This window comes from Equus przewalskii, chromosome 13 (genome assembly GCF_037783145.1).
Source record: "Equus przewalskii isolate Varuska chromosome 13, EquPr2, whole genome shotgun sequence".
NCBI classification, from domain to species: Eukaryota; Metazoa; Chordata; class Mammalia; order Perissodactyla; family Equidae; genus Equus; species Equus przewalskii.
The window spans coordinates 52,898,802-53,023,813 of NC_091843.1; the positions used below are offsets into that span (position 1 = coordinate 52,898,802).

Here is a 125,012-nt window from a genome sequence, read left to right on the forward strand (position 1 = left end):
TAACAAAAGTCAGTCACGTGGACATTCCATGCTTATGTAACTGACCCTTAATAAAAACCCTGGACACCAAGGCTCAGGTGAGCTTCCCTAGTTGACAACATTTGTACATGTCACATATCATTGCTGAGACAACTAAGTCTTATCTGTAAAACTCTCCTGGAAAAGGACAGCTGGAAGCTGAACCTGCTTTCTCTTGGACTCTGCCCACGTGCCTTTTTCCTTTGCTGATTTTAATGTATATCCTTTCACTGTAATAAACCTTAACTGTGAGTGCAATAGCTTTTCTGGGTTCACTGAGTAGTTCTAGAGAATCATTAAACCTGAGGTGATCTTGAGGACCCTACACACAGCCTGTAATTTGCTTTAACCAGTAGAATGAGGCAGAAATGACACTATGCCTGTCCTGGGCATATGACTTAAGAAGATCTGGAAACTTCTGCTCCTGAACTTTTGGATGCTCTGAGTAAATAGTAAGTAGAGACCCGGGAAGAGAGGCCTAGTCATCCCAGTGGCAGAGTCAAATCTCTGGAAGACTCTAGTCCTATCCACCATTTGACTGCAACCATATAAGACCCCAGTAAAGACAACTGCCCAGTTAAAGCCAGTCCACCCACAGAATCATGAGAAATGACAAAATGGTGATTGTTTTAAACCACTAAATTTTGGGGTGGCCTATTTACGCAGCAATAGATAACTAAAACCAGCAGGAAGGATAAAATAATTGAAGAGACTCAGAATTTCTTTGGCTAGGATATCATACACAAGTAACTGCCAGAAACCGTTACTTTCAACAACTCAACCCAAAACAATTTTCCTAAATTAAAAGCAAAATACAATTTTTTTTCCCTGCTTTTTCTCCCCAAGTCCCCCCAGTACATGGTTGTATATTTCAGTTGTGGGTCCTTCTAGTCGTGGCATGTGGGACACCGCCTCAGCGTGGCCTGAGGAACGGTGCCATGTCCGTGCCCAGGATCTGAACCAGCAAAACCCTGGGCCACTGAAGCAGAGCGCGCAAACTTAATGGCTCGGCCACAGAGCCGGCCCCTAAAATACAACTTTTTAAGGAGACTGGAATTTAATAAAATTCTCTGGGGCTGCAGAAGCCTGTTTTTCAATTTATTTTAGGCTCCAGGCTTATTTTCATCGCGTAGGTAAACCACACCTCACACAGGAACAGTCCTCAGGGGCTTTCAAAGCCCTCCATGTCTTAATTTTATCCTTAAAATGAGACTATGAGGTAGTTGATTTTATCCAAATTTTAGAGACAAGGCAAGAGCTCCCTGGCAGACATGGAGCTGGAAACACCGGTTTTGACTACTCCAGCACACGCCCTCTGTAGCCGCTGGGTTCTACCTCACCACCCCCCAGTGAGTCCCCGGGAGGAAGAGATGCCAGACTCCTGACACATGGTGTTTGAAAACACTATGGAATGTTTCTACTCGTGAATTTCACTGCACATTCTCCAGCGACTATTTCAGTAAGCTAAAAACGTGACTCCTCAGTCATGAGAACACAAAGTCCATATGATTAGGGAACAGCAATAATGTTGGCACTTTTATGTAATTATCAGCAAGTCCTCCTCCAGGACATTGAATGTCTTTTACATTTTTATAATTTACCTGGCAAGTATTTATCCTTTGGTGAAAAGAAGCGGTCTTAGAAGAGGGCAGCAAAAGATGCTGACAAGTCACTTAGGATGGGTGGCTCCTGCTGGGCTGATGAAAGTCCATTTTCAAGAAAATGGAACCTTGCCTTCTTATAAAACATCAATCATCCCAGATAATGGTGATAATCTAGGCATGTATATTCAGAGTTTTCACTTCCATGCCTTGTGTTTATACTTCACATCAGGCGTTTTAAATAACTTAATCCATCTGTACACTTTTAAATGGAAAAACCAAAGTACAGAGAAGCATATTGTCTTGGATCATTCTGCGAATCAAAACACATACTTTTTAAAATCAAATATTCTTTCTTTGTGTTAAGAACAAACCCCAAATGCCTGATCAGCCATGTTATTTCCATGAGGCAGAAATACAGTTAAGCAGCTGTGAGTGGGGAAGGCAGAGAATTTCCTCAGCCGCCCATGAAGGAAGAAGAGGGGGCCTTATCCATTGGCTGGCAAAATTCTAAAGATCTCATGGAAATTTGGTGGGCCCAGAGCACAATTCTTTACACTTGAAGAATATTTTCCAAAGCACAGATGCTTTTCTCTTAACTATGAACACTGGCTGACTTATCTGCATCTTTTTTCAGGGCTCAGCGGGATGTTTTTGGAGTGGCTTGTCCCCTCTAACTTGGGGCTGATGTTCACTGCTAGATGGAAAACACATCTTTGCCTAGACAGACATGAATCAATATTACATAAAAATGTTTCCATTTTGGGAAATACTCTGAGATAAAAATGTCTTTCTGGCTCTGGGCATACATAAGTAACCATGAGGATACCTCAGTAAAAGAGAAAACGGATTTTTAATAGTTTGTCGTGATATGTCATTATAAGGTCCGAAAGATGTTCCTGTTGTTCCATTGTGGAAACAAAAAGTTGACTCATTTTTCTGGCTAGTGTCTCATCATTTTCATTAGGGGGTTTCTATAAAACTTTATCTGAATCACAGCAAAGAAAATTATTTCAGAGCTAGATAAAACTTTATCATCATAAACAGCATTGCAAATGCTAAAATCTACCTTGAGCTTAACAAATTACATAGAAGCTTAATGCCCAGCAATGCAATACGTCAAGTACAACAGTGATTTTTCAAACACTGCAAAGTTCAACTAATCTAGCTAATGCAAGTTGGGAAATGCAAGATTGGCTAAAAATGTAAAAATATTATCAATCCTATTAACATGCTAATTAAGTTTGTATTATTAGAATATTTTAATTTCCTAGCAATTAAATACCACAACTTTTTACTACAAATATTTCATCATATGGAAAGACCACCTGGCCGGGAGGGGCACACTGTACCTCATGGGTCAATGTTCAAAATCATTATCTGTGAGAACCTCGAATTGAAGTTCCACAGGGGACAGGAACTTGAGCCAGGAGATGCCCCCAAATTAGGAGTCATGTTGTAAAGTTCATAAAATGTCTTTGTACAAAATCATACCCAGATCTTTAGAGAACAGGTCAGACCTGTATGATTTAAACACAATCTAAGATGTCACTATGTGAAAAATCATTTCAGAAGTGCACTGACCACTCTTCCCTGAACCAATGATGTTTCTAGAATTGCCTTTATCCATACCATCTTTAAATGAAAATAAGGTTTTATTGATATCCTGGTTTTAACACTTAATAGCTATGTGACCTCAGACGAATTCCTTCATTTCTCTTGCCTTAGTTTCCTCATCTGTAAAATGGTGAAGGTTGTGGCCAGGATTAAATGAGTTAATGTGCCTGGCACGTAACAACCACTCTATTAAGTGTCAGCTTTGATGCTAGTATTATCACTCACCTATTATATTAACTCATGTTTGCAGAGAAGCCATCGGCACAAAATTTAAAAAATCAATTATAACACAATTCATGATTTTTCCCAAAATGTAAAAAGACTCAATTTTTTAAAAAATGTTTATAAGACCCCAAAATGACTATTAACTTGCCTTAGAATTATCTATTCTAAGCACATCTGGACTCTTTCCAGCTTTCCCCCACAACTAAATTCATGCACAAAGGGAGCCCTGTTGCATCAGAAAGGAATTTGCTGGTCAAGACTTTGTAACTGCTCTTTCTAAGGCATGCCTTCCAGGAACAGGATTGGTAAGCGGATGGGTTCCCTCCAGATGTTGCTGAGAGAGGGCAACAAACAGGATTCCCTCCTTCAGGATACTCTGTACTGCCATCCTTCTGTGTGACGTGAAGGGTGGCTCTCCTCCTCCCCCATGCACATTTGATTGCTAGCCTGCAAGCATAACTCTATGATCCCAATGTGCCACACTGATCTAAATTTATCCTTAGGTCCTCTCTCTCTGGTTGGTCCTGTCCATAGCTGGAGATGAGCAAGAAGCACCCACCAGTTGCCCGGGCACTCCCTTTTCCACACCTCTGCTCAGGAAGATCTGGTAGAGAACAGAATGCACCAAACCAGTAGCTCCCACAGATCACACTCATAGCCTTCCCTTGTGAGGAAAGCAGAACTGGTCAAGGAAGGCTGCTGAACTAAATTTATAAGCTATTTAGCAGGCTGTGACATTAGAAGGATCATTTCTGCAGATACTACGCTATTGCTATAACATATAGTGATCCCCGACCGGCTCTGAATGCCAGAATGGTAATTTCAGTTCAAATCATGGTGTCAGGATTTCATATCAAACAGGGAGATAGTCTTTGCCTCTGTTGCTTGCCTTAGACAAGGACGTAAGGGTCCCAGGGAAAGTGACCACCTCCTCTAGGCTGTAGTGGGTTCCAGCAGATCTCAACCTCTGGAATTTTCAGTAGTAGGATCTTACTTCGTGAGCTACTATTTTAATGTCAATATTCTGGAAGGCAGGCAAATTCAAGGCAAAGGCGTACAGTAAATCATAGACCCAGTGACAATGCAAATATTTAGTGCTGGTGGTTCAGTCTGTTATTTCCTAAGTGGAAACAGTTGGCTAGCAGGTTTCCATTTCTTTTTTTGCAAAATAAGCAAATGCTTATTTTACCATTCACACACATGAAATTATATAGAAACAACACACGAACTGCATGGAATGTAAATATTCTTTGGTTTACTCATCAAAACAGCAAATAACAAAACAGCAAAAACCTTATCAGTTAAATAAAAAAGTAACATTCTTTATTTACCTATCAAACTTTATTAAACATTGAAATGCATTAACTTTCATTCTCATATTCTGTCGCAATATCCTTTCTTCCCTTTTGCCCCTCATCCCTCTAAATTATTTTGATGGGCTCATCTCTAAAATAAAGATTGTTTTATCTTTCTTAATACTACTTACTTTTTATTGTCCCAATTGCAAGAACAATCTAGGTTTTTCTTTTTGTCTCTTATATTTGAAATGCATTTTAAAAATGGAGATTCCATCAGCCCATTTTCAAGATAACATGAAAGTTAAGCCCTCAGCAAGCATTTCAAGGCAATGTCATGCCATTACATTTTGGGGAATTATCATGTTTTGGGAAGTATCACTGTTGGTACTAAAAAACAAGACCTGATTCCAGAAGCATATCCTTATATTAGACATTATTCATAATGTCAAATACAGTTGGTTTCTACAGTATTGATTTCAGAGACGGAGTTTTTTGAGGGTTCACTTTGCCTTACTTCTTGAATGTCTTAATTCTTAATTAAGACTTAATTCTTGAAGGTCAATAACAAAATCTCTAACAAAAGAATCTTTAACCAAAGATAGACTTGAAAATGGAATTGTTTCAAAAGGAGCAATGATAGCAAGAGAAAGTTCTTCGCTTTTTTAAAAAGGTACATATACATAGTAAGGAATAAAAGTGAATCAAAATACATAACTTCGTACACGTTAGAAATATCTAATGTGCCGCCAACACAACAACTGCCCTAAAAAAGATGTCTTGAGGTTTGAAGCCATACGTATGTTTCTTTGTATAACTATATTTGCATTACACAGCCAGACATCTTGCCCACGATCTGTTAACCGTTAGGAAGCTTTTTACCAGAATTTTTGGCAATATGCTTTTCTTCAAATAAAACAAGCCTCATAAAACATGATCGTTAATGTCTGACAATTGAATTGGGCAAAATCTTTCTGAAATATGTATAATCCTTAAAAAATTCTTCTTTTTTCCTTCATAAATCAGCAGTGCTCCATCTTCAAATAAATCATGAGCAGTCACGATCTTAATTCCCATGCTCATATGTTCTCTTCATCCAACATTTTGTTGATACCATCACAAAGTTTTTGTAAGTGGGGTTTAAAACTTCCAAATGGATTATACAAGGCCGCCAAAAAATCACAATCTGAAAAATGATCAAAGACATTATTAACCCGTCCATGTGACTTTGCGGTGAGGTGACGCTGGATGATCTGGTGGAGCATCTCTCTGCATTCATTCAACAGCCTGGATAACACATTTCGGTCAAAGGTGTAATCCACCTGATGGAAACTGACCACGGTCATAGCAAGTTGATGAACTTTCTTCTTAAATTTCTCCATCAGTGCTAGCTCATCTTGATTAAACTGATTATTCCTGTAAAGAATGGCCAGCTTGATGACTGTTTTGATGAGGTTTTTGATGATCTTCTCTGCCTCCTTCTTGTTTTGGGTATACTCCTTGGTCACTCTGTAGAGCTCATCAAGCACCTCGCTGCTCGTGTCATCGATTAAGGTGGTAGCGATGGATTTGGACACCATTTTGCCCAAGATCTTCTTTTGTGCCTGAACGGCCAGGTTTTTGGAATTAAAGACATCTGTGGCCACTAAAAACAAAGTGGGGGAGGACAAAAGATTAGTAAATATCAGCAAGAGAAGCACAATAAAAACCATATATTAAGGAGTATTTTACTTCTCATTTTCCCCCTATATAGTTTGCCTCCCATCTACTGACATTCATTTCTGTTCAGAAAAGAACAAAATTTTCCTACATTTCTGGGCATGAGGTTCTCATTTGTGAAATTAATGGGTTGTTATGCATAATCTTTAAGGTCTTTGGCACTTCAAGTATTTTATACCTTCTGCTATGTGGTCAATAGTTTGTTTAGAAGTTAAAGAGTTCAACCATTTTAAAAATAACTTTTTCTGATTATAAAAATAGTATGTCTCATGAGGCAGTGCAATTTTACCCTAGTTTAATTTTAAAAGAAATATATCAAAAATATATAATCAATACCACAATTCTCCTCTGGGCAACAGTAATCAAGAATACTTTAAAGAAACCCATTTAAATGTAAGAGGAATAAATGACAGAGCATACATATTGAGTAAAATGACAAATTCATGGATGCAAATCAAAAGTAGAGCTCTGCTTTATAATCCAGTTGCAAAAAGTCAAATTTCCCAAGACCTTGGCCAGCACCTACCAGTTTGGCCATCCTAACCACCCTGAATTTCAGCTCCCAGAAGTTGAGTGTTGGACAGAAATATTCCTCGGCGAGCTTATTGTCACTTGCTATTTCTGATGAACGGCCATTGTACTCTTTACATTTTTATACATTTTGAGGAAGTAACCATACTGTATGAGCTAATGAAACTGCTACTTGAACAACATGCTTTGAAAAAGCTGATGCTTAGAGTTTACTTTTGGAATTATCAAAACTCAATTTGACAGAGGTTTAAGATCCATAGAATAAGAGTTGTATGTACTGAATATTAATGAGACACTATGTGATGCCACTAGCTGACAGTCAGTCAGTGAAAATGCTCAATAAATGTTCATTCTCCAGACCAGGTTTAGTTTTTCTCCAAAATTTTCCCCTACCCTGTGCATGCTGCTCCACTAAAACTGTGCTTTCTCCCTCTTCTCCTTGGTCCTCAGAGCTAGAGATCTAGGGGTGTCAATTCCACCTTTGGGTCCAGGAGCAGCTGTTCTTTCTGTATATGCCATTGTATAAGCCTAGGCCTGGGTGTTGGAAAGCAGCCATTGAGTAATGAAAGATAAAAGGCTTAAAAATACAGATATGTAGGAATGAGTCAGGGCATCAATGATATAAATTATTTCTAGTTTGGACAAAGTAGCAACATTAGAAAATAAAAAGGCAGCTGCTCCCAAATCCAGGCTAGGAGGATATATAAGAGTGATTCCATGAATGTGGAACTGCCATGTCACTTTTGAAATTTGGGCCAAAGTAGCTCATGGTATATAGTAAAGGTAGCTGTAAAGCGATACCTAATGACCAGAATATCATTCATAAATATACAGGGATATTCACCCCGAAAGAACATCTTGATTGAACTAGAAATGGTGCCTTCACAAATGTCGATATTTAAACTTCTGAAACATGAACTGAAACTGCAGAAGAAGAACTGAAATATATTTTGAGAAAGAAAAGGAAAGTGAAAAACATGAGAAATAGCCAACTTTATGAGGAAGGTTTCCAAGCTTTTCTACATTTTCATCATTTAAACAGTAGTCCATTTCTATTCTTATTCTTCAATTGTTTGCAAAAGAGTGTACTGGTTAATTCACACTAAAGAATTTATATCAAAACAAATGGCACACTAGTCAATATTACCATATTAAGACCAGGGACCATCTTCTATCACCAAACTTACGATATGGACCTCAACAAATAAATAAACCTGATTTATATAAGAAGAAATACCCCCAGATTTTCAGATACACAGTAAATAACTAGGATTTCAGGAATTTATTTTATATAAAGTTGAAAGGTTATTTTATTTTTAATCTATTAAGACAAGGCACGGTCTACAAACATCTCATCCAGATTTACTGCAATGTCTATTAGATGGAAATACTGTACCTTGTGAAATAACTGAAAGCAGAGAGAGAGGGGTTCAAAAGATTCCTCTGTGCTCCTTTTTCCAAGGCTGGACTTGCAAGTTTGCACCTCTTCTAAGTTACTTTTCATAGTAAATCTAAATGTCCCATTTAATTTCAAACATAAAAACAAAACGAAAACTCTATGGTATAGCACTTTAACTTCCTGCAGAGAAAGCATACATGGCTAGGCTGCTGCCAACTAAGCAAGATCATTACCAGTAACCAAGTCAGAACCAGGACAGAGAAGTTGATCTCTGAGGGTTTCATATTTGTTCCAGAGGAACTTCGAACCCTGCTCTAGAAGCACAAAAGGAGCTTTAGACTTTAATTGTATTCTTTGGATTATATCTGCTGCAATCATCTTTTAAAATGAAGATGAAGCTCTTTCTCCCCTCCACAGTAGATTTCTCTTCTAGCGTTACTGGAGGCTTTTCAGAGCCAAGTGGGGGTTGTGGTTGAGAGTTGCTGGCCAGAACTGTGTGGTCTGTGATCATGAAATATGACGTTTTTTTCTTGCAAATTAACTGCCCTTAGCCATTCCTGCTCAAGCTCATTTGTCAGTTTCACATCCTTTACCAGATCCCTGAAAGGCCTGGTGTCTCTCAGAGCTGGTCCAGGTCCAAGTTTTTCTCCTTCATTCTACCCTCATCACTGTGTGATCTCATCCACTCCCATGGTTTCAGATACTATCCATGTGCCAATGACTCCCAATGTTATAACTCAGCCCTGACCTCTTTTCCGGACTCATTTTACAAATACATTCAAGGTTTTTCTTTTCCTTGGCTATTTTGCAGGCATCTCAAATGTACCCTGTCCAAAACTGAATCTTTGATTCCCTCCTGCCCCCAAAGTACTCCTCCTCCGTTCTTTATCTTAATTAAAAGGATCCCTTCCATCCATTTGCTCAAGTCAGAGACCTGGGAGGCATCCACCATACTATCCTCTCCCTTACCCAGTCCATTACCAAATTCTTTCCATTCTACCTTCCCCAAATTCTCTAAATTCTATCCACTTCCTTCCTCCTCCATGGACACCAGCCTCGTCCAAGCCCCTTTCCAATCTTTTCCCACGTAGCAGCCATGGTTTTTTAAAATGTAAATTAAAAAATGATGCTCTTCTTAAATTCTTTGCTAAGCTTCACACTTCCTTGTTCCTGAAATCCTCATCATTTGCCTAAATTTTTATTGTCTGCCTTTCACTACTAGAACCTAAGGTCTTTGAGAGCAGAGACTACATATCTTGTTCACTGTGTCATCCCCTGGGCCTACAAGGGGGCCTGGTAATGGTGCTTCTGACAGAAGCAGAAGTCAGCTTCCCCCTCTCTTCGCTATACTTAAATACTTCTCTATGAAAGCATGCTGGCCTGCAAAATGAGTTTTAAATACATCTGTGGGTGTTTTTGTTTGTTTATCTTAAAAGATAGAGAAACAGATATTTGTTTTACGCAGATAAATATGTGGTTTTCTTCCCTTTAAGTGTACTCCAAAGTGTGGTTTCTCTTGCTGTCATCAATTAAAAGAGGAAATCATCAATTTAAAAAGGAAGGATTTATTAGACACAAGGAGAAAACATCAGAGGACAATAATACAAATATTTGGCATAAAAGCAGGGTGCAAGGTTCTGACCTGAGCTACAGTGGAAGATTAAACATAGGCCCACCTCTACCTCTGGCTCACTCTATGATTAAACATGTAACAGAAGGATGGACCAAAGGTATGTCCTGGGAAGCAACTAAGATGTGAATAGGAGATGTTCTGAAAAGAGAAAGTGCTGAAAGTATTGATTAAATATTTTACCTATTAAGATGAATTCACTTGTGTTTGGAAATATACATATATGTTGTTGACTAAAGAAAAATGATGCTACATACCAAACATATACAAAGGATTAACACTATGCTAAAACTATTTAAGATTGTTTTATAGAAATAGGTGTAAATGTTATTTTACATCTATTTATCTTACTGCTACCCCCATGTCTCTATGTCTCCTTTCTTGGCTTAATCAAATAGTCCATTGCAGCAATGTTTGCTGTAAAGCAAACTATATTCAGGGAATCCTGGTTTTAGCATCAACAATTATAAATTTGGAGATTTATAATTCATGGTAAAAATATACTGACCCCTGTATACAAGAAGAAAAGTGCTCAGAAGCAAAAACAAAATAAAACAAAACTTTTCATAGCATTAATTAATAAAAAGCTATAGTTTTCAGAAATTAACAACATTTCCCCATAACATTACTCCTACTGAGAAATTGCTAAAACAGTGAAGCATTCAAGTCACTTTCTTTACAACCTCACCAGCAAATACATAATTTCTTCAGCCATCAAATTTGTTACGCTTGGAACTTCTAAACGATGACTACAAATGCACATTTATGTCACTGCTAATTCTTGCCTAGTTAAAATTTGATCCAGTGGGCCCAGTATTAGAAGGATGGAAAAGAAAACAATTTGGAGAGCATGTCTGGATGTTGTGGTCTGTCAATAAAAATTCTTTAAACAAATATATAAAATCTTAGCTCTCTTGCATCTGAATAATTCCAAACCTAAATGGAGCTTAGTACAAATACAGCTTTGGGGATAAGAAAGTGGCTATAACCAACCATAAACATTGTCACAAAAGAAGTCAACAGGTTAAGGGTTGACTCCCTACTTTAGGATTTAGTAGTGCTCCAAGAGAAAGGCAAAGAAGAGTTGGAATGGCTGGAGATATATCTGTGACACCAGCCTCCACACTCAAAAATCCCAGAGAGGGAAATTCAACAAGATAGAGAAGAAACAACAAACACAAAGAAAGGAAGAAAAAGAGAGTGAGAGGAGGGGAGAGGCCCATAGCCAGAAGCAGCAGAGATCCGAACTGTGGAACTGTGAGAAGGGCTGACGCTGAAAGCGTCAGCAGCAATGACCATGACAGCAAGCTGGAGGCAATCTTATCCAGAGAGAAAAAACAAGTGCCAGGAACCTTAACCCAACAGTCGGCCTTGGGTCACACAGATGAAGGCCCTACCACAAAAGAACATAGCCTTGAGAGAACCAATACACATGGTACTGAATCCAAATTTTGATAGGTATGCATTTTCCTGAAAAACCAATGGTAAGCATCATCATAGTGACAAGCTAAATCATTCAATCTCTGTCTCCCACCACCTCCAGAAAAGTACATGCTTATTTTAAAAGGCAATGTGATAAAGAAGACAAATGTCAGAAAAATTATGACATTGAAATGGGCCAAAAAAGGGGGAAAAAAAAATCACTGGGTGGCTTTTCAGTGGAGCATTAGGAATTGTAAAGCAGCCCCTTCCAGATTCCTTTTATTGTTCTTCACTTAGCTGTTTTACAACTCTAAGTAAATCTTATAGCACAGAAAATGGCTCTGGTCCACAGAGATACAAATAAATTCGGTCTAGTGGAGGTGCAATTGATTCCTCATTTTCCTGTTTGTCTGTGTTGCACTTGGGATTCTCCTTGAAACCGATTATAAGAGCTTACTGATTCCTCACTAATTAATGAGGTAAGTAAAATCTTTGGCAAGTCTGTTTTGAATTTTTATGAGCATCATTCGTTTGCCTCTTTAAAAATATACCCTTTAACACATATTAGAATCTTTTCATCAAAACCATTTAAAGTAAAAAAGTTGCAGTATAAACCTTTAGTGAGAACTAGTATACACTTCCTGTGGCAACTTATTCCTCCAGGGTTCTGGAAAAGAAGATTATACTTACAAAAGTCCAAATATTCTGTATATAATGGTCCCATGAACTGCAATACTGCTCAGGGATATTACTGAGAATCAGTCTCCCCATCTCTGAGAATAATGATCCCCACCTCTTGGAGTTGTTCCAAAGATAAATGGACATGGGCCACAGAGAAAAGTCTCACAGGATGCCTGGCACAGAACAGCTCTCTCCACAGGCTTGTTTAAAGAACTCAACAAATTAAACTTCGAATACATTCTGATGCTCTTTAGTACTGCATCACATTTGGTCAAAATTAATCAACTCCTTCCAGAAGCAACATGGAACTGAGAAATGCAAAATGCCATATGGTTGTGTTCATGAAAACACAGACCTCAAATAGGTCAGTTAATAAGGAGTTATATTTCCTTTTCCATGATGACATTTAAAAAAAATCTAACGTATATTAAAACTTTACTGGGGAATTTCTCTTTTTTTTTTAAGAGGTTGAATTTTAAGGTGTTTTGAAATTTAAGGTGTTGAATCTCTTGTTAGCAACAGATTGAGTACTACAAGGGCTCTGATAGGTAGCGTAAGGGTATTCTGTCCAGTGAAAACTGGCCCCTGGAGAACAGAATCGAAGGCTACCACAGAAAGACAAGAGGAGAAACAGTGTCAGCTTCTACACGAAGCTGTGCCACAGGGTTGATGTAATGGAAATGGGCCAAACATAACGCCAAAGTGAAAACCCACAGTGGCCACCAAGATTACTCCAAAAAGTCACAGCAACTCACCCAGATTTTCCAAAGCGTCCCAGAGAATCAGAGACCTGAAGGCAGGGCAGGAAGCCAAGGAGGAACAGCGTGGATGGAAAGAAAAGCCTCAAGGTCGAGTCTCAGGTTGTAAACATGGGTGCAATTTAATTTCTTCAAACCTCAGTTTTCTCATTTGCTAAGGTGGGGCATCATTTCCAGTTGGCATAGTTTAAATGAGATTTAATGAGTTACAAGTCTGAAAACACCCAGCGGTGTGCTAGACTTGTGACAGACCACAAAGGCACACTGAGTTTTGCCCCTTATTTAATACAGCTGAAAGATTCAAATTCAGTATTTTAACAGACCGTTGACAAATAAAAATGGCAAGCAGTAAGAAATATTGGAGTATATGAGGAAGTCATTTGGTATAAACCTAATTCGGCCTGATTTTGTTTTTTCCAAAAGGGCCTGACTGTGGCTATTGAGCACGCATTGCATATCTGCTTTAAAACATTTACTATGGCAAGAACAAATGGCCTTAAGATAAACGTGCAACTTCCCCCCACATTGGCATTTCCTTAAGGATAAGCATCTTTCCTTTAGGCTAGGAAGTGATTGCTGCACTCACCTTTGACCACCCAGCTCACCTGTGACCACCCAGCTCCAGACAGCAGACCTGCCACCCTGCTGTGTTCCCCGAGACAGCAGACCTACCTGCTGTTTCCATCAATCACCGTGCTGACAGAGCAGTCTTGCGACTATTGTAAAAGGGACATTTCAATCATATGTGAAACATCCTGTTTGGGGGTATATAACCACTCTGTGCACCCCACTTCTTCGGTGCCCTTTCTTCCTTCAGGAAGAAAGGCCCCGCCCAGGCCATGGTCCTCAGATTTCAGCTCAGAATAAACTCTCCCAAATTTTCATTTATAGATTGGTTATGGATTATTTTCGTCGACACCATGTTCTTTCTACTCATTTCTCCTTATATCTCCTATTTCCCAAATTTGTGGACAGGGGAAATTATGTCCTAAAGAAAACACTATAAAGACGTTCCCTGTGTGATCTCGGGCTGTTTTTGTTGCTTTAATTCTGGAATCTTTTCATCATGATTTTGGGTTCAACTGTGTGTTCTGTATTCCCGTGGCTTACTTTTGTGATGATTTTGAAATTAAAATGTCATTTCCTGAGTTTTAATTCCTTTAACTTCATATAAGACTACATCTCTGCTCTTTTTCAGACAGTTTGCTCCAGGAATCACGTGACGCCTTGACGGCTTGCTGCACGGCAGAAACTCAGACCAGATATCCCTGCCGCCCTAGTTCACTAATTCCAGGATTCGGAAGAAGTTTGATGATATTTACAAGAAGTGGTAAGGTTGCACCCCCAGGAATGTCAGTCTCGTAAATATTAGGACAGAGGATACAGGAATAGAAATGAATTTTGTGGCTACCCACAGTCAGAGGGAGAGGTTTACAGTCATGAGAACCCACCGGTTAGCCATTATATTTTAAACTCTTATTACATTATCCCAAGAACTGCCCAGAATCTGCATGATCTTATTGAAGCTTCACAACAACCCCAAGGAGGCTATTATTATCCCCATGTTACAGATAAAGTAACTGAGGCCAGGGAGATTAAGTTACTTTCTCAAGTAAGTAGAAGAGAGGAATTTGAACCCAGATATCTCCTTAAGCTATTCTCTTAAGAATTACATTACTCTACGTGAGCTTTTAAAAAAAGAGGTTCCTCTTGAAGGTAGGGGACGACCTAATAATACTCAGCTAAGTGAAGTGAAAGAAAAGACAAGAAAGAGACCACGTCTCCTTGGGGTGAGGAAATGGATTCCATAAGGTAGATCAACCTAGCCGGGCTTAAAATAGCCTGTATTTCCAGGGAAAACCCTGAGCAGTTTTACAACATTTTAAAATATAATTTTAAAAAACAAATAATATATTTACATTGTTCAAAAGCCAGAATGTAAATATATAAAGTGAAAAGTCTCTCTCTCAGCTTTGCCACCAACTGCATAGTCCCGACCCCAACCGCCACTTCCGAAAGGCAAGGACTGTTAGGTTTTTGATGTCCTTTCAGTTGTCATCTTTTCTGCATAGATAAGCACACATATGACTGGACACCAGGCAGCGTGAAGAAGTCTTAAAGGCTTGCAGCTGTTAAGAAATGCATCTTTTGAGTGATGAGGGCCTACAAACTTAGTAAGTGTCCATAATTCCATGCATGACTCTGACATCACATGGTGAGATGCCAGAGGCTCATGGCTTTTCCTTTGTCTATTCCCATCCATGCAACCACAGTAAGAATTCTTCAATAAGTGGTGGGAAGGTAGCAAGTGTGAAACATACATCTTTATATAATGGGAAGCAAATAAGTGTCATGATTAGGGCAGTCATAGAGTTTCTCGTCCAAATAGGATACCTTTGAAAAGGGCACCAGTAGTAATTACACCATGACAACAGACCTGTGACTATCCCAGGTAAATGTAAGTAATCACTAAAGACTACTTAAGTACGTAAGTGCTAAAAACACTCAAGACTAAATAAGAAAGGGTTAAAAGTAAGGATTAAATATTTAGGACCTGAGAAATTTCTTGGGAACCCCACAAAAGCACTAGCCAGCTTTTTTCCAAACTACACTAAAAACGAAAAACTAGTTCTTCCAGAAGTTGAGTGTAATGGGGAAAAAACTTCTCGAGTTAAATAAGTTTGAGAATCAATATATACTAAGATCCCCTTTGAGATGCACAAAATGATTGATCATATGGGAAAGGTCTCGAGGATTAGTGCAGCAAAGGAACATCTTAACTTTACTTACCCAAGTTCTCCAAACTAATTTCGCAGAGGATCCATTAACAAATTAATGGATAGGATAGGTAGGATAATGGTAGGATAAAGTCAGTGGAAATTATTGGCTAACAAATTGACTTGGGTTCTTCCACCCTTCTGGAATGGATTCCCGATTGTCACATGCAAACAGGGGAGGACAAGACAAGCAGTCGGGCACAGCCAGGCAATGTGGCATCTGTGAACCTGAGCTCTAGAGTCACACTGTCTGCATCAGAAGCCTGGCTCTGACACTGAGCACCTGGGTCCCCGGGACAAAGGACCTAACCTCTCCATGCCTCAGTTTCCTCAAGTGCAAATGGAGATACCTCAGGTTTTTATGAGGATTAAATGAGAATAATCTACGTAAAGTGCCTAGAATAGTGCCAGATATAAAATAATCAGATCAAGTAACATAAACTATTCTTATCCTTACTATTAAGGTAAATATTGTTGAAGTTCTCCTGGTATGAGATGATACATTCTTGTAATCATACAGTCTTCTGAAATAGGAGTGACGGAAGAAGAGAGAACATGAACGCGTAGACAAAACATTCAACAGAACTTCTGAGTGTTTATGATGTATCAGATACTGTGCTTTCAAAGATAAATGACACTATCTCTTCTCTCAGGCACGTAGTCTAACGTGGGGTGGGAGTGGGGGCAGATGAGCACATAGCTGGGCAGAATGCAAAGTGCAATGGCGGCAAAGAGAGGGAACAATCATTTTGCTGGGGAGAGGGAGGGAAGCTGGGTTTGAGGAAGGTTTCATAAAAGGACATTGACCCAAGAGATTGCCTTTGAAGAAAAAGATTCTGCCTTACAGAAATAAATGTGACTGTCTTCCAGAGCTGACCTATAGAATTACTGGCAGGTTAGGGATTAAAAATTTGCCCAGCAGTGTACCTATATGTTAGAAACCCAAGGATGCAGGTGGGTCCTATGGATTTTAGAAAAACCTTAAATGCAAACTATGCATAACATCTTGTCAAAGCCCAGGGAAACTCACTACAAAGATACTCAGTTTTTGAGAAGATACTGGCAGGGAGAGGACAGATACAGCAGGTATCTGGGGCAGCATCCTCAGTGGCATGGGCCATCTGCAGTAGAAGGGCCTGGAGGCTTCCTACAAATGCAGATTGCCCGACCGACTGCATCAGAATCCCCAGGACTGCAGTCTAAGAAGCTGCATTTGTAAGAAGCACCCTACGGTGGTTCTGATATAAAGTTGGAGGACCCTTCTCTGAGGTGTACTCCTAGAAAACTGTAGTTTACAATTTTCTAATAGACATACTTTGGCCATGAAGGCATGTTGAAAGTAGCCTATGAACAGATTTAATTCCCTCTCAGATTTTTTTCACCAAAAAATAGATGTGCGCCTGTACACAGAATCTGGGGAAAATGTTTTCAGAACAGAGCTTATTATATTAAAGCCTCAAAGAATTTTGACAATGTATCCAAGAGAATAGAAAAGTTAGTCTCCTTAAGATGAAACTTCAGCCAAAATTTTAAAATTGAGACCTAGCAACAGGTCTCATATGTGTTTACAATTAAATAAAAAATATCCTACAAGCACTTATACCAAACTGACTTCAGTGAAATAGTCCTTTTCTTTTTAAATTAAATGAACCCTTCCTTCTTTATTATGTTGGATTAAGATGTTATGTTTTCCTTAAAGACTTTTCGATTAAGCTCTGTTTATTTACATATTTTCTTGAGACATGAAGCCTTTCCACTGTTGATATAATCCAACCTTCCGCCAGAATGCAGAGGAAAATCCTCTAAACAAGCTCCATGATGCTCTACACTTTCCACCTCCTGTTCTCCCATCCTGCCAGAGGCCCTGGCTCCTGATGAATATTTATATTCACGCAGTGCTTAGAAAACCAGGAAGAGATTTAAAATCCAGCACACTGGGTGCAGTTTAGTTACTGACCCAACCCCTAAAACTGGCATCAGTGGTCAAACACCCTTTCTGGTCTCATCAAGATGCTCCTGGACATGTAACAAAGACAACCAGACACTAAATTCTAACTGTCATTTGTGTAGTACTCTAGAGTTTGCAAAACATTTTCAGTATAACACTTTCATATGTTTACGATATATGGTTTGGTCCTCTTATTACTGAATCCTGAGGGAGCCAGATGAGAGAACTGAGTCTCAGAAGTCAAGTGACTTGTCCAAGGACATATAATTAGTAGCAGAACTGAAGTACACTGCTGCCTGCTATAGTATACAGCTGCTCTGTAAGAAAAGTGAAATTAAGATAGTGTTTGCTGTTTACGAATTTTGTGTTAAATACCATGATGTTTTTCAGCCAGCTGCAGAACTGTACTTCCTAGAGCTTGTCTGCTCCCCAAGATAAAGCAACTGCTTGAACCAAAAAAGGAGCACAGGTATTACACATTAGAGAACAGAAACTAAAGAAAAGCTGTGTATCTACTCTCATCCTCTCCCTCCCTGCCTGAAAAAGTCCTGCTCATCCGTTAAGGCTCATTTAAATGCCATCTCTTCCAAAAAGCTTGTTCAAATCTAATAGTGAAATAATCTCTCCAAGTCCAACGGACAGAATAAATCTCTCCTTTTTCTAACATACTTTTCTGCCTTGTGGAAGTAAATTCCATCTTACCTCATTTAATTATCATCCTTGACAACTAAGGTACCATGTCTATTCATCTCTGCATTCTTCAGTGTCTAACATGTACCCTCTGGCTAGCATGAAATGAACTAAACTCCAGTGCTCCAATCTGCCTCCATGGACCCCATCAATATCTTTTACAGCAATTCATGAAGATGTGTCAGGAAATCGATTCAATTTCATGTATCTAGAGCTTAACAAATGAATTTATTTGTACTCCATGGACAAAAACATAGCCCTACCTGTGGGATGTAAATACTTTTTTTTTTAAGGAGAGGAAACTATATAAAAGACATGCATTTTTTTGTTGTTTTTGGTTTACTGCTTTTCTCCCCCGTCCTTTGCCAAAACATACAGCACAACCAGCTACTTTTGTTTGGAAAAGTGACCATATTTAGTTAACTCAATCTCCACAGCAAATGTTCTGGAATCTTCCATGCAAATATCCCATACTCATCTGTTTGAATATTTTAGGAGAAGTAACCTCTTGGCCTCAGCTTGGGCATCTGTCAAATATGCATCTTGGCATAACCTCCCAGTACTCTTGTCAAAACCTTTCCCCAATAACTGTATTAAAATGTTAAGCTAGTCAAGCATTTTACAGCCATGTCAATGTCCTGGAAGCTTGATCCTGTTAAAGAGAAGCAAATGCTCAGATAGGATTTGCTGAGCCTTAAAGTGAACTATCTCATCCAAATATCAAGATACAATGAAAGTCTGAAATTCTAGGATAAAACTCTAAAAACCCAGAGGTTTACAGAAGCAGCATTGCTTACCCCCGGGGACTTCCAGCATGGCACTCAGGTTCTCTGTGAAGTTGTTTCTACCGCTCCGTCTAAGCTTTTCTCCTCTGCTCCTCATGCTCAGGTATCACCCGCTGTTTTACTTAGATCAGGATGTCTTGCAGAGGTTGTAACCTGGACACCGCATTATCTGGCCTTCACCGTGTTGTACTGTTCTTAGAATTAGTGGTCCATGTTAGAAAATCAGGAAATTTAACCTTGAAATCTGTGTTTCTGATTTTCTTTCAATTATCATAAGATCTGACCAAAATGGGCCCCCATTCCCACATAGCAACAGCAGTCTTGAGCTAGACCGTGGCTGCCCTCTTTAGAAGGAGACCACCACCCTTTCCTGTTCACCACAGGCCCTGCCTGGCCATCTTCACACATTTACATTCATCTCCCAGGCTCTGTAGACCTTTGTGTGGACAACTCCTTCCTGACAGAAATAAATGTGACTATACTGCAGAGCCAACCCACAGAACTCCTATTGGCTCATTAGGAACTAGAAATTCTGCCCAGCAATGTACTTGTACGTCAGAAAGCAGAGCACGTGTGTGAGTCCTACAGACTTTAGAAATAATTTAAACATAAATTATGTGCAGCCAGTGAGATTCTAAGGAGGGGCTGCTGAGGGAAGTAGAGGGAAGGTTAAGGGCAATAATGATTTGTTTTCATAACACTTGTTATTTAGTCACAGACTTCACGAAGCTACATTTGGGCACCAAAATCTGCCCCTCGTTTCTACAGAACATATTAACTAGGTCACAGAGAGGTGGTAAATTTGCCAAGTTTATAAAGATCCTGGAGAAAGCTGAACTTGGCTTTTCCCTACGAGTTTGGAGCTCCACACAGTAAATGGACTTGTACCAGAAAAGCCTTCCCCCCAGCATTCATTCACTCACTCATTCTTTCACTCAACACATTTTTACTGAGAGCCTACTGTGTGCCAGGCAAAGCACCTGCTCTCAAGAAGCAGAGATTCTCGTAGAGGGAGACCTAAGACATAAACAAACATGTATAAAAATGTCAACTAGTAACAGAGGTTAGAAGAAAAATAAGGTATGTGTGTGTGTTGGGGAAGAGTAAGAGGGGATGTTAGTGGGGAGAAGAAGCTTTGCTATTTTATCTAGGGGAGTTGGGGAAGACTTTCCTGAAAAGGTGACATTTGAGAAACGTGAAGGAAGCAAGGGTGCCTTGGGTGAAATCCTACCCATTCCCCCCTGGTTCTTCCCAAATACCACCTCTTCTGTGAAGCCTTCATTGACTAACTCAGGCAGAAATGCTCTATCCTGGTTCTAATTTTTACTGCAAACTGACTTAAGTCATATTTATTTGCTCCCATTTTCCCTGAAAGTAAAATCTTTGGGATTGGTTCAATTTATTATTTATTCCTTGCCATAATAAATGCTCAATTAATCCTCTAAATACACCTGCTGGATTAAAAATATTCCCAGGTCATCTTAGAGGGGCAGGAAAATAAGGGGAGAGGAGTAGGGAATGACTGTTTTTTATAAGACACAAGCAAACTAAGAGACTATAAATAAATTATACTATTAATTAGGTATCATATCTCAAATATTCTTACCTAAGAAATGAATAGTCCAATGTAATTCTTTGGAAAAAGTTTATTCTAAATGAGTCAATTCATAACTAAAGATAGGCATCCAAAAGAACCATCTCTTGATAACATTTGGAACTGATAAGAATTACTGAATAACCCACACTCTGCAGAGATAATAATTCTGTTCCCAGGATAGACATTGCTTTTTTAAGACAAAAAAGGCATATTTTTTGGGCAGTGGATATGAACAGACATTTTTCCAAAGAAGATATATAGATAGCCAACAGGCGTGTGAAAAGATGTTCAACATCACTAATTATTAGGGAAGTATAAATCAAAACTACAATGAGATATCACCTTACATCTGTCAGAATGGCTATAATTAACAAGACAAAAAATAACAAATGTTGGAGAGGATATGGAGAAAAGAGAACACTCATACACTGCTGGTGGGAATGCAAACTGGTGCAGCCACTATGGAAAACAGTATGGAGATTTCTCAAAAAATTAAAAACAGAAATACCATATGATCCAGCTATTCCACTACTGGGTATTTATCCAAAGAACATGAAATCAATAATTCAAAAAGATACATGCACCCCTATGTTCATCGCAACATCATTCACTATAGCCAAGATGTGGAAGCAACCCAAGTGCCCATCAACTGATAAATGGATAAAGAAAATGTGGTGTGTACATACATACATAACACACACACACACACACACACACACACACACACACACACACAATGGAATACTACTCAGCCATAAAAAAGACAAAATTATTCATTTGCAATAACTTGAATGGACCTTAGGTATTATGTTAAGCGAAATAAGCCAGACAGAGAAAGACAAACATCATATGATTTCACTCATATGTGGAAGATAAACACATGGATAAAGAGAACAGATTAGTGGTTACCAGAGCAGAAGCAGGGGGTAGACAAAACGGGTAAAGGGGCATATACATATGTGATGGATAAAAACTAGACTATTGGTGGTGAGCATAATGTAGTCTGCACAGGAACTGATATACAATAACGTAACCTGAAATTACACAATATTATAAACCAATCTGACCTCAATAAAATATTTTTTTAAAAAAGAAACCTAAAAAACAATGAAGGCGTATTTTTTAGGACTAATTCTAAAAAAATGGAAATTTTAAAAGGCATAAACTCTACCTTTCTTTGCTAGTTTGTTAAGAAAGAAACAGTTAAAGATTAAGCTGGGATATAATGTAAAATCTTAGATTTTATATTTTGCCCTTATTGAAATTGGCTAACTTAAAATTATATTTAGAATTAAAAATAATAAAGCCCCCAAAACCATGAAGACAAATAGTTTTGCTAAAATAATTATAATCCTTTGATGCTGATGACACATACTTGGTATATTAAACTCATTTTTCAGTTAGAGAAAATAACTAAAAAGACCATTATAGTTGTTCTCTTGTAAGAACTAAAAAATGTTTGCCTAAATATATTAACTGGCTGTCTTGGAGATGGATTACTTCCCTAATGGTAGACATTTGGGTAAAATAAACTTTGGCAAATAACATAACCGATCATTTTACAACTAGTTGCCAAATAACAAAATAAATCATTTCTCTAAAATACTTTGGCAGCCCCTACCTTTTTGTAGCTGTGTCTTCTCAGTCACTCACTCAGAGCTCTAGAATTAAGGCCACCATTCCACCTCCCACCATTTCTATCACCAGTCCTATTTTTAGAGATAGAAGAAGCCATGGAGACCACAGGCAGGAAAACAGAGGCTGAGGTTAATGCAGGGGCACAGTGCGACCCCTAGTAACTCCTGGTCACTGGCACCCCTGTGGAAAGGTGCTTTATGTTGGGGTTATCAAAAGTAGCAAATAGCAATTCCCCCATTCAAAACAGAGCTTATAAACTTTTGGCTGGTAACACGTTTTGGTTGGGCCCCCATAATATATTTTTCTTTTCAAAATTCTTTAAAAGTTTTTCTTAAAGAAAATTCATAAAACATAAAATTCACCATTGTAACCATTTTAAAAGTGTACAATTCAGTGATTTTCATTATATGTATAATGTTGTGCAACCATCATCATCATCTTATTCTAGAACATCTTCATCATCTCAAAAATGGGCCTTCATAACGTTTTAATTTTTTTGTAATTACTAAAAAAACAAGTAAAAGTTGGGAGCAGTGACATAAAAATTCTTATTTCCAGCTTCTCAAGAAAAATATGAACTTCTGGCAACTCCTGGGGGTGGAGGAGGGGGGAGAAACTCACCCTCTCCAATTTAACACCTGGCCACCTGCCTACGGGCCAGGAAATTACCCAAGGCATATGAGTTAGCCACCTCTGCCTTAAACGATCAGGGGCTCAAACCACTCTGAATCACTTTTCAGAGAGCCTGGGTGGGGCTCCAGCAGGGATTCCATGGGGCTAACAGCCCTCCACTCCCCTAGCTGGCAATCAAGCTGGGCGAGACGGCTTCCCAGCTCTGACCAGCCAACAGATCTCTAGGTTTCCATCAACTTCTTTATTCACTTTTCTCACAAAATGCTTTACATTTTCCACCCTAAGATCCTTGCTGAAATCCTTTTCTTCACCCAAAAAGCCATCCTGTATCTACCTGAGTAACATCCTAAACCCCTGTCCTCTGAGAACCACCGTCACAACTTGCCTTTGTTTTTTACTTACTACCTGTGTTTTACTTCCCTATGGTTACTTAGTATATTTTTATTAAAAAATTAATTTATTTTAAAAGGAAACCATATATACTGTGTGAATGGAAACTGGTACTATTCCCCTAAGTATCATAACCATAACAATTATTAAAAAAATGTTAAACCATAAAGATTAATTCAATGAAACAAATTTCCAATATTGTTTGTTTCTAGCCAGAAATTGTTGCCTGCCAAAGGCCATGAGCCCCATGTCCACCTGCATGGTATAAAAGAAGGTGAGTCAATGTGAGTAAGGAGGCAAAGGTCACACAGCCTCAGACACAGACATTCTCCATGAATGATGCAAAATACTCCAAGGGAACTGCAAAGGGACTAATCTTCTCATAAAGTGACTGAAGATGATTTAACACTATGCCTGGGCCCTCCTAAAATCATTCCTGTACCACCACCAGTGGTACACATACCATACTTTGGGAAACAACCACACGCCCCTCCCTTCCAAAGCTTCCTGCCAATGCCATCCACCTCAACAGTTTTGCCTCAAGTATCTCAGCCACAGATAGCCCTTCTTGAACCCAACCCAGAGGTGGCATTCCCCTCACATGTACTTCCTTAAGTGCATGTCTGATAGCTCCTCTAGACTGAAAACTGCTCAGGACAGAGACAGGTCTTCCACGTAGCTTATCTTTCTCTGGTGAAGACTTCTGGCATTAACTTACATCTCGTCAGATTCCTGGCATATGCCTGTTTGATATTCCTGGTGAGGAGAGTTTTGAAGTGACTTTTAAAAATTCCAAACCAGTTTCTAAATGAACTTAAACATATCCTAGTACATAAAGTGCTCACAATGGTGAAAGGCACAGGGATAAAACTCTGCATTTCTTTGCTCTTTCTTACATTTTGGAGTATTATAAAGCAATAAATACAATTACTACTGGGAAGTCATTCTTGGTGTGCTAAGTAAGAGCTCCTCTATTTAGGACAGTTTTTTTTTTAAAGGGAAATAAGTGTGCCTAGCAGTCTGGGAAGGGAGGGGTGTGGTCTAGGCTTTGTCTCTGGAGTGGACAAAGGGGTTGAGCACTTTCTATGATGACTCCAGGAATCATTCAGGCCCAGGAAGAACTGATTCACACTACCAGGGTCAACTTGGTAAACAGACATAGGACAAAGATCTCCATAAGCAAATAAAAGCAGTGTTAACTAACACAACATTTAAAAAATATATTAGGAGACAATTTATGATGGTCAATTTGTACTGTTATGGAATCTAGATTATTTTCTAAAAGACTGGAGGGCTTATAAGATCTGCACAAATCACCTGTTGATGATCGTCTTATAAGGCTAGGAATATAATTTTATGGAGTCAAATGATTAGCAAGGATTATGGTCAAATTTTTCTTCTTGGGAAATATTACTGATCATATCTAGCAGTTATTTTACATTAAGTTCTTGATAAATAACAGAAGCTCCAATTAAAATATTTGTTCTATGGAGAAAGATAACCTACGTTATTGAAATGTTCTTCTTCATGTGATTTCTAGTATTGTCATTGCTTCAAAGGCAGAAGATATCTTAGACAAATAATACTAAATTTATCGCCAAGATGTGAGACAACGTCTATTATAAAGAGTACTTGCCTAGGAAAAAGATGAGTCAAGTCTTTAGAATGTGTGATTTGAGTCATTTCTAAATCTGAAAATTGAATCTACCTTAACCAAACAGTTTCCTCCTGTTAATTTTCCATTTATGCTATTCGGTCTACTCCTGCCTGGAAAAGGATTGTGAGGGGAATTAATGGATTTGCCAAAAAGAAGGGCTTTTTCTCTTAATGTTTTCAGCATCTATCTTTAATGCCATTTGTTAATCTTGGAATGAAGGAAACAGATGCTACTGTTGGATGTGAAATGTTGTCTCATACAGTATTTTTAAGCAGTCAGCTGTACAGTTAGTCTTTATATAGGCAACGAACAAGTGCTTCTCTGTACCTTTATTTCCCGGAAACATACAAATACACAAATGCCGGAACTCCACCCACATTCCAATGCAGGGCACATTCTATAGCAAATACCCAAAATGAATTCTGCCATATTTTCCCTGTTGAGGAATAAAATAAAATCTTTTTTTACTACATCCTATAGAACAAAATAAAACCATATACCGTACTGCCCCCACCAAAACTTAAGAACCATGTTTAAATGAATGTTTAGACTCTAGCTAACATCAAAAGGAGTTTAATTCTTGAATAGCAAGTGTCCAGCATCTATGAATATTTTTCTTCTGTTAAATTTGAATTATCACAAAACAGAACAATCTTAGATACAGCCAAAAAAAATGTAGAATTCTTGGATTAAGATTCCAGGTCCAAGTGTAGCCTTAATAATCTCCCACTTCTCCAAGGTTTTAATGGCATCTAATAAAGTATCGAGGGGTCAGGGGTTGGGTCACCTTTTCTTGAGCTGACTTATGGCTCACTGCATTCTGACGGAGGGTAAAGAATCTGAAACATTTTAATATACGTATTTTTAAATCCTTAGGGGTAGCTGAGAAGATGCCTGCAACTCTGGCTGGAGGGTGGTGTTGGGTCAGTTGAGGTCTCAGTGACAGCTATTCTTCTGTCTCTGGGCTCAATGCAAAATAGTGGCCAAGCCTAAAAAGGCCAGCACTTTGGACCCTTTTGGTCTTAGAGGCAAGATTTTCTTTTCAGGCACAATTCATATCATTGTGAGCAGCAGCTTGCCTTTATCACCCATCATTTGATAGAACTTCAGGGCACATATGTTCATGGTTAAGCAGGGTTGAGGCCTTTAATTTGCTGTCAAAGTCTGATAAAGTCCATCTCTCATCTTCTACAAATAAACTAACAAATGAAAGCTGGGATTTTAGTTATTAAAAACATTAAATCAAATTTAAAGCCCTCTTTTACTCAGCCCAAAGAGTTTTACATTCAGATTCACCCACTGTTTCTCTGTCTCCTAATCAAGTAACAGCTTTCTCTTCTCTAATCTGTCTTGTAAAAATTGTGGGTTTTTTCCTTTTGCTTTTTTTTTTTGGTGAGGAAAACCGGCCCTGAGTGAACATCTGTTGTCAATGTTCTTCTTCTATTTTTTTTCCCCCAAAGTCCCAGTACATGGTTGTATATCCTAGTTGTAAGTCATTCTAATTCTTCTATGTGGAATGCTGCCACAGCATGGCTTGATGAGTGGTGTGTAGGTCTGCGCCCAGGATCCAAACCAGCGAACCTCAGGCCGCCAAAGCAGAGTGTGAAAATTTAACCACTCAGGCACGGGGCTGGCCCTGAATTTGCATGTCATCCTTGCGGAGGGGCCATGCCAATCTTCTCTGTATCATTCCAATTTCAGTATATGTGCTGCTGAAGTGAGCACTGCTTTTTATTTTAAACTAGACTTACTAGTAATAAGTGTCTCTGAGGTGATGCACGTCCCAGTGGCTGAAACCCAGGAAGAATGCCACAGATGTACAACTCCAAGGAACGGAAACGGAGAGATGCTCTTGTGGCAAAAGAAACAAAAAAGCTAAAGAAAAAAAAAATAAAGCAGGCATTTCAAACACACAGCTTGCCTAAAAAGCTTCCTTTTCCATTGCCCACAAGATGTGCCAGAAGAGTTTTTGACGATAAAGCCCATCTGACCCAAATTTGAAAGACAACTCTCCAGCTTCCATCACCTTTCAACAGAGTAATAAGTTACCCTGTTACTACTCCAGCAGCCTGGACAGACCTGGTCTGGCTAAAGCTCTCCCATGGCTCTGCACTCAGCTTAGGCCTGACCCCTGTGATTCAAAACACCAGCTAGGACACTAAATATCAACCACATGGCTTCAAAGGGCACCAGCAAGAAGGTCCTACCAGGCCTTCTTAAATGCCCCCATATGCACAGCATTCTGAAGAGCCATCTTGGTTTTAGCTGACTGCTGGTACTATGGATGGTACAACTACCTACCGAGTTACAACGCCCTCCTGTACCTAAAAACCAGACATCAACGCCAGGTGTTGGATCATCATCAATGTTGGATGATCCATGAATCTCATGAAAACAGCAAACATTTAAATTCTGCAAAATTTTTTACCCTCTGGACCATGTCTACCCTCACATTTCATTGGTTATCAAGCACTTTCTGTCTGCCTACAATGTGCCCATTATCATAAAAACTAGAAGAGTCTCACCACTGCAAGAGTCTTCATCACTACAAAGGTCAAGGAAATTAACATTTTAGATCAGGGAATCATTTCATTCAACGAAAGTTTGGCTTGTATAAACAGTCTCCTTTCTCCCCTGAAAGCATCCTACTAGAATAGGTATAGGGTTTGACCCACGTATGGTAACCATGACCCCATTCTTTATAAATTTATGATTTATTTCTAAATTTGGCAAATGAAGCTTAGTTGTCCCAAAGAATCATTACTGACTTTACCCTAACCCAAACTAAAAATATTTGCATGCATTTTGTATTTTGAAATCATCATTCTCCAGCACAGTTTCTTATTTGAAAAACAAATAGAAGCTCAGAGACTAACACTTGCACAGAGTTACGGATTCAGAAAAAGAAACACCTTTTTCGTTGTTAGAGCCACTCTCATCTAATAAATGCTGTGTCTAAGTCGGCATTCCCTCAAAATGTAGTGTTAAGACTTCTTAAATCCCTAAGACCAAAAAAAAAAAAAAAACGCTCCTTAGAATAAAAAGGAGAGACAAAAATATTTTTATTAAGGGTTGAGAAATTACATTGTTGGGGCTGGCCCCGTGGCCGAGTGGTTAAGTCCGTGCGCTCCGCTGCAGGCGGCCCAGTGTTTCGTTGGTTCGAATCCTGGGCACGGACATGGCACTGCTCATCAAACCACGCTGAGGCAGCATCCCACATGCTACAACTAGAAGGACCCACAACGAAGAATATACAACTATGTACTGGGGGGCTTTGGGGAGAAAAAGGAAAAAATAAAATCTTTAAAAAAAAAAAAAAGAAGAAAAAGAAATTACATTGTTTAGGGAGACAGCAAGAAAAACTAAAACATCAAGTTATCTTTAAAGCACTAAAACAATAGCCATAGGCAACAAGATGCCAGAAAAACCTTCTGGGATCTGTCAAAATAATACAATTCTTCCCAGGTTTCTAAGGGGCTACCTGACAAAAGAAATGCAAGAAACACCAGATTGATTGGAATGGACTTTGGGGGGAAAAATTGCTACTTCCAGCAGGCTTAGATTCAAGAAGACAAGTCACACAGCACATACAGCTGTCCAGGCACATGCTCCCGACCTTTGGTTTAAGCTGCTACATAGGCAGGTGAAGATTAGTTCCCCATTACCTACCCCAGGAGGGTGATTTTTTTTAAAGGAGCTAACAATAAAAGAGGCAACACAAAGAGAATACTGACTCTAGCTGATTCTCACGACTATTCAAATATCCTCTTATTTAATTAAAAAAAACCACACAAAACACCAACACCATAAAATAAGTTTCAATCTGTGTAATAGAAAATGTCAGGTGAAGTGATGGCTTGGAAAAAATGAGAAAGCAAAGTAGCTGGCTTTGAGCTTCATACTTATCAGGCATGCTGGAATGAGTGACAAAGACCTATTCTGTCCAGAAATCCCCCTCTTTATTTTTAAGCCTGGAAACTGGTTAGTCATATCTATACTGAACACTTCCTGTCCAGGGGCACGATGATGGCAACAAACTGCCAAGTTTAGTAGCTGCCTACATGTAGTCAATTGAGTCATTCATGGAATAAAAAAGAGCATCAAACATTAAAAAGAAAAAATCTGACTACTGAACCTTTAAAAGATATACAATGAAAACAGGTTTGACTATTTCACAGAAAAGGGATAGGTGGTGCCATGGAAAAAAAAAGAAAACAACAGACAAAATTACTCTAAGAGACTATGTGCTGGTACTTTCTGTGACATTCTAGCCTCACAACCAAATATAACAGTTCCCTCACTCCCACCCTCGAGATTAAATAGTCCAAGTGACATTTCACATCTTCATTTACAAAAATGCCTGAAGACTGTAGAACGTCTCAAGGAACTAAGCAACAACAACAAAATCAATTTGTTCCTTTTTTCTTTTAATTTGGCCTAATTATATTTTAAAGGAAGGGCCGCCTGAGAATTTTAATGAAACAAGACTGAAGAGGACTAAAATATAGATCAGGAATGTAAACTTCATTAACTGGTCTAATACCATGATGTTAGATTAAAAACTCATCTTTGAGCAAGAGAGGAAAATAATTAAGGATTGTTAAGAATGACCCTTTCCCCAGCAACCCTGAGGGCTGTGTCAGACTTCACCGAGGCTGCCTCTCCCAACGGCAATTATAATTTACCTGATTAACCCTTACACATGTTGAAACAAGCCAGCTAAACGTCCACTGCTGAGAAACATAACGAACACACCTCCCCTCCCCCAGGGCCCTAACCACATGCACAAAGGGGGCAACCCCAAAGCATATGGGGATAGAGGGCAATGATAGGAATGTCAAGTAATGGCTCCTGAACTTCTAGGGTTATCAGCTTGATCACCAAGTCAAAGCTATAGTGGAGTGAGTCAAATAATTTAAACCATTTCTGCCTATAAAAACTCTCAGCCTGAAATTCTTCAGGGAGCCTGCTTACCATCAGACTTGTTAATGAGTGAACCCCCCAGAAATTAGGTCCAGCTTCATTGGGAGGGGGTGATGGCTCTCTGCTCCTCCAATAACCATTCACCAAAAGTTCCACTGGCCTCCCATCAAACGGATGGCACAATACAGCCGACAGCTTTGAAATGACTCCCACAGGCGGACATTACTGCTTTCCTAATTCATCATCTGCCATTTGCAAGTTTTTTGAGGAAATCATTTTTATAACCCAGTAAGAAAAGTCTCTAGAAATTCAAGCCAACAAACACAGCCCTTGCTTTTCACTGGCCCCAATTTAGCAGTTGGAAAAGCAGCAGCATTCCTCAGTGTCACGTCCTTGTTTACGGGCCCCTGCATGAATCCAGCCTGAGAAGAACTGGAGTGGTTCTGTGTCCTGCAAGCGCCACTATTTCATTGGCTCCAAGTCTGTCTGGTACTTTGGAGACCAGCATCCCACCATGCTTCCTGTTAACTGCAAAATCAGACAAAATAAACCAACTACCAAGATTTCTTATTTCAGTCACAAAGGCCTCTTACCGGGTAGACTGCTGCTCACCTCTCTAGTTTTGCACAAGTTACCTTTTTTTTTCATTTTAGAGTTATTTCCTTACTCCTCCCTTCCGCTCTCTCTACACGCCTACCCCTTCCCTGGCAGGCTCTGCATCAGGCCTGGATCCCCCCCTGTGTCTCCCACCTCCTCCCACTCCCCATCGCTCCCACCCTCTATTTCTTGCTTATTGTTCCCCTGAAATTTCAAAACCTGCCAAATGGCCACTCCCTCGACTTCCTTCACTATTCTGGTTTTCCAGAAGTTTTCTTCTTTCCCTTTCAGTAGGTGCTACTGGCCCCTGAATTCTACCTCCTTGAAAGCTCTTCTGAGAGACTCCTTCTTTAATTATTTCCTTTCTCTGAAGAATTTGAATCCTGCATTTAGACTTATGATATTGGGGAGGGGTGCATTTTCCTTCCAGGAATTTCATAACTGACTCAGTTCTAATTTTAACCCTCAAAAGGTGAAAATGGTTTTATAAGTGCTTTACAATAAGGAGAACAGTCAGTGCACTAATATTTTACTTTTATCAAACAACTTTACAGAAAGGAAGAGTTCCTTGGGGCAAGCCCATCCTTCTCTGCTTTTTAAAGAATGTGAAATGAGTACTTCTTGATCGGGTAAATATCACAGGCAGGCCATGGGTGGGTTCTGTCTCTGAGTGTGATTAGACGTCTTATTTATACAGCACCTCCTGAGTGAGGCTGTCTGATCATTGACACAAGCATTATCTCATTAGTTCTCACAAGGGACGAGCCGTCTAGCATATTTCCACTGGTGTGACAATTGCCATCTCGGGAAAAATTAAAAATTTCTCAGAATGGATCAACTTAATAGTGTGGCGCAATCAAATTTAATATGTATAACACTAAAACCCTCAGAGTTCCAGATTATATGTCAAATCTAGAGTATCCCTGGCAGAAGCATCAGTGTTTTTCCAGTCACTTCCCGTGACAAGCTCCTGTCACAGGAAGAAAAAACATGGAGGGAGAGGAAATGAAGGCAAAAGGGAGGAGAGAAACATTTTCTAACTTTCAGACTGGCCAAAGCTTTTTCCTAGTATGAAGAGCTGGATTAAATTTCCGACCTAAATTTACTTGTTACCCTCATGCACCAGTGCTGATTTTGTGCGATTACCACAAGGAGAGGTTGGAGGTGACGGGGTCGAGATCAGGAAAGAATCTGCGGGCAGCTAGGACTTGGAAGGTGTACATCAATGGAATGATAAAAGCCTTCCTCCCTCAGGAGACTGGGCACTTGCACACAGCTTGGGCAGTCATCCCTGGGGCCCCACACGCCTTCCCTCATCCCTCAGTTGCCCACTAAATATTGACTGAATATTCATGATGTGTTCTCATCCTTTAGCAGCTGAGCTCTTCAAACCCAGGCTCCCAGCTTTTGCTGAAGTCCAAAGAGAAGGCAGCAAAGCAATCTTCTACAGAAGCTCTCTGTAGCCATGGCTGACCTTGCCTCCATGGGGCTCTCATCCTCCTGGCTTCTAAAGCCCTGCTCTCTCCTTGCTTTCCTCTTACCTCTTGAACTACTCCACTTCTGTTTCCTTTACTGGTTGCATCTACCTCTTTCCCTTGTAAAAGTGGGTATTCTCCGAGGCCAAATCCAGCCCTCTTCTCTCTCTCCAATCTTTCCCTCAGAGATCACATAAGGGGAATCAACTCTCCCCTTATGACTAGATAGTCACACACTTTTCTGCCCGGGCTCCTTTTACTCAGGCTCAGTCTTGTCCTCCAGACCAATGCATGGCTCTTGTCAGCGTGGTACTCCTAAAACACTACTGTGCATCTGCCCTCTTCCAGCTCAAGCCCCCACAGGTCCTAACAACAATTGTGTTCCCATCCTAGAAGGTTTCTTGAGCATGCTTTAGTCTAATACCAATGCCTGCATTTTTCTAACAAGGAAACTTTAGTTCAGAGAGACTAATCAGTGATTGAAAGTTCCACAGACAACCAAGGGCAAAGTCAAAAGTACAATTGGTCTCCTGATTCTCAGTGCCTTGTCTGTTACCCATAGTGTCCCTCTGGGCAGCCTGGCCTCTAGTCTGGCCCCATATACCACTGCAATATGGCCCACCAATGCCCTCCATGGACCCTCCACTTCACACTGCTGTAAACTTCCTTCCTTCACTCTCCTCTCCTCTTCCTAAAGGGCTTAGCTGAAGTCCCAACTAACCCTTCTGTGAAGTCACTGCTGCCCATGCTGACTTTTGGTGAACACTCCCTCGTCTAGACTCTCATAGGGTCTGCTGCCTCATCCTCTGAGCTATACTCACCCTAAGCTCCTCATCATGTATTTTGTCCCATGAATGCACCTGTGTGGTGTGTGATGCCCTGAACTAGAAGCTCCTTGAGGGCAGGGCCCTCCATACACACATCGCTGGTTCCCCGGGCCCCGCAGAGGAGGTACTGACTCAGTCAACATTTGTTGTGACAAGTATCTGAGGCCCAGGGAAGGCAGCAGTGATTGAAGAAGAGAGGCTGCATCCTGGAAGCAGGAGTCTACGTGACTGTCCATGGCGGGCAGAACAGCCTGTGCTCCTGGGGACACCTCTAGTCTCCAGCTCCTCACACCAGCTGAGAGGGCCCATGAAAACACATACCCAGGCCAGAGGAGCTGGCACCAAGCATGGATGGCATGTCAAACTGGCAGGCAAGTTCATGAACTCCTTGTTCTCTGCTTGAAAGTCAACCCTGACTTGGACAAATGAGGTCTTAAGGCTTCAGAAGCCCAAAGCTATTGTGGTCATTCACGGCATTCTGCTTAGTGGCCTCTTTGTTTCCTCATTTCCTTGGAAAAACTTTGCTCCTAGTTATTTATAAAATTAAATGTTGTTTCTCACTGCAAAGCTGGAGAGTATATTCCCACATAAGTTCACAAACGATATTACCGTCATGCACCACGTAACGACATTTCAGTCAACACTGGACCGCCGGTATGACAGTGGTCCCATAAGATTAGTACCATACACTTAGGTGGGTAGTAGGCTGTATCATCTAGGTTTGTGTAAGTACACTCTACAATGTTCACACAATAATGAAATCGCCGAAGGACGCATTTCTCAGAACGTATCCCCATCCTCAAGCGTCGCATGACTGTATACACACAAATACAAACTCCCATGCGTCTTTAACACCATAAATACCATGAGGTGCCAGCCTAATAACACTGGCATTGCACAATCAGATTCCCAGAGTAGCACTCCCTCAGCCATTTACTGCCCACTCAGCAGTTAGTCATTCAGGACACACCACAGCTCTATGTCTAACTCTTCTTCAAGGTTCTTAAGCCCTTAGAACATGATTTAAGCAACTGCTCCTTTCAGGTATCTTAGTCACTGATTGGGGGAGCATTGGGCTGCAGCCCCACAGCCACTTCCTGAAATAGAATGTGTGGTGAACCCCAGATTGCACTGGGGAAAACAAGGCAATGAGACACCCATCCGCTCCAACAGTGTCATATCTGTGTCTGAATGCTGACTACCATCTTACCCACAGACACGCACACCTTCTCCCCAAAAAGGAGCGCCCTTTCCCAACAAGAACCCCAACAGCTAATTTTCCTGAGTGATGTTCTCAAAGGAATGAAAACAAGTGAGCTTGCTGTTAGAGTGCCTCTCCCTCGGTCTACCACTTTCAAAACCAGGGGTCTAATAGAATCTATTCCCAGTGCTAAATTTTATTTCATAAGGCGTCCTCATCTTCCACTCTCCCAAGTCACACGTAGGAGAAGGTGAAATAGGAAATCTCCATATGTTCAATCATTCCATTTAGGTTTTATAAATTCCCCCAAGTAGTGAATGACACCTATACAAACAGATTAGGCCTGTCCTGCTCTAAGGAGATCTCACGCAAAAATCCAGGATGCTGCAACTCACGTCTTCAAAACTTCTTGTTTAGCAAACAGTCACAAGGTGGGTAGAAAGGGCCTGGACATCTCCGGGCTTTGCTTCCTCACCTCTAGAATGAACAGGTTAGAGGCAAGGACCTGCAAAGCTGCTGTTAACTCTAAATCATGGTGATTCTACTTGTATTTATAGGGGAACCATTTTAATTACCAAAGGCTTCTCAGTGCAGATCTTCCTCAAATATTGCAGATACACATAATATTGGATGTTTTTAAAATTCAGCTTACATTATCATTTTAGGCACAATCCACTAAATGAAGACAGGTATACAACCATGCTCATCTCATTGTTTTCCACATTGTAGTGTCTTTCTCATACAGATGGAAATGTTGAGAAATAAATGGTTTGTGGCAAATCCAGCACCTCTGCATTATTTTGAAATGAAATCACTGGGTCCTGAGATTTTCCGGCCCTACTGCATTCTCCTTCACCCGCTGACTTTTTTGGCTACTTCCTGGATTACCAACAGCCAGGAGCAGAGAATTTAATCATCCATGTTATCCTGATTTTTCAACGGCATCAGAATGCAGACACAAGAAAGGTGTGACGCACATTCAGTCTGATGAACATTTCAAAAGTGAGGAAGAAAAAGGCCTGAATATACTTAAGCTGCAGAGCTGGGGGTGTCAGTCAATGCCAGGTTACCCGTGATGTCCACTGTAGAGGAGACAGTATGGCACAGATCTCTAAACGGATCTTCCGCTTTTAGTCCTTGTCAGCACACCACACTCCAAGGCTAATGACTACATAAAAGGAAACATAATCACATCAAAGTCTGGTATTTTAGAGCATATGCTGCACCTTTCACATTATATATGACATCAAGGTCAGCCGCACCAAGTGCCATGCATTTCATTAGAGACCAACCATTGCTTCACCTCTTTTCTATTCATTCCCTCTGCAGAGCAAGGGCTGAGCAAGAAGGCAAGAGGGGAGAAAACTGGTACAGTGATGCTTAGCAATGAATGCTATTATATAGCTGCCACACCGCGAGAGCTTAAAACAGGGAGGACACTACATGGCGTGGCAGCTTACATACTACCATTGGGCCTTTTGATTACAGAAGAGGATATTAGTGAATCAGCACCATGGGACAACTGAGCTTTTCTCTTCTATGACAAATACTCTTCCAGGTATTAGTCCCATTCTTTCTAGTGAAGTATCTTTTTGTCTCCCTGAAGAGTAGTAATCCCTAGGAGGTGGGGCAATGCTGACTATGAGGTCTCGGGAAGGCTCTGCCAGGCTGCCTGCTGGCATGATGTGCTTGGGGGGCAGCCTTCAGGCATACCTCTGTCTGGCATTTGACTGACCTCAGTCACTTGACTGGCAAGCTGACTGATCAAAATGGGCTTCTTGAAAACCCACTAGGGAACTGCGGACCGCAGCTATGGCAGACTATGATGTGATGGGCTCAGCTTCTCAGTCCAGAGAAACTACTGCAGAAGCACTGAGCAACAGGTTAGGTGCCTGTTACATGATATTTAAACTGAGGAGGGCTACAATTGAGAGTCAAATGCCTGTGCATATTCCCAACAAATTAATATATTATCCCGAGATACAACAAATTAACTGAGTGGAACACAACTGTGCTGAGAATCACTCACTTGTGTATACACACACACCTTGCAGATTTTAAAGAAACTTGAAACTCAGTGGATGTACAAAGTCACCAAGTTGTGATAACATAACACACATGTAACTGAACCCTGTTTCACATCAGTGACCAGGGGAGTCCACACTCTCCATTCTTAAGCTAGCCGCTGCCCCAGCAAGTGAGGTGCCTCTTGTCCCAAAGGTACTCAGGTCCCTCTCACTGCAGTGGGCTCCAGATGCCTCCTACCCAGCCCTGCTGGGCTCCTAGACCTCCCGCATCAGGGGCAGAAAGATGCACTCGAGTAACCCCACCTGTGCCCCTGAATGGCAAAGAGCGAGCCAGGGCCTGGGCTCTTCTCTTTCTCCTCCAAGACACCTGGTCTCTCCACTCCTGGCTTCTCAAACTGGGGCACAAGTGGACACAGGACCACAGAGAGCATCCTCCTGAGCCCCAAGCTTCCTTGAGGATGGGGGAGGGCAGCTTTTGCACCTTCCTGGAGGTGCGCATCAGGGTTGAAAGCACAGGCTCTACAGTTAGTCAGCTTCCATTCAAAGCCTGATTCCACCTTTCCTAGCTTTGTGGTTTTAGGCACATTTTTTAACCTCTCTGAACCTCAGTTGTCTAAATCGTTATGTGGTATTAACACAAAGGGTTATCACACAAATATTAAATGAGACAATATAGATAACCAGATGCTTAGCACTGTCTGGCACAGTTTCAAAATTGTTTTTTCAGTCTTCAGGGCAATTTGAGATGCTGGCAAGCCACTGTGGGCCCTGGACCCAGTGATCAAAGACACATGCTTGTTTTGCTTGCCATTACAAGTACTCATTGGAGAATTTAAGAAACCTTAAATAGGTTTGTCCTCTAGATTTGGAAAGCACTATTCCTATAAAGTGAGACTAGACAACTTTTAAGCAGTGCTCTAAAAGTTTTCATCATGTCATGCAATCTCATTTTAAATTTATTAATTAGCTTGATAATACTTTATTAGGCCATCCTATATGGGAGGCCCTTGGTCAGGCACTGAGGATTCAGAAAAAAAATACACACAAATCTTGCTGTCAAAAAGCTATAATGAAGTGGAGGCAAAGGAAAAGAAAAATCAAACCATGATACATGAAAGCATGGTACAACTGAGAGAAGTATGGGGTGTTATGGGAACAGCCTGAAAGAGCATCTACTCCAACCTGGTTCAGATCAGAGATACTTGAGGAGTGGCAAGAGAGTGATGCCAACAAAGGAAACAGCACTTGCTGAGGGAAAAAGGGAGTAAATAAGAAGGCAACACTAGGGTTGGACAGACCAGCCTGATGGTGTAGTAGATATTTGTTGTTTTGTTGGTGATCCAAGTGAGAACTCCCTTTCTATTTCTGGAGAAGTCCTCATTTTACAAGTGGTGGAAGGAGTCAGACCTCTGTCTCCCACTACCAAAGTTGGAAATAGAAGTTCCCTCGCCCATAGGCAGCAAGCGGTAGGTACCCAATCCAGCACTGAAGAATCACAGGGTTTCTTTCCGGGACTTTGAATGTCGAGGATGACCAAATACTCAGCCACATTAGGAGTCCCAGCAGTGACAAAACTGAAAAGTACAGAGGAGGTGAAGGCTGTGGCAAGGTCCCAACCTGGCAATTCTTGGGTATGACCTTGGCTGCATTTCCTGATATATTTTCCAGGCTTTCTGTGGATGTGAGACCTACACAATACACTTCATAAATTCTTCTCCTTATGATAGGAAGAATCAATTTCCATTTCTTACAACCAAGAACTCCAATGGCAGAAGTAGTTATTGAAATCATCAGGATATAAATGCTGAGGGCTTGAACCAACGCAGGGACAGGGAAGGTGAAGAGAAGAAGATGCATTAAACAGATAATGAGGAGGATGAAGTGCCAAGTGGAAGCTGAAGATAAAGGAAAGGGCAGGGTCCAGGACAACTTGTAGATTTGTAGTTTGGAAGCCAAAAAGAGACCAATGAGAGCCAGCCCCGATGGCCTAGCAGTTAGTTTGGTGCACTCTGCTCCGGCAGCCCAGGTTCGGTTCCCGGGCACAGAACCACACCACTCATCTGTCAGTAGCCATGCTGTGGTAGTGGCTCACAGTGAAGGAACTAGAAGGACTTACAACTAGAACATACAACTATGCACTGGGACTTTGGGGATGGGGGAAAAAAGGAATATTGTCAACAGATGGTGGCTCAGAGCAAATCTTTCTCAGCAAACAAAAACAAATGTAAAAAAAAGAGAGAGCAATGATATTCAGTGAAAATACAAATGGAGGATCAGATCTATGAAGAGTAGGAAATGATGGGCTCAGTTTAGTTCTGTTGAATTTGAGGTACCTATATGACATTCAAAGCATGGCATTTACCAGGCAGCTGGCTGGACAGGTAGCTCTCAGAAGAGCCCAGGCTGGAGGTCTAGGATATGAGAAAGAAACAGCTAGAAAAAGGAAGGGAAATTAGGAGAGTAGAGTGTCACAGGAACCAAGGAAGGAGTTTTAAGATTTTAGGGACACTGGCCTCTTGGCATCAAATGCTGCAAAAACGTCAGGTAAGATCAGGATGAAAATATGAATGCTGAGTCACTGGTGATTTTAGCACCTGGGAAGTCACTGATGATTTTGGTGACTTCAATGGAGTGGTGGAGAAAAAGACGGACTTCAGTGGTATGAGGGATGGCAAAGAGTGCGAAAGAAGAAACACAGAAAAGTTTTTTTTTTTTAAGATTTTACTTTTTTCCTTTTTCTCCCCAAAGCCACCCAGTACATAGTCGTATATTCTTCATTGTGGGTCCTTCTAGTTGTGGCATGTGGGATGCTGCCTCAGCGTGGCTTGATGAGCAGTGCCATGTCCGTGCCCAGGATGTGAACCAACGAAACACTGGGCCGCCTGCAGCGGAGCGTGCGAACCCAACCACTTGGCCATGGGGCCAGCCCCAAAAGTTTTTTTTTTTAAAAAAAGGTTCATTTTAAAGAAGAGAGAAATACCTAAAACTGGACAAAGTTGTTGAGAATCACCTTTAAAGAATGGAGATCATTCATTTCACAAATACTTAATGATCACCTTTTACTGTGTAGGTCTGAGAGATACAGCGGAGAATAAAAGACATAGTCTTTCCCTCAAGAGCTTGTGGTCAAGAGAAAAGATGCTAAACAATGTGGTGAGTGCCAGCGAGGAAAAGAATAGGTGCTCTGACAGAGGGCAACAAGGGATCCTAATTGAGGTTGGAGGTTCAGAAAAAGCCTCTCCAAGGAGCGGACCAGGAAAAGGGAGTCAGGTGGGGAGAAAGATATTTTAGCCAGAAAGTGAAGGTGCCAACACTCTAAAGCAGGAGCTCGAGCACGCCTATCCACTGAAGGGAAGGAGCCAGGAAAGACATGGGGCCGACTGGTGAGGTGAGGAACCCAAGGTGGAAGGAGTGGCCTTCTTCAGCAGGGACAACACCTGTTTCACTGACACTGGGAAGGTGGGTGTGGGCAAAGGTGAGTCTGTCAGTCCCGGAGCAGGAAGTTGAGGGAGTTGTCTGATGGGTACTGTTTTTCTTTGTGAAATAGCAGGCCTGGTGAGGCATAGAGAACTAGGCGAGGTCGTGGTGGGAAATGCTATTATGGGCAATGGAGGAGGAGCTGAGCTCACTCACAGCTCAATCGTTACTCTCTTCCAAGTTCACAAAGCAACCCCTTCCAACAATGGCTTTCTCGCTTTCTGGTACTAAAGCTTCAAAAACCAGGACAAAAGAGCCCTGGATCCCCTGATGCTTAGCACTGCAAAAGGTCCTCAGAGATCTTAACTGCCATTCACTTTTCCTACTTCATAATTAAGTAATTTACTCAACAGGAAGCAACTGAATGCCAAAAATATGGTTACCAACCTATCCCCTCAGGAAGCCCCCATCCACTGGAAACTGTTGATACCCTCCTTTCAATGGCCTTCCCCTTTTTAATAACATGAGTTTCTTCTTTCATTTCTCTTGCTTTCCTATCTGTTTTATGCCTGGATATCTTCAATTCATTCAGCTTCTAATAAAGTAAGGCCTGGATTATTTTTCTTAGTTTGATACTCAAGCACAATCACCTATTCATTTCTAAGTAGGCAAAACTAAATCAATTCTTTAGGAGGTGGCTATAGACCGAGGGTGGAGGGTCAGCACTCCTGGCACGGAGTCAAGTACGTTCCAAACTAAGATGGCTTAACAATATCCCTAGTCATTGGCTTCTATGTTCACTCACATACACAAATATGCTGGCCTCCAAAGACCTCTGAATCCGACTTGATATTTTTTTCAGATCCAACCCCAAACAAAGTATACTAGTCTCTCACTGCGGTTCAGAATAATGACTTAAAAGTATCTCCCATTACAGCAAATCACACATGAAGCATCCGAAGGCAATTTTCTTGCAATACAGACACTGTGGAGAGCTCATGGTGACCTCACACTAAATAGGATACATAAGTCCATCAGGAGAAAAAATAAGCTAAGGAGAGGAAAGGGATTAGTAAGGATAGAGAAGTAAAATAACTAAGTTATTTACACAGCATAGCTCCTCTCATAGACATCTGAGCGGTGGTAGCTAAACAGAAGGTTCTAGATTACAGCCAACAACCAGCCTTGCAAGAACTACCTGGGACACACATACACATGACACACACACATATACACAGACACTCGTCCTTTGTTTCCTGGCAGAAGCTACAATGATTCTGCCTGATAATTAAGTATTTGATCATCTCCCTCAAGAGTTATTCCATATCCTACCCTAATAGCCATCAATTTAAAACTCTAGCACCTCACGTTATTTTAAAAGAAACATTCTGGGCTTTCTATAAAAAGCACAGAGGCCAGATAATTTGCTGCAGGTCTGTAGAACGTAAATGATGTCAAGTGGAGGTAAGGTGAGGAACAAGCGGAAGGGGACCATTAAGGGACCACTTCACACTCCAGTTTTCAGGCTTGCAATCAGAGAGCTGGGCAGGAGGGAAGAATGTGGATGCTGCTAGAGAAAGGTATAATATACTTCAGGATACTGCTTTCCCACCTTCTCCCCACTCCCTTTTTCTCAAAAGAAAGGAAAAACATGCCTGGCAGAAAATAGCAATTTAAGTACTACTCATAATTCATACAAAAGCGCACTGTTGGATTCTCTCAGCCAGTTCCCTATTTGCCTTCAACTACTTTTGACTTACTGTAAACTGCTGTTAAAAAGACAGAAAAGAAAAGCATCCATCAGCACATAGCTCCATCAGGACAGAGGCCACAGTGAGGAAATTAATCCCCCCAGCTCCACATCAAGCTCAAAAACAATGCTCTTGGCTGTCATTTTTCATTCACACCAGCCCCATATTGCTATTAAACAAGCCTCTTTTTTATTGACTGCTTTCCTCACACAGCCTAATTAGGTAAACGTCAGCCCACGGAGATTATATTATGAAACACAGAGCTTTACTTTGGGCAGGGGAATCAGTAAAAGACAGAAGAGGACAAGTTTCAAGGGCTCTCCCTACTGATAAGTACCAAATGGAGAAATGATGGGGTTCCTCTCTGTTCCTCCGGGCTCCCAGAGCTGCTGTGATTGACTTGAAACCTACCAGTTTCCCAAGAGGCAACTTGAAAAGGAATTTCACAATCTTGAACAGTCTCCTTTCTTTACTCTTTAATTTTCCCCAACTAGCCCCACTTCCACCCCCACTTACAAGAGGACTTTTGTATACATAAAGTTTCAGGAAACAAAGCATACAAACACTCACACACAAATAAACTCCCCAAACTAACACCAGCGTATAATTGTGTTTTGGTTGGAGCTTTTCCAGCCCTGTCACCGTTCTCTGTTAGGAGTAAATGAAACCCTTTGCTTTGGCAAAGTTAGAAACAGACAAACTCTCCTCAGTTTCAAGCTGCACAAGGCCCCCTCACCTCTCTCAGCCCCCTTAAGCTCCCAACAAAATGAATTCATGCTGAAAAGCCAGCAAGGGGGGAAAAAAACCCCAACCAACCTATTCTCCCAAAAAAGATCTTTCACTTCTCCCCCTCACTCAGCTTCCCCTTTTAGCCGGAAACACACGGCGTTTCCAATGTCTGAAACCCTTTTCAAGAGACCCTGACTCTCAGGGCTCTTCCAGGGGCTGGGGATTTCGGCTGTCCCGATGCTGGCAGGCAGCGCTTTTCCAAGTACATTTTGCATTCTTGGAGTCAATACTGGGACCCTTTCGTTTCCAGGGAAATCTTAAAAGCAGCCTTTAGTGGGCTGGCGGAGCTAGGTCCGACTCTTCCTCCTCCCCTCCCCTCTGAACGGCAGCCGGGTTAGAAGGGTACAGAGTTCGGCATATTCAGCCCTAACTGAGCTGCGAAGGTGCAGGGAAGGCGGACAAAGTACCCATGGCTCACTTTAAAACTCCATCTGCTCCCCTACTACGCCCTTCCCCCACATTCCTCCGCAGAACTTGGCCAGCCCCCTAAAGAAATCAAAATCATACCTTCCTTGGATTCTTCTGCTTCGGCGTGCATGGTGTCAGGGTAACCGGCGGCAGGGGCGACTACCGCGGACATGTACTTGGACGAGTCGCAAGTCTGCTCCGCAGCCAAAACCCGCACACGACGACGGAAAATAAAAGGAAGGAAAGCCACTAAAATCAAAACCTCCCCAGGGCGGGAGGGCTGGTTCTGGTGCAGGGATTTTCAGGGGGAAAGTTCTGCAAGAGTGACGAATCGCGTCTCAGCTAGGCGGCAGGAGTCCGCCCCTGAGGCCGCGCGTCCCAGCCGGTGGCAGGCGACCTGGCGCGGCCGGCGGCCCGGGCGCACGCAGGTGGGGCGAGGCGGGACCGCAGCCCGACGCTGGCGAGGCAGGGCAGGGGGTGCCGGCGGCGGACGGAACAGAGAGGCTACGCCTGTGAGCCAAATGTGCAAGAAAGAAAGAAAGGCTCCTCTCAGCGCGCGCTGCAGCTTGACATAAATAATACATGCAAACGCAGTGGAAGAAACGCTTCTGAATCTTTGGGTTACACTTTTCGACGCCCATTTAACTTTCCTTGTCTTGGGGTCTTACACGCCCCAAATTAAGGATTTTAAAGCTGCTCAGTTTTGTGCGTTATTTTTGCAGGAAAGTAACACGGATATTGGGCCATGTGGCTGGAAGGACCTGCTTCACAAGGCACAGTTTCACAAGCCCAAGAGGGGGCCTTTTGATGAAGGTTGGGGCGGCTCCACCCCTTCCCTTTGCAGGGAAAAGCAGAGCAGGCGGCTTACTCACGCAGTATAAGCCCGGCGAGCACTCTTACTCAAACCCCAGCCGGCACACTAACTGCTCTGCAGTCACCCAAAGGGCCGTCCCCAGACGGGAGCGCCGATCCCTCCCCGCCTGCCACCAACAAGCAGGGATAAATTCCATCAAAGGGCCAAGGAGGGGAGAGGAGGGAGGTGGTATCCCGACTTTTGAAACGCTGATAGAATAAAGAGGCTGGAGAGCCTTTAGAACCCGTCTCTACTCTAACCCCCGGCCGGGTCCACAGGCTCCTACAACTGGCTGAGAGGAAGGTCTTAGCTTTGTGAAACCTCGTTTTTTCCTTCGGAGAAGTGGGGACAAGAGCTGCCACGGATATCCCCGGTGTTATGGAGGTATTTTGCAGAGCGCTAGTTTTATTATCAGTCTAAGGCAAAAGGTCCTCAAATAACATACCCGAAAGATGGATTAGGAAATTGTGAGAAAAGTTATATTCTTTTCATAAATTTTTTTCAAGTTGCTTTCTTTTTCCTCATTTCCTATTTTCATATGGGCAAAAAACAAGAGTAGAGGCACCATGGTAAATTTAGTGGAAAGAATATACAAAAGATATGGATTTAAAGAGTCTAAACTAAAATTTATCATTTTTATGACCTTGAGCAAATTATTTAAACTCTCTGGGCCTTCCTTTCCTCATCTGTAAAATGAGAATAAAAATAGTATTTACTTCACAGGTTTATGTTTGGTATTAAATAAAGTAATATAAGCAAAAAGTGATTTGAAAAACCGTAAAGTTACTACACAGATCACTACAAACTATTGCACCATTAAAAGTAAATTTTTGTAAAAGATACTCTTGGGTTTTTTATCTCAATATCGGGTTTGAATAGAAAAAAGTGTTTATTCTATTCACAAGCAGTGAAGGCTACTATAAATATTAATATAAGCTATAGCTATTACATGACTTCCTACTGCTGAGTGATTCTAACATGCCTAACACCCTAAGCAGAATTTTATCTCAGTTTCACTGAAAGGGCAGGACGATGAGAGGAAGACATAGACAGTCGAGAGGAGAGAAGATGAGAAACATCTGGAAAACATCAGTGTTGTGGAGCCTTCCGGAAACTGACCTCACCACCAAAAGGGTAGCAGGCTTCACCCTTCCGAAAGTCAGTTAAATGTGGGGTCCCCGCTGCCACACATCCTGGGTCAGGAGCTGCTAAGATGCATAGCTCCACTCAGTAACCTCAAACTTAGGGAGGACACATGAGGATCATTCTGAACCCAAAGAGGTGCTCCCTCAGCAGTCAGAAGTCACCTTTCCTGTCCTATCCAAGGAATCATTCTGGGATCCCCGCCCATCTGTCCTTGCCCTCCCCCATCGAAGCCCAGATGTCCACAGATGTCCACTAGGCGCCCTGCAGGCTCTCACCAGGGTAGGGCACTACACAGATGAGATACCTCTCATTTATCTATAATTGGACTAAGACACAACACCTTTCAAGGTGATCATTACGCAAATTCAGACAACCCCAATTCCATACCCCATCCTCCACAGGCAGGACTCACTTTCACCTTCTTCTTTCAGAAAGTGTCCCAAAAGAATTACTTATTAAATGTTCTTTTGCAAGTTAAATTATGTACAAACCACACAAGGTGTGTTAAAATACGTCCTTAATTTCCTGCTTGCACTGGCTTCACAAAAAGACCTTGGGCGCTGCTCAGGTCAGCCAAGGAGAACAACCACTGAATGAACGGTTCCAGTGCTGCCATGTCAGCCTTGTAATTCAATTTAGAGTTATTTTAGCAGCTCAGTTGATCTTTGAACATTCACCATGATCCTCAGGAAACCTGGAAAGTTCTTTTGTATTTAAACGCAATCCCGAAGTCACCTTGGGGAAGAATGTCCAGATCTAGCTCAAGAGGAAGGAATGTTCAGTTTATTTTAAATAAGGATGCTCCTCAGTCACTGCATCACCTCAAAGCCATCTGCCCTGGGCAAACTCCACTGCCCCACGCCCCCACCCTGCAAAATGGGCAGCTGATTCTCTGGGGATTCCCTGGTCTTCTGCCACTTCCAGATATACACTAGGTCAGTCACTTCATCTTTATTTTGCTCGCTTTTATTCAAAAGGGGATTAGTTACTTTTTAGCCCCAGTGAATAATGCTCCAGTATATCATAATGATATGATGATGTCATCTCTCATAGGTGGAACCTGTTCACTCCTGGATGTTTAAGAAACACTCCAACATCCTTTAGTCTGGCATACGCTTGGAAGTCACACCAACAATCTATTACAGACCACCTGATACATAATAGCAACTAAGTTAGCAACTTCTCATTTACTACCAAACTCTATTTAAATACTATGTTGAACTCCTACCCATGTCTAACAAAGGATCTCCCACCTTCTGTGTCAAGATGGGGGAATTAAAACGCTGGCTAAGATTCTGATGGTCTTTTCATTCATTCAAGCATTATCAAATACTTACATGTGTCACATGTAACTGGGCCCTGCTCATCTGGAACTTACTGGTATAATTTTGATAATATTTTTTTTTGGAGGAAGATTAGCCCTGAGCTAACGTCCACTGCCAATCTTCATCTTTTTGCTGAAGAAGATTGTCCCTGAGCTAATATCCATGCTCATCTTCCTCTACTTTATATGTGGGATGCCTGCCACAGCATGGCTTGATAAGGGGTGCATAGGTCCACACCCAGAATCCAAACCAGCAAACCCCAGGCTACTGAAGTGGACCACGCGAACTTAACCTCTACACCATGGGGACAGACCCTAATTTTGGCAATTTTGACCACAGACCTAAAGAACTCAACCTTCCAAATGACCTTGGTTCTAAGGTAGGTTTATTAACACCATCTCTCCACTGAACTTTATCACAGAGCAGCAGAAAAACCTCCTCTTAAATTATACTTCAATTAAGCTGTTAAAGAAAAAGAACCAAAAACACCTGGCCTTTTGGGCCTTTGCCTACAGCTGCCCAGATGTCTGTTAAGAACAGGAACACCAGAATGTTTCTAGACTCACACAAATGAGAAGACCAGCAGAAGTGGGGAGAGTAGGTGCAGCTTATTCAGGACATATCACATACTCTGCTCACATTCAAGACTGCTGTGAGTTCTCTGGAGTGAAAAGTACTCAGCATCTCTGTCAATTACTTATATACCTACAGCTTCTAGGTCATAAGAACGCCAGGTCACAAAAATGGTAATTTCATCAATATTTTTATTTCTAACTTGCTGACAAGAGGTTGAATTTGTACATACAACATTTTAGGTAAAAAAAAAAAAAAAAGAGTTGTTTACACTTAATATAAAAAGTGGCTTTCTTCTACTTGACTTTGAGGTTTTGCTCAACTTTCCTTGTCTATACCCGATAGTCTTTGAAACTTCCATGATCCACATGTAAAGTTGGTTTTCCATCTCTCTCATCTTATGTGGGAAAGATGTGTGTTCTTGGTCTCACCTGGTTGGGGCTGCAGGCTTTGCATCCTTCTTATCCTCCTCAGACACTCTCTTGCATTTAACCCCAAAAGAGAGGTGGGGTGAAATGGATGTCTCTCCACAGCCACGCCCTGGTCCAGGTGATCTCGCTCTCCTTGCCTTAAGGAAATTTTATTTACCAGACATGGAGAAGGGGCCACTCAAATGACAGAGGAGGTCACTTATGCACCTTCTCAGGAGACCAACCCTGTACCTCAAGCAGCCTTATGCTTACGCCTTGCTGGGTACCGGGATGAGGCTGGGGAGTGTGGGGATAGAGGATGGGGCAGAACTGCTGTGAGGCGAGGAAGAACACTGAGGATGAGTGTGGAGACGGAGGAGGGAGAAGGCTGCCTCCCAGGGCCCTGCTTGGGAGCTTGAAGCTTGTTATGGGTAAGCCCTCTCCTCAGTCTCCCCTGTGAATCTTCAGGAAATCCTACATGCTCATTAAAGCTCTGGATGTGAGTGGGTAATTTTGAGGGGATGGGAAGAAGTGCTGACATCTGAGGGGAGCACACACCCGGAGGCAACGGTACATCGGCGGTACACTTGTTTCCTAGGCTTTTATTTCTGTCCTAAGAAGTCTTCCTTGCTAAAAAGCTTTTAGCAGATGATTAAACACACACACACACACACACACACACACAACACACACTCAAAATCAGGTCTGAAAATATAATCTGAAGAATTTATGACCCATGGTCTTTTATAATAGTTAGCAATGATGCCTTGCATTTATATAGGTTTAATTCAGACTTCCCAATTAGCTCCCTTGGGTCATCATACCCATTTACAGACAGGTAATTAAAGAAAGGGAGGTTATATGATTTGCTCAAGGTCACAAAACTAAGTAATAATATTCTTCAGACTGCAGTAAATGCATTCTAGGCCTCCTGTCTCCTATATCCGGACTTTCTTTCTTTTTTTTTCTTTTTTTCTTTTTTAGGAAGATTAGCCCTGAGCTAACTACTGCTGCCAATCCTCCTCTTTTTGTTGAGGAAGACTGGCCCTGACGTAACATCCATGCCCATCTTCCTCTACTTTATACGTGGGACACCTACCACAATATGGCTTTTTGGCAAGTGGTGCCATGTCCGCACCAGGGATCTGAACCGGCGAACCCTGGGCCGCCGAGAAGTGGAAGGTGCAAACTTAACCTCTGCACCACCGGGCTGGCCCCTTTCTGGACTTTCTCACTCCATTAAATTACTCATGTAAAATTCAAGTCCTTTATTTTTCAGAAGAATAACTCAAAGACTGCTGTACTAAGAGATTCCCAAAGAGCTTGAGCTGGCCATGATTCTAGCATAGACTGTGCGAATCGCTCTGTTCGAATGCTTAGATCACAGCCTCAAATTAAAGTTATTCCATTCCTGATATTCAATGCTTTAAATAAGCTACAAGTTTAATAGTTTCTATTTATTCAGTTACATGAAACTATAATAGCTTCTATTTATTCAGCTACCTGAAACTAGAAATCTTTTTTTTTTTTTAATTACAAGTTTGGTCAGGCCCCTAACTGAACCTCCTCGGATGTGAGGCTGCCAGGAGCAGGGAGAAGAACACGCGCTCAATTTCGGAGATATGGATCTGTTACCATAAGCCTGGCAAACACTGCATTTGCTTTCCATTGATGGGGGTTTTTTTCCTATTCATTCTTCTCTCACTTTTCTTCTAAAAATGGGCAAGCCATTTAACCCCTCTGAGCTTCCATTTGCCCATCTGTAAATGGGGATAATGCCACTTATTTAATAGTAACAATAATTAAATGAGCCAAGAGTATGACAAAGCACTGAAAATTATGAAGTCCCCTTCCATCATTTTTCCAAACACTTTTGTGAATAAGGTCAGACTGTTTTAGGTTGTGGAGCAACTATTTGGAAGCCTAAATGCTGGCCCTACAGATATTCCAGAAAGTGTGGCAACTTAATGTGTGGGCCAGCGACAGCAAGAGAAACTGAAAGGGCTGAACTTCCTTACTGTGCCAGGTTAATCGGGTCAAGGTGAGAGGGGCTACAGAAGGGATTCACCAGGAAGGAGAGAGGCAGGGCTGAGACCGGGCCCAGAAGGCACAGAGTCACATGTGACTTACGAATCCCTGGCTTTCCTTGAGAAAGGTAACAGGAGGAATAAGTGATCAATGATCACAGTCACAAAAACTCAGGCTTGGAAGCAACTTTAGAGGTCATTTACTCTAATCCTCTACCTGGCTGGTGAAGCAATCCCCTAGACAAGCATTCATCCAGAATCTCCTGGATTACCTCTAGGAACACAGACTTACCCCTTTAAGAGCCAGCCCTATTTCCTCTCTAATCATTAGAAAGTTCCTCTTTATAATGAAATTTAAGCTTAAGGGCAGTGATTGTCAAATTATTTCCACTCTAACCACTGCCTTTACTCCTTACAGCAAGGAAATAATTTTGTGACGAGATAAACACAGATTTTTCACTGAATTTTCTTTTTCAATAACCTAGTGGAGACCCCCTTATTGGCTAGCGCACTGCAGTTGAATGCAATGTGAGACAGTTATGCAACTTTCCAGTGCCGGCCACACATCTGTTATTGATTACTGTGAAGAATTCAGAAGCGAGCGGCTCTGGCTGAGGCGGCAGCAGTGACGATCTCTTTTCCCTTCCGTGTGCTCACTCTATGGGGGTAGAAAACGATGCCAAGACAGGTGAGATAATGGGCCCTACCTGTCTGCGTTGTTAAGAGCTTTACTCAGATTTCTGAACAAAATCTGACAGAAGAAAACAAAAGCAGTGCTTCATATGTGCAATTTGCACCACAGATTTCAGGTGTGAGATCCACTTGAAAGTCCAATCCACTCCAAGTTGTCATAATTTGATTTTTACATTGAGTTTCTGACATGGGTAGAATCTCTATGAAGACAATATTTGTGCCAACTAGTCACTGTTTCAGAGACAGGAAAGGCTGGGAGGTGAAGCTACAAGGCTGGACAGGCTTGTCAGGTGACAGCAGCCAAGGCTGAAACTCAACAGACAAACTCAGCAGGTGGTGAAAATGTGAACCGAAGCAGAAATTATCCAAACAGGGTTTCAGGGGGAAAGGGGAGGCTGCTTTACAGGTAGCACCGAAAGGCATGGATCAGAAGTTTTTCCATTTGAAAAGGTCAGGTTCCAAAACTTAAGTTATTCAGCTTCTCCTTAAAGAAGTGCTATAGAAATATGTCATAGTTATGACTGACAAAGTGTAGACATCACCAAAATGAATGCATTTTCTGAGAAACTGCTAATATGGACAGTGTGCCTGCCTACCTAAAAAAGTTCTTCTTAAGTCGACACATTTCCTAGTAGAAACAAAAAGCTAAAACCCATTACTTCCTTAATCTATTTCAACAGAATTTTTATGACTGAATTCAGCAATGTCCTATCATATGCCATTTAGCTTTCTCAATTTTAACTATGTACAATCAGTCCAAAACAGAAAGACAGAGAAACATAACAATCTAAATGGTGCATCAGCCATCCTTCCATTTAATGATTTTATGCTGCCAGAGGAAGCTTGACACAGATGCTGAGAATTTGCTAGTCCCTCCCTGACTCTCGTCTCTGCATTGTACCTCACACTGTGAGCATCTCATGCATTGATGGTGAATGTTGTGTTTAAGGCTATGAGGTTTTTCATATCAAAGTCCCTCTAAAGACAAGCCAACTATTTCATCTGGTCCCAAAGAAACAGCATTCTGTTCCAACACTAGAGGAAACACTAAGTCTTACGTTTAATGGAAGATGGTATGTTATTCTCCAATCTGGTAACTTCCTAAGAGATTTTCAAAAATAATATTGACCCCACACAATTTTTACTTTACACAGGACTCTTCTTTACGTTTAACCAAAGCGGCACCTTAGATTCTCATTTGTTAGAGTTTTATAGGTCAGAGTTGCCGAAAAAGACTCATGATTTCAGCCCTGAGACGCCCCAAAATGTGTGCCGTGGGGCCTGAGGGCACTACAGCAAACTCACAGGAGTGCTGCAGGATATTTTAAATTTTTGAGGGAAACATAGCATTATTCAACATCTCTCAGACACTGCATGAACTACTAGTTCAAGCTAGTTCACAGCGTAACATTAGATTGTGCTATATTTCTTTTGATGACATCATGTCTTTGCAAAGCCAGGCTGTTGGTGGTTGCTGTGAAAAACGGCAAGTGTTACATGAAGACTAACATGGACCAGGAAATTAGGGTAGTGGGATCGAGTCTGATTTTAGGGTTTGAGAAGTTGTGAGGTGGCCAGGGATCAACGTATTGCCTCACAGCTCCAAATTCACCCTTCATTGCCTGCTGTGAGAAAATAAAGATGGGACTTTAAGTGTGTTTTTCTTTTGCCAGCTGGTACAGTTCTAAGATTTGTCAGTAGAGTGCGCTGTAGAGATATTACAGGAAGAAGAAGATTTCCTTCCTGGTTCTGGCGTGCTCTTCCCACGAACTGCTGCCAGCACAGTGGGCACCTCCTTCACCCAGTTCCTGCAGCACAGCACATTCTTCAGCAACTGGCTCCTGCTGGACCTGGTGGTCAGCACCACCCTGTCTTCAGCAGCTTCTGCTGGCATCCCCTTTCTGGCGGTTTTATAGCACAGTCCCTACAGTGAGAAACCTCCCGTGAACAGATTTCCTCAGCATCCTAGAAAGTGGATTTCCAGCAAGTTCTACCAGCACAACATCACAGTGCCTTCTCCACCATGCAAGGGGCCCTGGCCAGCCATCCCCTCTCCAACAAGGTCTGGAGTAGAAGAGAAGGAAGCTCATGCTTGGTGCTCTATCTCAAACCTAGGGGAAGTGGCTGATCCTTATATTTGCTATTCCTCTATTGTCTAGAATTCTCTTTACTTCCTAACAGTCAGTCCTCATCAATTGATATTTCTTTTTTTTTAACAATTTCTTTTCTTTTTTATTATTATTTTTAATTGTGGTAATATACACATCATATAAAATCTACCATATTAATCATTTTTAAGTGTACAGTTCAGTAGTATCAAGTACATTTACATTGTTGTGCAACCCTCTCCACCATCCATTTCCAGAACTCTTTCCATTTTGCCAAAGTGAAACTCTGTACTCATTAAAGAGTAACTCCCCATTCTCCCCTCTCCTTAGTCCCTGACAACCACCATTCTACTTTCTGTCTCTGAATTTGACTAAGTGCAGGTACGTCATGTAAATGAAATTACAGAGTATTTGTCTTTTTGTGACTGGCTTATTTCATTTAGCATAATGTCCTCAAGGTTCCTCCATGTTTACCATGTGTCAGAATTTCCTTCCTTTTTAAGGCTGAGTGATGTTCCTTTGTATGTACATAACACATTTTGTTTGTCCATTCATTCATCAATGGACACTTGGGTTGGTTCCACCTTATGGCTCCTCTGAAAAATAGTGCTATAAACACGGGTGTACAAGTACCTGTTCAAGTCCCTGCTTTCAGTGCTTTTGGATATATACCCAGAAGTAGAATTGCCAGATCATATGGTAATTCTATTTTTAATTTTTTGAGGAGCTGCTATACTGTTTTACTAGTTAATATTTCTTTATACAGTCGTTCCACCTTATCCATGGTTTTGCTTTCCACAGTTTCAGTTACCTGCAGCCAACCGCAGTCTGAAAATATTAAATGGAAAATCCTGGAAATAAACAATTCAAAGTTTTCAATTGCATGCCATTCTGAGTAGTGTGATGAAATCTCGCACCATCCTGCTCCATCCCACCCAGTACGTGGGGACTACTGAATTGTTATAATTGCTCTATTTTATTATTAGTTATTGTTGTTCATCTCTTACTGTGCCTAGTTTATAAATTAAACTTTATCATATGTACGTAGGTATGGGAAAAAACATAGTATGTAGGGTTCAGTACTATCTGTGGTTTCAGGCATCCACTGGGGTCTTGGAACATGTTCCCCAGGTTAAGCAGGGATTACTGCATTAAACTTTCCTGTTCAAATTATCATGTGGTTTTCCTCCTGACTGGATCTTGACTGAAACATGCAAGGCCCAACAGGTGCACACATTCCATTAGTAAGTAACTGTGATGAAGAATGAAATAAAAACATTATAATTTTTTTTTGGTGAGGAGATTAACCCTGAGCTAACATCTGTTGCCAATCTTCCTCTTTTTCCCCCAAAGCCCCAGTACATAGTTGTATGTCCTAGTTGTAGGTCATTCTAGTTCCTCTATGTGGGATGCCACCTCAGCATGGCTTGATGAGCAGTGCATAGGTGTGTGCCCAGGATCTGAACTGGCGAACCCCACATGAACCTTTAACCACACAGCCATGGGGCCAGCCCCCAAAACATTATTTTTTTATCGTTCAATTTATGTGTATTATCTTTTCACATGGCTGCAAAGTTATTAGTACATAACTACTTATTAAGTTATTTAGACCTAAGTACTCAATAAATGAAACTGTTAGGTATTTCTTTTGTCCTAGAAAATGACATTAAAAAATTACAGAGACACTACGGGCACCACGAGTGAAGAGCATTTGAGAACATTTGCTCCGGTCTACATGTTTGCAGCTGCCATTAGGACTTGGCTGCTTGGATTAGGCTCACCCTGTCTAGGAGTATCCTTATCCCTAAAGACACAGACAGACACCCTCCCAAACACATATTCCCTTAAATGAGACCATGGGTTGAAAATTCCAGTGGCCACTGAGGCTAGAAATACAATAATTCTACCTACCACAACTAGTGGCTGCCTCCACTAGTGGCACCCATGAAGGCAACAGAGATAAGTAGACTGTGGGCGAGGCCCCTAGGATGCCAGCTGAACCACCAACCTCTCTCGCCGAAAGACAGCAATGGCAATGCAAGTGAGTGTGAATGACACTACTAGTGGCAATGTCATGAATGTGCGCTCCCACACATGCAGACATGAATGATTGGAAAAGTAAGTAATCATTCAGAAACTTTGACACTTGTTTTTGCTAACTGGAAATTACTTGAAACAAACCTTATGATGAATCAGGAGACCTTGTACAGCCACACTGTGGAAGCAGCTGCTGCTGGTCTACTTTTTCTGCTGTTACACCCTTTTTTTACCCCTCCCAAAGCCTTGCTCAGGTCTCAGCTCCCCTTCATAAAGCCTACTGAAACCTATGCTGAGCTTATACTTCTAAAATACTTAAAGTTGATCATCTTGAGGCTAGTTGTCTTCTGAGGCAGATCTGTAAGCTATTTAAAACACAAGATTATACCTTGTGGGTTTTTTTCTCCTTAGAGAGTAGAACACATGTTGGATACTTTGAAGGCATTGTATAACTAATAAAATAATCAATTAATTATTCAAAATATTGAATTATGACAACATATAAGAATAAACTTAATTTCCCCTTACATTAAAAGTACATTACCAGGAACTGTTTCCATAAATATTTGCTATCTTCAAAGAAAGAAAACAAGAAAAGAAAATAAGCATTGCATCTGGAGAACTAAGGCTGGTAATCTCCCACCATCCATAAATCTATCAGGTTTACCAAAAAATCTATCAGAGAAAGAGCCAAGAAGAAAATAATTCTGACAGCTGCAAACCTTCTGTTTTACAACACGCACAGAATGGACGCACTTCCTTCAACACCCTCGTAAACAGAGAGTGCTGATGAGCAAATGCAAACAGCCCAGAGAAGCCACTGGAGTCCAGGCTGCAACTAATGGACTGTGCTTATCTTTATAGAGGCAACCTTACCAGCCACCTAGCAAACCTACCACAGTTGTCCTAGGAACCATTAATAAGATGGATTGAACAAAATTCCATTTCAGTTGATGGAATTTCCAGGGCCAGCAAGGTACCAGCAGCAGCCGCCCACTTTAAAAGAGCAGCAACCTCACCACGCTCAGAGTGGGAGCTTTGTTTCTTTTAGGTTAAGAACTAACATCCGGCACTGGGCCACCTGAGTATATATACTAATAAATCCCAGATGGGAATTTCAGACACCTCTTTACTCAAGGCAGGAACTTCTCTCAGGCGATAAACATTCTATTAAGCAAGTCTCGTAGGAGTGAGCTTCCCCTCAGAGGCTGTTTGCGTTTACAATACACTGTTTTCAAAAGCCAATTTGGGATCCATCATTGCACAACGTGTAATTAATTTTGTCATCCGTTTTCTTAATGGATGAGATTAATCTGTGAATGTAAAAAGGCAGAACCTCGGTTGTCCCAAATATCCTGTTATCTGGACCAGAGGAAGGAAAAAGTATCCCACCTGGCCATAGCCCCAAATTCTGAACTAGCAACCCAGTTTAGAGCCAAACTATTCACGTGCTTATATTAAGCTACGTCTTGATATCATCAGCAATAATGAGTATAATTTATCAAGCATCTACTACATGCTAGGCATTATGCTAGGCACATTACAGAACATATCTCTACTATTACTACAACTCAGCAAGGTGGTATTTTCTAGCTCTTGAAGTGCTTTTGCATACATTGCCACTGATCCTCATAAGCATCCTGTAAGGAAGGAATCTTGGGTATTATTGGCTCCGTTTGCTTCTGATGAGGATACAGATCCTCAGAGAAATTAAGTAGCTGGCCCAAGATCACCTAGCTAGGACTAAGTGTGAACTGAGACTAGAATGTGGGTCCTCTGGCCTCATTCCATGCAACTTTTCTCTATACTATGGTGTCTCTGATTGAGCAGAGCACAAATAATTACATTTCGAGGCAAACATGCCATATGTTCCAAAAGAAGAGGGATACAGAGCAGTAAGAGAGGGCAGAGGGCAGAAGTGCCTCGGAGGCTCTGGGCCTGGCTGACTTGGAGGAAGAGGGAGCCAGACATTAACAGAAAAGGGGAAGTCCGGAGGAGGAACAGGTGTGGCAAGGAGGAAGATGAGGAGTTCCACTTCACTTATCTGAGTCTAAGGTCTGAGCAAGACGATCAGTCTGGGGATGTGCTCCAGCCTCTTCTATCAAACCAATTTCCCATACAACTAGGGCTCTTCCAGGGAGTACTGCTACTTCTATAAAGCTCATAGTTTTTGATGAAAATACCTTTAGAACAGATTGCATTGAATAGCTCCTCTTCATAAACAAAGGCTACGGAACATACTTTTATTTTATTGGCAAGGTAGACTATTGCCGTTAATTACACTATTCTGTAATATAGACATGAACCTATTGTTCCCCACTAAACCCTGCCTAATAAAGCTGTCCTTTTTCATTGTCTTTACATCTAGTCAATAATTTCTACCCAATTTCAAGAGACAAGAAGATGCATGTGATCAAAATTTCACATACTTCTTAACTGCTCTAGAAAGCCTGTTCCAATACATAGGTCCACAGGACAGATATAACACCTTTCATATAGTAGAGTCATATAGGTTCTACCTGTAGTAGAAGGGAGAGGAGGGACACTGGGTTCTAATATCAGTAAGCTGCAATTGCATAGAGTTAAAATTACCCTGAAAATTCTGTAAGTGGCCCAGAAAATACAGTACTGTCTACATGGTTTTGTATCTACACAACATTTATCAGTTCCTCTAACTGACTCTATGTTTCTCTACACTGGTCAATCAGATATTCAAGTTCTTCCTCCAGGATAATGATAAAATCATTACTACCCACTTGCCTGGTCTCCTGAACGATGTGTTTCCCATTCTGTTGGTAGTCAGAACCCTTATCTTTTCCATTGGTTTCATCAACAGGTAGCCATCAATTGTTCAACATAAGCAAAGCAGAGAGTTACTGCCTGGTCATCAAGTGGGTGAATGTGATTGCTTAGGATTTCCAGACCACCCATTCTACATCTTCTAATTGGAGGTTCAAGGGACCTAGGGGGAACCAAAGATTGATGGAGGAAACCAGGGACTCATCATTTGCTTTAGAGGAAGCTATCGATGCTGCTGTTCAGGTGTCGTCTTCGTTTACATAGTTCTTCATTCTGCAAATATTTATTGAGCATCTAACATATACACGTACAAGGCAAATGCTACAGATAAAACAACCATTGTACATGCCCTCACAGAGCCTGCAGTACAGTGGGGGAGAGGAAAGGACACTAATTAAAATATAGCATGATAAGTACAATAACAAAAAAGTATGAGGTGTTATGAAAGCTTATAGGAGAAGTACCTAAATCAGACCTGGGGGAGGGTGTCATCAAGGAAGGTGGCTTCCTGAAAGAAGTGATGCCTTAGCTAAGATTTGAGGGTCAAGGAATTAGCCATCAAAGGAAGGGGAGGTAAGGAAGAAAAGAAGGAAGAATGGTTCCAGGTAGAGTCAACAGCACTTGAAAAGGTCCATAGGTGAAAGAATAACCAGTCAGAAAGAAAGGCTAAAGAAAAGGCCAATGGCTATGATGATCACATGGCCAGTGGGGATCTTTGAGAAAAACTGTAACACGACTAGAGATAGAAGCCAAATTACAAGGGGCTGCAGAAGAAACCGGTGTTAAGGAAGTCGAGAGAGGATTGGTGGCCTATTCTTTTATGAAGTCTCACTGAAAGGATGAAGTTGAGTGAGTACTCTGAGGAATAAGCCCTATCGATCAAAGGAACACAATCTTAGCACAGCTTTGATTGGGCAGCTTTGCTGAAAGAATATTTAAATTCTCATAACTCTCCCACCAGCCAACACCCCAGACACAGGAAGCCGGGTGCCACAGATCTCTACAAAAACACATTTGCAAGAATTTGCAGGGACTCTGATGTGAGTTTGAATAACGTCAATCAACAAGGATAAACTCCAAGCCCCCTCCCTGCTCAGTGGCTGTGCAAGTCCGGCAGGTCTCACCTGAAGCAGAGCAACACAAGGTGTTATCTCTGAGGCGCCTGGGAGGCTCCGCAAGCCCCAAATTACCCTCCTAGCACTACAGGAAATCTCTCATTAGAAAGGCGGTGCTTTGGGCTAAACTTTGCCCTATATTCGGCTCTACCATCAGGTTCTTTTTAAAATACAAGAGTCCCTTGGAGGAAAGGCCTGTGGATGACTAACATCTAAGAGTAAATGAATTCACTGGTTTCTTTGTTCCTTCATAGGGTGTCCCAGGTGGGAAGCAGGGATGCAAAAATTAAGAGTGTGGGAAGGGGTGGAGGGTTGGAAAAAGAGTGAACACTAGCTAGTCTCTCTGCCAATCCCACTCTGGTCACTAACCCCACACCTGTCTAACACCAAGAAAAGACAAAGAGGAGTGAATACACCCAGCAAACAACTTGCAAGGCAGGAGTGTGAGTTTCAGATGTTTGGGGTTTCTTATCTTTAGTAATGCAACTTTTTCAACTCATGTATAATACTCAGAACTGTTTTGATAGAGATTTCCACCTCCGCTTCTCTAACTTGATTCGGCCTCCCAAGGCCATGAAACAAAAAACTGATTTTCATGACAATATCATTTCTTTTGAAGTATTTCCAATTTTGGGGTGGAAATTATGGTCACCCACTTATTCCAGCCATAGTCTTCTAATCCAAGGTAAAAGGCTAAAATCTATTACAAAAATGAAATTACAAAAGGCTCACATCCATAAAATCTGGCATCTCTGAAGCTGAGCAAACCTATCAAAGACAGCTGAAGTTAGTCAGTTTATAGCTCAAGAATCACAAACTGGTAGCCTTACAACTGAATCCAGCTCATGGAGGAGTTTTCTCGGGCCAAATAAGTTTGAGTTTTCATCTGAATGTCAATGCCTTTAGATGAGACCTGTTCTCTGCAAGTTTGCCACAGGACTCAGGACTTTCAATGGTTCAAACAAAGCACTATTTACACATTCCTATCTCTTGCCTGGTTCTTGCAGGCATTTGAGTTTGGGACCACTGGTTTATACAGACGGATATTAAAAACAAACAACCTCTCTCCTATTAAGGTGGACCTCCAGGGCTAACCGTTTCAGAGAGGAGCACAATGTGGGTTATTACGCAAGAGGATCACCAAAAAGCCATAAAGCGCAACGGTGCAATACCACTTGTAATCAGACTTTTAACAAAACAGGAGGCCAAAACACCAGTGGGGCTCCCCAGTCCCTGGATAAGCCGTGTGACCACGGCTTTGAAACCACTTTTTAACAGAAGTATCTGCCATAACTCGCCATCTATCTCGCCTCACATACACTGCTCCTGCAAGATCCCTGACATCTGGAAGTCACAGAACACAAGCCTGGCAGCCAATATCCAAGCCTGTCTTGGCAAAGGAAACAATCCCTCTATTCACTGAGCTGTGGCTACACTGCAGTATCTGTAGTATCCAGCTAACAACACTCAACATGGGGTAATTCACGCCCAGCACCCAGCCAGTGGAACTACTTGGTAGCTATCTAAGACATCTGTAGCACACAATACAGAAACTGTGCCATCACCTCTCTGTCTGTCTGTCCTGGCACAAAGGATTAAGTCCCCACCCTTAACACCATCTCAGTTACACATGACACTTCCTATCACACCCTGCACAGAACCCAAGAATCAGAAAGCTAGTGCTTAAAGGAAGCTTTTGAGGTCATCTCATTCAACCTCTTCATTCCTTAAACTAGTTCACAAGTGAGAAATTAGGCTCAGTAAGTTGATACGAGATGTCCAAAGGCTCATCACACAAGTGCTTTAACAGAAACTAGAACTTGGGTCTCCAAGACCTCCAGTGTGAAGGTGTCTTCCCTGCGACCAGCCCCAGGGGCACAGAATGCCTCAGGCACCATGTGCTTCTGCAGGCCAGCCCAGTCAGTGTTCTTGGACTTGCTTTCTGGGACCCAAGTGGATGGTCCAGCTCACTCAATGTCATCAATAGGGTTTCGGTCAAAGCCCACTGATAATAAAGGGTCCTCTGTCCAGGTTGGCCCTCTGTGCACATTTCCCTCAGGGCTGCAGCAGGGAATATTGGCTGCCTGGGAACAAGGCTCTGGAGTTTGGAATCCTATACCCCAGCCATGGATTCCATCTACAAAGATAAACTGGCACCTGTTTTGTTCCAACTTACTCATCACAAAAGTGGTGTTCCTCTTTGTACCACCATGCCTTTCACTCCCCCAGGAGCCCTCTGATGCTGCCCCTAGATAGCCATTCTCCTGGAGGTCTCATCTAGAGTAAACTAAATAAAACTCTGGATGACTGATTGTCCCATTTCATTATTTGTGTGCAGCTTCAAAGTCTCTCCATTACCCAGAGCCCAGTAATAGATAAAACAGTCAAATATGGCAAATTAAGCTCGTATCTATAAAATGTAAGCGTATTCTTTATAGGAACATAGGGCCTTATTACACTATTTTAAAAGAAAAATTATATTGTATTTCAGGATTTTATAGGGACATATAATTATCATGGGTTGAAGAGCTGCCTGTAATTTATTTCCTCTAGTTCTTAGTCTCATTTTTCAATGCTCACCAGACCAGGTCTATGGTACCCTGGGGATGCTTTACCAGCCTCTGAGACTTTCCCTTTTCGATCTGCAGTGCTGTTGTGGGTCACAGAGTCTGTGTCCTGGCTCTCCCTGATAGCATCTGTGTCATTTGTCATGGCAGGGGGAGGGGGGGATTGGGAATCCAATATGCAGGGCCCCATTCACTGTATCATACCATTGCCAGTCTCCAAATAAGAAGCGATGGGGGGAAAAACACAGTGAAAAGAGGCCTGTGTAGTAGAAATTGTGGCCGACTTGACATCACTTCCTTGCGTAGTAGCTGTGCTGTTTGAGGAGAAGCTGACATCACTCCTCATTCTCAGGTTCAGCCCTGACCATTTCAACTCCATCAGAGTCATCCCATCCCCCTTGCTATAGAGTGACTGGTTCATACAACCCAAGCCTAAACCAATCAACACAGCACATTCCATAGCCAATAACCTGGCTTAAGATTGGGCACATGGCCCAGTTTGGGTCAATGAGACACCAGAAATTTGTCAGTGGCTTCTGGAAAAGGTCACTCATTCCTCTGATAGACCCACCCGAAGCCAGTTCTTTCTCTCCTTCTGGCCAGTGTGTTGTGGACATGAAGTCTAGAATTGCAGTGGACATTTAAACATCACGAGAGGAGTAGCTGAGGATGAAACTTAACCACAGAAAGCCGATCAGAAAGAAAAGGAGTTCCTGACATCAGTGAACTGCTAAATCAAATCTGGTTCTAGTTATGTAAGCTAATAAAAAATCCTCTTTTGTATGAGCCAATCTAAACTGAAGTTTCTCTTTCTTGAATAATAAGAGCCATAATTGATATAATATCCTGGGCAGGTAATGAGAAACATGCTTGAGGACTTCTAGCCTTGCTGCCAGCTTTACCACATGCCCAGCCCCCGGAGGACAGCAGGTGAAGGAGCCCGAGGATGCACAGCTGACCAATCCTTTCTCCCCGATTTCCTCAATCTTGCTGACTAACAAAGGCCAGCCCACAGCATGGAAGCCCCCTCTCCTGCAGGGTACCACCTATCTGATGGCAGGGGTAGTTGAGAACAGAGACCTGGGGCGGAGTAGGGGTGCGAGGATGTTGAGAAACCTCAGTGGCACAGACAGGGTAGAGAGCCTGAAAGGTAGGACCTGGAACCCTGAGCTCCCTCCTCCTCCCAGCATGGTGCTGCCCACCATCCCTAATGGGGCTTCCTGATGGACCCTGTACGAGAACATCTCTGCCACAGGGGGGGCTACCTTCCTGTCAGGGGGCAGAAAGGGCAAGACTTGTAAGGTGGGACAAGGTGCTGGGAAAGTGTGTGTGTATAAGCTCCAGAACTCAATCTGGACCCAGGAGCCAGGAGCCAGGTCAGCCAGCCCTGGGATTTCTCCCAGGAGATAAGGGTGTGGTGAGGAACTCAGGGACACATTTGGTGAACAATAGGAACTTATTAAGTACGGTCATGGGCTACATAACAACGTTTTGGTCAACAACGTACTGCATGCATGATGGTGGTCCCATAAGATTAGTACCACACAGCCTAGGTGTACAGTAGGCTATGCCACCTAGACTTGTGTAAGTATATGCTATAACGTTCGCACAATTGCAAAATCGTGTAATGATGCATTTCTCAGAATGTATCCTTGTTGTTAAGTGACACATGACTGTAGTTAGCAGAAAAGGGGCAAACCCGCAATGGAAAGCACTGATCTATTAAGGTCAGGCCAGATTTTTGCCTTAGGATGTGCTCAAAGTCCACTTGGGGCTGCTTTTAACAAGGCACACAGCACATGGCTAACTGCATTTCTGCGCTTCCACTCTGCAGTCTTATAGCTGAAACACTGAATTCCAACAGAATGACTTTCTGGAAGCTGGGAAAGTCACTTAGTGTGATTATAATTAGGCTGTCTTTGTAGGAATCTTTAACTGAGCATCTCATTCTCCATTATCCATATGCAGCAAATACTTGTTCATAAGCAAGAAATATAAAAATGTTTCACATCAAGTTTTCTTAAGGCCCACTTTCTGCTCATAGCAAGCCCCACATAAATATTTGCACTTCGGTATCTGCTCTGTTGACCTACCAGCCCTGAGTTTTGATAATAGAATTTCTTGAGTAAGCCCTCCTCAGGTTCTCTCCAAAGCCAGCTCAGAGAGCTCTGCCAGGAGCACCCCTATCCTGAAGACCACAAACCAATGGGCCACAGGGGTCTGTGCCGTTAGGCTCCAAAGGCAGACAAAGAATTTAACTACTGAGAAGAGTATTGACTCCAAAGGATGCAAATCAATGCTAACGCTAATGGTTTGAGGTAGTGGGATTTCAGAGCTCATTTATAGACAACATACACAAATGAACATATGAACCTACCTTGGTTGAAAACAAAAAGTAACAAATGTTGGAGAGGCTCTGAAGAAAAAGGAACTCTCATACACTGCTGGTAGGAATGCAAACTGGTACAGCCACTAAAGAAAACAGTGTGGAGATTTCTCAAAAAATTAAAAATAGAAATACCAGAGGACCCAGCCATCCCACTACTGGGTTTCTATCCAAAGAACTTCAAATCAGCAATTCCAAAAGTCCCATGCAGCCCTATGTTCACTGCAGCATTATTTACAATAGCCAAGACGTGGAAGCAACCTAAGTGCCCATCAACTGATGATTGGATAAAGAAGATATGGTATATAGAAACAATGGAATACTACTCAGCCATAAGAAAGGATAAAATTGTCCCATTCACAACAACATGGATGGACCTTGAGGGTATTATGTTAAGTGAAATAAGCCAGATAGAGAAAGACAATCTCTGTATGATTCCACTCATATGTGGAAGTTAAACATGTAGACAAAGAGAACAGATTAGTGGTTACCAGGGGAAAGGAGGGGTGGGGTGGTGGGCACAAAGGGTGAAGTGGTGCACCTACAACATGACTGACAAACAATAATGTACAACTGAAATTTCACAAGGTTGTAAACTATCATAATCTCAATAAAAAGTTAAAATAAAAATAAATTAATTTAAAAAATTAAAAAAAAGAAATTACCTTGGTTGGCAAAAAAAAAAAAAAAAGGAAGTATTAAACAAACAAATGTAAATGCAAAATAAGATGATGATGTAAATCTCACATTACCTGTATTGGGAGCTTTGCTTTGGAAAGAAGGGAAAGAAGAGGCAGGAAAGCTAGGGATGAGTTAGTTTCCTCTACAAGATGGGACTGACGTTGTGCGAAGGACTCACGTTACTTTGTCTACAGGGCAGGCCATGATGATTACAGGAGAGGAGACGACGCAGGTGACAGCGTAAAGTCATTCTCCTCCATACCTAGCACTGGTCTGACCGTCATCAAAAAGCGAGATTAGAGGATTTGGTCTGTGTCCAGAGGACAACAGTCATAAGATCTAAAGAAGATGGAAGGAAAAAAATGGCTTGAACTGGCTCACGGTAAAGCAAGAAAGACAAAGAATGTTGGGCAAAAATTGTCCAGGTCAAGCTGTATTTGGTGACAACCAGTCACTGTCTCCTCAACTGGTTGTTTTGCTTTCAAGTTCATTTTAAATAACACTTAAGGGGCTGGCCGGGTGGCGCAGCAGTTAAGTTCCCATGTTCTGCTTCTCGGCAGCTCGGGGTTCGTGGTTCGGATCCTGGGTGTGGACATGGCACCGCTTGGCAAAAGCCATGCTGTGGTAGGCGCCCCGCATATAAAGTAGAGGATGATGGGCATGGATGTTACCTCAGGGCCAGTCTTCCTCAGCAAAAAGAGGAGGATTGGCAGTGGTTAGCTCAGGGCTAATCTTTCTCAATAAATAAATAAATAAATAACACAACATTCAATCTTCCTAACTCTCCTAGTGAGGGTGTGATACTGAGAACTGGGATCCAACATCTCAGGACGACAGGCATTTTATTATATTAACTATATCCAAGTAACTTAAAAATGAATGTAAGGTCAAGAACGTACTGTACTAGATGGCTTTATGAGATTGTAGGTTCTTGGAGTTAACCACTGAGAAAACCCAAAGGATTCAGCTCCATACCAAAACAAAGGGAGGCAGTACTTGGCAGAGTCCTCCTCGGAGATAAGAGGTCCGATCCTGTCTTGTGTTTGCTGTGGGGCTGTTATAGATAGGTGGGGACACACGGGGGGAATGACGGAGATGAACCAGGTTGAGACACAGCTGCAGGAAGAGCCCAAAGCACTTGGCTTCCTCTCGGACCACTGCACCTGCAAGTCTGGGCCTGTGAGTGGCCGTGCATCCCCACTCGGGCAGGCAGGGTGGCAGGAAGAACACTGGGGTTGGGGGAAGGTTCTCACCCCAGCGCCAGCACTATGACTCGGAATAACCACAGACATCTGACTCAATTTCTTTGTCCTAAGTTTCATTTGTAAAATGAGAAGATTAGACTAGATCAAATGGCTTCGCTCATGCCCAGTAAAAGTCAAATTCATTCTAATTGTCTAAAAGGCGCCACCTAATCTGGCCCCTCATCACCTCTCTGGCTCATCCCCCCTCCTTTCATCAGCCCCTTTGCTGTTTCTGGAACATCAGGCCCATTTCCACCTCAAGGCCTTTGCATCTGCCTGGCCTCTGCCTGGAATGTTCTCCTCTAGGATAGTCACATGTCTGGCTTCCTCATGTCTTTCACGTGAGTCTAATATCACATTCTCACTGAGGACACACAACTGCAAATCTTCCCCTCATATACATACAACAATGCTTATCCCTATTTTTCAACTTAAAAATATTTTTGGGGGGGCCAGCCCGGTGGCATAATGGTTAAGTTCGTGCGCTCTGCTTCAGTCACCTGGGGTCTGTGGGTTTGGATCCCAGGTGTGCACCTGCATACTGCTCATCAAGCCATGCTGTAGCAGCATCCCACATACAAAATAGTGGAAGACTGGCATGGCTGTTAGCTCAGCAACAATCTTCCTCAAGCAAAACAGAGGAAGACTGGCAACAGACGTTAGCTCAGCCAATCTTCCTCACCAAAAAAAAATAAAAACTTTTTTTTCCTCCTTAGCACTTAATAATATCTTACCTTCTATATATTTTACGTATTTATTTTGTTTATTGTCTGTCTCCCCTACTAGAATGTCAACTCTCCAAGGGCAGGGGTTTCTATCTGCTTTATTCACTTGTACCTAGAAGAGTGTGCTGATAGATGAGAGGAATTCAGTAAGTTTTGTGGAATGAATGCATGCATGCATGCATGCATGGGTGGAAGGGAGAGCAGGAGCACGGCCCTCTACAGCGTCTTCCAGCTCTGAGGTCCATGGGCTGTGGTGTCTACAGTCAGAGGGCTTTCCTCTGCCACCACTGCACCAGCGTGGACTCTACAACCACGTGAAACATCAAGCCAACCCAGGCTCAGATGCGATACGCTTTCATTCTGCTGCAGAACTTCTCAAGTGCTGCTTCCTGCATGTTCCACGGCCCGAGCTGAACGGCCATGTACACGCTGCACTCTCAGCAACACCACGGTCTCCACATGTTGTCTATGGGAAATTAAGTTGGCCTTCAGCTCCATTTTCTAGAGTCAAAATTAACATGATTTTGGAGGAACAGTTACATCCATCTCCTTTCTCTAATTTTTCATTTAAAGTCCTGGGGGAAAGGAGTAGGAGAGAGCGTCCCTACTCTCAAGATACCCCACTATTCATTTAACTGGAAATGAGAAGAGGTGGTGATGCTCCCACGTGCATTTCAGCCAGTTCCACTAGATGGCAACATGGTCAGGGTGTGCTGGTCTCCAAGGGTGAATCTTACCAGCAACACAGAATCTAGAAGCTCCCTCATGCCCCTCCTGTTCTTGTCTACACTTATTCCCTTGCCTCCTCTTCACTTTTAGCCTGGCTATTTTCAACCAATAATGTACAGTCCTCTCAAATGGCTCATGCTTACTTACTGAATGCATCTGACTTAATCTCTCCAGCCTCGGAGGCTAAATGTATGCTGCTTCTTTCTGCCAAAGTACGTAACTTGCCCTCCCTTTGGAACTCTACCCAAAACTCACTTCTTTCACAAAACCCTCCCAACCAAACCTGGCTCTGATCCCAACTGTAAATATGCCATGATATACAATCACAGACACATAACTATTTTTATATATTGGGCAGAACGTGCCTATCTACATATATAAAGAAAGTAGACAGACAATCACATGCACAGCTCTGGGCACCTGGTAGGCAAATGCACATTTAACATAGATGATGTGCAGGTGACCACATTCCATGCAGCAGAAGAAGTCATGGCTGCCAAAGGTTCAATTAACGGGCCAAGAAAATAGATAGACTAACACCCACCTATGTCTCCCAATTTCTAGTTCCTTCCTAGGATTCAACTAAAGTTCCAGAAAAACTTTTGAGCAGAAAAATTTTAGATAAACTTCAACAAATATTACGCATAGACTTGAACAAAAGTGTGCAAATACCAATATAACTCTAAGGGGTATTTCAAACACTCTTTATTTCAATCCTTGAAAACTTTTCCAATTTGCCTTAAAAATAAAATTAAGTCTACTTGTAGCAGCATTAAGTATGGCTGAAAACAAGCCTAAGCTACATTTTAAAAGTACAAAAGGCCTTATATACGGGATAAAGTTGTTTATTGGCTGTTAGAGGAAATGGGAGCAGCAATATTCTGACAAATATCTTCACGATGGGAGAATAAAAATAAACACCCTGTGTTGGCAGGTCACCACACAGCGTGACCGCCACTTGCAGACCACTGCGAATCAGAGCCATCTTAGGGTTAATAAACACACGGGAAATGTAAAAAGGAGAAAGTTTAAGGGAAAAAGCTATCTAATCTTCTTAGAGCCCCATTTCTGAAACATTTCAACCTTTCATTTGTTTACAAATGAAACTGTCTACACAAAAACTTCAGATGCGATTTTTTCCACCCACCATAATCAAACCTCCCTCAGCTTAACACGGATTCTCCACACCGAGTCACAGCAAAAGAAAAGCAGTGATTTGCTGGACACAACCACTTTAAAGCCGCAAGCAAATGTTACTCCCTTGTACATGGCAACACCATGTTACTTAGTCATCTGAATATTCCGCCAGATTCCAACGAAGACATTACATCCAACTTAGTCCGAGGGCAGTTTTAACTCACCTAGTTTCAGCATGTCCTCCCTGCGTCAATCAGACGGACAGCTTCACAGCACCTTGGTAGAGTCGCACAGACTGGAGGAACATACACAGCTATCCTGTTGCTATGTATTCTATGGCATCTGTATCGCCTTCAGGAACAGTAGTCCTCCCCGAGAATAATTCCAAAGAATTTATGTCGTCCTTTTGAAAAATCCACCAGAAGATTACCAAACAAACGCACAGAAGACACTAGTCAACAACAGTCACCTCAAAAGTTGTCTTGCTTGTTATTCTGGGAGCTGGGTTTCGTCACCTGTGGTGGAATGCACTATGTAGCCTTTAACTGTGAATCCCGAGCGGTCTCCACGTCCACAATGGGGATGGACTGGTTGCTGCCTGCACTTGCCACCTGAAAACTATGGCTACACAGAAACACGGGATTACCTGTGATAGGTGTACAGGAGACACTTTCAAAATCAAGCAGAAACAGGAAGTCTAACGTTTCAACATGCTAGAAAAGACGCACAATACTTTTAAAAAAAAAAAAACTGAGCAGCTCCAATCATAGATGCCTGGAAAAAAGAAAATTAAAAAAAACCCATCTCATTCCAACCTGGCTAGTAGAAACATGAATGCCTATTAATAGCAGTACTGCTTAGAGGTGTTCCAATTCTCAGGAGAACTAGAGAATACAGTTGGGGCAACGTTGCTGCTTAAAATGACTAGCCTTTTGCTTTTGAAGAGAATATAAGGTTTTTACAATGAATGTACATGTGACTGTATCCAGGGACACACAATACACACATGTACATACACACAGATATATGCATTATAATATCTAATAGTCTCTTTAGAAGCTATGTATTTACCTGGGCATTCGACAGTCATCATCACCCCCAAATCTTTCCCTTATCCATCCCCACCGGGTAAGATTCTGCCAGTCCCCGAGGTGCACTTCAAGAGCAGCACCTCTATGATGTCGTTTCCTGAGGATCCCAATGAGCTATGTAGGATCTCAGCCTCTTCCTTTAACCCTCACAGTACCTCATCTGAGCTTTTTTTTTTTGAGGAAGATTAGCCCTGAGCTAACTACTGCCTATCTTCCTCCTTTTGCTGAGGAAGACTGGCCTTGAGCTAACATTCGCGCTGATCTTCCTCTATTTTATACGTGGGACGCCGACCACAGCATGGCTTTTGCCAAGTGGTGCCATGTCCTCACCCGGAATCCGAATCGGTGAACCTGGGCTGCCAAGAAGCGGAATGTGCACAGTTAACTGCTGCGCCACTGGGCCAGCCCCATCTGAGCTTTCTTGGTTAACACTTTCTGGGTATCTAATCACAGTTGTCCTTATATTATCTTTGGTGGCATATCTATCTTATCCTCCACTACCTGGTAAGTTTCTTGATTTGATTTTTATCCTCTGTAGCAATAACACTCTGCCTTGAGCCTACCAGGTACTCAGCAAAAAAGATACCAAGTGGAATGCAATGGACAAGTGCTGTGGAGTCTACTAGGCTCGGTTCAAATTCTAGCTATGCTACTTTCTGGTTTTGTAGACTTGCAAGTTACTCTACCTCTGTGAACAATTTTATTTTCTGTCAAATGAGAGTAATACCACCTACCTCATAGAATTGCTTTCAAGATGTAAAGAGAACCATGGGAAGCAAATAACATATTGCCTGATGCACAGTGAGTGCTCAAATAGCAATGAACATTATCGTTGACCTAAATCAAAATCAAATGCCTACTACGAATTTGGGGAGGAGGCTAAAAGAGATACCAAATCAACATCAATTTGCAAACATAGGTTTCCTATTTTCTTTAGCCTACATTATCACGTGGTTAACTCATAATGGTTTGAAGTTTATACCTTAGAAACCGTCATTTTGCTTTCCTTCATGTTATCTCCCCAAATTCTGACCGGCCCCTTAATGCTATGACAACTTCATCAGGGACTAAGGGTCAAAGAAGATGCTAAGAGAAAACTCCTCCTGGAAGCGCAGGATTCTAAACCACAAGGACTTCCCAAACACTGACTCATTGGCAATTCCAATGGTAAGTCACAAAGTGTAAAGAGCAGAATCTTACATCTAAACAGAGGAAGTGGTCTCTCACATTTCCTTAAAATGTGGCCTCAGTGGTAGCTGCACGGCTGGGTGGCTACCAGGAACCACTCCGTCCACTAGCGCTGGGAGAGGATGGAGCAGCACAGTGAAGCTGCGGGAAGGGAAGGCTAGAGGAAGAGTCGTACAGCATTACATGAAAACAACGGCCACCATGGTGGCAGAGCCCTCACACATGCTGCACCGCAGTCAGGGAGGCATCAAGATGGTGCTGACACCAGGCCAGGGCAGAGAAGGCTGCAAGCATTAGAGCCTCATGAATCATTTGAGCACCTCCGCACACAGCAGGACCAATTCCTGATTTTTGAGAGAGCTCTCCAACAATGGGGGAATAAGAAACAACACATCTGGATAGACTAAAAGTCATGCAAGAGGTCATTTCCCTATGACATTCCTCCCTTTTCTCTTATTTAAGCTCAGAATGCCCAGGTCTTACAGGCTCAGATCTATTCAAAGTTTGCTGTTTTTTAAAGCAGTCCCAGCAGCTGTAATTATATATTCTTCTCATCCTACTTCATTTGGGAAGAAAGAAGAATCATAGACAGAGATCAGGGAGATTTGTGGAGCAGTCAGAACTCACAGAATAGCCTTATGTAAAAAAATATCTAACTCTCTTCAGTTGCTTTTGTAGACATGAATACAGCTCTCTGTACCTCCCGAGGACTTGCAAATTAGGACACTTTCAGGAGATTGAAGGATCTACAGCTGTGAGAGTCGCCCACTGCAGAGGCATCACCCATGCCCTGAGGTAGGGAGGAAGAGGAGGCAGGCGGGACGTCTAGCCCTAGACACTCTGCCTGGTGGCCCAGTGACTGAGGAATCTGTCCACATCCAGCTTTGTTAAGGCAATATGTGCTCAGGATCACACGTAGCTCTGTCTTTTTCTGTTGAACACAACTCCACCACTGAAGCAGGGTGCTCCTCAGCACCCCAACACCCTCAAACCACTGCCCTTAGGAGTGCAACTGGCACTGCCATTGACAGAGACACTCTGGAACTTCACCATGACGCTAAATAAGCCGTCGCTAGGGAAGTCTGGGCCCATCTTATCTGGTACCTTCCTCTTCATCTATCTACAACCACATGATGGTGGCTACTTGAAAACCAGATCGTCCTCTTGGGAGCACAGGCACGCTATATTATCTAGGCGTCTCAGAGCAAGGCACTATCACTTAAATCATCTCACTATCCCCACACCCAGGGAAAGTGGGTGGCGATCCCAATTCCCAGTGAGACTGACATAGCAAAAGAGATTAAGCAGCATATTCAACAGGGACCTGCATGATGAGGCAGGGCTGAGAAGAGAAGGCACGAGACCCAAGCCCTACCCTCCCAGAACAATCTCCAGAACATACACTCTCTGGCCTAGTTTCATCAACTGCTTAATACACACCCCAAGAAAATATTTCCTTTACAGCCACCCACATCCTTATCAGCAGCATATTCAACAAAATCACCAGAAGAATGATGAAATGTGTGCCTGCATGAAAAAGATACCTTCATTTGGTTTTTCTCATCTGATTCCATAGCTTCAGAGAGAGAACTGGAAACGTCTACAGAACACCGTGACCTTCATGCTCTGGCATTCCCAAGACGCTCCCTAGTCGCTAGTGCACAATACCGCCGCTGACAAGAGTAGTGCTGTTTGCTTCCTGTTCAACCCTCCCCTCTCCCCACTGGTCCTCTCTGGACCCTCTTCTTCTGCCTTCTCCCAGCCACCCCTCCTCTTTCAATGGGCTCTCTAAAACCATGGCCCCAACCGGAGCCACCTCCTCGATTTGACTTGCTTCTTTTTGTCCCTCTCCTGTCCTTCAAGGAGGAAAGAGTCAGTGGCGAAGCAGGAAGGCAGGCAGGCTGAGGGGAAATGACTCCAGGAGACACAACGCCTGAGAATGGCAAGGTGCTCCAGAGGATGTTCTAGATGTTACCACAGAGACGGCAAATGGTGAGACTCACCCTCTCTCACCCAAGGAGGCTTTGCCACTGCAGAGGAGTACGTGGTTCATGTCTAGACAAGGGTGGGGAAATCCCACTGGCTGAGCAGCCGCTAGCTGCTGGGCAGCACGCACGATGATTTCCCTACATTCTTCTAGTCCTCACCAAAACCCTGGGGGTGGACACAACTATCCCCAGGTTACACATAAGGGAACTGAGCTCCATGAATTTAACACACCTGCTTAGAGCAAAGCTAGGATATGAACCTAGGTGTGTTACTCTACATCTGTTGGCTTTTTTCTCTTAATATCCTATCATGAAAGAGTCCCTGGTTCACCAGAAAGAAAGCACAAATAGAGGACTGCCTGGAAAACAAAAAGAATATCTGGAAACCCACCTTTAAAGGCCAGGCAGAGGTGAGTTAAACAGCGTGAAGAGGAGCTGCTGGGACCCAGTGTTGGCATCAGAGATAGGGCTGGGGTGGAGACTTCTCAAGTCTGTCATCATGTCGGCTGCCATGCACAGCCTCCTCCCCACAGGGCTGCACAAAAAAATCAGTGTGGGAGGCAGACCTTTCTATCACATGTGTGTTTCTATGTTTTAAGTATAAATTTTATAAAATGCTACTCAGAAGCAAAAAAAAAAAGGCTGTCTTTCTCTTCGCTCTTAGAATCACCTAATTTTGGTGTCGGTAAGTCCTCTGATATTATCTAACCTCATTTCACAAGCAAGGAAAATGAGGCAGCCCAAGGAGGAGGAAAGGCGTGCCCAGAAATCACACCGCTAGCTGGTTAGCAGGGCAGCTGCGGTGAGCGCCGGCTCTGAGGACTCCAGAAGGAGCCTTTATGTCCGTCTTCCTGAGATGCAGGCTCAAATCTCTCTTCACACTTGCACCACCAATAAAAACACTAAATCAGCATTTACAAAGCAAAGAAACGCTGTGCGCCTGCTGCAATAAATACACTGGCACTTGGATGTGGTTTATTTTCTGCTGAACTGAATACAAACCGAGTCCTGATGTTTTACAGCATTCTTCCATTGCAAACCTTCATGTAAAACTGAACGTGATCCCAAGCAATAAAACACTAAACTAATGAAACTCTCTACTTGCCAAGAAAAACTCTCCAATTGCAGAGTAAATTTCTCTATAAATTTCTAGAATTTCTTGTTAATATACAACATATGATATTTCCCAAGCTGAATTCCTAACCCTCCCTCCATCACCAAACCTGGTCATTTTTCACTCTGTTTTAACCTCTCTGGATCCCATCAGCCCCCTGTCACCCATCATCACTGATTCCCCTCTTGGTTTGGATGGTCTCTCATTCACCAAGTGCTGCTGTCTTTCCATCTGTGCTCCTCCCTTCTCATTGCCATTTGGATTCTGTGAAACCCTTTGCTTTAAAGGTGGCAGAAAGTGGCTTCTTGAAAAGACAACTTTCCAGAGAATGCCTACTCTCCATTCCCCCTCTAGAGGACAGAGAGCTTTGTCATTTTGTAGTTTTACTTATGTGGCTATTTTCAAACCTAAATTTAAAATAATAAGAAGAACTTTCAGAAACTTTCCAATTTAGAGAGCAATCAGAAATTATAGCATGTCGGGGCTGGCCCAGTGGCACAGCGGTTAAGTTTGCAGGTTCGGCTTCAGTGGCCCGGGGTTCGCCGGTTCAGATCCCGGGTGCAGACGTGGCACCGCTTGGCAAGCCATGCTGTGGTAGGCGTCTACATATAAAGTAGAGGAAGATGGGCACGGATGTTAGCTCAGGGCCAGTCTTCCTCAGCAAAAAGAGGAGGATTGGCAGCAGATGTTAGCTCAGGGCTAATCTTCCTCAAAAAGAAAAAAAAATGTAAAAAAAAAAAAGAAATTACAGCATGTCTTGAGTAAAGCTTCCCTTTGATTTTTTCCCTCAGGAAAAACAAACATCAGTTTTGACCATTTGCAGGGGAAGGACAAAGTGTCACCCAGTTCTAGGCCTTATCCCATCAGTACCCAGAGCCCCCATGCTCAGGCACCCAACAGTCAGCACCTGTCCTCCACCGCATCCTCCCCAGTCTAGCAACTGAACAAGTTTACCTAACAACAAGCTGACATCAGACAAGCCCCTTCCATGTGCTGACTGGGGAGCAGGCACTGCCAGCAAACTACTTCTCATCCCCTGTAGAGATCTGAGAGCCCCGCTTTCCCTTCCCACTAAGCAGTCCCACACTTACACATGAGGAGGGGGCCATGGGAGCCTGGAGTCTCCTGTCCTGTGGTGTATTTCCATCTCCCCTCCTCTATCTTCTCATCACTCAAGAACTTTCAGGACAAAGGAGAGCACATGGGCTAGTTTAATCTAGAAAGCTCACTCATACGGCAAAGGGGTGGGCTAAAACTAAATTCATACACTTCCCTACCCCAAAACACTTCTCTTCTGGGCTCCATATTTCACCTTCTCATCAGTAATTCACACAAGAAGCCTCAGCATCATTATGAACTTCGCTCTCGCCCTGCCAGCCACCAAGTTCTCATGTTTCCTCACCTCTGCTATGCCCCTTCTGCCTTCCGCTTCGTTCCGGCCCCATCACCCCATCCTACTTTGGGCTTCATCCTCTAGCCTGAACTTCTGGTTCCTTTCGCTTAGTTGCCCTCAAGGCACATCTGAAAGCACAGCTCCGTCACCATAACATCACCATCTGTGCCTAGAACGGAACTTAAAAAGTGCTTCCACATCCTCACTTTACCACGTCACTCTCTGATGAGGAATGTGCAATGCTTCCCAGCTGCTCGTGGATCAGAGTCCACACTGTCAGCACCGGAGTTAAGGGGTCCCCAGTCCTGCCCCAACTGTGCTTAGCACTGTCCTACTTCTGGGCCTCTGCTCCCCCACTATGCTTGGCCTCTGGAGTCCTTTCCACCATCATCAGCTACAAAACACTGCCAGTCTCCCAAGGCTCAGCTCACACGAGGCTTGTCGTGATGCCTGTAGCTCACACCAGCTCCCACTACTCTGTCTCCCTACGCCACTCACAAGCTTTCTTACAACATTTAGCACATCACTCCAAGAGATAGCCATTACCATACACATCTCGTTATCCCCACTACACTACACATTCCTAGGTGACAGGGAGATTTCCTCATTCATCCACCAAAATTAACCCACATTTATCCTGTACCTACTGCATGCTAGGTGTTGACATAGGTGCTGGGGACGTGGTGGAAAATAAAATACATGAACCGACATTAAATGGGAGAAAGAGATGGCAGCCAAGTAAACACATACATAAAGGACAGATTGTGAGAGGTGCCAGGATGGAAATGGACAGAGGGTCCTGGTGGAGACCACTCTGGCAGAGGTGGTATCGCAGGTGTATGCCCAGAGCCAGAGGAAGAGCAGGCCGGGCAGTGGGAAGAGCAGGTGCTCCAGTCTGAGGTAGGACAAGCCTGGCACGCTCCAGGGAAAGGAGCGGAAAGGGGGCCAGTGTGGCTGCAGCGCTGGAAGCACGGGAAGAAAAGTGTGGGAAGCAGAGGGGAGTCAGGCAAAGGCCAGAATAGGGAGGATTATATAGGACATGGTCAGAAGTTTGTATTATATGGTGGGAATGTAAAGCAGGGCAAATGCCTGGGAGGCAAAGTGGCAATAAAGATCAAAACCTTAAAATTCTACATGCCCTTTGAAACACTTCCAGGAATATATCCAATGAAACAGAGACAAGTGCGGACAGCTGCAGTGCAAGGGAGCTGTGGGGTGCTATGATAATGGTGACGGCTGCAAACAGCTCCACTGTCCAAGTGGGGGACCGGTTAAGTGAATTAGGGTGCAACTATATAATGGCATGAAACACAGTCTTTAAAAATGATCTCGTAGAATAGTTAAAAACATGAGAACTCTTCACAAAGACTACAAAGCAATACATAAAAGAACAGAAAATAATTATATTAAGTACTATATAATTTTTGTAGAGAAAAACTATAGGCATACAGAAAAAGCTTGGAGTGATATTCACAGTATGTTTTTTTCCTGGGTAGTGAAATTAAGGAGTACCTTTTTTTTCATTTTTCGTTTTTTTTTTTTTTTGGTCAAATTGTAGCTGATAAATACACTACACAAGCATGTGATACTTTTTTATTAAGGAAAAAAGCTTTTTAAAAACCTGTGAGTAACAAGAAGGTATAGCAGAGTGGACATCCTACGAGATCACAAAATATACAGAGGCTGCTGATTGAGAGATGGCTAGGGAAATCTTCTGTCTTCTTAGGGAATCTTGAAAGCCAAATAAAAAAACAAACCATAAAAACTCCCTAGAACTTAGGGCAGGAAGTGTGTCATTCCTTTCTTGCTTATCCCTCTGACTCAGCACTGACTGTTAGGCCCCTCTGATCCTTGTTCTGAAGAAGTTCGAGATAGGAATTCTGAGAGGATGGAGACTTAGAAACCTCACCCAGGAGCTCCCAGCCCTGAGGGTGAAGTGTGAAATGCTGACCCGGATCTTCTAAGGAAACAACCTTTCCCTGTTCCTTAGATTCACTACAACTGAGAGCAACAGTCCCCCTTATATTATTACGCGTTAACCATGCGTACATTCTTGTCTACTTCTTTTAAATAAAATTTACCCCTCAAAACCTACATATACTCTTGTGTTCAAGCCTTCCTCCCAAAGAGGTTTGAAAATTTAATAAACAGTTCAGACAAGTCACAACAAGTCTCAGGGATTCCGATCCTGGCTAAGCATGCCCAAGTTGAAAAAGTTCACTGCAGAGGCCCATTCAGCCAATCTGCCTCCCTGCTCGGCGCTCGGTCACAATGGTAGTTTGGTTCCTACGTCCTGTTTGGCAGGCTCCTAAGCTCGGCACTCAACAGTCCCTCAAGGAGCACAGATTGAAAGTGATTTGCTAGCAGAATCCCACATATTTCTTTTAGTTTCATTTTTAATAATCCCCTGGAAATTACAGAGCTGAGGGAAACATATACACAGGACTTTATAACAGAACAGAAATTTTGTATGTGCGTGTGAGGAAGATTGGCCCTGAGTTAACATCTGTTGCCAATCTTCCTCTTTTTGCTTGAGGAAGACTGGCCCTGAGCTAATATCTGTGCCAATCTTCCTCTGTTTTATGTGGGATGCCACCACAGCATGGTTTGATAAGTGGTGCACAGGTCCATGCCTGGGATCCGAATCTGCGAACCCTGGGCGGCTGAAGCACAGCATGCAAACTTAACCACTACGCCACTGCGCCGGCCCAAAAACAGAAATTTTTAAATTTTTTACTTATTTTTATTTTTTAATTTTTCGAGGAAGATTAACCCTGAGCTAACATCACTGCCAATCTTCCTCTTTTTTGCTGAGGAAGATGGGCCCTGAGCTAACATCTGTGCCCATCTTCCTCTATTTTATATGTGGGACACCTGCCACAGCACAGCTTGACAAGGAGTACATAGGTCTGCGCCCAGGATCCAAACGAGCATACCTCAGGCCATCAAAGCACAGTGCACAAACTTAAACGCTATGCCACTGGGCCGGCCTCATATGCCAGGTCCACATGGGTTCACTGAATACTTTTTTTTTTTTTTTGAGGAAGATTAGCCCTGAGCTAACATCCACCACCAATCCTCCTCTTTTTGCAGAGGAAGACTGGCCCTGAGCTAACATCTGTGCCCACCTTCCTCTACTTTATATGTGGGATGCTGCCACAGCATGGCTTGATAAGAGTACATAGGTCCACGCCTGGGATCCAAACTGGCAAATCCCGGGCTGCCAAAGGGGAGCATGTGAACATAACCACTATGCTACTAAGATGGCCCCAAAACAGAAATTTTTGACTCTGGAAGACTTTAAATTTTTAAGGCAAATTAAATCAGAATGAGGACACTGAAAATTACAATCCAGGGCCACTGCCTTCTCACATTCATTCAACAAATATTTAGTGAGGGCTCACTGTGCCCCACGGCAGCCCCTAGGATAAATGATAAACAGGGGGGCCAGAGGAGGTCTGTGACGTACTGGGGAGGTGGGCCGGGGGTATGGAGTGAAGGAGGCAGATACTTCCAGGAAACTCCAACAAGTACAGTTAGTTTGAGAACAGGTTATAAAGGATCTTATAAGCCCTGTTTTAAAAGTTTAGACTTTATCAAAACTCCAGTGAGGCATCTTAAGCTGGGGATGATATAATCAGATGGACATTTCATAAAGATCAAAGCAGCACAGGAAGCCAGACTGGTGTGTGGGCGGGAGGAGGGGGCATGTGGCATGTGAGCTGTCCTTGAAGTCTCTAGTTGGTGGCCATCCTGTGACAAGCAGTGTACAGATTCTACAGCTCTTTAATAGGAGAACTGATAATATTGGCAATTGAGTGCAGGTATGGGTGAGGTAGAGGAAGAAGCCTTCCAGGTTTCTAGATAGCCAACTGCATGATTTACTCAGGGGAAAACGGGAAGAGAAGGTAAGTTCAGCTTACTACACATTGAATTTGAGTTGCCTGTGAGATATCCAAGTACTGATGGACACTTTACAGCTGGACATACAGGTCCAGACCTTCGACAAGAAGATGGGCTTGAAACACAAATTTGTAAGTCATTACCATGCGGAGAATCTGAAACTTTAGGAATGGGGAGAAGCACCAAGAAAGAGAGTGATATAAGAAGAGCAGAGAACCCAGACAGAGCCCTAAGAAATATCAACATTTAAGGGAGGGACAGAGAAGAGAAAGGAGACTGAGAAGGAACAGAGAGAAGAAAGAAGAAAATGGGGAGAACGGATTACGAAGGGCAAGTCTGCAGGCAGAACACAGGAGCAGCACAGACGTGCACAGAGCAGTCAAGGAGAAAATGGCAGAGTGTCTATCCACCTATCACTGAAATGCCAGAGGGGGCCGCACTTCTTCCCCACCCCTCTACAGTTCTGGAGTTATCTGTGAGCGGGCAGAGGCCAACTGGGAGGCAGCGGAAGAGAGCAGGTTCTGAGATAGACTTAGCAGTAGATCCTGACCATGGCCAGCATGGTCCGCTCAGGGGCTGGAAAAGGGGCCAGAAAAGGGACCGAGAGCCACGGAAGAGACAAAATGCAAAGTTCTGGGAAGTCGAAAGTATTTACTGGTCATCTACTATGTATGGGCACTGTTTAGTGCTGGGGATACAGCAGTTCTAGCGAAACAGCCAGAAAAACGGGATGTCAAAGAGAGATAAATGCTGTGGGGGAAAAAATAAGCCAGAAGGAAAGGATAGAGTGACCGGGAGAGGGGTGCCTTTTGGATGGGCCTTCTCCTGGGGTGACATCCAAGCAGAAACCTGAGAAGAGTACGGGAGAGAGCCAAAGATCAAGCTGGGGGGAAGGGCCTTCTGGGCTGAGGGAAGGGTGGGTGCAAAGGCTCTGAGGCAGGAGCAAGCCTGGAAAGTTTGAGGAACAGCAAGGCAGCCAGTGTGGTCTCATAGGAGTGGGAGATGCTGCGGGTGGGAAGAGATGATGCTGGAGAGTTGGTCTGGGGCCCCTCAACGCTCACAGTGTACCTCATGGTAAGAAGTGCAAACTTTATTGATTGTGACAGGAAGGTATAGGAGGGCATAGAGCAAGGTAACGACAAGGTCTGAAAGGTTTTATAAGAGGACTCTGACTACATAAGGAGAAGTGGCTGAGGGGGGCAGGCAAGAGCACAGGGAGTTCAAAGGCTACTGCGATCATTGAGAAGAGAAATGGTGGTAGTAGGAGAAGTGGTGAGAAGTGGGATATACATATTTGGAAGGAAAATGGACAGGACTTGCTGTTGAATTAGCTGTGGAATGCTGAAGGAATGAGAGGAATCAAGACGCCGCTGAGGCTTTCAGCCTGAGAGCTATGTATACAAACATGTGGACCGAGACGGGCAAACCGGGGGGAGCAGCAGGTTTGTAGGAGCAGGAGGTAGAATCAAGATGCCTATGCCTAGGGGAAGTGTAAAACAGACAACAGAATAATCAAATCTGGAGTTTGGAAAAGATGTGTTACATACATTAGTTTGGAAGTCATTAGCTAGCTAGTATTAGGTATTTACTCTGTGGGACTAGGTGAAATCACCTGGATCCCCCATCCTGACTGCACACTGGTACACCCAGGTAACAAAAAGAAAAACAAACAAACAAAGCAAAATTTTAAAAACTGATGCCCATGAGTCTTCCCTGAGATTCTAAATTAAGTAGACTTGAATAAGACCTACCCTCCTCTCCCCCGCCGCCTTTTTCATTTAGCAGCCCAAGCCAGGGTAAGAACCACTGCCCAGAGACTGTGGGTAAGGAGACGAGAGGCAGGGCCTGAGCCCTGGGGCACTTCAGTACCATCAAGGCCCTTGGAAGGAGGAATTACTAAGGGAGGGGGAAATGTGGGTGTGATGCCCTGGAAGCCAAGGCAAGAAAGTGTTTTAAGAGGGAGGGACGAAGGATGTGGAAAACTGCTGAGGTTGAGGAAGATGAGGATGGAGAAGTGGCCAAGGGATTTGGTAAAATAGAGGTCTCCGGTGACCTTAAAAGGAATGGTTTTGGAGGAATGGAGGGGTGAGGAAGAAGGGAGGAGAAGAGACCACAGGCAGAGACAACTCGTGTGGGGAGTTTTGGGGAGTTCTACCAGAACAGAGAGCAGAAAAATAGGGCAAGAGCTGGAAGGCTACTTTGGATTGAGAAATTTTGTTTTTCATTTTTTAAGATGGGTGCTAAAAAGGCATGTTCTGTTGCTGATGGGGATATTCCCAAAAGGAGAAAGAAAGTGATGTTTAGAAGAGGAGGTATAATTGAAGGAGGACTTGAAGAAGCTGGAGAGAAAAAGCCATTAGGGACCCTGAACTAATGAATCTGGAATTCCCCTTCAAATGCCAGATGTCTTCATTTTTTTATTTTTCAGGGGATGTAATATGTCCTAAAAATCGCAGAACGGCTAGACGAGAATGGAACTTAAAGATCATCTAGTCCAACATCCACTCCCAGTCCACTGCTGGCATCTCGTGTCCCCTCCCATTTGTGGTCTTCCTGACAACCTCCTTTGGGAGTGAACTCCTTCACCTCTTCACTCCATCTACTCCCTACCCCTCACCAGCCCAGGGCTCGTGATCTCTTTGGACACCTTGAACTGAGCCAGAATCTGTTTTCCTGTATTTCAATCCTCTGGCTCGGGTTCCGTACCTTCAGGATACACAGAACGTGTCTAATCCTTCTTCCATGGCTTTCAAACATTTGGAAACTATTAACTCTTGCCCCACCTTGTTAATCCTGTACTCCCCAAACCAAACCAGTTCTTTTTACATGTATGGACAAACAGGTCCTCATTCTAAGGAACATCTACACAGGGGCTACCAATTCACCTAGTTGTTCTTGCATATGATGAGAATGTAGACAAACATATTGGAATAAAAGTTACACCAATATATATTTAAATAACCCAAAATACCCTGTTCCAAGAAACCAGAATGGTCTCAGGCTATTTCTATTTCAAGGTTTGGGCTTGATGCATTCAGTCCTTAAGCACTAATTTAATTCTCTTCATCCCCATCCTGCCCCCCAAGCCCAGCAGAGGTCAAACCCCCTCCCAACACACACACTCACACACCACATCCACACACTTGCTCAGACTCTCAGGAGAACATCTGACCATTTATTATTAAGCACATCTGTTACTAAGCATACCTTGTCATGGTTCTCATGACAATCAAGTTTTTAGGAATGAGTCTCTCCACCGTAAACTTGGATTCATTTTCTGCAAACTTCATACAACAAAACTCCAAGGTCAAAAGAAAAACCTGAATGTTTAAACATCTGAAGAGAACTTTTTAAAAATGCAATTATAAATTAAGTTGAAACACAGCTACAAAAACCAGGCTTAGATTAAAACCAAAGTACCCCTTGGATTACGGAGTCATTGCTAAAGCTCAACGAAGAAAGAGGGTATGTTATTCCAACACAGAAGTGTGGAACATTCATGCCAAATATTACATGAGCTGTTATTCTTCCAGTCTTAATTTAAAACATTCCAACTATGAGGTGTAAAAGGGACCCAGCACACAAGAGTATTGGCTTAGTGCCTCAAATCACACTAAACTAGGCTGAAACATTTTTTTTTTTTTAAGGAAGATTAGCCCTGAGCTAACTGCTGCCAATCCTCCTCTTTTTTTCTTTTTCTGAGGAAGACTGGCCCTGAGCTAACATCCGTGCCCATCTTCCTCCACTTTATATGTGGGACGCCTTACCACAGCATGGCTTGCCAAGCAGTGCCATGTCCGCACCCGGGATCCGAACAGGTGAACCCCGGGCCGCTGAGAAGTGGAATGTGTGCACTTAACTGCTGTGCCACTGGGCCAGCCCCTGAAACAATTTTTAAAGCCATTATAGTCATCAATGCAAAGTGCACATAGTAAGCCCTGAAAGATTAACCAAATGGATAAACTGCCTTACATTAGAGTCAAAGGGTTCATGCAATAGCAAAAAAAAAAAGGAAGGAGAAAACTGAAAAGCTATTATAAGCATAACCCCAGATTCATATACATGAATTTAATTCTAGTAAAAATGTTGATGTAGAGCATTAAACATACTACTTGAAATATATTTAAAGGGACAAATTAAAAAAAAAAGAATTGGCAATCAATCACTTGCATAAGATCAACGAATTGAGAGCAACTTCAAGAGCTATAAATACCTGCTTTCAATAATTTTGAGTATATTTAATACGTTATATTTATATTTAACATTAAAATTCACCACCTGAATTAAACACTTTAAATTTGACAAGTGTGCACAAGACAACTTATTTACAGCAAATATCTTTTATGTGTGTCACATTCCAGAAAACTGGGTGTGTACAGGGGGAGAAAAAGTTCACGCAATTAATTATACAATATAACAAATATAGGCTAAAGTTAACCTGCCATAAAAGTATTCCTGAATCTCTCAAAATGAAAGAAAATTATACTATGCTAAAATTAAAAATGCCTTTTCTCTTATCCAATCAAAAGGAAAAGAGACAGAACTCTCCACAGCACACAAAACCAGATTTCTTATAGTCCATGTACAATCACTTTCAAATGGTTCACTCCCTGATTTTAGGAAACTTTATATAAAAAGGCAAGCAACTCAAAAGGCTTTTTTAAAAATTACTTATCTTGACTAATTTCTATGAATTTAATTTTCCTAACTTTAGTCTTCTTCTAAGCCATTCATCAAGTGCGATAAACTTGTGTTCAACCACAGGAAGAGATCCTGCCCAAAAAATCAGAACCAGGAGGCGCACCAGCTATAAGGACAGGCTAGGACCACATCATCGGATCACCGTGATGGCAGACACAGAAGAGACTCGAAGGATAGATGTATTAATTAAGCCACTTCTCTCTCCTCACCTTGCTGGGAAGCCAAAACTGTAAACTTTTACATGCTATAATTTCCCCACAGTGGGCATATGCATTGCTTTGGCATATCTCATTTCTTAAGCCTGATTATTCTAGAACATACTGTTTCTCAACTTCAGTACTATTGACATTTTTAGCCCAATAATTACTTGTATGGTGGAGCTGTCCTGTGCACTGGAGGTTGTCTAGTAGCATCTCTGGCTTCTACCCACTAAACGCCAGTAGCACACCCCTCCAGAGCCTAGTTGTGACAACTAAAAACAGTTCCAGATATTGCTAAAGGTCCCGTGGGAGTGGGGTGGGGAGAGAATTGCCCCTGGTTGAGAGCCATTGTTCTAGAACAGAGATTCTTGGCTCTATTTTCGAAGCACCTGAGGAGTGTCGAAAAATACTGAAGTCTCACCCTCAGAGACACTGATTTAATTCACCTGGGCTAGGTCTTGGGCATCTGGATTTCTGAAAGTCAGTAGATTCTAAGACGCAGCCAAGTGTGAGAATCTCTGCCCTAGAGTATATCAATGATATCAGGTAAGTCACTGAATCAATTTAACACAACACAAAATGCATTACATTCCCCCAAATTAGAGTATTCCTTATCTTAGCATTAGAATCTACACAACTACAGTAATAGGAAAAAGTAGAGGAAATGGAAATATGTTAACTGTAGTTCTGATCCACAAACATCTTTTCTCTTTGGTTGGACAGGAATTAGAGCATAAAGATTTACCTGAATCTTAACACTGCATCTTAAAACATCCTACAGTTTGGGAGATTTAGAAACCAAGCTTCACAGATAGGAAAAACAGAACCATCTTCTCAGAGGGTGAAAACGCCAGCTCTATAATGAAGGCAACTTTGGAGTTGCCATCTCTTTAACGAGCGCCACTAAACCAGCCTTAGAGAAATGCTGAGTTCATTAAAAACAACAAACAATCCGTGAGCTGGGAAAACACTCAGAACTTACATGGGAACCAAAATCAAGCCCTTCCTGGGGGGTTCATCCTCGCAGTAGATGACACTACCAGGGACCTACCTGGAGTTGACAGCTAAGCTTGACTCTGTACAAAAGCTCCCCGGCCATGAACAGCCTGAATTTTTCCCTCCTCCCCGTTACACCTCGGTGTCGCCTGCCAGCCTCGTCAGTATGTTCAACAACACTGGGCCTAGTTCCAATTTTTGCAGAGAATGGCATGGCACCGCACCCGAGGGCACTGTTCCCCTAAGTGCTAGTCTCTGGCTCTGGCTTTCCCATCAACCATGTGCCAGCCTACTGGTTGTGCTAACAGATTGAATGCCGTTTCTTTTTTTTTTTTTTAAATTTTTTTCCTTTGTCTCCCCAAAGCCCCCCAGTACATAGTTGTACATTCTTTGTTTTGGGCCCTTCTAGTTGTAGCATGTGGGACGCTGCCTCAGCGTGGTTTGATGAGCAGTGCCATGTCCGAGCCCAGGATTCGAACCAATGAAACACTGGGTTGCCTGCAGTGGAGCGTGCGAACTTAACCACTCGGCCACGGGACCAGCCCCAGTGCCGTTTCTTTTATTACAAAAAAAACAAGTAGACACACACATGCACACACACACACGACAGGGATTCTTCTCCCAGCCCAGGAACAATAATAATCAGTGACTTGTATTGAGTGCTTACAACATGTCCAGTACTTTGCTAAGCACCATACATGCAATATCTCCCTGACTCCTGACAGCACTGTGAAGGAGATGCTATTACTGTCCCCATTTGATAGACAAGGTTATTGAGGCTTAGCCAGTTTAAGAAACTTATCCAAGGCAAAGCCAGGACTTGGACCCATTTTTCTCTGGCACCAAAGCCATGTTCTTAACGACCATGCAATGCTGCCCTCCCTGCCCCCCGTTCTCCAAAAAGAACCCAAATCAGTGACTTGACTTCTACCAATTGTGAATGTTTCAAGTTCTCATTGATTTGGACTAGAAATGCTGGGTTAAGAGACAATTTCCTGGATACGGAGAGGATGCATGATGTCCAGATTTTGTTCTGGACTCTGTCAACAAGGCCCCAGGGGACTGTGTATGTCTTGGAACCTGCCTTAAGTTAATCCTGGAGTTCAGCTTTGGCTCCTCACACTCACTATGCTTTACTGATTCTTCTTTCAAGTCTCTCCCTAACGCTCTGTTTTCCTTGCTAAGACTCTCTCACTTCTCACTCTTGGATTTGCAAGTGCCTCTGAGCTGGCTCAGTCCAGCTCACATAACTACAATCCATCTTGCACACAGATGTCAAGTCTTCTTTCAATGCCACTTGCAAGTTGTCCCTCTTCTGCCCAAAAATCTGTAACAGTTCCCTCGTTCTGACAGCCCCAACTTATCTGCACAGCTCTGAAGGCTCCTTTGGCTCAGATCCTATACTAATCATCCAGTGTTCTCCTTACTATTTCCCAGTGTAAAACCTCCAAACTCTAGTCAGACCAATTTCCTCTATTTCCCATAAACACTCTGCTCATACCAGCCTCTGGGACCTGGCTCTGAGAGTCCCACACTCCAGTCTAAGTCAAGTCCCACCTTCTTCACTTTGGATCCTTTATTGCATTCATTTATTCATTTAGCCATATATATATATATACGTATGTATATATGATGTTTATATATAAATTATACATACATTATATGTATATATATATATAAATTAAGTCTAAGGCAAAACGACTGTACTAAGGCACTCTGATCTTTGGATCTGGCATGCTCTCCTTCCCCCTCAAAATTGCTTAAGCAGCGCCAAGCACTGCTTTAGGTGCTAGAGATAGTGCAGGAGTGCAAGAGATAAAGTTCCTTGTACTCCTGAAGTCTTCCTTCTCCAGGTTTCCCTAAGACTTTTCATGGGCAAATCACCTTTTCCCAAAGATGCCAGGCCCTACACATTAACATTCAAGTGAGCTCAGCACACGCCATGAGCTGGAGCTGGGGACCCTCTTGAGGAATCAAAATGAGCGGTCGTGCAGAACAGAACGCTGCTTTACTTGACTTACCCAGCACTTGTCATGATGCTAGAAACCCGTTTGTGTTCATGAGAGAGAGAAGGAGAAAGAAACATCCTACAGAACATAATTGATGGGAAAAGCTGGTTTTGCCACTAGTTTGTAAGCTCCCAGAGTGCATGGACTACTTCTATGAGCACTTAATCAGTCCACAGCTGTTACTGAATGGTGTCCTGTCCCACTTGCTGGAGATTCACTGGTGAACAAAACAAAACAGCCATTCATAACCACTACGTAGCCTCTACTATATTGTATGCTAATTGCATCTGAACAATTAAATTTTGAGACATATTGCCAGATTGCTTCCCAGGAAGTTGCCAATGTAGAAACTTAGTGAGAGCCTTTCAGATGGAGAACGCCCCTGTTTGCCCACTTTCCCTCCAACCCGGGTCCTTATCAAACTCTCACTATCCAATAAGTGAAAAATGATATCCCAAAGCACACAGAGCTAGACCTGCTCTGTAGTTCCCCCGACATCTTCCCTCTGATAAACAGAATGCCTGGGTTCCCACTGAAAATGTTCTAGATAAGAATTCCATTTACACTCACTCTGAGTTATAATTACAAGGTTATCAGCTAGTGCTATTTCAATACTTCATATCATGACGCTAAATCTATTTTGCAACAACAAAAAGAACCCAGGGGGAAAAATGAAATAGGATGCAGATGAAAGAGAATTCGAAGAGAGGAGGAGTGGTTCTTTAAGGCTATGGTGGAAACTGGATGAAGAAACACTTGCCGCGAGGAGGCCAGTTGTGTACTTTGCAACCCCCCTGAAGAAACAACAGAAGCAACATTCTGCTGAACCTCAAAAGGACCACAGGTCTGTGGGTCCATTTATTTCTCTGCCTAACACCCAAACTCGACAAACCAGAGCTTTGTTCCTCCTTCGCAAGTGAACCCCCACAGACCCCTTTGTCAGCACTTTGTGCTAATTTTACTCCGCTTTTGCTAATCCCCTTATTTTCCTATCCCTTTGGTATAAAAGGGTTCATTCATCAGGTTCTTAATGTTCATTTTACCTTTCAAAACTCATGTTGCCACTTCCTCCTTTTGTTCTTTTAAAATGAACACCAAACACAGTTAGGAATATTTAAGCCTTTGGAGTACAACGTTTTTGTTCAAAAACTCTTAAGTAGATCTTGGAGACTAGAGAAGGGGAAGGAAAAGGAGAAGGGAGGGAAAGGTAAACCCCTGCTCTCAGAGCATCTTCATCAGCCTTAAAGACTAGGCTTGGCCCTGACCGGGTTTGGAACTCCTCCCTCTCCAGGTTTTCTGAGACCTTCCTTCCCTCCACTGTGGAGAGCTGTCTGTAGTTCTCTAGGGGGCGGGGCTGCCTGGGCTGACAGCCTTGGGCCTTTCCCAGTGGAATGTCCCCTGCTGGGGTTACTGTCCTGGGGGGAGGTTCAATTTCTGTGAGTGGTCACATGGACTCCCTCCCCTCAGGACCCTTCCAGGATGGCCCCCCTGCCTTTCCAGTCTTTGTGCTATAACCACCAGAGACAGTGCCAGCCCCAGCGTGCCCAGTGGCATCCAGCGTGTTGGAGGGGTGCGGCGGCCACTGAAGAGTGACATCTATTTCCTAACCTCTGCAAAGGCATCTGAGTTCTGAGAGATACAGTGAGCTTCAGCGCTGTTAGTAATTTCTGTTGCTTTGAAATCCATCTCTTTGTGGAAGAAAACCTCTCCTCACAAAAGGAATCAAAGATGGACAGGGGAAGGGAAAAGGACACTTGCTGAAATCCTACTATGTGCCAGGGGTTTTATTCAGGTCATTAAGCCTTCCACAATCCTGTGCACCTGGTTTTATTTCTTCCCACTTTCAGCGGGAAAAAGCAGCTTGAAAGAAGTGAAGTAACTTAACTGGCCAAGGCCTCACACCTGTGAAGCATTAGAGCTGTAATTCAGGTAATGGTCCAACCTGGGCTTCTTGGGCCCACACATAACTCCCATCAAGCCAGAGAGCAGAACTTTCCATCCTGAGGCCCACAGACCCCTACCAGCCCCTGGGTGGGCTTTGGGGGTATCACAATGTCCTGAGACTGGGCTGCTGTGCTTTTTGTTGGAGGGTCACTTAACATGCTCCCATCCTTTGCTCCTCCTACAGTCTGAACGCTGACGCTTCAACTGCATGTAGAACCATCCATGCTTGCTTGGTCTTACCCTAACTCCTCTATTGTTATCTTTTCATTAGTTTTAAGAGCCATCTTGTTAACATATTATTTAAACAACTGTGGAAAGGGAATCGTTTTGGAGAATGTGCTTGAGTGAACCACGGCAGCTGTCCTTGGTTACCAAGCCTCACCCTGCTTCAACTTTCATCAGATTCTCAGAAGGGTCCATAACCAACAAAAGGGTGGTTTTAGTGAGGAGCACCTCCATAAAGTCTTTTTTCCTTTAAGAAATAAAAACAAAATATGCTTCTAGCTAGCCCTCTAAGTGTCTTGCAAGGGTGTCCATTCAGAGATACAGAGGCCCCCACAGATGAAGTGGTCACATTTCATTTTGGCCCAATAAAGTTATTATGTGCCACCGGGGGTGAGAAAGTCGAATACTAGCACACGTTGCAGAGGCGTTTAATACAGAGGAAGGAAGTTGTGGTCTGAGAAGGAGAGGAAACTGCAGAAAAGATCTTTGATCTTTCTATTTCACAAAAAGCAACTGAAAATGTAAATAACTGTCCCCTTCAATACCAGTTGACAGTTAACAAGAAACAGTTGAACAATTTTATCACACACGTGCACCAGGCATATGACAGATAACTGGGAAGAAAATGAGCCAACCTCTATGGGGCACCGAGGAGTCCCCTGGCTCAGACACCCTGCCAGGGCACCAGCAAAACAGTCTTAAGAAAGACCCAAAAAGCTAAGACAGCCAAAAACATTTCTTGAGTGCCAACTGTTTAAGACCTCCTCCCAAGGCCATTTTACCTTCCAAGGGCGCCTTTGGAAGAGGGGAAGGAAATGAGCTGGAAAGCTGGACTGGAACCAGGTAACAAGGCCTTTAATATGTGAGGTGAAGGAGTCTGAACTTGATCCTGAAAACAGGGGGAGAGCGCTTCTGAGAGTTTCAAGCTGGGGAATGACAGGATGGGATTTGTCCCTGAGAAAGATCACTGGAGCCCTAGGGAGGAAAACCCGGGGAGGGCAGAGGGAAAAAGGTCAAGAAAATTTCCATTCAAACCAGTTGAGATGCTGACACTTGGAAACCACTTACCTGTTAAATTTACTGAGGTGAAATATTTCACCCTCTAACAATGGTGGGAAATTATTGCACAAGGTGCTAAAACTCAATGTGGCTGTTTTATATTTACTTTTGACTATCGGGTTCATTTAAACAATGAAACTGGTGAGAACTTGTGGGAAGGGTGGCCGTCTCATGAAAGTATGCGCCACTGCTGGGAAGAGGCTAGCCCTTTCTCCCCATCAGTTCCTGTTGCTGCCCAGGGTTACTCTTTCTCCTCAGCACACACTGTGTGAAACCTCTACAAGAACTCAAATGGTTGGTCCTTTCTGTTTGATTTCTCTGAAGCAAGCATCCAACCCTCCTGGTTTCTATGCCATCTTGTCTCTCCTTGGATTGACTCACTTCACCCACTTGTACCCACAAGAGGGCGGAAGGGAAAGCCCTGAGTTCTCTCTTTGAGGGCTCTGAGACTCAAGTCAAGAAGTAGAGCTGGACTGACCCACAAGAGGCGCAGGTACACCTGACTGAGCCCATCCTGGAGCACACAGGATTACCCACACTGTACACGAGAAGGGAGAGCAGAGGGAGGAGGAAAGGGGCGAGGTGTTTTCTGCACAACATGTTGTCAGTAGCAAAACATTAACTTGGACCCAATCCTCTGGCTTCCGAACTCAGCATTTTCTACCAGACAACACACACTTTAAACAAAACACAATGCTCATTAAAGTGAGTATATTCTTCATGACCTCACTGGCATGGGTAATGGAAAACCAAGAAGTTATCTCTAACCAAATTGGAATGTTTATTCTGGCAGCAGAGCTGTTCCCCTAAAGGAATCCGCCAGGAAACAAGGCCTCGGTTCCCCAATTTCCTAGTTTGTGGTTTCTGCTCAGCAGGGCTCTCGGACACAGGAAGTCTTTCTCAGAGAAAAGAAGCAGACAAGAGTATGGCGGACATGACAGACAGGTCTTTTCAAGCAAAGTTCTAAAGCATAATAAAATCCAATGAATAAAGGCATAAATTATAGTTTTGAGGGCTCAAAGTATAACAATTCACAATATCAAATCTCTACCCGGAAGAGAGAAAGCCCAGTTAGGGGCAGCTCTCCTTCAACACTGATACAAAATGAGGGCAGAGAGAAAGTCCAGGAATATTTTCACTTTTCTCCTCAGCATATGACAGGGGAGTTGCTTTGCTTTGCTGTTTTGCCTTTTCATTTGTTTTTGTAGGTGAACCATCTTAGATCATACGCGTTAAGTGTTAATTAAGAATGGAAATTAATGCACTGATCCAGCTAACGCTGATGAAAAGATGGTCAGGTGAATGACACCCTCCAGATGAGCTCATAAAATGTCCATTAAAAGACTATGGCATAAAGGAGGAGGGAGACTATGGAAAAACAGATGCTGTCCCACTCGATACAGGTGAATAATTTGACAGTGCTGCCCAAGAAATTCTCAAGAAAGACATAAGTCATTTTCAGCCCATCCTTCCAAAGGAAGGTGAATTTTTATTTTTAACATTTACCCAGTGACTAGGAAGAAATGAAGCAGAGGAGAAAAAGTTTTTTCAAGGTTCTGTAGAAAATATTTTCTCTAATAAAAGGAGGCCCATATTTCTGGATTATCTCCCTTGAATGTAAGCATTTTGAGATCATCACCCCTGAAAGCACAGGAATCTTCTAGTCCATAAAATACCAATAAGCAGTTACAGGAAAGTTGTACTTCAGAACCAAGTGACCTGGTATTCAACAGGTGGTTGGAAGCTCAAGTTCAATGCACTAGCCACTCTGACCCCAAACAGGTCACCAGATTTAGTCCTATTATTCAAAATATCCAGTAAGTGAATAATCAGCCCTTCCTTTCTCTTATTTGCTAAAAGATGGGGACTAAAACAACCAAAAATATTTCAGGGCTTGATGGGGCCTTAGAAATTATGTACTCTAAGGAGTGTCTTCTTTCCTAAGATAAACTGGTAAATTCCTAGGAACATCTATCTCACCCCTCTTCAGTTCCTCGACTCTAATTTTCCTACACCTTCCCCAACATAACAGTTAGATGAGACATGAGAAGGCAAGGGGGCACACTGGGACTATCCTTAGTATCTTGGTTGATACTTGGACTATATTTTACCCTAAGAAAGAGGACTCCACTTCTGGTACACTATGAATGTGTGTCTTAATACTTCCAGATCAGTTCCCATTTATTTTCCACCGAAAGATGATTTGTTAAACATTTTTAAAAATCAAAAATCAGAGTTCCATGGAAAAACTCATTCTACCCACATTCCCTGAGGGCCTACTAGGTGCCAGACCCAGAAGTGGGTGATAAGATACAAAGATGGGACTACAAGGTCTCCAGCCTAAATGAGCTGAGGCACGGAAACAACCGACAAAAATCACATATAATTGAGGTGTGTAGGAAGTGTCGTGAAAATCCAGAGAAGCAAGTAGCTGGTGCTGCTGAGGGAGGATCGGACAAGGTTTCCCATAGGGGATGACATTTCATATGGTGCTTTGAAGGCTGAACAGGAGTTGGTCAGTAGAGAAGGGGGAGTAAGGAATTATAGTCAGTAGGAACAAACCAATCCACAGAGGGCTAAGAACTGTGGATATTCCGATGGCATAAGCATAGGGGGCCCACTGAGGAAAGGTGGGAGAGAGAATAGAAAGACATGGGGAAGCAAGATATGAGGAGCTCTGAACACCAAATGAAGGAGCTCAGACTTTAATCTGTAGGTAGTGTGGGGCCATTGATGGTTATTATACACGGAAGTAACACAACCGGGCAGCAGGTCCAAGAATGGACTGAAAGCTGGGAGACCCGTTAGAAGACATAATAATCCTGCCAATAAATGAGGATCAGAAGTGTGAATCCTGAATTCCAAACAATTGTCTCCATCACCTTCGACTCAAAGCTTGGGACCCATTTGTAATGTTTTGAGCACGAGGCAGCCCAAAACCCGCCTTAGAGATGGTCAACGGCTTTAACTGGCATAGGTGGCTGCAGTTTCTCTCCCCAGAAGAATGTCACCTCCTCTCTCCCATCCAGCTCATGTGGATTCCATTAAGGGAGCATATCAAGTAAGTTAGACCACGGTTGGTAGAAGAAAGACCTTTGACAGAAAATAATGTTCCAATTCAACCAGGATAGTAAAATTGATAAGAGTGCAGCCTGTAGAGCCACAGACAGTCCCAGCCCTAACATTTACTCGCAGCTTGATCTCAGGCAAGTTACTCGCCCTCTCTGCATCTCAACTTTCTTCATGGTAAAATGGGGACAAAAAACTACCTTCTTCAGAATGTTGATATGAGGTTTGAAAACAGATCCTTGCACAAGTACACAGCAAGCAAGAAAAGTAACTATCACTCTTATACTCACTTTTGACAACAGACCACCTGGAATGGAATATTGCTTCTAAGTTTCAAGTGTTATAAAATCCAGCTATTCAGAGCCATTACAAATGACATTATTTTAGATGGTCTACTTTTCTAAGATTGAGGGTCCCCCTGTAAAACACAAAGGCTAATTTTAATTTCATTCTTTCTAGAAGGTATCCCTCTTACTTAAACAGAATATGCTGATCAAAATTTAACCTTCTTGGGCTGGCCCTGTGGCATAGTGGTTAAGTTTGGTGTGCTCCACTTTGGCAGCCCTGGTTCATGGGTCTGGATCCTGGGTGCTGACCTATACCACTGGTTAGCCATGCTGTGGCGGTGTCCCACATATAAAACAGAGGAAGACTGGCACAGATGTTAGCTCAAGGCTAATCTTCCTCAAGCAAAAAAAAAAAAAAAAAAGAGGAAGATTGGTAACGGATGTTAACCCAGGGTGAATCTTCCTCAAGCAAAAAAAATAAATAAATTTAACCTTCTTTCTGATGCTGTGATCACCGTGATTTTCTCAAGTGCCTGCAGAGGTATCAGGAAGAGCTCACACATTAAAAATGACCTGATAGACTGTGGATTCAGTGTCAATGGGGGTTAAATTATATCCCAAGAGTATCCAGAATGTTCCTCACTCTAAAATGTAAAACAAATTTGCAAGGGTTATCTGACCTCCACACAATAACAGGTTCTATTGCCTTTTTTCTTTATCCTTCTATTTTAAACATTTTTAACATGTAAAATTTCAACCGCACACGAAAGTAGGAAGAAGAGTATAATGAGCCCTCATTATCCATCGCCCACTTCACATTAATCAACATATGGCCAATCTTCTTCACTTATACCTCTCCATCCCTTACCCCTCACTGGTTACCTTTTCCTTTTTACAGCTTCATTGGGGTATTATTTACCCCAACTGTAACTGTACAGTGCAATGATTTTTGGTAAATTTAGAGAGTTGTACAACCACCACCACAAGCCAGTTTTAGAACATTTCATCATCCCAAAAGTGCCTGTTTGCAGTTAATCCCATTCTCGCCTCAGCTTCAGGCAACCACTGATCTACTCCCCGTCTTTACACATTTGTCTTCTCTGGACATCGCATATAAAGGGAATCACACAATATGTAGTCTCTTGTGTCTGGTTTCTTTCACTTAACATGTTCTTGAGGTTCGTCCATGCTATAGCAGATATAGTACTTTCTTCTTTTTTATTGCTGAATAGTATATCATTGTATAAATACATCTCATGTTTTTACTCATTCACCATTGATGGATATTTGGGCTGTTTCCAGTTTGGGGCTCTTATGTATTACGCTTCTACAAATATTTGCATAGAAATATTTGTGTGGGACATACGTTTTCGTTTCTCTTGGGTAGGCACGTTGGAGTAGAATTGCTGGGGTTTTATCGACTTTTCTACCCAACAGAACAAAAAAAATCAGAGTTTGAACGGATCTTAAACATCATATGTTCCAACCTTTTATTTAACAAATGAGGAAACTGAAGTCCAAAGATATTAACTGATTTGCTTATATTCACAGTTCATTGGTGACAGAGACAGGATTCAAACTCAGAACTTCTCTTTCTTTGTTTTTTCTTCTCTTTTAATCAGTTTCATTGTCCCCTTCTCCCCGCCCCCAGAAACATCCCTCCCGGAGCCCTCTTGCCTCTGCTCCATTCTAGACTGGCTGTTCTCTCTGTTCCAAAGCTGCTGTCAAGGAACTTCCCTCCTTAGTCTTGCTGGGAATCCCCTTCACTTCTTGTTGACTTGCACACCCTCACTCTCATTCCAAGGCCCCCTGCCTCTCCTCTGTGGAACCTGAGAACTCTCATTTCTGAGCCTTCCTGGGATTCTCTGAGCACATCAGTTGCTTCTGGTCCTCTCCCCAATGCAGGCATTTTATTCTTGACCCCTTCTCTCTGCAAACCCATCTGCCATCACTTCATGTGCTTTCTCTCTTCAAGTCCTGTGCGGTTCAGGGTTACAGATGTCTCCAAGGTATATGAGGATATAGTCTGCACTCCTGGTCTTTTACTTTTTTTTAGTTGTTTGAGGGTGATTTTCAATAGAAGAAAGCAAAACTGTTTTTATTAGCTTGAAATCAGAACTCTCCAATTTTCATGAGACTATGTGAAATATTTACTTAGTCAATGAAAATAGAAGGACAATGATCATTTCATTCAAACTAAGGAAAGGAGGGGGAGACAAAACTCTGCCCCAAATGCCCAGCAAGAGTTTTATTCTGTAAACGTCTTCTATGTGCTTGAAAGAGGCTGCCCTTTCCTCTTCAAGAAGCAAGCAGCCCTTATTTCACTCTGACTGGTAATTACTCCATTTGCCTAATTTAGTCAAAAAAAGAACTCTCTTTGAAGCTGAAAATAATCCATAGATTTTTAAAAATAAAATTATTTTATTACTCCAAGTTCCCCCGAAACATTTTGGCAAAAGCCAAGGCCACAGAACTGATTCTGAATACTTTTTCTACCTACATAAATCAAATTCACTGCAATTGCTCTCTCTTTTGAAAAATGTTTAACTGTAATTATGCACCACAGGCCGGAAACAGTGGCTATACACACATATAGTAATTGGCTGCTTTTAGCCAATCAGTTTGCAAATATTTATTGGGCACCCAGGGCGCTAGGCACAGCAGGGAAAATAGAAATGGATAAAGATATGGTCCTTATGGCCCTTGTAAGCTACTTGTGATAAGACCAAAACACGAAAAGTTAAACAGTACAAGGTAGTATGTGACCGAGGGGCGTGGGCAGAAGTGTCACAGAATTTTAGAAATTAGAGAGTTGACAACCTGGATGATACTGAGAAAAAAGGGGAAGTAAGGGCACCCAAACCCTAAAGCTCCCACACAGACTGAAGCTAAAATATGCCCAAGATTATGTCACTCACCTGCTCAAACGCCTTCAATGACTCATCCCTAACCATCAAAGAAAGTCCACACTCCCCAGCTTGGCCTTCCAGACCCCTTTCACTTTGCCAGATTTTGCTCCAGCCAAACGTTCCTTGAACACACAATACCTACTGCTGTCCAACTCTCTCTGCTGCTGATGCTCTATCCTTCTCAACACCCCTACCCTCAACCTCAGCTACTGGAAACCCATCAGTTTTACATTCCACCTCCTTCCTGGAGGTACCCCAACACTGTCTTTTCATTACTTCACAAGATCTTGCCTCTTGAGAAAGCCAGTCTCCAAGCTGCCTCCCCAAGGGTTCTCCCCTCCTGGCATTCACCCTCTTGTGTAGTCTCTTCCCACACTGAATAAGAACGACCTGTGTGACCAAGACAATATTGTGGAAGTGGTGGTGTGTGACCTCCAAGGCTTGATCCCAGAAGACGTTTGAGACTTCCATTTGTGCTCTCTTGGATCACTCACTTTGGGGAAAGCCATCCACCATGTCATGAGGACACTCCAGCAAACCTGTGGAGGGGGCTGCATAGTGAGGAACTGAGGCTTCCTGCTCAGAGCCAGCACCAACTGGCCAGCTATGTAAGTGAACCATTTTGAAACTGGATCCTCAGAAAAAAAACCAGAAAAACCTTCAGATGTCTGCAGACCTGGCTGACTCCCTATCTCTAGTCTTAAGAGAGAACCCAAGTCAGAATCACCCAGCTAACCTGCTCCCAAATTCCTGACCTACAGAAACTGTGTGTAAGAATCAGCGTTTATTGTTGCTTTTAGCTGCCAAGTTTTAGGGCAATTTGTTATGCAGCAATAGATAACCAATACACCTCTCTGATGTAGTTTGCGTTGCATTCCAATTATTTGCATCCTAACCTTTTTCTTAGAACTAGATTAACATTTCCTGGAGGGCTGAGACATTCTTTGTCATTTTTCAATTCTCTGGGTGCTTTAGTAAGACACTTAGTAATCATTAGTTGATTGACTGAATTATAAATACTAGAAAAACTAAACGAAACCATTGGTGAAGCTGTGCCTTGGGTTGACTTCATATCAGTTTTGGATGATTCTGTAATTTAAACATTTTTTAATTCTTTTTTATTTTTTACTTTAAGGACTTGATATTTTTACTTAAGGGCTTGGTAGTGTGGAAATAGGAGCAGCTGGTAGTCTAGATTCTGATCCCAGCCCTGGTTCTTAGGAAACACTGCCAGGAATACAGACAGACCTCACCTCACCTCTACCCCAAGACTTGCCTACCATGCTGACATTCCTAACTTGTCCCAGGACAGGAGTAGCTTCACAGGGTCACAGGTGATGCATAGGCAGTGAGGCAGGACAAGAGTCAGGGATGAGAACAGAGGAGGAGACTGGCAATAATAAACAGCAACTACTTAAAGGGCCTGCAGTCGGTCAGCCACATCCACGCAGCCTGAACCCGGCAGAATCCCCATTCCAGGGACTCGGGCCCCAGTCCCAGGAACTGAAGGCATTTCCCAGGTTTCTAATTGAGAAGATTTCTTCTGAATCCTCCAGTATCTTAAAGAGCGTTCCAGCCCAATGCAGGTCTTCCCCTGAATTCAGGAGGAAGTTGTGGTCTAACAGAGTCCTTCTCATAGGTATTCTTGGAATTCATTGTAGCTGGTCTGGGTGAGTAGTAAGACTGAATACCTCTTTTTAAGCCATAAATAAAAACAGGACCAATTTTTTGTGGGTCCTTTTACAGAACAAACCATAGACATCACACAAAGATGCAGTCACTCCTTTGGAAAACAAAGAAATCTGTTATCACCCCTGTGCTAAATCATAGGAGATTATACACAGTAAGTATAGTAAAGCAAGAGGATAATAAAATATACTAATTCCTAACAGGTGAGGTGGCCCAGAAGGTCAATTTACCTTGCATAGATATTTGTATTAATGACTCTGAAGATAGAAACAGCAAAATAATTAGGAACTTCCATATAGGAAAGCTACAAAAACATGTTAGAAGACAGTTGGTTTTCACTGTAAAAAGCAGCGAATGTGGCTTTAAGTCAACAACGGCGGTACAAATCTAGTCAATTTAGCCCAGGGCCAAAGCAAGATTAGTTCCAAGAATGAGTATATAGCGCTTGTTAGAATTCTGTGCAGTTTAATTTTAAATGTCCCTTTCTCTCTTTGGAGACTATATCTACAGACCTCAAAGAGATTCTGGTATTTAGCCTAATAACTTCCATCTGTTAAGCACACCTCATTGCCTATAGGCACCAGTCAGATCAGTTTCTTCTGAAAAAGGAGGCTAGAGATTGATTTGTCTATGTAAAATTATTCTATCCTATTAGTGTTGGAGACCTGAAATTCATTAGCAAACAACTTGGGGCTAGTTATACAAGCCTTCTGATAAGAGAAGGCTGCCTTCCAGCTGTTCCTAACACGCCTTCGTAAATAAAGAGCCATGGCTCTGTCTAATCTCTTAAAGATGTGTATTTCATTTAAGAAAACAGTTTTAAAGTGGCTCATGATCTTAATCTCATTTATTGTGCTGCAAACTACAATCAAATCATTTGTTAATATTTTGCTCCAGTACATTTCAGCAATATCAGAATAAGATCATGTCTTTTAAAAATATACAATGCGTATCATACATTCCGTCAGGCTACATCTTTGTCTTATAGTCTCCATTTCTTGTTCAAGGCAACAATCAACTGAACTCCAATTGTTTCATTGAGAAACATCGATAAAAACATGGGAAACTGGGTAGGAAATAATGTTCAGAGAAAAGCAGAATATTAAGGTATAGGCTATGGTCACAGCTTTAATAAAGAACTATGGATAAGTATGGCAAGGAATATGAAAAATAAAACAAGTTGTTTTCTCACACATATCTATAACCTTTCTATGTTTTTTCTTTCTAAATTTCCGTCACTTCTTTCGGGAGTTGTCTTAATAGTGGCTGTAGTTTATTTGCTTTTTAAAATTATCAGGATAAGATCTCACCTCATCAGACAAGAACTTATGAGCCAGTCATTGACGAAAAGGGTAGTGACTACTTCAAGCACCCTGAAGAGATGCCTGCCTGTCTCTTCCTAAACATTCCGAATGGGTGAGCAATTCCACAATTTCCAAGTTTAATCTCTACAAGGGGGAAAAAACTCTTGTTTAGCCCGCTAATAATGGTGGATTTCAAGGAAATGTCCTCATTTTTAACTTCAAACTAAAATAATCCTTTAAAGGAAAGCAAAAATGATATTTGGGGGTCCAGCCTGGTGGCACAGTGGTTAAGTTCAGCGTGCCCTGCTTTGGCAGCCTGGTTCATGGCTTCGGATCCTAGGTGCAGACCTACATGCCGCTCATCAAGCCATGCTGTGGCAGCAATCCACGTAAAAAATAGAGGAAAGATTGGCACAGATGTTAGCTCAGGACCAATCTCCTTCACCAAAAAAAAAAAAAGATATTTGGGCAAATCATAAAAATGAAGTCATTCATTAATACATATTTACTGAGAACACAGGTATAGACATAAGAGTTCTAGAAATGAACAAAACTTAGTTTCTGCCCTCAGGAATGTAACTTAGTAAGGCACTGATAGCTGCAAACTAAAGTGAATGCCATTAGTGGTATAATCAACATAAAGGTAGGGAAAGCAGAATGAGCTATTCAAATTCTTATGAGGAAGAGATTACTTTTGGACTTTTTTCCTGATAAAGCATAAAACCAGTAAAGGTTGCGTGGAGGAGGAAACATTTGAACTAGATGAAGGATAGTCTAATTTTGTCCAGGAAAGAGAAGCAATGGGCGTTACAAGAAAGAAGGATGAAAGAAAGAGAGAGAAGGAAAGAAAGGAAGAAAGAAAGAAAGGAAAGAAAGAAAGAAAAGAAAGAAAGAAAGGGCATAATCAGCAAAGACAAAAGCAGGGAAGAGTGGAGTGTGTTCTAGAACCATGCACAGTTTAGGAATTGGAACCAAGGAAACATGCAGAAGAGTAGTGGGGATCAGACCTCGCCTTGAACAGAGAGAGAAGGATGGGGCAAGACAGCAAACATTGTCCTTTGGGGCTTGGGCGAGAAGCCTTCATTTGCTGTTGTATCTAATCCTGACAACTTATTTTACAAGTGATAAGACTGAGGCTCTGAGCAGTCACATACGGTTTCTGAAAAGCACATCATTCGCCTGTGCATCCCTGAGACGGCCCCAAACCTGGTGCCCAGCAGGTCCTCCATAAACACTGCCCAAATTCATGAATGACAAACCAACAGGTCCATGCTCTGCCACTCCACCATATTGCTCTTCTGGACTGGCTTCTGATAGAGGTTGGGAGCCATTGACAATTTTGGGTTAGAGGGATGCAATAATTGGAGAGCTGTGAGTTAAGAAGAGAGGAGTAAAGACTGAGGAGGTGGAGCGGGGGAGTTACCCAATGTTTGGAGTCTAAAGTGTTTACACACAACATTTTCCTTTGCTCAGCATGCTTTGTTATACAGATTTTTCTAAGTATTAGAATGCCTCAAAAACTCAAGTGAAATCTAAATTCTCTCCTTTACCAAATATATTTTTATCATGAAATTTAAGCACTGTGGAAGGTATAAGACGAAAAGTTAAAACTCCCTTCCCCTCTTGCAATCCACAGTTCCACCATTAATAGTATATTGTTCATTCTTCTAAAAAATGCTTATGCACTCATGAGCACATAATATGCTTTTTTTTTAACATAATGAGATCATTATTTTGCTTTTTTATTTAATCTGTCTTGGAGATCTTTCCATGTCAGAGCACAGAGACCAAACTTGTCCTAAAGCTGCATAATGTTTCATCTCAAGGAAGTACCGTACTGTATATAAGCTGTTAATGCACATTAGGTTGTTTAGACTTTTTGTTTTATTTGTTCTTAAAAACAACACTGTAATGAATTCTTTTTGTCCCAAACTGAATTCACTTGTGGTCACTTGTATCAGCTTCGTGGATAGCCACAGATGAGCTCTTTGTGTAAGGCACAAGTTAGCAAATTCCCTCATATGTTAATGTAGTTAACAGTCACTTATCTTAACAAGGAAGGGGAACACAAAGATAACCTAAAACTAAATTTACTCACAGGAGTGCCTCAGGATATTTTGCTGTCCTGGAGCCCCCTGGAAACACTCAGGGCCAGAGTTCTGGCCTCCGGGCCTGAGCCCCTCTTGCAGAATTCCTCATTCCACATTGGGGCAGGACAGCATTCCCTCCGAGGAGCCCAAAGTTCTACCTTTTTGGCTCTACCCACGGTTTCAGACTCCTCTGGTTTCCATGCTTAAAATGACCATGAAAAGGGCAGGTGAGAACAATCAGAATCACAGGCTTACAGAGCTGGGAGACATTAGAGATTATCTAGTCCACACCTTCCATTTCTTAGATGTGGCAGTGACGACCCAGAGGGTTGACTAATTCAGCAAAATCACACAGCCAGGCCACTGCACAGCCCAACTTCCTCACACCTGTCCAGAGCTTTCTCCCCTACATAAAACCAAATAACATCTGCATCCTCTGCTTAATTATTTCAAAAAGACCATGTAAGCAAAATTTGTCTATAATATTCCCCTGGGTAGAAATAATGATGCTTAAAAAAAAAAAAAAAGACCACGCTGAGAATAGATGTAAAGATAGCACAGATAGTAAGAAATTCAAAGACTTTATTTTTAGATCATTTTAACTTCTTTCTCCACCAAATTTACTAGTAGAATGTCTAACAAGTTTCAAACTTCACACATTTAAGTTTCACCTCCCTTCTCCCGTCCCTTGCAGAGGTATTAACAAGCAGGTGCCGGTAACACTGCTGACTTGTTATCAGCAAGGCTCACAGCTCTCAAGTCATCTGCAGCCCTGACAGTGGATTTTCAGGCCTGGGGCTACTCAAGGCCGAGAGACTCTGGAGCCACATTTGTATTACTCCCCACTCCCCCTCCCTCTCATGCTGTAGAGTCTAAATCAGGGATCTCCAAGAGCTCTGAGAAAAGTCTGTTCAAGATGTGAACATCACAGAGTAGCCAGCTCCCTTCTGCAACCCCTGGAGCCCAGCTCTGTGACCGACCTCCAGCAAGCACCTGCAAGCTGGTTGGGTGGAGTCGGCGTTTCTGCAAGAGCGAGGACAGCAATCTGGTTAAGAACCAATGAATTTGAATATCAGCTTTGCTTTTAACCTTGAGGAAGGGCTTAAATTCTCATGGTCTCAGTTGCCTCATCTTTAGAATGGGGGTAATAATGATTGAACCTAGAATTTGGCAATGTTTATAAAGAGCTTAGTCCAATACCTGGCACAGAGTAATACATTTTGAGCCGCTGCCACCATGTGGCTCACACACGGGCCAACCAGAGGCAAAAGGCAAAAATACAGGCAGCTGAAGGCAGGAAAAGAAGAAAAAGTCTTCAGTATGATTTCTGCTGAATTAATAAAAGCAGAATAGAAAATGGTTACATTTTTACACAAGCCCATGTTGCCTATGGAAATTCCTAAGAGCAAAGAATCCTTCCCAGGACTGTTTCCACAAAGACTTGAAATGCTAAATCTGGGAAAAAACTCACTAGGGTGGGTCAGGTTGGTGAGCTGCCTCCCAAGGGCCCAGCCACAGCCACAGCCTGTGGACCGACCAAGAACAGAAAAGTGGGGCAACCAGAGCAATTTCTCATGTCAAGGGCGGCTTTTCCATGTCACCAACTCTCTGTTACCAGCAAGATTTCCCTGGTGTAGTCAAGGCTATAGGGTTTCACTATTTCTTCCAGCCTAAAAGATCACCTCGACATTCACATCCATCAGAGAAGAGCCACTCTTCCATCACTTCTTGATTATTCTCATCATTGCTTTTGTGTGCAAACGTATCATATGTTGTTTATTTGTTTGTGTTAATTACATGGCACTGAGGTACTCAAAAGGAAGGGAAAAAACCAGTCTGCGTGGCCCCACAGGCCAGGACCTGACAAGGAGAACCAGGGAAAGGACATTGCTGAACTAGTGCAGGCCAGGCATAAAATGAGGCCGCCCAAGATTATGCCTGTATGAGAAGTGCTCTGACAAGTATGAGATACCAAAGGTCAGAGGTCACAAACTCAACTGTCTATAGGAGGCAGACAGATAAATGAAATGTGCGACTGACCAGGGTAATACACCAGCAAGCAGCAGAGGCTTTGGACAAACTGGCACGCATGCCCCTCTAACCAGCATTTAAATTTTAAAAACTAAACACAGTGCATATGTTGAATAAAATGCATCTGAGATCACATCTGCGCCGACAGCTCCCATTCTGATGTCCTGCCATGGATTCTGGCGGCCAAGAGGTAGAGAGCAAAAAGGTCAGCCAAGAAAGGATGGGGCAGGCGGCAGCCCCAGCATCCTCAGAGAGGCCAGGGTCTGGGCCCCACATGCCAGGGGCCTGGGCCGTAAAACCAATAAATAGAGGTCAAGGGACCAACAAACAGGAGGGCAAGCAGGTATGAGGACCATGGCAGCCTTCAGTGTGGAGCCAGATACTCTGTGAGCCAGGGGTTCCAGCATGCTGGTCCTGAGAACGCCGTAACATAAGAACGTGGTCTGACAACCTGACGCTGTGAGTACAGGGACAACCCAGGACCATGGGTGCGGCGCCCACACACCTTCTGCTCAGGGCAGGGCCTGCCGCAGGGAGCAGATCTGAGGCAAAGCCTCGCGTGACTGGAGGGAAAGAGACAAAGGGGCGAGGCAGTTCCTGACAGGCTAAAAAGAAAAGGAAAAAACCCACATCCTTCCACATCATTTACTTCATAAACAAGTATATATTTACTGCCAACTCTATACACTTTACAAGGTACAGCTGAAGTTACAAAGATAAAAAGCTACAGTTACTGAGAGCAAGTGGCTTATTCTGCCTTAACAGGAGGGAGAGGTTATTTGGCACGGTGGTTGGCCAAGTCATCAACTTGGATTTGGTACCATAACAGCTCACTGATTACTGTATTGGAGTGCTAGGTAGACAGTAGATTGAAGGAAACAGATATATAGTTGATGCTCTCCAAAGAGTAGGTCACAGAGAGGGACAGAAGATTAGATTATTATCATCAGACTTTTTGACAATACTTTGTCAGAAGAAAACGGAGTAACATAGTTTTAAGATTGTCAAGGAAAGAAAATGTGGGCCAAGGATGTTATATCCAGCAATTGACCTTTAATAGAAAGGTCAAAGACAAAGTGTTATCAACAAACTGGGGAAATAAAAAAATTAGGGAAAATTGTTCCCATGAGCCCTATCTAAGGAAACTACTAGCTTCAATTAAGATATCTAGAGACATTGATAAGAGGACTGATGATAAGCAGGACACACACAGTTACCTGTAGAAATAAGGAGACTGCTGTATGCATAATACAGGACAATCAAAGGGTAATTATAAGATATTCTATCTATCCTGTGACTAAAAAACCAGGATTCTAAGTGTGGAAGAAAGGAAATACAAACGTAATACAGAGGAGGTTAAACAAAAACCCCAAAGTCTTGAACTTGACTTGGAAATATGAATATGAACTCACAATGTATTTTACCTTTATATGTGGATATATGTTTGTATGTAAATGCGTGTGTCTGTGTGTATTTTCCCAGTTCTGACCAGTAAAAAGCCCGATACACAATGACCATTCCAGTGAGTGAGCATCTCTAGTGCCTGGATTATGGCCCTGAAATATTGTTCTCATTAAAAAGCAAACAAACAGGGATTCTTAAAAGAATGGCTGATTCCAGGTCTAGCTAGGAAATGCACAAGACAAGCCTAGATCACCTTAACATTCCAGGTAGCATAAACGCTATCAGAGATTTCTAAGGTCATGTGAGAAGGACTCAGGAGCCAATTGGAAGAGGCTCCCACTGGTCAAAGATGAGATCATTTGAGTCTTAGTAAAAATTAAAATTTCAATGGATTGAAATTCATCAAATATATTTAATTTCATGATCACAGCAATTAAAAAAAACTCTAATTGGTCACCTTGTAGGAATGATAGGAAACCAACTCTTGAAAACTGGGTAAATCAAAGTAAAGAATCAAGCATTTATCTTGCTTTTTCTACGTGAACTGTACCACTGGGTAATCAAACAACAGATGGAAGAGGAATCTATCCGTATAAAATTATTCCAGCTAACAAATAAAATCAAAATGACAGAATTAGAATATCACCATCCTGCAAACCCCAGTGAATTAACAGGTCCAGACAGTGAGGATCAACAGCTGCTAACATCAAAAAGGAGTGAAAAAACCAGACATCATGTGCCTCCCGTGAGAGAATACAGCAGCACCCGTAATCTTGCCAAAGGGATCAAACCTGAGTCTGATTAAGCCTCTGGACCCAGATACAGGAAATAGAGGGCAAAGGAACAAGCTGACGTGCACCATGAGTGCACATCTTTCTTGATATCAAGACTGTGAGAAACTACAGATCAAACAGCCAAGGTCCTTCAACAAAATAATTATTCTTTAAACGGGGGAGGATGTTAAGGGAATCTGTAGATTAAAAGAGATTTAAAAGACACTTGAAGTTTTTAAGAAATGGGCAAGACTAAACTATAGTGGGTTAGGCTGTTCACTTGGGTGATAAAACCATAAAGAGATGCAAGGAAGTGATTATGATAGAAGTCAGGATGGCATTAACTTTTGGAGGAACTGAGGGCAATGTGATTGGGGGGCGGGGGGCACGAGAAGCCACTTCTGGGGTAGCAGGCAAAGTTCTAGCTCATTCTTTCTTTTTTTTTTGGCTGAGAAAAATTTGCCCTGAGCTAACATCTGTTGCAATCCTCCCCGTTTTTTTGCTTGAGGAAGATTTGCCCTCAGCTAAGATCTGTGCCAATCTTCCTCTCTTTTGCACATGGGACACTGCCACAGCATGGCTAGTGAGTGGAGCAGGTCCATGCCCATGATCTGAACCCATGAACCCGGGCCACCAACGCAGAGTGTGTGAAACTTCAACCACTTGGCCATGGGGCTGGGCCCCAAAGTTCTATTTCTTGACCTGAGTGGTAGTTATATGAGTGCTTGCCTTACAATAATTCATTAAAGTGTGCATTTGTTTTGTATGGGTTTTCTTGGTATTTGTGTTTTACTTTGCAATAAAAAGGTAAAAAAAAAAAAAAAGGAAGTATTAAGAAGATCTAGGCATGTCAGCACGGTAACAGCCAACTGATGAAAAAGACTGCAAGGTACAGAGGAATGACAGGGGCCCCTCAGGAAATCAGCCGCGAGCTAGCATCTTTGGAAAGACTTCCGTGTCCATGAACTTCTCATGTTCAAGGTAAACGATTTCATCTGTACTGTTTTAATTAAAATTTGCCTAATAACACTTTACAATTTTTAAAGCTTATGGGAAATGATGTGCTCCTAAACATCTCAAAGGCAACCTCAGTTCAAAATGACCTCTTGGAGGCCTTCTGGAGTTGCAAAAAGCTGTTGCGTGTTGGGTTCTCACAGACATGAGATTTATCACCAGACTCAAAGTTGAAGCATCAACATACCAATCTATGGCAGCTTCAAGTTCCCAGAATCAGACATGGAATTTACACCCCTCCCTCTCCTACTCAGCTCCTCATGCAAGTTATTAGCAAGAGCAGATTAACAAAAACAAATAAACAAAACAATTTTCCCTAAGCTTTAAGCATCCTAAAGTCTACGTGAAACGCCACACCCAAAGTGTTACAGCTTTAGCAACAGGAATTCAGGAACTAAGTGAATAAACACAGGCTCCCAAAGTCCACTCTGGTCTGAGCTACTGGGGCTGGACCTCAGAGCAGCAGCTCCATTGCAATCCTGGCATCAGAGTCACAAGATGAGAAGCACACATAGCATTGCATCTACTAAGGGCAACTCCCAGTTGCCCAAGCATTCTGCAGGCTGCAGTTTCTGCACGACCGTTAAGAAGTTGTCCCAGCTTCTGCAAAATCTGCCTCACACAAAGACTCGATAACCTGAAGACAAATTTGCCCTTCACTCAGATTGGTACTCTGCTGCACGAGCCAATAATGAAAGACGCATTTCTGTGTGTTATTAAAATTGTCCCATTTCTGGGCCAGCCCAGTGGCATAGTGGTTAAGTTCACGCACTCCACTTTCGCAGCCCAGGAATCACAGGTTTGGATCCCAGGCGCAGACATATACACCGCTCATCAAACCATGCTGTGGCGGTGTCCCACATACAAAATAGAAGAACACTGGCACAGATGTTAGCTCACGGCCAATCTTCCTCACCAAATAAAAAATGAAAAATAAAAAATAAATTGTCCAACTTCTTCCCAATATGAAATAGGGAAGTGCAGCTCCGCTGGTTTTGAACTTCCACACCCCTACTTTGAAATGTGAATGATCTGTAATAAACATAGGATTTGGGGTACAATCTGCAGATGGCAACAGATCTGTGAATGACAGAATAAGTGCTGGCACGTGGCCCTGCAGACGGCCTCACTCTGTGTCTCACAGAGGAGACTGTGATGACTTGTTGAAGGTCACCAGGTGAGTGAGTGAGTGTCAGCCAGGCACACTCTCATGGTTCATCTTTCTACTATTAAAAACAATAAAATGTCAATTATATCTCAATTAAAAAAATGTGAAGAATTTAAAACAAGGACACAGTCTATGAAGTAGACTCTCACTGGCTGAAGAAGTTAACAGCCTTTGTGAGTTCACAGAAAATGAGGGAGTTTTAGCTGTTTTATTGGGGAGTTGTACACTGCAGCAGTTCAGAGCACAAGCGTGGGAGGCAGCTGAGCTGCCCGGGTGTGAAGCCCGGCACAGCCAGGCATCTGCCGAAACTGATCCTGCCTCCCCAAACCTCAGCTCCTCACGTGTAAATGCGGACTAATAATAATGCTTTGCTCATAGATCTGTTATGAAGATGAAGTGAAATAATGCAGATAGAACACTTAGCGCCTGGCCCACCATAGACACTCAATAAATGTTTGTCACTACCACTGTTACTGGTCATGTTTTGTGAATGTTTCCAGAAATTTAAAGAACTCTCTGTTTGATGAAGGCATCTTCTGGGTTTCAATGCAGGATGCTGCTTCCACAGTAAGTAGTGCTATTTTTATAAACCCACAGTACTTAACATTAAAAAGTCACTATGAGTAGTAATTAAGTATATGTGAGTTTTCAACACCCTCCACATCTTTGTTTTTCTCCTAACTATTCATCGTGGGTGGTGAATTTTAATTCCAATGAAACCTGGGATGATGATTATCAGTAATAGTGGTGGCCTTAGCTAGACAGCGTCTAGGGAATGGGAGCCTGGGGTTAGCGCAGATGCTATTTGCCCAATAATCATGCCCCTCTCCCTTCTGTCTGTTGGCACAGCCAACCTCCCACAGTAGAGCTTTTCCCTCTATGCCCACTACTCACTTTCACAGCTTCCCTTGCAGCCACGACTTAGTTCTGGCCACTGAGGCCTGAGGATGCTTCAGGAAAGATTTTATCCCCTGATGAACAAGAGAACAGATTTATGGCTGCCCTCTCTGTGTCCCACCCCTCCTCTCCACATCCGCACGCACTTCCTGCCTTTGAATGAAGTTGAGGGGAGTGTGCCATACCCGTTGCTAAGGAAACCATTTTCTGCTCATGAGGTAGCAAGTCTGCAGAAAAAAAGGTAACATGCTAAGGATGGCAGAGCAGAAGAATGGAAGGAACCTGGTCCCAGACGATATTGTTTGAGCCACTGATTCAACCCTGAATGGCACCAACCCCAGACTACCCTTCACATAAGATAACTTAATAACTTTACTGTTCAAACCACTATTAGTCAGGCTTTCTCTTACCTGCAGCCTAAAGCATCCTGATTGTTATGGGCTGAACTGTATCCCCACAAAACTCATATGTTGAAGCCCCAACCCCCAGTATCTCAAAATGGGACTGTATTTGGAGATAGGGTCTTTTTTTTTTTTTTTAAAAGATTTTATTTTTTTCCTTTTGCTCCCCAAAGCCCCCCGGTACATAGTTGTATATTCTTCGTTGTGGGTCCTTCTAGTAGTGGCATGTGGGACACCACCTCAGCGTGGTTTGATGAGCAGTGCCATGTCCGCGCCTTGGATCCAAACCAACGAAACACTGGGCCGCCTGCAGCGGAGCGCGCGAACTTAACCACTTGGCCACGGGGCCAGCCCCTGGAGATATGGTCTTTAAAGACATGATTCAATTAAAATGAAGCCATTAGGGTGGGCCCTAATCCAACTGACTGGTGTCCTTATAAGAAGAGAATTGGACACACAGACACTAGGGCACGCATACAAAAGAAGCTGAGAGAATTTGTTTCCAGCAGAACTGAGCTACATGAAGTATTAAAGGAAGCTCCTCAGGCTGAAAGACCAAAAAAAAAAAACCTGATGGAAACTCGGGTCTACGGGAAAGAACGAAGAGCCCCAAATACAGAAAATACGTCAATCATTACGGAAAACTTTTCTCTCATGTTTCAATTTCTTCAAAAGATAATTGTTTAAAGTAAACAATAAATAATAACCATGATTTCTGAGGACTCTACAAAGTAGATGCAAACTATATGACAACCACATAAGGGTATTATTTGCAATACCCTTCACAAAGGTGATTGTCATAGCTGGATTTCTGCCCCCACCTGCTCCCCCAGATTCTTATGTTGAGGCCCTAACCCACAATGTGACTGTATTTGGAGAAAGGGCCTTTAAAGAGGTAATTAAGGTTAAATGAGGTCGTAAGGGTACCCTAATCCAATATGACTGACCTTATAAAAAAAGAAAGAGAGACACAAGGGATGTGTGTTCACGGAGAAAAGGCAGTGTGAGGACACAGCAAGAAGACAGCCATCTGCAAGCCAGGGAGAGAGGCCTCGGGAGAAACCAAGCCTGCCAACACCTTGATCTTGGCCTTCCGGCCTCCAGAACTGTGAGAAATAAATTTCTACAGTTTAAGCCACCCAGTCTGTGGCATTCTGTTACGACAGCCCGAGCTGACGAATACAGTGATATAGTACATTATTTATTGTCATCAATATACACACACTAAGAGCAACCATAAAAGGGAAGAGAACTTACAGAAGACTGATTAAAGGGTAAATTAGGGGTGGAGGTGCTTGTAGGGAACTGAGAGTCCAGGGATGCACTCTGAGGGGAAGACTGGGGTGCTTAATTCTCTGCCCCTGTGGTCTGTCTCTGCAAGTCACTGCCCGACCTCCATCTGCACTTTTCCGAAATTGTGAGGCTAGAAGGCCCCTGGTGTGCTGGACTCTAGGCAGCAAACCCAGAGGATGGTTGTCTAGAGAGGAAGGCTGAGGCAAGACTCAAATTAGTCCATTTTCATACTTCTTGGTCCCTAGTCAAATATTTAAACCTAGAGGGAAAAAACTAGTGGTTCTACTAAAATCAGCACTATGTATCATCACTAGCAGACCTCCATTATTTATAATTTCCATGGACCCTGTGAGAACGATAACTTGAAACCTGATCAGAATTCATATAGAGGGAAGAAAATCTCAAGTACTAGCACAAGTCAAAATGTGAAAAGAAAAAAAAAAGAAGATAAAGAAGGAAATTACAGCAAGATGGCTTCAAAGAAAAAAGTTTGTTCTCCATTTTCCCATTGCCCACTATAAGGAAATGAGAGGGGTATTCTGAGAACACGACAGATTCCCAGAGGTGCCAGGACCCCAAGACAGGGAAACAGACCCAGAGCTGGGAAAAGAGGCCACTTGGCCACTCAGTCTTGGGCCTGGGGCTCCTCCAAATATGGGCCACTCCTGAAAAAAGGATGCCCATCCCGTGTCAGTGATCTACAAAGCCACGTGAGGTGTCCTCAAGTCAGCGAGCACACTCGAGGATGCTGTCAGCCTGGCCAGTGACTCAGAATCTAGACTCTCAGTTAATAAACACTGAGCAGATTCCCCAGAGTCTCTGCTTTATGGCTTTCAATTCCTGGATCTCTTTGTGGCACACCACTACTGGTTTTGGTTGTTATTTTTTGTTCTTGACCTGGTTGTTGGTCAACATTTTTCAACCCAATGAAGGCCTACTTGAAAAACCACTTTGTTATAGTTCCTAGGATGGGTACACAGGTGTTCATTTTGTGCGTGTTCATTTTAATCTTCTTTAAACTCTAAAGCCACTCTGTACTTTCAAGAGATTTGCTCTTTCCACCGCCAAAAAACAAAAAAACAAAAAGAACTCCTACAGATATCTGCTGCCTGAATAATCTTCTTTACAGAACCAGACTTAAAACTGGTCTCCCAGGCTAGGGGTTTTCAAGGTGCTGTGTATCAGTCACCGGGGGCCCTTGTTAGAAATACACAGGTTCAGCCTCTGTGATGCTGCAGCAGGTGGAGCCCGAGAATCTATACCTTTTGTATCAAGCTTCCCAGGTGCTTCTGCTTTGCAGCAGGGTGGGACCTAGAGCCCTAGATGAGGCCTAAAATACAGCAGCACATTGGACAAGCTCAAAGTTTCATTTGGCATATCACCTTTGTGGCTGCCCAGATGATCACGGTCTCAAACCATGCCCTCTGCGGCACACAGGGCAGGGACTCCCGACTTCCTTGGGAGGCGCCCTGTGGATACATGGTCTCTGACCCTGCAGGTGTTAGCAGCCATCCATTCAGGCACCCTCAGTCAGTCCAGGCCATAAAAGCAAAGGAGCAAAATGGCTAAGCATGGCAACACAGAGGCCATCGCCAGAGGCTGGGGGAGGTCTGAGCTCATTCACCTGGTCCAGGCAGACTCCATGAGTCCCCGGGTGCCTATCGCTACACCAAGGAAGAGGAATTCATTCCATCCCCAAGTCAAGACTGCTCTGCCCTTCCAGGGCCGTGATCGTATTTAATCAAACACCAGCCATTTCCCAGAAAACTGCCTGATCTTTTTAAAGAGAGAAGAAGGAAGAACAAAGGAGTCGTTTCATGATCACAGGGTTGTGAAATCAGGTACTGGACTTATTTCTTAAAGGTTTGAGTCATGGAAGCTTGTTTTGAACTTTGCAATCTGTTGCCAACAGTGTGCCTGCAGGTTTTCTCAAAAGACCGAGGCATTTCTGCGGAATTCCCTTGTTGCACCTGCATGTGTGTGAGACTGAACAGTCAGCTCAGGAGCCCGAGACAGGAAAGGATGAGGGCAGTGAGCTCTCCATGGCACACACCACGGCCTCTGTCTCCCTCACTTTGGTTGAGAGTGATATTGTAAGAAACTCATTTGCAAAAATAAATAAAATACTAGGAGTGGAGAAGGCTTGAACGAAACGAATTTGGTTTGAAGGAATAAAAGCCTGGCTTAGGGAAAGGACTGGCCGGGTGGGCTGTTTCTTACTTTTTGGCTCCTTTCAAATATTCATGAGTGTGCGGTGTGCCCCGCAGAGTGCCGTGTTCCCAGAAAAGCTCGCCCCAGTGAACAAGCCTGAAGATGCATCCCTGCCCTCTGCCTCCCGGAAGTCTCACAACTTCCCCTGAAGACATGCCAGCCCGAGTCCCCTTGCGACACCAAGGGCAGCTGAGACATAGCTTCCTGTCTGTCTTGGATAATCCGGTTTCACACACTATCTGTTTTAAACAAGGGCCTCCAGAGGTGAAAGGCCAACTCTCTCTCACAACTTAACTGTAACAGGTCTTTGAAAAGCTCCCCTCACGTACGGGGAGGCCCAGTGGATGCCACAGCTCATCTTCATGCTCAGACACATAAATCCCAGATGCTCTGCTCTGGCTCATTTCTCTCGAGCAGCAGCAGCAAGATGTCCCTCTGTAATCACGTGACCCTGCAGCTGGGAGTCATTGAAATTGTGCTCTATTCACCCCACTGTGGGGGCTCCTCCGGCAGTATTAGAAGAAAAAAAGATCATGCTAAAGCACATGTGGTACAAGTTACCACTCTCCCTCTCTACTCTACTACGACCCCGTACAAACGCCATCCTCTTGAAATGAGACCGATCTGGCCAATCTAACAAAGTCTACCACTTGCTGGGTGCCTTCTGCATATTGCACAACAGGAGAGGAACATTCCAGTTTAATTCACACAACAATCCTATGATGTAAATACTATCCCCCGTTTTTAGGAGAAGAAACAGGCTCAGAAAGCTTAAGTAGATTGTCCAAAGTCACACAGCCATTGGTGGCCGAGACATGAACAGCTGATTCCAGCAGTCATGTCAACCAACCACTTCTTGACTAAACTAAAAGTCATCTTTATTCCCAATGTTTAAGGAAACTACAACAAATGGAATTTTGGACTTAATTCCCTTCTCTGATATGAAAGAAACAAATCTCGATTTGTTTATAAGTCAGCTTGGGGTACACCAGGGGAGTCCCATTCCTGTGACCTCTCACACCTTTTTTTTTTTCTTTTTGGTGGGGAAGATTGCTGTGTGCCTAGCCTCCAGTCACTTGCAGAGAAATATCACCATGTTGGTCTATTACCCTTCTTGTTCTATTTGAAAAAGCACAACCCTAGGAAAACAAACTTGTTGACGCCCATCCAGCTTTGCAGCTGGTTCCGAACCTCTGCTACCTTGGTTCTGAAGCATAAATACTTGCTTCTAGAGAAAAAGCAACTGCTCTCTAAAAGGATAGGTGGGTGTTATTGGATTATTGCCGAGCCTGTGACATTTTCATACACGTTGCTCAGGTGACTTCTATGCTTGACATGAAAGGCCAAGAAAACAAAATTCTGTGGATCAGGTTTACTGCAGTTATACCCCCGGTTATTTGAAACAGACATCAGAAGAAATGTTTCTTATTATTGAGAAATAAAAATACTTTAAAAATTGTTCTTAGCTCAGGGCTAATCTTCCTCAAAAAAAAAAAATTGTTCTTCTACTGTCCTAAGAAGTGCCTTTAACTTTCTTTTGTGAAACACAGAAAAATTCTGAACCCATTTTTGCCACTGTTAAGTTATCTTCAGGGACTTGTTCTTATTAATAAACATTTTTCTGCAAGTCACTAGTTCTCTTGGATCCTAAACCTTCATGTGAACATGAGAGGGTTTTGCAGTGCCATGCACACAGTAGGAACTCAATAAACACCTGCTGCATGAATGAATGGTGTTCACCTTGCAAGCTGGACAGAGGGGATGCCCCTACAAATTTGTATAACTTGTATGACAGCAAATGTTATGGTCTAAGATTCATGTGCCAGAGGGTTTCTAAGGTGCCTCTTGCCTCTCACATTCTAGAATTATCTACCCTCTACTTTCAGCTCAAGTCTTCCCCTTAAGGCTAAAACATAGCATGCAAACTGACATCCACTGGATACTATTTGACCTCATTTACATTTTGCAACAAGGTTCACTGAATTATTTTAACCCTCAATGAATCATCCATTTTCAGCTACTGGGAAGCACCACTGACGGACAAAAGTCTAGAAACTGCAGTTGGCTCAGACCTCAGTGCCACAGTCATCAAAGCCAGTGACAGGAGAGCGGGAAGTAAACTGTTACCCACGGGGAAACATAAGGTGGGACGTTAAAAGCTGCCTTTTGGGGTTTGTTGGGTTCTTGTGTGCATTTGGTATTAAATGCAGGATGTGGGCGGCATGAGGAGGGGTGGGGTGAGAAAAGTTAACTTGCTCACACAGTGCCTTCCCTTAACTTCTGCATCAGAGCTGATTCTCTGTGAATGCCAAATGGGGGCAAAAAGTCCACTTTCCATCCAGGTTGGCCCCGGGGCATGTCCCCATTGCCCAAGCCAGTGCCCCTGGTACTGGGGTTGTTCTAACACTCCGTTTCCCCTCCGTGAGAAACCAGGAGGCCCTTATTTGTTATCACTGCCATTCCCCTGCCTCCTGGAGGTTATCCCATCTTCAGTCTCTACAATTTGCACCAGGGAAAAATGGAGGGGGTGGGGACGGGACTATTCTGCAGGGTGTGGAAGCAAAGCTCAATTCTGACTGAGTACAATGAAATCTCCAAGAAGAAAATGTGTTACTCCCAAGGGGCTATCCCAAGCAGAAAAGGACTAACTGGATCAACTAACTATGACACCTCTGTAGAGCCTGGCACTGTGGCAGACTCAACATCAAGGATCAGCAAGCTATCTGAAGTTCCCCAAGCCATAAACCACCTGGCCATCCGCTCCTCCCCCCACATGGCATTTCCTAATGAGAACTGTTGGATGCAATCATTTCTCTCCACACACCCTTTCCTCCAATTTCAACAGAACGAAGAACTGCAGAGTACAGGCCTCAGAAAATACTGTTCCTGGCCCTTGCAGCGTGCCTTTTCACGCTCAGTTTCTGCCATTCTTTTGGGATCCCAGAAGAGCCTGTCCTCATAACACCTCACGACACAGAGGAGATTATATCTAGCAGTACAGTCAGAAACAGAAAATTAACAGACAACGAAGATGAGAAGATTTTCCAGCTCACAACACCCCTCTTCTCGTTAAATTTAAACACACCAGAACAAAAGACACAATTGATTAAAAGTCTCCCCTAAAGACAAAATTGTAAAGACCCATTTGTGCAGGATCACCATACTTTCAGGGGAACTTCCTTATATTCAATAATTTATTAATGATTCTTAAATTATCAGATAATCTAGACAAATATAATGGCTTATAAGGCCTATGTCTGTTAACGTAAAGAGCTTCACACGAAACACTCAGTATCTAAGGTATTCGTATTTTACTGGGAGGTAGGACATAGTCCGCTCCCCTAAACTTTATTACTCAAATTACAGGTAAAAGTCAAAAGGTGGGCAAGGGGTGGGGGAGGCAATTAGTGCTTATGGAGGAGAACAGGCATCCCAAAAATCTACAAAACAGCTAATTTTGTGACCAGCCACAATATTAACAATAACTTGCTGACTTAACTCCCCCTGACAGATCTAATTAGAAGGTGGCAATAAATGGTTCCAGGTGTTTAATTAAGTGTGATAATTATTTCTTTCCTTAAAGAGAGATGGAGTCATATGTTTACATTTCAAAGCATAATGTTTCCTTAGTTAAAACACTGTGGAAACACTTTTGTGTAACAAAGGATTCAAACCAGGATAAAAATATCTGCTGCGATAAACAGCACTTAAAGTGATTTATCAGCTCTAACTTTCATATGCCCATGCCCGACGGCAACTTAAAGGCTGCTCTGTTCTGGTTATTTCTTTAGCCACATAGTTTTGTTATCCTTACACCTCAGTGAATAATTTCTACTCAACCTGTCATTTCCCTACCAGCATGTCTTAAATGAAGTCTTATCAAGGAAGTGGGGAGATTTTATGGGGATCTCCATTCACACAACAAGAACATAGCAAGAATAAACAGATATAGAAAAATTCAGAGACTGTTAGAATTGGATGGGATCTCAGCAACCAGGGAATCCTTTTATGGATGGACTCAAGTACAGTACTGCTCTCAATTAACGGCAGTGATTCAACTTTTTAAAAGTGCAGGCTGGTGTATATTTTTTTAAATATGCCCCACATTAAGATAGTATTGACTCCCCAAAAAGTAATTTATGGAGGGATGGAATTATCAGTATTAAGTAACCCAAGGATTTTGTTGTTTCAACACTGGGCACTCAACTCGTGTCTCCCTCCTTCCATGATTCCCTCGGGGTACTACTGCTCTTTCTACCTAGTGCTGTGTTTTAGGAAATAAGTTGGCTTTAGAAATACGATGTCACTGAACCAATAAACACCCTTTAGGTGCCCAAGCCTGGTTGGTCAGCGTGGTCTTGAACTCTCCTGGGTCGGAGGGAGTTCATCAGGTGTTCTTGCATCAGGTGCTGAGGGCTCCAGAGTCACACGCGCGCGCAAGGACACACGCACACACACAACTTTCTTCTTCCAAGAATATCCACCAAAAACTCTCGTCCCTGCCGGTTTTACAATTCCGGGTTGGATTACAATCTCAAACCAGCATCTCGGTCTGCAATCTGGGGCATCCTGATAACCCGGGCAGTCCTTTCGATAGCATGAGCTGTTACCAGGAGGGCGTGACACACAGCAGGGGCCGCGTTGACGAAGGAAGGAACAGCGAGTGGCGCTCAGGGCAGGAGATGGAAGATAGGGGATCGATCCGAGTCGGTAAGGACCCCTCGCCGGAGGTCTCAGATTGTTGCTGCAACGCAGGAACTGGGTAAAACTCCGGGGAGTTTCCGGGGCTGTGCGCGCCTGCACACACCCTTACACACACTCGCTCACATTCACCTACTCACACCCACTCACACTCACTCACTCCCGAAACTCTAGGTGAGTGGAAAGCGCGCCCCCAGGAGCAGCGTGCAGCCCAGCGGCCGGGAAAGCCCGGCGAGGGTGTGTACGGGACCGGCGAGCCCAGGAGGCACTTACTCGGAAGAGGGGGCGCGGTGGCGCCGGGACACTCAGAGGCGAGCTGGGCGATCGGACGGCGCGGAGTCCCCTAGTCGCTCTAACGCTCGCGGGCTCCCGCGGACCGGTCAGCCGAGCGCGGGCTAGGGCCGGCGGGAGGAAAGGAGCCAGGGGCCGGGGGCGGGGCAGGCCGGGGAGGAGGAGCGGAGCCGCCGAGGCGGGCCGGGGGAGGAGGAGCCAGGGGCGGGGCTGGGGAGGCTCTAGGGAGGCGGGGGCGGGGCCTAGAGGAGGCACTAGGAGCCTGGAGGCAGAGCCGGCAGAGGAGGGGGAGCCGGCCGGTCGGGGGCGGAGCGTGCCAGGGAGGAGGAGCGGAGCGGCAGGGGAGGCGCGGGAGAGGAGGAGCGGCCGGGCTAGGAGAAGCATCTACGAGGCCTGGGGCGGGGCGGTAGGGAGGAGTCTGGCAGCTGGGATGGGGCGGACCGGCCTGACCCAGGGGGTCGGGACCAGCCTGTGCTCCGGAAAACCCACAGGAGGGCTGAGCGGCGGCCTGAGCGCTGGATCCGGACTGCGAGGCGAGACCCCTGGGATCCAGGGGCCAGGACTGGCTTGGAAGATACGCAAAGATGTTATCCTTCAGATCTCTCAAGTTTCTTCAGTTGTAAAAATGAGATACCAAATGAGCGTGTTGAGACGGTTAAACGAGCTCATGCATGTTTGCTCCGTGCCTGGCACATAACAAGTACACATGAATGTTAGCGTCTGTTGCGATTTATTATTATTATTATCCGTATAAACCCCTCAATCCCGCCTCTTTTTTTTTTTTTTTTTTTTGGCTTTTTAGCCTTTCCTGGCCTCAAGTCTTTGTGGCGTTGTCTGACGCGTTCGTGATTTCTGGTTTCCGTTCGCGGAGGATGCAGGGCTTCCTCTCGGAGTTAAAGTCTCATTGGCTCCGGGGAAGCCAGTCCAGTGTCAGCCACCCCACGGAGTTCTCTTTGACTGCCCCTGCCCGTGGAGCCAAAGCCTAGCTCTCCACTGGGATGGGGCAGAACCTGGGCCTTAGTTCTGCCGAGGAGCCCTGACCCGGAGCCATTCTCAAAGGCAAGAGAGCTGCACCTTCGTGGGTATGCTATGAAACTATCCATAACATACACATCCACTAAGCACCTGTTACATGGTGACTCTGTGCAGAGGGCTGGAAATAGTAATAATACAGCAAAACTTAAGATCTGTAGGTCCTGTTCTAATCCTTAAAATAACCTATAATGTAGATCCTATAACTACCTTAATTTTATAAAGGGAAAAGGAGGTATAGTGAGGTAAGATAGCCTGATTAAAGTTACACATTTAGGAAGTGGCAAAGTATGGTTGAGAGACAGGGAAATAAACACTTGATAGGTGAAATAGACAAAAATCACAACACATTTGGGTTTAATGTCCCAAACAGGAATATACACAAGGTTTAGAGATGTTTAGAAGAGGACACTGTGGTTATAGCTAAAGGCATGGAGCGTCAGGAAGATCTTCCTGAAGATGATGTGTGAGCTGGGTTTAAAAGAAGGGAGTGGGAGCTTCACAAGCAGCTATAGGTGGAGAACAGACACAGTAAACATTTTTCAAGCACTAAGAAGGGTTGGGGAAGAAGTGGTGATTGGAATGAAGCTAAAACAATAGAAAAGGACCAAATCCAAATACTGTCTTCCTATAGGAGCTAAAGAATATTAATTTGACCCTTGGTTAGTAGAAAGCCAGAGGATTTTAAGCATGGGAAACACGTCAAATGTTGTTCTAGAAAAGTTAATCTGAAAACAGCATAGAGAATGCCAGGGCCAGGAAACTTGCTTATGAAGTTATTGAAATATGTCAGGTTGGGATGTTGTGGTAGGCAGAATGACTCCAGGAAACATGTCCACTCCCTAAGCACCGCCCCCCCCCCCCAACCCCGGAACCTGTGAATAAGTTACCTTACACAGCAGAAGGGACTTTACAGATGAGATTAAGGTTAAACACATTGAGACCGGGAGATTATCCTGGATTATTTGGGTGGATCTAACCTAATCATATGAGTCCCACAGAGTGGAAAAAAAGTGGGAGAGGGTAAAAGTATGAGAGGGACTCTACCTGGGCCAGGAGCCAAGGAATGTGGGTGGCCTCTAGAAGCTGGGAATGAACCTCAGCCATCAAAAAATGACGATCTCCATCCTACAACCACAAGGAACTGAATTCTGCCAATAACCCAAATGAGCAAGGAAATGGATCCTCCCTTAGAACCTCCAAAAGGAATTCAGCTCTCTGACCCTTTGATTTTCTCCTAGTGAGACCTATAGAACTGTAAAATAATAAATTTGTATTGTTTTAAATCCCTACACCGGTGGCAATTTGTTGTGGCAATAATAGGAATGGAATACAGATGCTGAGGGCCTAAACTACATGGACAGAAAGAAGTGAATTCATGATTTACACAGGCCCTGGAGATTGATAGGATGTGGGGGATGGGGGAGGAAAAGAGTCATCTAGGTCAATTTAAAGGGTTTCTGGATTAGCAGGCTCACCCTTTGGTGGTGCTGCCCAGTGCAGAGAGGGACAAAGGCAATTACTTTCTAAATACTTTTTGAGTCTACAGTGATGCAACTAAATTAGGATTAAAAGGGTTTGTATACCTCCCAGCCTCTCCCACTCCCAAACAATTAGAAACAATCCTTGAATGCCCACGGGTTGTGATATTTCTCACCACCAACTGAGAGTTCTAATACTGGATCTCCCCTTTGTATGGTGGATTACTTTGGACAAAGCCTTAACGAGGAGCCCCATCTGCATGACTGCTATGAGAGTCAGCCAGGATGTCATGGTGTCTTCAACCTCAACCCCGGTAACTTTCACCATTGCTTCCTTTTAGTCTCTCTTGTCCCCAGCTGCACCCTGGGGCAGTAATCCCCAGAGGACCCTTCTCCTTTATCTTTATAAAGATTCTGTAATCTTTGTCTCCAACACTCAACCTCTCATCCTTGGCCCCACATTGTTCCTCTACCTCACGTAGACTTGCATTTCTCCCGGTCGGCTTCCTTTTCTACCCAGGCTAACCCCAAGAACCAACACTTCAGTCACTCAATGCTAGTGCCTTGTATTTCTTTACCCCATAGTCCTTTTCTTGTACTCACCTGGCAAATCTTTCTAACCATCCACATTTTTCATATGGGTTACTTAAGAAGAACCCAAAAATGTGAAACTTGATGCTCCTCAGATTCATGACCTCTAATTTCAGCTAAGTCTTCATGAAGCCTGAATATTCTCCCACATCATGGATGGAAATAAGAAGGGGGGTCAATCTTTGCCCCTTTCCTCAAGACAGCTTTCCCAACCCTCACGCTTCCTGCTCTTGATATATGATCATATCTCCTATTTCATGGAAAATATACAGATAATCAATAGACAGGGGAGGGCCTGGTGGTGCAGCGGTTAAGAGCACATGCTCCGCTGTGGCAGCCCAGGGTTCGCTGGCTCGGATCGCAGGTGCGGACATGGCACCAAGTGGCAAGCCATGCTGTGGTAGGCGTCTCACATATAAAGTAGAGGAAGATGGGCATGGTTGTTAGCTCAGGGCCAGACTCCCTCAGCAAAAAGAGGAGGATTGGCAGCAGATGTTAGCTAATGGCTGATCTTCCTCAAAAAATAAAAAAATAAATTAAAAAAAAATCAGTAGACAGTTTTCTTGACTTCGTACCCTGCCACTGAAAGTATCATATGCATCCATACTTGTCTTGACTTCCTTTCCTCTCATCCCAGTGAATCAAAGCAAACCCATTCACCAGTTCTCTAGTGCTCCCTCAGCCCTTTCTTCTATCTACAGGGGCTGCATTCTATTAAACATCTCTTCTTTTTTATCCTCAGCCTCTCAATTTCTATACTTACCCTGCAAAACATAAAAATACTAAAATTAAAGAATAATATAAAATTTAAAATTCTCCATGGACCCTACCACCTTCTCTCAGCAGAACTCACTTTTCTAGGGCTATCTAGACCTGAAAGACCATAAGCGCTAATAGTAGAAACAATGCCGAGTGGCCACTGCCTCAGTGCTTACTTTTAGGGGGCTGGGAGAGGGACCTCTACAATCTCAGAAACTTACCTCCCTGTTATCAAAGAACTATGTGTTCCCTCCCTTTAACTCTGGTAAAGATATAGGACTCTACCTTATTTAGTAGTGTGATAATATTCAGAAGTTAAGGTAATTAACTTTCCTATCTTACTTGGGTCAATAGATACTTAGATCATTTCATTTTCAAACTAGCTCTTGAATATTTCCAATTTAGGGGTCATAAAAATGTATTACAATCAAGGAGCTCCTAATAACTAGTCCACTATTCAATGGCTAAATATATTTTAAAATAATTGCAGCTATATTTGGATTAATGGACCCTCTGGGACCAAAAAAACGAAAAAAACAAAACCCTATAAGTCACCTGAAGTAGAGATAGCTCGAACTCCAGCTGCATGCCAAAAATACCTCTGTGCATACCTTCTATTTTTGCTTCTGCCTAACTGAACGTATAGGAACTAACTTTACACAAAGTTGTAAAGTTTAAAATCTTCTGACCCAGTTTTCTCTTGCATTCTTCTCTTGCTTCAAGCCTTTACTCTGCTTACTCAGTGCCAGCCTCCTCTTTTTGAGTGTAAGGAAATAAGTACATGACACTGTGATGTGTGCAATACAAATGTAAGCATAAATACTCTGGGAGGAAAGTGGAAGTGACTCATTTCCTGGGGGAAAGGGGAAGATTTCACAGGAGAGGTTGCATCCAACCAAGTAGAAAAGGTTTAAGTTTGTCCTTTAACTACATTTTCATGGGAGTGATCAATGATCATGTCTGATTCAAAACATGGCCATCCTCCAAAATCATTAGCTATGGTCCACTTCTTCAATAGTCTTTCCAGTCCTATTTCTTTTCAGAGCATTATCATAACACGTAATCTTGTCCTTAAAGTAACCATATGTGTAAGGTAGAGAATAGATGTTTTTCCTAACAGAAGTCAAGGTGCAGATTGGGTAGAGAAAGTGAATTGTTCAATATCATGCAAAGGGACAGAAAGCTCAGGGATAGAAAAAAAATCAACATTTTGGAATCAATGATCTTTTCCTATTACTTCCATAGACCACAACCCCCCACACCTAGCTATTACATATCACTAGTGATTATTCCTTCTTCAGAGTATTTTTACTCTTATTTAGAATTACTTACCTCCTATGATAGTCACTAAAACATTCCTCTTTGTAAGAAAGCTTGCTAGAACGATTGCCTGAATCAAAGGGTGACTTCATCCACAACCTTAGCCAATTTGATCAGCCACACTCCCCATGACACCAAGTTCTCTGTCCAGATGTTCACCCGTTAAGCCATTCCTTTATATAAATTATAATGCTGCCCCTAGCTAGAATCCTTATTTTTCTGTGATTGCACCACTGGAATCTTTGTCTATGTGGGTTATTCCTCACCTGAACTATTTTCTCCTTTTTGACCATCTCAAATCTCACTTGAGCCTATCCCAAATACTACAAAGGCTAGTTTTGTTTTGTCTTGTCTTTGGCTGCACAATTCTACTCTGAAAGCCTTTTTCTCTAAATATGGCCTAAATTCCTGGCTCCATTGATAGAGTTCTCTTGTGTACTTACATCCATGAAATGCTAGCCCAAGTTGGCAATGCTTTACTTGATTTTAAACAAGCAAGGCTCCCACCTTAGTTCTGGAGTACTCCAAGTATACCACCCTCACCTAGTGAGTTCTGACTCCCATGCTGTTTTCCTCCCATAGCCTCACTTCTTTCCTTCTCATTACCAATCTTAAGAGTAAAGAGTTGGTGTGCTAGTTACTTCTAAGTATGAGCTCTCTCTCTCTCTATGTGCACAGGAGCCTGTCTCTCTCCGTTTACATAACAATGGTCTTGTGGGTTTTTTAAAATAATTTATTCATTTTTGTGGTAGATTAGAGATTGTCTCAGAGTAAAGACATAGAAAGATCGTGGTTGTAAGTCCTTTCGTTAAAATCTCAGAAAGATTTAAGGGTGCGCCAAGTAGATCCCTTTTGTGAGATACCAGAATTTCTGAGAATCAAAAGGCGGTATGGGGTCGGCCCAGTGGTGCAGCAGTTAAGTGCGCACATTCCGCTTCAGCAGCCCGGGGTTCGCCGGTTCAGATCCCGGGTGCGGACATGGCATCGCTTGGCAAGCCATGCTGTGGCAGGCATCCCACATATAAAGTAGAGAAAGATGGGCAGGGATGTTAGCTCAGGGCCAGTCTTCCTCAGCAAAAAGAGGAGGAGTGGCAGCAGATGTTAGCTCAGGGCTAATCTTTCTCAAAAAAAAAAGAAAAAGAAAAAAAAGGTGGTATAGGGGCCCGCCCCATGGCCCAGCGGTTAAGTTTGCGCACTCCACTTTGGCGGCCCAGAGTTTCACTGGTTTGGATCCTGGGCGTGGACATGGCACCCCTCATTAGGCCATGCCGAGGCGGCGTCCCACATGCCACAACTAGAAGGACCCACAACTAAAATGTACAACTACGTACTGGGGGATTTGGGGAGAAAAAACAGGAAAAAAAAAAAAAAGATTGGCAACAGTCGTCAGTTCAGGTGCCAATCTTCGGGGGGAAAAAAAAAAACGGTGGTATATACCACAGTAACTTCACAAGTGGCCCAAGGTAGAGAAGAGCCTAACTCAGAAAAAAAAATATGGGTGTGGATTTTGTCCAATGAATGGATTATAATTTAATATATAAGAAACTCATTAAGTTTTTAAAATCAGTTTTACTAGATTGAACAATAAGGGACAGGAATAGTACCAAATCTAAAGAGGGCTCTGAACTCTCAAATTTCTCTGGCCAAGAATACTTCTTAGTGAAAAACGTGGGCCACTTTTATGGAAAAAGGAGGATGACTCAGAGGTAGAAAAAAACAACCCAGGGGGTGAAGCCAAGAGCTGTGGAGAATCACTTCCAGGGAACAGGATTATTCAAGGGACTGGTGACGTGTGCCCAGATAAATTTCAGAATCTCTATGGACCAGGGACTACTTGGTGACTCTTATTTCCCCCCTTTCAGAATGGGAGATAGCTGTCTCACCACAGTATGTTTGGTGCATGGGAAGCACATAATTTGTCTAACTAGTTCACAGGTCTTTAGACTGAGAATACTATACTTAAGGAATCTCATTCAAGGAGACACATACACACTGGACCTGATTTAGATGATGGGATCCTGGGGCTCAAGCCTGACTCTGATGCAATAGTAGGATGAAAATATTGGAGTTTTGAGGAGTGTTTTGCATGTGGGAGGAATACAGATTTAAAAACTTATTTAACACATATCCTGGGCTGATACACTGTACTGCTTAAGTTCTGTTACATAGGTCACACCTATATATTGAATAGACAATCAATTGTACATGAGTAAAGCATTTCCACTGTGGAAAGAAGTGGGTTGTCACACCAATTGTTTCTATCACCCATCTGTATTTGCAGTGGAAGAACATAAGAAATTTTTCTTGTTCCAAGACTTGTGAAACAGTGTGATACTCTAACTCTGCATTAGTTCCCTGAATTATAGGCCATATACACACAGGAGACAACCAAGCAAGCAGAGGAGAAAAAAAAAAGTCATGAAACACTCAAAAACAGATTTAGCTTTGAAAATAACTGTAGCAAAAGCTACACACATTTCTAAAAGACTGATACATGTAGGTACATGTAAATAATCTATGTTCAACTTTTTCCAAGTACTCCAAAGGGTAACATTTTAACCTTTCTACTTAAATAATATCAAGCATCAAAAATATCTCAACAATTCAAAGAAGAGTATTCCTGACAACAAAGACCACTTCACTCAACAGAGCAGCTCCCAAAGTCATTAAGTCCTAACTGGTTCAAAAATACAGCTTTTTTTCACACACGATGTGTGCGTATCATGTTACTGACTGGGGTTTAAAGGAATCTGGAGAAATAGTAGCTCGTCCTTCCCTTCTCCCATGTTAAAGTTTTCTTTTGTGTGTACTCTTCCATACATATTTCAGTCTCTACATACACACACAAATAAAAAAACCTGAAACAATAGGGGATATTACACCTTTTACTTTGAAATTTTTCTCACCAACCTTTTCTCTTGCTGACTTCTTAACTGTCCTGTTCTGTGAATTGTTCGCTGATTTCTCCAATAATTTATCATATTAAAGTTATCTTTGTATATAGGGATATTAATACTCTTCCTATTACTAAGAAATATTTCTTCTAGTCTACCTGTCTTTTTAACTTTGACTCTGGTCCCCTTCCATATTACATTTAAATTTTTTGTTAAGTAAAATATGTCTGTCTAGGTTTCCAACCCTATTAAAAAGATCATCACTACTCCAAGGTTGTATAAAAATTTTCTTTAAGTGAGTATCTTCGTAATGTGTTTCAACTCTTGAGGCAAGTGTGAGGAACTCCTGCAATGTTTCTTTTTTTTTTAAAGTAATTAAAAAAGGGAAGAAATGAATTTGGGCAAGACGGAGAGCAAGAAAGGATGATGGAGTTGACTGTCCCATGATTCTACATAAGAAAAATCCTAAATTTCAGAAAATGAGACTTGCAATGTTGTGTATTCCTCCATCATTACAAAGCCACATTCTCAGAAAATGCAGAATTTAAAAAATGTATTTTGATGCATCCACTCCATTAATGTGGATGAAATTTTACATATATGTACATCAT

General features: G+C 42.7%; 1 protein-coding gene, 1 long non-coding RNA gene and 1 other non-coding gene across 15 annotated transcripts; 1 reads left to right on the forward strand and 2 right to left on the reverse strand.

Moving 5' to 3' along the window:
- Nucleotides 1-4,694: 4,694 nt before the first annotated feature.
- Nucleotides 4,695-116,509, reverse strand: TNFAIP8 (TNF alpha induced protein 8). Of its 13 annotated transcripts, none has more exons than XM_008516039.2 (3): nt 116,307-116,509; nt 67,206-67,384; nt 4,695-6,401 (listed from the first exon to the last, which is right to left on the reverse strand). In XM_008516039.2, exons 2-3 carry the CDS (start codon nt 67,216-67,218, stop codon nt 5,836-5,838), a joined length of 579 nt encoding a protein of 192 aa, XP_008514261.1. In that variant the 5' UTR covers nt 67,219-67,384; nt 116,307-116,509; the 3' UTR covers nt 4,695-5,835. The 13 variants fall into 13 exon arrangements, with proteins under 13 accessions (XP_008514261.1, XP_070425585.1, XP_070425591.1 ...); XM_070569484.1 differs by lacking the exon at nt 67,206-67,384 and adding an exon at nt 19,109-19,285 and having other exon boundaries at nt 116,307-116,446; XM_070569490.1 differs by lacking the exon at nt 67,206-67,384 and adding an exon at nt 35,105-35,202 and having other exon boundaries at nt 116,307-116,414.
- LOC139075440 (U6 spliceosomal RNA) lies at nt 26,630-26,736 on the reverse strand. The gene has a single exon (XR_011525802.1). It is a non-coding gene; the product is annotated as a U6 spliceosomal RNA (small nuclear RNA).
- LOC139075121 (uncharacterized) lies at nt 115,911-117,045 on the forward strand. The gene is made up of 2 exons (XR_011525182.1): nt 115,911-116,042; nt 116,816-117,045. It is a non-coding gene; the product is annotated as an uncharacterized lncRNA (long non-coding RNA).
- Nucleotides 117,046-125,012: the final 7,967 nt, after the last annotated feature.

Bases quoted from the DNA above. Each gene is read 5' to 3' on its own strand.
- TNFAIP8 (XM_070569484.1), bottom strand. From the start codon at position 19,193: ATGAGGAGCAGAGGAGAAAAGCTTAGACGGAGCGGTAGAAACAACTTC. The intron at 6,402-19,108 runs GTAAGCAATGCT...CTTTGTTTTTAG, and splicing joins CATGCTGGAAGTCCCCGGGG to TGGCCACAGATGTCTTTAAT.